The sequence below is a fragment of the Hemicordylus capensis genome, chromosome 4 (assembly GCF_027244095.1).
Source record: "Hemicordylus capensis ecotype Gifberg chromosome 4, rHemCap1.1.pri, whole genome shotgun sequence".
NCBI classification, from domain to species: domain Eukaryota; kingdom Metazoa; phylum Chordata; class Lepidosauria; order Squamata; family Cordylidae; genus Hemicordylus; species Hemicordylus capensis.
In genome coordinates this window covers 152,436,272-152,580,450 of record NC_069660.1, presented here as the reverse complement: position 1 = coordinate 152,580,450, position 144,179 = coordinate 152,436,272, and the positions used below count along the sequence as shown (strand labels likewise).

Below are 144,179 nucleotides of genomic sequence, written 5' to 3'. Positions count from 1 at the left end.
CCCTCTATACCAGAACCACTTCCAGCACCTCACATGACCAATGACATCCTGGGAGAAGCGCTCATTGAGGAACCCTTCATGCCAGAACCACTTCCAGCAACTCACATCACCAATGACATCCTGGGGGAAGTGCTCATTGAGGAACCCTCCATGCCAGAACGCCTTCCAGCACCTCGCATGACCAATGACATCCTTGGGGAAGACCTCGCTGAGGAACCCTCCATGCCAGGACCACTTCCAGCACCGCACATCACCAATGACATCCTGGGAGAACAGCTTACTGAGGAACCCGCCATGCCAGAACCTCTTCCGTCAACTCACATCACCAATGACATCCTGGGGGAAGAGCTCACTGAGGAACCCTCCATGCCAGAACCACTTCCAGCAACTCACGTCACCAATAACATCCTGGTGGAAGAGCTCACTGAGCAACCCACCATGCCAGAACCTCTTCCGGCAACTCACATCACCAATGACATCCTGGGGGAAGAGCTCACGGAGGAACCCGCCATGCCAGAACCTCTTCCGGCAACTCATATCACCAATGACATCCTGGGGGAAGAGCTCACTGAGGAACCCGCCATGCCAGAACCTCTTCCAGCAGCTGACATCACAAATGACATCCTGGGGGAAGAGCTCACTGAGCAACCCACCATGTCAGAACCACTTCCAGCAACTCACATCACCAATGACATCCTGGGGGAAGCGCTCATAGAGGAACCCCCCATGCCAGAACCACTTCCAGCATCACCAATGACATCCGGGGGAACAATTCACTGAGGAATCCTCCATGACAGAAACCCTTCAAGCACCTCGTATCACCAATGACATCCTGGGGGAAGTGCTCATTGAGGAACCCTCCATGCCAGAACCCCTTCGAGCACCTCGCATGACCAATGACATCCTGGGGGAAGAGCTCACTGAGGGACACTCCATGCCTGAACCTCTTCCAGGTATGCACATCACCAATGACATCCTGGGGGAAGATCTGATTGAGGAACCCTCCATGCCAGAACTACTTCCAACACGTCACATCACCAATGACACCCTGGGGGAAGAACTCACTGAGGAATCCTCAATTGCAGAACCACTTCCAGCACCGCGCATGAAGAATGACATCCTCGGGGAAGAGCTCACTTAGGAACCCTCCATGCCAGAAACCCTTCGAGCACCTCACATGACCAATGATATCCTGTGGGAAGAGCTCACTGAGGAACCCTCCATGATAGAACCACATCCAGCACATCGCATCACCAACAACATCCTGGGGGAAGAGCTCACAGAGGAACCCTCCATGCCAGAATCACTTACAGCACCTCGCATCACTAATGATATCCTGTGAGAAGCACTCATTGAGGAACCCTCCATGCCAGAAACCCTTCGAGCAACTCACATGACCAATGACATCCTGGGAGAAGCGCTCATTGAGGAACCCTTCATGCCAGAACCACTTCCAGCAACTCACATCACCAATGACATCCTGCGGGAAGTGCTCATTGAGGAACCCTCCATGCCAGAACGCCTTCCAGCACCTCGCATGACCAATGACATCCTTGGGGAAGACCTCGCTGAGGAACCCTCCATGCCAGAACCACTTCCAGCACCGCACATCACCAATGACATCCTGGGAGAACAGCTTACTGAGGAACCCGCCATGCCAGAACCTCTTCCGTCAACTCACATCACCAATGACATCCTGGGGGAAGAGCTCACTGAGGAACCCTCCATGCCAGAACCACTTCCAGCAACTCACGTCACCAATAACATCCTGGTGGAAGAGCTCACTGAGCAACCCACCATGCCAGAACCTCTTCCGGCAACTCACATCACCAATGACATCCTGGGGGAAGAGCTCACGGAGGAACCCGCCATGCCAGAACCTCTTCCGGCAACTCATATCACCAATGACATCCTGGGGGAAGAGCTCACTGAGGAACCCGCCATGCCAGAACCTCTTCCAGCAGCTGACATCACAAATGACATCCTGGGGGAAGAGCTCACTGAGCAACCCACCATGTCAGAACCACTTCCAGCAACTCACATCACCAATGACATCCTGGGGGAAGCGCTCATAGAGGAACCCCCCATGCCAGAACCACTTCCAGCATCTCGCATCACCAATGACATCCGGGGGAACAATTCACTGAGGAATCCTCCATGACAGAAACCCTTCAAGCACCTCGTATCACCAATGACATCCTGGGGGAAGTGCTCATTGAGGAACCCTCCATGCCAGAACCCCTTCGAGCACCTCGCATGACCAATGACATCCTGGGGGAAGAGCTCACTGAGGGACACTCCATGCCTGAACCTCTTCCAGGTATGCACATCACCAATGACATCCTGGGGGAAGATCTGATTGAGGAACCCTCCATGCCAGAACTACTTCCAACACGTCACATCACCAATGACACCCTGGGGGAAGAACTCACTGAGGAATCCTCAATTGCAGAACCACTTCCAGCACCGCGCATGAAGAATGACATCCTCGGGGAAGAGCTCACTTAGGAACCCTCCATGCCAGAAACCCTTCGAGCACCTCACATGACCAATGATATCCTGTGGGAAGAGCTCACTGAGGAACCCTCCATGATAGAACCACATCCAGCACATCGCATCACCAACAACATCCTGGGGGAAGAGCTCACAGAGGAACCCTCCATGCCAGAATCACTTACAGCACCTCGCATCACTAATGATATCCTGTGAGAAGCACTCATTGAGCAAACCTCCATGCCAGAACCACTTCCAGCAACTCACATCACCAATGACATCCTGGGGGAAGTGCTCACTGAGGAAACCTCCATGCAAGAACCCCTTCCAGCACCTCGCATGACCAATGACATCCTGGGGGAAGAGCTCACTGAGGAACCCTCCATGCCAGGACCCCTTCCAGCAACTCACGTCACCAATAACATCCTGGTGGAAGAGCTCACTGAGCAACCCACCATGCCAGAACCACTTCCAGCAACTCACATCACCAATGACATCCTGGGGGAAGGGCTCATAGAGGTACCCTCCATTCCAGAACCACTTCCAGCACCTCGCATCACCAATGACATCCTGGGGGAACAGCTCACTGAGGATTCCTCCATGACAGAAACCCTTCCAGCACCTTGTATCACCAATGACATCCTGGGGGAAGTGCTCATTGAGAAACCCTCCATGCCAGAACCCCTTCGAGCACCTCGCATGACCAATGACATCCTGGGGGAAGAACTCATTGAGGAACCCTCCATGCCAGAACTACTTCCAACACGTCACATCACCAATGACATCCTGGGGGAGGAACTCACTGAGGAATCCTCCATTGCAGAACCACTTCCAAAACCTCGCATGACCAATGACATCCTGGGTTAAGAGCTCACTGAGGAATCCTCCATGCCAGAACCAATTCTAGCACCTCACATCAACAATGATATCCTGGGGAAAGAGCTCACTGAGGAACCCTCCATGCCAGAAGCACTTCCAGCACCTCGCATGAAGAATGACATCCTGGGGGAAGAGCTCACTGAGGAACCCTCCATGCTAGAACCACGTCCAGCACCTCGCATCACCAACAACATCCTGGGGGAGGTGCTCATTGAAGAACCCTCCATGCCAAAACACCTTCCAGCACCTTGCATGGCCAATGACATCCTGGGGGAAGAGCTCACAAAGGAACCCTCCATGCCAGAACCACTTCCAGCAACTCACATCACCAATGACATCCTGGGGGAAGCGCTAATTGAGGAACCCTCCATACCAGAACCACGTCCAGCACCTCGCATGACCAATGACATCCTGGGAGAAGTGCTCATTGAGGAACCCTCCATACCAGACCCACTTCCAGCAACTCACATCACCAATGACATCCTGGGGGAAGTGCTCATTGAGGAACCCTCCATGCCAGAACCCCTTCCAGCACCTTACATCACCAATGACATCCCGGGGGAAGAGCTCACAAAGGAACCCTCCATGCCAGAACCACTTCCAGCACCTCGCATGACCAATGACATCCTGGGGGAATAGCTCACTGAGGAACCCTCCATGCTAGAACCACGTGCAGCACCTTGCATCACCAAAAACATCCTGGGGGAAGTGCTCATTGAGGAACCCTCCATGCCAGAACCCCTTCCAGCAACTCACATCACCAATGACATCCTGCGGGAAGAGCTCACAGAGGAACCCTCCATGCCAGAACCACTTCCAGCAACTAACATTACCAATGACATCCTGTGAGAAGTGCTAATTGAGGAACCCTCTATACCAGAACCACTTCCAGCACCTCACATGACCAATGACATCCTGGGGGAAGTGCTCATTGAGGAACCCTCCATGCCAGAACGCCTTCCAGCACCTCGCATGACCAATGACATCCTTGGGGAAGACCTCGCTGACGAACCCTCCATGCCAGAACCACTTCCAGCACCGCACATCACCAATGACATCCTGGGAGAACAGCTTACTGAGGAACCCGCCATGCCAGAACCTCTTCCGTCAACTCACATCACCAATGACATCCTGGGGGAAGAGCTCACTGAGGAACCCTCCATGCCAGAACCACTTCCAGCAACTCACGTCACCAATAACATCCTGGTGGAAGAGCTCACTGAGCAACCCACCATGCCAGAACCTCTTCCGGCAACTCACATCACCAATGACATCCTGGGGGAAGAGCTCACGGAGGAACCCGCCATGCCAGAACCTCTTCCGGCAACTCATCTCACCAATGACATCCTGGGGGAAGAGCTCACTGAGGAACCCGCCATGCCAGAACCTCTTCCAGCAGCTGACATCACAAATGACATCCTGGGGGAAGAGCTCACTGAGCAACCCACCATGTCAGAACCACTTCCAGCAACTCACATCACCAATGACATCCTGGGGGAAGCGCTCATAGAGGAACCCCCCATGCCAGAACCACTTCCAGCATCACCAATGACATCCGGGGGAACAATTCACTGAGGAATCCTCCATGACAGAAACCCTTCAAGCACCTCGTATCACCAATGACATCCTGGGGGAAGTGCTCATTGAGGAACCCTCCATGCCAGAACCCCTTCGAGCACCTCGCATGACCAATGACATCCTGGGGGAAGAGCTCACTGAGGGACACTCCATGCCTGAACCTCTTCCAGGTATGCACATCACCAATGACATCCTGGGGGAAGATCTGATTGAGGAACCCTCCATGCCAGAACTACTTCCAACACGTCACATCACCAATGACACCCTGGGGGAAGAACTCACTGAGGAATCCTCAATTGCAGAACCACTTCCAGCACCGCGCATGAAGAATGACATCCTCGGGGAAGAGCTCACTTAGGAACCCTCCATGCCAGAAACCCTTCGAGCACCTCACATGACCAATGATATCCTGTGGGAAGAGCTCACTGAGGAACCCTCCATGATAGAACCACATCCAGCACATCGCATCACCAACAACATCCTGGGGGAAGAGCTCACAGAGGAACCCTCCATGCCAGAATCACTTACAGCACCTCGCATCACTAATGATATCCTGTGAGAAGCACTCATTGAGGAACCCTCCATGCCAGAAACCCTTCGAGCACCTCACATGACCAATGATATCCTGTGGGAAGAGCTCACTGAGGAACCCTCCATGATAGAACCACATCCAGCACATCGCATCACCAATGACATCCTGGGGGAAGTGCTCATTGAGGAACCCTCCATGCCAGAACGCCTTCCAGCACCTCGCATGACCAATGACATCCTTGGGGAAGACCTCGCTGAGGAACCCTCCATGCCAGAACCACTTCCAGCAACTCACATCACCAATGACATCCTGGGGGAAGCGCTACTTGAGGAACCCTCCATACCAGAACCGCTTCCAGCACCTCGCATGACCAATGACATCCTGGGAGAAGCGCTCATTGAGGAACCCTCCATGCCAGAACTACTTTCAGCACTTCGCATGACCAATGACATCCTGGGGGAAGCGCTCATTGAGGAACCCTCCATGCCAGAACCACTTCCAGCACCTCGCATGACCCATGACATCCTAGGCGACGAGCTCACTGAGGAACCCTCCATGCCAGAACCTCTTCGAGCAGCTCACATCACCAATGACATCCTGGGGGAAGAGCTCACTGAGGAACCCTCCATGCCAGAACCACTTCCAGCAACTCACATTACCAATGACATCCTGGGAGAAGTGCTAATTGAGGAACCCTCCATACCAGAACCACTTCCAGCAACTCGCATCACCAAAAAGATCCTAGGGTAAGAGCTCATTGAGGAACCCTCCGTGCCAGAACCCCTTCCAGCACCTCGCATCACCAACATCATCCTGGGCGAAGTGCTCATTGAGGATACCTCGATGCCACGGCCCCTTCCAACACCTTGGATCACCAATGACCTACTGGGGAAAGTGCTCATTGAGGCTACCTCAGTGCCAGGCCCTTCCGTCCTCACAGACACTCCAAAGGAAGCAGCTTCTGTGTCAGAGCCCTTACTAGAGCTTTCCATTGCTGATAATTATCTTCAGCAAGAAGTAGAACTCCTCAAATGGTCACAGCATGACTATGTCCAGCAGCGTAAATATTGCGACACCTCAGAAACCTTTTGCATATACACCCAGCACAAAGATCAGCTGCAGTTTTGATACCCAGCCCAGATGATGGACTAAGCCCTAACACTGCCCTTTTTGCAAGTCACCAGTACTCAGCCTGGTCAGCACATACAACATTTGTTCCTTTTTGCTCTCTTTGTTGCAGAACTGAGGCTTCGCTGCATTTCCCAACAGTTCCCTCGTTCTCTCTGGGCCATCAACCTGCAAATTGGACACATGCGGACAAGGCTCATCCGCAGTGAAGTTCGGCTGGAGCGGTGGGAAAGGGAAGGTATGTTCACAGCATGCCGCTGAAATTGCTGCTGGGCTAAGAACGACTCTTTTGCTCTGTTCCTTTCATGTTGAAATGCTTGATTTGAGTCTGCATCTAAGGTTTCAGAGGGGAGGCCTGTGAGTGGGTTGTCAGTGCTTGCTGAAGTGTTCCTTCGTTTTCTGTCTTTCATGTGTCCAAGCTCCAGTGCCTGTAATCCAAGCAGCTTCTCAGAGTGAGCAGTGAGGGCAAGTGATGGTGGGTGTGGTAGGATGTCAGCCTTTGCAGCTGACCTCCTGCTTCTTCTTCTCTCTTGCAGATGTTCCTGCAGGCTCTGCTGCACTTCTCCAGCCCTCTGGGTCTGATTCATCATTGTCCTCTGCCTCCCTGGAAGTTGCCTCCATCCCACCCTCCACCTCCACCTCTTCCCTCCTCCTGCGTCCCTCTCCACCTCCACCTCCTTCCCCACCTCCTCTGGAGCCAGACCTCAGCAATGTGAAAGAAACTCTGCAGAGTTTGGTAGAGATGCAGGTCCATCAGCTGCGTGACCGTAATTCTCACAGAGGCAGTACTCCATAACCTCTACCTTTTATTTTATTTTATTTTTTATTTTATTTTTACATTTATATCCCACTCTTCCTCCAAGGAGCCCAGAGCGTTGTACTACATACTTGAGTTTCTCTTTCCATCCTCATTGTGATTTTACAATCTCAAAAACCTATAGTCTAAAAACAGAGGCAGGGATACAATAGAAGAAGTAGAGGGAAGCTGAGGTGGGGGCAAGTGGGGGAAAGATGTGTATGTATTTCAGCCGCAGCTCCTTAGGACTAGGAAGACCCAGGTTTGAATTCTCATCCAGCCATGAAACTCGCTGGGTGACTTTGGGCCTGTCACTTGTCCCACAGCCTAACTTACCTCTTAGGGTTATTGTGAGGAAAAAATAACCATGTATAAACCTCCCTGAGCTGCTTGAGGAAGAGCAGAATATGAATGCTAAAAGGAAAACAAATATCAGCCCTTTTGAGTTTAAGCTGAGATGAAACAGGAAACCAAGGAGGATGATATACAATTGTGCATATTGCAAATCCTCCTTATAGTGTCATCAATGTATATGGGCAAAAGTTCCCTGCCACCAGGAGCATACAGTCTAGAGTTTGGCTTTGGAGAGAGAAGTGAGGAAGAAGAGGAATGGGAGAGGAAAGCATAAGGGGCATTCAATTCAAGCCGAAGGAGCTGCCTCTATTGAGGCATTACGCCAAAGGCTGTGCAGTGGAGGTGGGTTTTCAGGTATCATTGGAGGGATAGGAGAGAGATGAGGGGCCACATCTGAGTGGCTGTTCCAGACCCAAGGGTCAGCGAGAGGGAAGAGAAAGTTGTTTTAGAGAGCAGGAGACCTTCAGGTGGCTCCTGAAGACAGAGAAGCTGGAAGAGCAAAAATCAATCTGATGAGGTGCAAGTTCACCGAGGGGTACATAGCCATGGAGGGTTTTCAAGACAGAGGGGAGGAGTCTGTGCAGGGCATGGAAGGGGACTAGAAGTCCGTGCAGGGACTGACATGGTGGAGGACAGGCCCCTTCACCCTGTTTGTTTTCTCTCCTTCAAGGCCAAAGAGACATCCGCAGCTGCCAGGAATGCTCACAAAGCTTCAAGGCACTGAGGGGACAGTTGAGGCGGCTAAGGAGCAGACTGGCCAGGGTGGAAGCCACTATGGGGATCGTGGTTCCTCCAAGGGAGCTGGACGTTGCTGAGGAAGAAGGGGAAGGCAAATTAAAAGAGACAACTGTGCTACTATTTACATAAGTAGCAATAAAATGCTGTGTATATATATTTAAAATATTAAATATTTGTTTTAATAGGATGTAGAGATAGAACAGCAATAAAACTTGCATATTTATTGTTTAAAAAATAAAAAATTTTATTTTAAAGAAAATACATTTGTCTTGCTTTGAATATTCTTTGGGTAGAGTTGGGTAAAAAGGTCTTTGGGTCAAACTCAGCTACAGAAAAGATTCTCTTGGCCAGTCCACTCAGGGCCAAGAGATGTTTGAGAGGTTCAAGATGTAGCTCAAGATAGACTGTTCCTTGCCAGGAGGCTCATACAGAGCTTGTCTGCCCCAACATGTATGGCTAGGAGGCTGGATTTTGGCCCTGAAGAGAGATCTGCCCCGTGTGGAAGAGGATGGAATGGTGATGTGGAAGAGGAAGCTTGATTTAGGGCAGGGCTGCACAACTCCAGCCCTCCAGCTGCTGTTTGGCTACAGTTCCCATCAACCCTGACTATTGGCTACTACGACTACTGGGGACTATGGGAGCTGTGATCAAACAACAGCTGGAAGGCCCAAGTTCGAGGCCAAATGTTATTCTCCAGCCCTCTTATTTTCCACCAAGAGCCAAAGCAGCAGCTGGAGGCTTAGATCCAGGCAGAGTCAAACTGAGTGACTGATTTGGCCCTGGGGGAACAGCTAGGAAGTGGCACCTCCATTTCCTTTGCAGGAAGAAAAGCCGTGGGGGTGGCTCTCTGTAGAGCATGACAGGAAAGAACAAAAAAGGCAGCCTCCATGTCAGGCCACCTCACAGGACCTTCCAGCCTTGCTTGTACTCTGGCAGAAGAACCCAAGGAGACCACCTTTATATCATGAGAGCTCTATATCAGACCTCCACCCAGGGCAATCCATCCCTGCTGATACTTCAGGGAAAGAGAATGAAAAGGCCCCCTTCATAGCAGGCCTCCTCCCAAATGCAGGATCAGCAATGAGATTAGACCTTTAGCCTCCAGGCTGTTTTTCTGCCTGAGAAGAGAGAAGAAGGAAAGCCTGAAAGGCAGCACTTGTCACTGCAGATGTTAGATTTGATATGACAATGAAATAAGACAGCAATGCAGTGACCACTGCATTAGCTACACAACTCAGTGGTCGAATGCCTGTCCTTGACCATCTCTAAGAGCCCTTAAAGATGGTCAAGTGTAAGGACAAGAATACGTTTGCTCTTGAGGCTCATTGTGCATGCACTGAGAAGAATCATTAGAATCAACAGAAGATGCCTTCTTAATGGGATACATTGGGCTGAGTGTTTGCACCTAGAACAACACATCACCATGGGAGTGCTGTGCCCATGAATGCAGTAATGCAAAGAGGTGATGTTTCAGACAAATGGTGCGCCTGATTCAGACAGCTCTAGGCAATAAGCTTGATACTCTGGCAATGATTCAGGAATATCATCCAATCTTCAAGGTCAGTTTCCTTTTAAAAGTGAAAAGAGAGTTTCTGTAATCCTGACACCATTATTACATTTTATTAACATTATGCTAACTGGATGGTCATACATTGATTTTCTTAAAAGGATTCAATTTCCTGGCCAGAGTGACCAACATTTAGTCTACTAATTGTTTTAACTTAAGAGAAATAAACAGCTCCAGGAGATATGACTGTTTTGGATGCCCCTTAATAAAAATGGAACTACTTTGATAGAATTTCCTTATTTTGCCAAGACCAGATGGCTGAATTTTGAAAGCACATTTAGCAAAGTTTCTCTCTCTCTCTCTTTTCTTCTGATAGGGAATAGTTCATTATCTGTATCGATATATGCTAGCCCAGGACCAACTCCAAAAGTAAATGGGATATTTGGCCCAGGGGTCGGGGAGCCAACAAATCAGCAGCTGAAAGTCCCTTGCTGTTGCCTAGCAACTAATACACATCCCTTTGCCTTGGCTCAGCAAAATTGCCAAATCAGATCTCAACATGGATATCACAAGCCACTGCACACCTAACCATGACAGCGCCTGCAACGAGGCAAGAAAGGATGCATCTTGCCAAGAGAAAGGCACACCACCTGCATTCAAGGGTGGAACTTGGGGGGGCAGCCAGGGCACGTGCCCTGGGTGCCACTGAGGAGGGGGCGCCACACCAGTTCCTGCCACCCCCACCCCATTGCCCACCGGCCCTGCCCCAGGGCCCCTCAGCCACTTGCCATCCTGCTTGCCTTGCCCTCCAGCTCTGGCCTAGGATCCGAGCGGCCTGCAAACTGCAGAGAGCGACTCTTCTCTCCCCGCCTCTCAGCTGATTGGCAGGTGGGCGGGGCTTCCAGAGAGGCCTCCGTGTCAGCCTCCCTGAAGCCTGAACTTGGCATTCCCCCGCAAGCCAGGAAGGAGGCAGGAAGAGTTCTCTGCAGCAGACTCTCTGCCCAGACCATCCAACACAGCTTTTGCAAGGTAGACTGTGAATTCCTTTTTGTGGTTACACCCCCCCCACCCCAGGTATATAGGGATCTGCTTGCCATAGGGCTTTGATGGGGGGGGGAGACTGAGAAGTCTCTGAATATTTAATTTAAAACAGATTGAAAAATTCCTGGCTTTAAATTTCTGGCTTTTTACTATCTAAAAAGGCCTGTTGCTTGTTTCATGGCAGAAAATTACAAAAACTTCTGGAACAAACAATATTATATTCATTCATTCATTCATGTATAAATGCACTTATGTTCAAGTTGTTTTGCACCCCAGAAGGTCTGAGTGAGAACTGTGAAGCATGTGTTGTGCTTTTATTTTATCTTATTTTATTTTTCTTGTGTGTGAACTGCTCTCCAATAACTCACAGGACTTCGGGGTAAATCTGGCCAACATGTGAATGCAGCACCTCCATTCCAGAGGAGATGTGTGTTAAAGGGCTTTAAAAGCCTCGTGTGAAAAACCTCCTGGAATCAAACTTTACTGAATTTGTTCAGAATTCTGAGAAAACAAACATAGGCTCACCCTGCATGGTTGAAAGTCTCCTTTGCTAATCTGCAGCGAGGGGGCCATTTTAATAATTAGTGTTTCTAGTGTATTCTAGGCATTAAAAGTAGCACAAATATATAGTACTCACTGTGTATCACTATATATTGTGAAGTGTGCGTGTGTGTATTCAGTGAAATGTATTTCCAGGCAGCATACTTATTTTGAAATATCAGACTTAAATCCTTGGGGGCCTGGGGTGCGTGGAGGCCCTGGACATTGAGGGGCTGGTGGCCCATTTTAAAATCTCATCTTGGCCCATTCCAACCTTGCTATGCCCCTGGCGGTCACTACACATGGGTTTCTGCACAACACCTGCACAGAAGAAACTTCCATGTAGAAAGTGTGTCTCTTGTAAACTGACCTTGAATTTTCCATCCATGACTGGGATATCTGAGATTTAGAGTCAATAATAAAAGAACAGCACACTGCTTGTGACAGGAAGGGGCAAATTACAATGATTTCTTAGTCTGGCAGGGACTGGTTTTGGCCCTGGCAGAACTTGGCTATCTGCTCCTGTAGCAAATTCCTCTGTCTAGTGTGGTAAACTAATGTATCCTCCTACCTCCTGGTGTCAAAGTAAGCACTAGAATGGTGAATGCACATATACCCCATCATGAGCCAACAGTCATCACAAGACAAAGGCTGGTAGGAATCATTCACTGGTTTATAGACCCCACCACCACCACCTTCTTCTTCCCCTATTTTGCTAGTGGCTATTTGGGCAGGTGATCCTCTAGTCTAGGACAAAGTCATGTTTTTTTTAAAAAAGAATGAGATGAGACAGAGAAAATGACACTTGGAATCCTTGCATAACTCCTGACTGTTGTTCTAGGTCTTTTACAGAGATGGCTCATGTTTTCAGGTTTTGATCAACAACCATGTCTAGATGGTACAGAGTTCCTTTTAGCAATAGCAATAGCAATAGCAATAGCACTTATATTTATATACCGCTCTATAGCCGGAGCTCTCTAAGCGGTTTACAATGATTTAGCATATTGCCCCCAACATTCTGGGTACTCATTTTACCGACCTCGGAAGGATGGAAGGCTGAGTCAACCTTGAGCCCCTGGTCAGGATTGAACTTGTAACCTTCTGGTTACAGGGCGGCAGTTTTACCACTGCGCCACCAGGGGCTCTTTTGCGCCACCAGGGGCTCTTTAAACAGGGATTTCCAGATATTGTTGACTACAAGTCCCATCATTCCTGTTTGGACAAGGGCGCAATTTCAGTGCTTGCCCTAGGCGCTATTTTCCCTAGATACACCTCTGGGAACGATTGTCCCCCAGCCACCAGGGTCAGGCAGAACCGCCAAGTCTCCCCCTCCCCCTCGGCCAGCGCACCCCCTTGCCCTCTTCCATGCCCAGCTGGCGAACGAAGCACTCACTATCTGGAAGTGTAAGTCATGCCTCTCTCCTCTCCAGCCAACATTTCACTGAAATGCTGGCTGTGGTGGTGGGGAAACCCCAGCCAGCCAATGTTTCAATGAAATGGGGTCTGGGGAAGGTCTGAATGGACTATCTACCAGGTATTTGCCCCACCCCTGCATCTGACATCAGATGCAGGACGGGGACGGGTCGCCCCATCAGCCCTGGCAGAGCTTCCCTTCCCTAGTTAGTGGATTGTGGAATCACTGCCTGGGAGCTCCCAGTCAGCAATTCCATGAGCTGCTGATTGGGGAAGGGAATGTTCTGAGGCTGACAGGCCCCATTCTTGGCACTGGCCCTGCCCCCTGGCATCTGATGTCAGATGCAGGGCGCTGGAGGACTTTGGCCACAGACAAGCTCCCTACACCCCAGCAAAGACCTAAATCTAAATACAAGCCTATTGCATTTAAAGTTAATGTAATAACAGTAATGAAAGTGCCAGGTGTCTATCAGTTATCCCAGTGCTTTTGCACTCACTGCTAAACCACTGGAAGGCAGGTTCAGGCTTATATCTTCTGAACAGCTGAGCAGAATGCTGCCTGTACCATTTTGCACCACACTGAGAGTCAAAAGGCTAGATAATTGCTTTTTCTAAAAAAAATAAGCAATTGAGCTGCCCCCTTTGCAGGAACTGTTGAAGTTAACAACACCCTGAGGGTTTTTCATGTGCTTCCCTTTACCTCCTCTCCAGATAGAAAACCCTCCTGTATTCTACCAAAGACAACCGCAGCTCTGTGGTTGCCAGGATGGTTTTACCTTTACACACTTTACCTTTACTTTACAAGTGTATCATCAGTCCTTCCTGACATTCCAAGGTCCCTTTTTCTCTGCAGCATTCCAGATGAGTCATCACCTAATCCTGCAAAGCCCTTGGAGCTAAATCCTCTCTATCAGTTCAGAACCAGAATTTCAAGCAGAAAATAAAATTACAGCTTGTCACTTCTCATTCCATCAGGGAGCACTGACAGATAAAAGGGGAGAGCATGCAGGAAAAGGAAAACAGTGATTAGACGGGTGCAGGGGGTGCTTTAAATTATACATTGTTACTTGGGGGGGAAATAATTGAAATGCGTTCAACATGCCATCTGTTTGGCTCAGGACAGGAATTTTCTAAAAATAGGGATTTGTCAAGACAATCATATCTACTATTCTATATCGTCTCCACTAATAACTGCGTTATATAAAATTTTGGTATAACATGTCTCCAAGCACAAAATCCTCTCTCTCTGTGGATGGCGAAGAGCAAAGTTTTAATCCTTTAATGCTGCAAGTATTCTCCTCTGCTATCCCCTTTAACTGAGAAGAAGCAGTCTATGGATACATCACTTCTACCTTCAGAAATTTGAAGGTGGTTTGAAAGAGGGATTGCCGCACATGGTGTAAACACTCAGCCCAACACGGTGTAAACATTTAGCCCACATTCAGCTCTGGGGAACAAGTTTGGAGTTTCATTCTTTTTACAAAACTTGCAAAACCTGTTTGAGCTGAGGCAACAGTCATGGTGGTGGTGATGAGAATAAGCAAACACACCATAAGTATACACCATAAGAATGGGGAGTGATGCTTCTCTCATACCATTTCAAGCTTACTTTAAAATGGTGGATGAATACACACATCACTTTTTTTTACAGCAGTGAGGCCAGTCTGGAAGTTCCATTTACAAGAGTCAGTCTAAACATCTCTTTCCATGTGAAGGTAGAGCTCTGGAGAGAGAAAAACGATTCTGCAAGTTGGTAGCAGAAGCTAGATGTCCACACAGCTGTATATCACCAAGAAACCTCCTTCCGAATCCTTGGAGCAGTTTTGCACTTTTTCTGGAAGCGCCTTATCGGACAGACTTCAACTGAGAAATCAGACATTTAAACTCAAACCGACACTAGAGGCCAGCGTTGGACATTCTCCGGTACTATATCCCATGTGGAATTGTGTGTGTCTTGTGCTCCACATAATGAATGAAAATAAGACACCCAACTCCCTGCTGTTATAGAACAAGCCATGCCATTCAAACCTGAGTCAGATCGGCTGGCAGTGATAACAGAACCTTTTTTCTTGACAGCCATGCATTCAGCTTGCCAGGGCTGTCATTAGGGCGGGCGACTGGGGCAATTGCCCCAAGCCCCATGCTGGCACAGGTCGGCTCTGGGCACACTGCAGTGCAGCCTGCTCTCCTCTCTCCCCCAGTCCCAGCCACTTATCTTTCCCTGCGCGCAGCCCAGCCAGAGCCGCTCATTTGTGTGTATGTGCAGCACAGGCTTGAAAGGCTCCCAGGCAAGCTGCTAGAGCTCCTTCCCTCTCTGCCTCTCAGCTGTTTGACGGGTGGGCGGGGCTTCCAGAGGGGCCTCCAATCAGGCCTGCCTGAAGCTCAGGAAGGAAGGAAGGAAGGAGGCAGCCAGCCAGCCAGTCAGCCAAGCAGAGTGTCCAGCACTGGCTGCCCTTGCCCAGCACTGGCTGCCCTTGCCCACCACAGCTCTCTGCAGCAGGGCCAGACTGGTGGCACTGAGAGGGTGGTGGAATATATGTGGGGAGGGCGCCGGGTTTTGAGCAGAATGGGTAATTAAGGGTGGGAGTATTCACTGTTGCCGAGTGCGGTGGGGCGCAGGGGCACCCAGTGGGTGGGGTGCACCAGGAATATGCCCTGTTGCCCTGTGGGCCAGTCTGAGCCTGCCTGCAGACACTCTGCCCAGCCAGCCCAGCCTTTGCCTGCTTAGTAATGGAGGTATGATGTGATTTCCTTTTTGTGGTTTTCTTTCCCCCCACTTGAATATTTAGGGATTGGTTTGCCATAAGGCTTTGGTATTGATCAGAGATGTAGGGCAGGGTGGGAGGAATATGTATCTTTAAATTGAAGTGGATTGGACAAATGGTTGGTTGTTTTTTAAAAAATTTTTTAAAACCTTCCAAAAAGTCCTATAAGTGGCTTGTTTCATGGCAGAACATTATAGAAAAATGTTTGGAACTGAAGCCCCAGCTTAGACCATCATTCCACCACCATAAGTTTACAACTCTTAAAAAGGTTAGTCAAAATACATTTGTTCACCCACGTTTTAATTAGATATTGTTTTAATTGTGTTTTTAATAGTTTTAACATTTTAAATTTTAATTGTTGTAATGTTTTAATCTTTTTATCTGTTGTTTTAATTGTGTTGTTGTAAACCACCCAGGGAATGGCGTTTGGGGCAGTATACAAATGTGTTAAATAATAAATAATAAATAAATATGGAAGAATCTGCCCTTTGCCTTCATAAAAGAGCCCCTGGTGGTGCAGTGGTAAAACTGCCGCCCTGTAACCAGAAGGTTACAAGTTCGATCCTGACCAGGGGCTCAAGGTTGACTCAGCCTTCCATCCTTCCGAGGTCGGTAAAATGAGTACCCAGAATGTTGGGGGCAATATGCTAAATCATTGTAAACCGCTTAGAGAGCTTCCAGCTATAGAGCGGTATATAAATGTAAGTGCTATTGCTATTGCTATAAAAAAGGGTAAAACACCTCCCTGTTTTCTGCCTCAGCCTTTAGATCACCTGGAATGACTTGCCATAGGGCTTTGGTATTGATCAGAGATGTAGGGCAGGGTGGAAGGAATATGTGTATTTAAACTGAAGTGGATTGGACAAATTGTTGGAGAGAGAGAGAGAGAGAGAGGAATTTTAAAAACCCATTTTTAAAAAATCCTATAAGAGGCATGTTTCATGGCAGAAAATTACAAAAACCCTGGAACAAACAATATATAATATATATTTATTTATAAATGCACTATGCTCAAGTTGATTTGCAACCCAGAATGTCTGAGTGAGAAATGTGAAGCATGGATTGTGCTATTTATTTTTATTTCTTTAGAAATGTACTATATTTACAAGCTGGTTGGACATGTCCAAAAACCTAACGCACACGATTTACACCATATGTCAGCAAATCAGTATGATTCTGTAATGATATGAAATGTTAAGGAGGCACTGCACATGCTGATTTGCCCCCAGCCCCACACACTCCAGGGACAGCACTGCAGCTTGCTGGTCTATACACCTGCCATTTCCAATGCATAGGCAAGGGAGAGTCAGGCCCACATTGCAGCTGAATAATTATCTGGGAGCTCTGTTTTTAGCCTACTTTCCAGTAGGCTTATGAGATCACCTGCCTTTCTGTGTGTGTGTCTGTGTGTCCGTGTGTCCCCTGCTATCAACTTCACAATGCCTGAACCAATTTAAACCAAATTAGGTACAGTTGCAATGAGTGACACACAGGGACACCTCAATGGTATAGCCTGTGATGATGTCATCCACCCTGATTCAAGATGGCAGATGTGTAAACTTTGGAGGCACAAGTGGGCTAATTTGTGGACCGCTTAACCATTTGAACCAAATTTGCTACAGCAGTAGGGACACATAGGGATGCCCAATTGATGTGGTGTGTGATGATGTCATCCACTCCCATTCAAGAAAGTGACTGCATGAACATCTGAGGCACAAGAGGGCTAATTTGTGGACTATCTAACCAACTTAAACCAAATTAGGTATAGTTGCAGTGAGTGACACATAGGGACACTTCAATGGCATAGCCTGTGATGACATCATCCATGCCAATTCAAGATGGTGTGTGCGCAAACATTTGAGGCACAAGTGGGCTAACTTATGAACTGCTTAACCGATTTGAACCAAATTTGCTGCAGCTTTAGGGACACATAGGGACACCTCAATGTCATATGTTGGTGCAAGAGATCTAACTTGTGGACCTCGATCTCATAAGCTTAAGATTAAGCTAATTCCTTAGCCCCTTCTGGTGCGATGATATCTTACCCGGGGCATGGATTCCCTTTTATACGTGTCATCGCCTGGTTGAAACAGTATGGGACCCATGGTATACAACAACAAGCAACTACCTGAATACAAATTATAGGCAAGAGAAACCACATCCAAAAGGCATCAGAGCACCAAAAGCTAAAAGTTAATGATTAACAGATTTCCCCATGGTTCAGTCTCCTCTTTCCCTTTAGAACAACATTTTAACCCGTCAAGGGGTTCAACTCCCCAGCATTCTGGGTTCTCCTTTGTTGCAGCTGTTGCTGATGGTGGACTGCTGGTCCTTCTTCTGGGTCAGGGTTGACATCCTCTGGAGACTCCCTTTAGATTCTTCCCTTACATTTGACCACTGTTTGGGTCACCAACAGAACCTGGAGAGGACCCTGCTTACTGAGAGAAAAGACAGGCATACAAGACATCAGTTCCTCCCCCCCTCCCAAGGGACAGCATCCTGGGATCAGGGTGGCCAACCAACATTTCCAAAGGAGGAAAGTCATAACCTTTCTTAGGTCTCGTTCTCAAAGCAAGCAACACAATAAGTAAAACCTGAGGCCACTTCAAATTGGTCTTTTGGCAATATTATTATTTTTTCCAATAATGTTTTTGTTTCCTTGCTTTCCCTCACTTCCCTGCTTCCTAAAGCCCAAAACAGGGGATAATGTCCTCCACTGGGGCCTGCAATGGCCACTATGGCTTGTGGGCTGTAGAAAGGGCTTCAACCCAATGGGTCAGCTTGCAAGCAGCAATCCTGGGCAGGAGGCAAAAGTAATAAAAGTAAAAAATAAATAGATGATGATGATGATAAAGTTCACGTTCACCCCACCCTCATGGGTTTGTGACTTTGAAGAAACATTTTAAAACCTGGCAGGTCAAACATAGTCTTGTCACTTGAGAGGCCACAACATCAACTTCAGCACTTGAATCTCGCAAAGGCCCTTTTGGGTAGAACTGCTGATAAAGTCCTGTTCTCCTGTAGCCTCCTGCAGCTCTTCTTCCAAGATGTCCAGAGTGATGTACTACATACTTAAGTTTCCTCTCACGACAACCCTTCAAAGCAGGCCAGGCCGTTTAAGTGGCTGGCTCAATGTCACCCAGCAAGTGTCATGGTTGAATGAGGAACTGGACTCGAGGTTTCCCGGTCCTAGTACAGCACTCTAACCACTACACCACACTGTGCCAGCATACTTACAGACTTCTGTTTGGGCAATCGGCCTCCATCCAATGCACTCCAGTGTACCTGACTTCATTCTCCATAACAGGATGATTCGTCAGTGACACCTGGCTTTCAAGATCTTCACTGTCCCCACCTAAGCCACGTTTAGGTAGTGTTCCAATTCTCTGTCAGCAATGTCCTTATAACAACCGATATAAAGAAAACAGTCCTTGCCTCCAGGCAAAATTAATATACCTTGTAGAAATAGGATTGAAATCTCTTTCACAGGGCCTAGTGTCTCATGAAACAAACAGGCTTCTATGGTGAAATGTTATCAAGAAAATTGTCCATAATCTTGCAGAGGGGTGAAGCCTGTGACAAACACAAGTTATTATCAAGTCTCTAATCAGGAGCTGTGAAAACAGTATGGGTTTAACAGTAGCACACAGAAAGCTAGATCCTTTTAAGCTAAGAAGACCTTCAGGTGAATGCAAATGGGTACTTGGGAACGCCCTGCCACTTGGTATAACTGGCTACAGGAGTGGCATCTAGATTTCAAAAGTTCTTTATGGAGGCAAAGCAAGGCTGGCTGTGAGGAAAAATTTAAATTTAAGCCTTAGACCATTTTATAGTGGCTCTCAGTGTACATGGTAACAAAAATATTACAAAGACATAAAAACCTCTAGTATTTACAACACATTATATCAGCTTGTGTTTGCAACTCCTTTTATCCATTCAGCTTAAAACCTTTCTTCCTTATTTATTTATTTATTTATTTCCTCCCACAATTTACTGACATCCCTTCATAACATAAAAAAAATCTTAAGCAAGGTTAACTGTAGGGGGGGAATCTAAGAGCCCCTCCTGTACAAAAGGTGGGTGTGGGACTGGGAAGGTGCTACAGTTCCCCTCTTTCTCATTACTTTATCGATAACTGAACAGACTAATGGCATCTCCCCAGTTCTAGTCCAGCACTCTAACCACTACACCACGCTTGTGTAGGCATGTGTGTTTGTGAGGCGCATGCCTGGATACAACAGATCACAACAGATCACAACAGAAAAAGGATCTCCCCGGTCCTAGTCCAGCACTCTAACCACTACACCATGCTGGCTCACACATACACAAACACGTATGTGTGAAACAAGAAGCCCTGTGTTGGCTTGGCATGGCGAGTTCTCTGTATGGTGGGTGCATCATGCAGAAGCCAAATATGCTCCAAATGTAAGCAAACAAAACCCATCTTTCCTTATCCTGCATTCTAGGGTGATAGATTCTCTTTCACACATACTTCACCTGGACTATCAGATCAAGTAACCTGACAAATCAGAAAGTATGAATAATATTATATTTGGGTTGCAAAAGTTCAACTGGTCACTGGAACATCTTCAAGAACTTCTTCATTGGTCAAACGGCCACATTTATTGAAAAGGTGTAGCTTTTTCTACCTCAGCCTTAGGGCTTCTGGACACATGACATTAAGGTCCTTTCTGCATTCCCTGCATTTGTAATGCAAATAAACTGCTGGTGTCTTTTCATTTGAACCTGCATTGGCTGTGATATTTATATTTATGCACTTGGTAGCATTGCCACAACAATGGTTGCTCACTGCATTCTGTTAGAGGCCCAAACTAATAATTAACACACACCTTATTAAAATGTAAGAATAGCAATTAATCCATCTGTTTGCCGCAGTGAGCTATGTGCAAGGTATCGATTTAGAATGTGATTCACTTTTCCAGTCCCCAGCTTCTGCAAACTTTAGAGTATGACTACAGTAAGGCACTCAATTACATGATTTCTGTACAAAACCAATTAAAGAAATGGATTGGAGCTGGCATGTCTTGGAACCTGACATTCAGTAGCAAGGAAGAATGTGGAAAGAAAATGTTCTGAGCAAAGGGGAGGAAAGGGAGAGCAGTCAGAGCCAGCATGATGTAGTGGTTAGAGTGATAGACTAGGATTGGGGAGACCCGAGTTCACATCCCTGTTCAGCCATGAAGCTCATTGGGTGACTTTGGGCAAAACACTAATCTCTCAGCCTAGCCTACTTCACAGGGTTGTTGTGAGGAAAACTTAAAACCATGTACACTGCTCTGAGCTTCTTGGAGGAAGAATGGGATATACATATTAAAATAAACCAATTCATGTGTGGGCCTTTTCCATATTGTTCTATGGCTCTGGTCTTCATACTGGGGAATCTTCCCAACTGAAAGCACAGACCAAATACAATGTAGCAGAACTATACATTAGAACATTTCTTGCAATGTCTTGTTAATCTCATATTAATCGGGGGGGGCGGGTGAAGGGAAGGCATCTTATCATGTACTAGAGAGTAGGTTTGTCATTTGTATACCAATTTATGGGAGTGTGGAGTGAGGGGAACCTGTGTGTAAAAGGGGGTTGCATTTGTATGTGAGGTGAGGGGGGCCTGTGCTGGGGGGGGCTGAATTTGAATGTGGGGTGAGAAGGGCCTTTGTAAATTTTTACTTGGATGAGAGAGGCAGAGGAAGAGGAGCTGCTGCTTGTCCAGTCATGGTGGTGGTGAAGCACCTTCTACCTCCATCATGGCGGACGGAATTGGAGCCAGGGCTGGGCACATAGGAGCACAGAAGCCGGGCAGAGCTGGGAGGCTGGACTTCTGAGAGGCTGGACCTTGGAGCATTTCCACATTGGTGGGGCCCCAGCTGCCACTGTCCTGGATTCCCCCCCCCTTTCCTTCTCCCAGTAACTGACCCCAACCCCTGCGCCAGGCTGCTAAATCCTGATAAGGGAAACTAAATCCTGATAAGGGGAGTTTTTATTCTTGGAGAGATTAAACAGAATCAGCTATAAAGACACTTCAAGCCCCAGTGTGGACTTCTGACAGGCAATTATATTGTGCCTGCCTCACTTAAAGGCACAGTCTTCAAATGGTGCACAGAAATATTGCCGTTTCATGACAGCCTGCATTACAGGGATGAGGAAGAGAGGAGATGCAACTCTCCTGTGTGATGGTTAGGTGTTTATTTTCTGGTCAGTGACCCTAATAAAGATGATAATGATGATGATGATATGATATGCAGCTTCTTTACCCAGAAATGGTGGCAGCTGAGCTTGCACACCAGCCCTGTTCTCTAAAATTGACATCACTCATTGCCAAATGATTGTATTCCAGTGTTTTCTGTTATGTCCGCCCATCTTTTTAAAGATCTGGTTTGTGGCCATTTTTCTGCCTCTAAATGCAATGTTTGTTCTTGCACTAAAGAGTGAGTGCACAAATAAAAAATGAGAAAAGCTTTTTCATTAAAGTGCAGTTGTGGTAATAAAAATGAAATAAAGACGAGGGAGCAATGATGGGATTACTTTGAGTGCAAAGAGAAAATTGCTAACTAAAAGACTGATTTCAGTAACACAGGAGCCACTTTAAGCCACTAAAAGGGGGTCAACATTTGCTGATAGAAAGCTACAATCCAAAATGCATTAACAAAATATCAGGATGCAAATAAATCATCACATTCTTATCAAAACATAAAAAAAGGATATACCAGAATTCAATCCAATCATCACTTAATACCCATGAGAAAGAAAAGAACTAATTAGGGATGGGACTGATAATAATTAAGATATCACAACATAATTGCAGTTCTAAAGCTTTTAGTTTTGTTGCTAAACTAATCCATCACTCTTGTTCTTCAACTCTTATGATCAGATTCAGCCATAACCCATTATAGCTGAACATAATGGGTTGCAGAAATAAAGTATCCATCAGAAATAATTACAGAAATAATGTATCCATCATTTCTATATTCTTCATACATCCACGGTACGTCTTAACAGGTGTGTCAACTTTAGAGACTTTCACACAGTCCAAAATTTCACTTCACTGCAAAATTTATGGTGCCTCTACTTTCGCTCACTCTTAAGAAATTTAAAAAGTAGATGCATTCAGATGCAATGCAGTACCTCGGATTCCAGTATTCCCTGCTTGTTTTTTCCTAATGCACTTCTCAAATTCAACCAAGGTTCAGTTTGGCCCAACAAGCCAAACCTTTGTAACCAATGTTTGGTAGAGTGTGCAAGTTGGCTCTGTTCAAGCTGGGCTCAATGTCAAGCCAGCTCAGCTCAAAGGGTTCGGGGCTGAAGGCCGATCTGAGTTCTAACCGAACCAGGTCTGGTTCAAACTGAGCTGGCTTGGAACTCTACTGGTAAAGGGGAATCCATTGAGTAAAGGGGGTGCAGGGGGCTTCCCTAAAAGTAGAGAAGGTGGGAGGGGAATAAGAAAATACCTTAAAAGTTCCAGGGGGCAGCAGGAGGAGATTGCCCAGACCGGTTCAAGACTGATTCAGGCCATTGCACAGGCATGGAGGTCATTAAAATGGCCTCCACACATGCACAGAGGCCATTTGCGTGACCACACAACTTGCGTGGAGGCTGTATATGGATGGCACTTCACACAAGCCGCACACCCACACCATACTGGTAGAACGCAATCAACAACCGCATAATGGAAGGGGCTAATGTTCCCGAGGACATAGCACTGCTGTAGAGAACAGCCTTTTTTGTTTGTTTGCTAGTTTGCTTGCTTGTTGTGTGCTAAACTCCTAGCTGACAGGACAGAGCAGATGCCAAGATCTCATTCGTCTGGGTTGTTCCACTTCAGGCTGGAAGGTGCAGTTTCCCCAGTGAAATGCTGCCCCCACAACAATTCATAGGAAATTCTCCAAATAGAAAAGAAGAGAAGTGAAGTTGGACCTTTTCTTTCTGTCCTCTATTTACATCTACATTGGAAAAATTTTTAGCCCCTGACTCTACTCTGAACCTCTGTGAGAGCTAGGCCAGAGTTGCAGCATTCCCTTGAATCTTCACATCATGTATGCAAGTATTCTTTAAGAGTGTGAGAGAGAGATCTGAGGGCCAAAATGGATGTAACAAGGGTATCATTCATGTGTCCATGGCATTCTTATATAATGTAGGAGGCAGGTCTTGCAGGGGTGTGCACAGAACTAGTTTGGCTGGTTGGGTTCGAATCTGAACTGGATTCTAACCGACTCGGCCTAGTCCAGTTCTGGGTCTGGTCCGACCATCGAACTGGGTCAAAGCAGTTCAGGGGATAAACTGCTAAAGGGGAATCCAGCGAGGATTCCCCTTTACAAATACAGGGACGGGGGATGGTAAGGGGTGGCGAGAGCGGGGGAAAGCAGCTTACCCGGCCTGGTGTGGCTGCCAACACTGCCACTTGCCAACCCTTGCCCTCCCGGTGTGGCCTCAAGCACGTCCCCTCCCTCCTTTACCAAGTCGCTGTCAAACTAGCAACTTGATAAGGGAGTGGGGAGCGCATTTGGGGCCGTGCTGGGAGGGTGAGTGGCAGTGAGCAGCCATGTTGGTAGCCGCATCAGGCCAAATAAGCAGCTTTCCCCCTCTTTCGTCACACCCACCTGGCCACCTCTTACTGTGCAGAACCAGTTTGCCCGAACCTGGTTTGGTTTTATCGCGGACTGAACCGCCCCAGTTCAGTCTGTGATTGAATCTTGGAACCGGCCCCGGTTCAAGGCGAACCGATTCTGCATAAACTGTTCATGCACACCTCTTGCTTTAGTAGTGAAATGCATATGCAAAGGAGTGGCACTTCACTTTCCCCCTCCTGTGCCTTTTCTCCCCTCAGATTATTGCTTCAGCCACTTTTCTCTATTGTACTAATTAACAGTTATCCTTAGGAACACAGGAACATAGGAAACTGCCATATACTGAGTCAGATCACTGGTCTATCTAGCTCAGTATTGTCTTCACAGAGTGGCATCGGCTTCTCCAAGGTTGCAGGCAGGAATCTCTCTCAGCCCTATCTTGGAGAAGCCAGGGAGGGAACTTGCAACCTTCTGCTCTTCCCAGAGCTGCTGCTTCCCCTGAGGGGAATAGCTAACAGTGCTCACACATCAAGTCTCCCATTCATATGCAACCAGGGCAGACCCTGCTTAGCTATGGGGATAAGTCATGATTGCTACCACAAGACCAGCTCTCCTTCAGGATTTTTGGCAGGGCTCTGTGTGTTTGAATGTTACAGAAGATATTTATTTTCAAAAGCATCAAAAAATAGAACATTTGATGAGAGAGAGATGGAGCATCTAGTTTCAATGTCTGGATTTTTTTTTTTGTCTATAGAACCAGTGCCCTCTAGTGTTGGGTCTGTGACTTGCAAGCAATAGCAATAAATTGTTGTGATTGTCACCAATTTGATGCACGAAATCCAGGCAACAATACACATCATGTTGGCCATGGCATGGAGTGTGGTTGTGTGGGTCAAGTCACTTATTGGACAATGCCTATGACATTGTTAATGGAAAGCAATATAACTCTGCTCCCTCTCATCATGCCTGTGCCATTTTGTGAATGTTTGTACATTTATATTTAATTTTTACACATTCAGAGGCTGAGCACTTCTGTGCTCATGTGTTTCAGCATGGGACACTGTGCTATAATTTTGAGTACAGAAATGCTTGTGAAGCCCTTATGAAAGAAAAGTGGTAATAATCAGACAGAAAAGCTGCCCTTTTCATTCCAGTAATGCCTTGTTCATAAACATTTTATTCTCTTTTAAATGATGTGTGTTACCTTCTCTACTGCTCCCAGCTGATTGGCTGGACAGCGGAGGCACCTGATTGGCTGAGGCGCACCCAGGAGGATTGGTCGCTGTGGCGGCAGCAGGCCTGGCCACAGAGGCCAGAGGCGGGCCCAGCCACGGGGGCAAGGCCCGGGGGGGGGGAGAAAGGGGGGGCAGGTGGTGGTGGGGAGGAGAGGCAGCTGGGCCTGGAAGTGGACTGGCGAGGTGGGGGGAGAGGTAACCGCTGGCCCCAAAGAGCGCACAGATGCTCTGTGCAGGGTCAGCTGGTATTACTGATTAGACCTCATCTGAGTTTTTTTAATCATCCAAATAGACTCTAGTTTCTTGTAAACTCAAGCTTTAAGGCAGGGGTTCTCAAACATGTGTCCCCAGATGTTGTTGGACTACTGATGGAGAAATTCCAGGAATTCTGGGTTTGTTTAATGAGCAAAGGTCATCACCATCCATCAGGTTCAAGCTTTTTTGATCACAACATACCAGGTGTCTCTCTTTCAAGAAGTGAGCACACCCTCAGGCTTTTGACAAGAGTCTTTTATACAGATGTAAAAAGAGTCTTTTTACATACAGGCTATAGGATTTTAGTACAGAGCCTATCAGAGGCCAATGTTTCATGGTATACACCAATCATACTACTACAAGCAGAATAAAGCTTAGCCATTCGTAGATAAGGTGAACCAATTACAAGGCAGAAACCAGCAATAATGCACCAATCAGCTTTAGCTGTGCTTATCTCTAGTCAGGCAGGGCAAGGTATGGTCAACAGGTGCTTATCTCTAGTCAGGTGGGACAGAGTATTGTTTCCAGGAAAAAGGGCCCTGTAGAGTACAGAAACTTGTGATCTTTAGGGCTTATGTAGGTAACAGAACTTGGTGAAAGGGGAATTTTCCTTCATCACTACAACCCTTGTCATCTCCAGCCACAATGGTCAGAGGATGAGGATGATGGGAGCTGTAGTTCAACATCATCTGGGGACTCAAGTTTTAGAACCCTGTCTTAAGCTGTTGTTAAGCTCTTGATGTCTAAGTTGCTTCTTAAAATCTGGCCTGTGGTGATGTGATTTTTGAGGTACTGTCCCTTTAAGGGGTTGGGAGTAAGAAAATGGCTGAAAGGGATTAGTATTTATCTAATGTATAAAAGAGGACAGAGAGCAGTGGGAGTTGGCTCTTGCTCAGCTTTGACTGACTGCTTGCTCTTATGACATTTGTGCTTTGTGAAGACTGCTTATAATAAAGAACTTTTGTGGACCTTATTACTTGTGTGTCCAGGATACAACAAACTGATAATGAAGCAGGATGGCTTGTTTTGCAATGAATCCACTGGTGCCTTTTCTCCAGAGCTCAGGTGAGCCACCATTTTCATTTTCTGTCTGGCTTTGGATGTTTGAGACTTATTTATTGGCAATAAAGAATGAAGAAATTCCTAAAGCAAGAAAATGTGCTTTACTCCACTATTTAGGAACAGACGGTCAATGTATATCTTAGATCCTGCCACTTGTAGATGATAAACATGAGACTACACTTCTAGCTTTAAAAAACCTTTTTGTGCCAAGGGTGGATATGGTAGCTAACTACTATAAATTTTGTCAAGTAGGAACAGAAAGGTGGGGGATCTATACTACAATGCACTGCTGCTTTAAGAGACTTGCTTGGCTCCTGTAACCTTAAAGTAATGTTGCATGAAATGATTAGAACAACTGATTAAGAAAACATCTGTGTTATGTATTCAAGAATGTTTGTTGCTAGAGAAGGACTTGACCTTGGAAAAAGCTGTAGTGATTGCAACACAAATGGAGACAGCTGTGGCAGAAGCTAAAACAATGAGCTTGGATAAAGTGAATGAAGTACAAACTGTGGGTCCTACAGATAGGAGCCATATGATGAAATCATGTGGGAAATAAGAAAAGAGTAACAGACTGGCTCAACAAAACCAAGAAGAATGGAAAGTTTGCTTTCACTATGGGTCATTGCAGCAAGTTATAGAGGATGCCCTGCTAGGATGATTCAATGTAAAAAGAATGGACATTTTGCTAAAGTATGCTGTACTAACCAGTATAGTCAACAGCTACAAGTGGTTTTAGTTCCAGATGTATCCATTTTGAATTTGGATAATCTTAGTTCTGTTCTTTTGGCAGAGAAAATTATGTGCAGTGTTAATGTTTTGGATACAACTGTGGGGATATCAAAAGATATGAACCTAATGTTGGATACTGGATCAGCAGTGTCTCTATTGACAGTCATTATGTTTTCAATATCTGGGGGATGTACTATAGACTGAACCTAAACTAAAGTTGGTATGCTATTTAAGAAAACAAATTCAAGTGAAGGGATGTTTACCTGTAAAGATAACATTTGGCCCATGTAGTACAGTAGCAGAACTTAATATTTCTTCTTGTGGTATTCCTATTCTTGGGAGAGATTTGCTGCATTAAATTTGTGGGTGATATATGGAAAGGTAGTGCACCCCCCCCCCCAGTTAAAAACTGTTGCAATAGAAATACTTGTTGCAACTATGGGAGAGAGTAGCATCAGAGTGGAGTGGGTTGCGCTAAAGGGAAGCAGAATGTGGAACCTATACAACAAAATTATGATTACCATTCATCCTTAGAGAAGCAGTATCAAAGGAAATGATGGCAAATGATATAGTCACAGTTATCACTAATGCACTTATGGCAGTGACACAAGAACAGTTTTGGACTGTATGCAGGATGTGTCCAGTTAAGCAGAAGTTGTGGGAATATATGATTGGCAAGTGGCTTAAGGATAAGAGGAAGATTGAGCCAGTAGTACAGCCCTATTATAGGATTTGGGAGGAACTTTCAGTGCAAGATGAATATGTGCTGCATGGGAGCATACCAGCTGCTTGTGCCAGAAGAATTACAGCAAATGTTTATACAGTTGGCATATGATACTCATTAAGGAGTGGTGAGAACTGAACAAAGATTGCAGGCTTTATCTTGGTGGCCAGGAATGGATTCCCAAGAGGAAGCAGCAATAAAATCATGCACTACTTGCCAGTCACATAATAAAATGGCAGTAACAAGGGTCATACAATTACAGCCAGTGCCACTTCCAGATGCTGCTTGGGGGGGAAAGGTAGCCATTGATATAGTAGGCCCTTTGGAAGGGGCTTCTGTGGATTGCCAACATGCCATTACCCTAACTGATTATTCTTGTGAATGACCTGAAGTAGCCTTTTCATCACAAGCTACTTCTGCTGTAGTTGTAAAATTTCTCTCCAGTGTTCAGTAGGGAAGGAAACTCTAAAGAGATAGCATTTGATAAAGGGATTCAATTTATCTCTTTGGAATTTGAACCATTTCTAGCAGAACGTAATATCATATATAGGGGAGCACCTGTATTACCCCCAAGCAAATGGGGAAATTGAAAGATTCAATAGAACCTTGAAAGACAGCTTACAAACCGCAAGACTAGAAGGGAAAGCATGGAAGATATTTACTACTGAATTCTTGCAGGTATATAAAGCTACACGTCATGCAATAACACAAAAATCACCTGCAGAATTGTTGCAAGGAGGAGAGATGCAGACTAAATTGAATGTGGTTAGGGTATTATAATCAAGACCAGACATTTATTCAGAGCAGGATATGAGGAAAAGGGTGGAAAAGAAACAAGAGTGCAGAGTATGTATAGGTCAGTCTCGGGGCTAAGGCGTGAGAATTTAAATGTGGTTCATATATACAGGTCAAGAAACCAGGAATTAGAGGGAAAGAGAAGAGCAGATTTACATCTTGTAAAGTCATTGAAAGGAAGGGAAAGTATACCTGTCAAATGGAAGAGTGTGGAATGCTTCTTATTTGGCTCCTGTGATTGAGGAGGGTGATATTTCGCAGGCAGTGCCCAATAACTCTGATTCAGTGGCTGAATTTCAATTGAGAGTTGAAGAGGTCCAAAGAGGAAATGAGCAGGATCAAGAGGAAGGGGGGAGCTGAAAGACGGTCAGTTCGTGCAAGACGTTTACTGGTATGGACCAAAGATTATGTAATGTAAACTTGTGTGTTAATCTTAATTTAAGAAAGGGAGAAATGTGGTGATGTGACTTGAGGTATTGTCCCTTTAAACTGTTGAGAGTAAAAAACCAGCTGAAAGAGATCACTGGAAAGGTCCCAGCAAGGACAGATCCTGGAATTTGTGTGAAAAACAAGATAACTTTGTTGAGTCCCTATAGCAGATGAAAAATTTTAAAATGAGGTAGGAGGCTGCAATGTTCTTGCATTAATTTCAGGATCCAAGATGCAGTAAACTTTATTAACTATTGGCATCATTACATAGTCATTATAATGACATAACACTACTTCTACACTTGCCAGTTCAATTCCTACAGAGGCTTCTTTGAGTCACTTAGTAATACATTCAAGCCCAGCATTCTTGGGTAGTGTTCTCACTAGGAGTTAGGGGTGTGTCCGAACCGGTCTGGAGGCCATTCTAAAGGCCTCCGAACTTCCAGACCGGTTCGGACTTGGCCGGTCCGGGTCCGGGTGGGGGGTCTTCCTTTAAGGGTGGGAGGGCTTGCTTACCCCTCCCGCCTCTTTGCCCCCTCCAGCGCCCGTATTCTATTGTATAATTGGGGCGCTGGAAACTCCACTGCCCCCCCCACGAGCGGATTAGGGGCAAAGGAAAGCTACTCCCGACCTCCGATCGCCGGAGGCCCGGTCTACCCGGCCTCTTCCCGGCGGGTAGACCAGGCCTCCGGCGAAAGTTCCATTAGCTGAGGAGTCCTATCGCGCGCGCGCGCCCAAGGCCCCAGTTGGGCCGGAGACTTTGGCAAGAGAGGAGCTCTGTTCGCGAGCTCCTCTCTTTTTTTTGGCAAATGTGGTGAGCACTCGGGGGGGCGGCGGGAGGGAGGGCGGGAGTAGCTTTCCTTTGCCCCAATCCGCTCGCGGGGGGCGGCTGGGGCGGCTGGTTTCCAGCGCCCCAATTATATAATAGAATACGGGCGCTGGAGGGGGCAAAGAGGCGGGAGGGGTAAGCAAGCCCTCCCCGCCCTAAAAGGAAGGCCCCCCTTCGGTGCCGGTCCGGACTGCTCTGGACCATGCACATCCCTACTAGGAGTGTGCAGAGAACCGCTTTCTGCAGTTCAGTTCAGTTCAAATTCAAACCAGACTGCAGGTTCAAGAATTGGTTCGATTGAACCAACCACTGGTTCAGTTCAATTTCAAAGCGAATTTGAACTGGTTTGCCCATAGAGAATAATGAGGGAGCCGAACTAGCCCATTCCCCATGGGTAGTGCCTAGAGACACCAAAGCAAGTTGGGTGGTAGGGCATGATGGGTGCTACCTACCACCCAACCTGCAAAACAATCAGGTGGTTTTTAATCATTTTTTTTAATTTTCTGGGATCAGTAGATCAATTCCTAACACATTGCATGCAAAACACAGTCCAAAAAAGAATCACTGACCCAGACGCTGCCAACCACAGTGCCATGGTGCCCATGCTGCATCATTGGCACAAGTTGCACATGTGTGTGCACACACACTCTCTCATGACTTCATTGCAACAGCAGCACCCTTTGTAAGCACAGCCATAAGCTGAGCTCAACTAGAACAACCCCTTCACCTTCGGCCACATTTTGACTGAGTGCACCTGACCTTGCAATGCAGAATGTAGACAGAGCAGACCACTAAAGAGCAACTGCCAGTTCAGCCGCATTTTAAGAGTCGTACACCTTGCAATGCCAATGCAGAACCAGATTTCAGAGCAGTGAGTTGAAGCACAAGGCCAGACATGGAGCTCGCAGAAGTCACCAAGAGATTTCACACAGAAAAAGCTGCCACTGTCCATCTCTAACAACCTCATCTCATCTCACAAACAAACCCAACCACCACAACTCAACTCAAGTAAGGCAGGCACCAAAAGCTCTATCTTTCTCCATCTGAGCTCCAGCAAAACCAGGTAGTCTGCAATAGAACTACAAGCATATTATAAACAGTGCTGAGAAAAGAAAACCACATATTTCCCTCTGACAAGAAGTATTTTCTTCTCTTCATGTCTGGAATAGGTTGGCCTCAGATTGGCTGAGTCCTGGTGTACTGACAGCCTGCCAGGCTGACACATGTCAGGACAGCAGTCCACACTCAGCATAGGCCATGGCTGGAGTGTGTGTCATGTCTGTGCTACTTGGGGAAACGGTTAAGAGTAACACACAAGTGAATAGTAAAAAACAAAGAATCAAACCTCCTTCCTGCTCCACGATGGCCTCTGATAGGTGCTGGTCCTCAGGGCACCAGTCTATCATGTCCCGGGCCTGGCAGTGGGTGTGCATGTCTGCGTGTGTCAGCAACATCAACAGGCAGACTGTGACATAACTGGCTTGGTGGTTGGAGTGAACTCTCAGTGGTGTTGCAGTGGGTGGGGGTGACCATGAGTCACTCACCCTCCACATCCAGCTCAGGATAGTTCAACAGGGGGAGGCTGGTCTTGAGGAAGACCAGCTGTTCCACCAAGCTAGTATCTAGACGCAAGTGATGGGGTGTCACTACATCCCCAGCCATGGAGAATACCCTCTCACTCTGGTTGGTGGGCATGAGAGGACCTGTCCTGCAACTGTTGCCAAGTCCGGCCAGATTTGGTGACACACTGGACCTGATCCATTTCTGGATCTGCCACCACCAGTTCCTGCAAGTACTGCAGAACGCTCTGTTCAACACTGCTGCAGAGCATGGTTGGCACCTCCCTTCTAGAGCTTGTCTAATCTAAATTCCTAAGAGCAGTACTACAAGTCCCCCATTGTTGCTGGGGAATACTGGAGTGGGGGTGGAAACCCCTGGAGGAACAGAGCCCATCCAGGGACAGAGCCCACCCCACACGGATTTTACCAGCTCTGCTCAACTGTGCAGGGGAAGGCAATAATGAAACATCCACCTGGGTTGTCCCCAGATGGTCCCTGCAGGGATCGGGCAAGGCACCAACAAGAGACGGCATAGTCTCACAAGACCGCTCACGAGATCTCGCTCCAAGATCCCAACTGATGCCGGGCTCTTGCAAGAGCTGCCCTGTGTGTTGGGGGATATATAAAGGACGACCGCCCAGTGATGAGGGGCCAGTCCAGGAGGAGGGCTTGCTATTGAAGGAGCCTGGTGACTTTGCCTGAACCTTGGGAAGCAACACGAGAAGGGGATTGTGTGCAGAACAAGCCCTAGAGATGGAGTTTTGCTCCCAGCTAACAATACTGTAAGGCTGTCTTATCTCCTGCCAAACGAGGAGCATGACAGGTGTCTCTAATGCTGCTCTGCGACTGGAAACAGGCCTGGTGAAAGTGGAGGCCAGAGTCTGGCTGTCAAAACTCAACTACTGGCTGAGATTACTCCTCCTCCCAATGGGCCTAGCCCTCTCAACATTGCTTGGACGGCTTCCAATCCACATGGATCTCTATCTGTGAAACTATCCTTACTTGGGACTCTGCCCTCCACACCTACTCTCCTTTTGGTTATGAATGGGCCAGAACACTTATTAAACGGTGCATATTGGATGCAGAATGCCAAACCGATTTACATAGGTCTCCATACTTCTCTCTGAAATTCTAAGGTGCACAACCACACCTTCTGGCTATCTTACACAGGTAGAAGTACCTAAACACAGGAGGGCCTTTACCTGGCTCGCTGTGAAGACCTTCCCTCAGCTCTCCTTGAAGGAAGATACAGGAAGATCCCTTTCCTGGAATGTCTGTGCCCCTGCGACTCAGGACAGGTTGAATGAGCATGTCCTCATTCACTGCCTGTTCTACAGAGACATTAAAAATGCCCTTATTCTCCCACTTCTTGACAGGTTTCAAGGACATTCAGGCCAATACTATGTCTCCCTGTTATTCTAGGACTGTAATCCATCTATAACACATAATGTTGCCAAGTTCTCTGAGGCAACATACAGAATTTGCTTGGCCCACCAGGTGTCTAATGACACCTGACAGACTCCTTGGAGATCTTGCCTGGAGATCAAGAAAATGTCGATAACATGTTTTGAACTGTGCCAACACAGAGAATGTGTACATGTCCAGGGGTGGGGGGCAGCCGGTACAAATTACCAGGACCCAGTGGTCTGGAAGGGGGCTCGGGGCCCAACTATGTTGCATATGTTTTGGTCTTGCCTCCTGCCACCATGAGGCCAAACCACTTATCCTTAAAATAATTCTAGTTGCCATGTGTGTGGCCGGGGGCTGGGTGAGTCGAGCACCCCCCTGTGGTGCCATTGGGTAGAGTGGGAGCAGCAGCTGGACTTGGAGGGTCAGGCTCAGAGACCACTCCCACTCAGCCAAGGGGTTGCTCCGCTCACCACCACCCCACCCCCAGGCTGTGCACATGGCGGCTAGAATTATTTTAAAGATCGGCAGTTAGGCCTTGCAGTGGCAGCGATTGAGGGGGGGGGCCTTGTGGCAGGGGGCCGGGGGGGGGATGGGGCCCGAACCCGCTCTCAGTGGCCCGAACCCGCTCTCAGTGGCCCTGCATATGTCACTGAATCACAGCCCCACTTAAGCTGCAGTGCTTGGATTATGCTGATTCAGATCTAGTTCATACAAAACCAGTGTAGTATTGATGTGTTTTAGAAAACCAAAGTAACTACATTTTACTTAGAATACCAAAGCATCTCCAAGTTTGCTTAGAAAACCTAAATCTAACTTAAAGTAACCCCAGCACAGCTCAGGCCAGCTCAAGGACACGGCCTCACATGATTATCTCTCTCCACTAAATTGTATCTAAAGAAACTTGGTTCTCACCGTTCTTTGCTGAGAAGTTAATAAAACAGGATGTAACCAAATAAGGAGTGATCACCAGATGAACAATGAATCATTCGCATGCGTACTAGATACTTAGTCCACCATTTTACTGCCACGTATACTATGTCAGCATCATTCAGATTGTCTGTATAAATGTAAGATGCACCTATAACCAATTTGTATTCAATGTGGAGCGTGAGCCCCATTGTCTACCTGCTTCTGCAGAGCATTAAACCAAGCCTCTAATTGATTCCCACTGTGTCTGTTTGATTGACTTAAGGCGGACCCACGAACTGAATTCACATCAATTTGGTGCCGTGACAGTCGGATGTGACTCTGGGTCGACAGTCTGACCCATCACGGGACAATGAGATCCAGCGCTCCCCACAGCTTTTGTCTGTGGAGGATTCTCATGGGCCCGGGATGCGCCAGTCGTCACAATGCGCCACATCTGGGAATCGAGGCAAGAGTGAATGAAAGAGAGAACAGAGAGAGTGAGTGAGTAAGAGAGTGAAATCCAAAGATGTCTTTTGGTTCTCCTCAGCTCAAGAGGGGCAAAGGGAGGGGGGAAAGCCCAGGGAGGGGCAATTTTCAGCCCGAGAAAAGGGGGGAAATCCTACAGCCGAAGAAGGTCTGCCCATGCAGGGGCAAATTTAAGCCAAAATCCCGAGAGGGGAGAAAGCCAAAATCCCGAGGGGGGGGGCAATTTAAGCCAAAAAGTCCAAGCAGGGGCGGTTTAATCTTTCAGCTCGAGAAGAGGGAAAGAGAGAGAGACAAAACAAAAACAAAAAAAAACCCACAGCCGAAGTAGGGCTGCCTGGGAAGGAGTGACTTAAGCCAAGAGCCCAAGGAGGGGCGGCTTTGAGTCAGAAATAAACAGTCTAAGCCCGACCAACTCAAAGGGGGGGCTATGGGTAGCAGAAATAGCAAGTACACAAAATCTGAACGGATTTCATGTACACCTTTGGAGTGTGTGTTGAAAAATTGGGTGACTATCATGGGAGCAAAGAGTGCTCTTAGAAAACATGTTTTGAAATGCCTTTGTATGAAAGTTTGGCCACTATGAAATCGAGTCAGAGGCCTCCTGACTCCGAAAATAACATCCTTTTGCACTTGCCTCTGTTTTATAAGTGTTAAGGAAGGAAGAATGATTGTCTTTTGCAAAAATCATTTCTCTCTCTGTGTTCTGTTTCCAAGTTGCTTCCAAGCTTTGCCCGTGTGTTGCAAACAGTCTGCAAACAGTCTCTGCCACTGTCCTGTTGTAACCAAGCCAAAAGATAACACTGTTCTAGCTGCAAAAGTTTATCTGAACAAAAGGCTGCTTTTGTTCTCTTTTTCCCTTTCTCTATCTCTCTTCAACTACTTGAGTTGGAAAAGAGGAAAGAAAATGGAGTTTTGAAGGAATGCATATGGGAATTGCAGACAAAAGAAAATAAAAAAAACCTAGAAGGAAATACGTAAAAGGATTTTGTTGGAGGTTGTTAACAACAACAAAAAGAAAAATGCTTGAAAAGCACCAGTAAGTTATAAGATTGTGATGTGGAAAGGTAATATAGAATTACAGGTTGTTTTCATGGATAACTGTGATAAGGTTGTTCTGTTTAAACTACTTTCTTAACTGAGTTTATGGCTGACATATTTAAAATGCTATAAAATTCTTTGGGATTCATATGAAGTTTTCTTTGTTTAGTCCCTTGTTCTGTGAAATACACAAGACAAGCCTCTGTGTGTGTGTGTGTGTGTGTGCATGTTTCTGAGAGGGAGCCCAAAGCTCTGGTTCTGTATAGGAATTCAACCCACATCAATTTTATAGCTCATCTCTGTGAAGATGAGGTTTCTGTTGTATTTATTCTGTTTATTCTGTTGTATTTGTGAATGTATTTATACTAGTGACATGTTTTGTTTTGTTTTTCCTTTCTGTAAACTGTTCCAGACCAAACTTGCTCTGACATTGAATTCCAAAATTCACAATTATTATATTAATTGAACATAAAATTGGTCATGGCCTGAGCAACACAGGGAACTTTCAGCGGTCAGCTGGCCAACTGAGGGCTGAATCTTCCCACCTCTGCAAAAGTGCTGCTTATGGATGGCTAAATGCATTAAGCATGAGAGCAAGCTCTACTTCATTCATTCTTATGTTAAGTTGATTGTGATATTTCTGCCACTACTGAGTATCATAAGCCTTTATGTTATGTTTACTGAATTCCTTAACAATGATCTATCTTATCTTACCTGTTTTCTGTGAGCTCAAAATCTAAACCGGAAGTTTCCCTTCCAAATTCTTCCTCTCAAATGAAAGCTGATCCCTGATGAACAAGGATAACTCCACCCATTTCTGGATGGGAGGGGGAAAGAGGTTCTCTGTAAAGCAGTTTGTGTTCCAGCCAGATTAATTGTGGGTGAGAAGGAAAAATGGATTTTAAGATAAATGAATCTAATTGTATTACTGTCATGTTTTTGCAAAATCTATGCAATATTTCTGCTAACTGAATTGATGTAAACTGAAAGCTACTAATCAAATGGTCTAAGGTTCAAAAAAAAAATTTTTTTTTAATTTGACTCATCCACCAGCCCTGCTTTGCCTTCACAGCAGCTGAATCTTAAAATCCCAGACATGAGATTTAATGAAAGGAATTTTGTTTTGCCAATCCTGCAAGTGGCAAGGAGTTCCAAAGCACCGGTTTGCAATTCACCTTGGAAATTTCCCAGCTAAAAGGGATTAGTCTGGGGCAGTAGATGGCTGACTCCCTCACACATGACTGAATATCATGTGACTTTGGTGAGGATCCTGGGGTTTCCATGGCTACTACTTTGTTCTTAATCCAGCTAACTTACTTCCTTTTGAGTCTACAGAAGACCAAGAACATGATTGCTTGCAAGCTGTGGACTGCATCTATGCCAAGCCGTCCTGATCTTAAAGATGAACTGTACACAGATGGAGGCAGCTTCATGTAAGATGGACAACGTAAGCTGGCCATGGAGAAGTGACTGACCATGCTCTTTCTCCAGCACAGCTTGCAGAGCTCATCACCTTCAAGGTAATTTTTACACAACTCATGGGGCCACTTGGAAAGAAAGAAGATTTTAACAGTGGGAAACAAGGAAGTAAAATATGGGAGACAGATATCAGAACTCTAGACTGCTGTTACACTACTAGAAGAGGTTGCAGTCATCCATAGCAGAGGTCACCAGAGGAAAATGACCCAGTGACAAAGGGTAATTGGATGGCAGATGCTGCAGCTAAAACCACTGCTCCTTCTATTCCTGTTTCCAAGCATCTTTGATTCCTGTGCTATCTTGGCACAAACCCATCCCCACATATATATATATATTTTTTTTTTAAAAAAGGACTTCGACTTTGCACCACAGCAGGGGGGCGCATTTAGAAGAGGATGGCTGGTAAAGAACAGCAGATGGATGTGGAATTCTTGCAGAACCAATCCTTTGGTTTTTCCTAGTCAATACAAAGACACTTTTGTGCCTCTTGGATGTACCCTTTTGCAGAACATGTGGCATCAGCCTGTGTAATTTGTGTAGTAAACAATCCTACTTTACCAAGGTATAGTATCTCACTGGACATACTGTGTGGGCTATCTTTTTCCTTGTCTCGAGAGGTTGTTTTCGCTTTACAGAAATGTCAAACCCAAACTTGAATCCATCAGTGACTGGTTAATTATGAGGCTAAAGATGGAGAACTGGGACACCACAACTATCTACACATTACTGACGATGAAGTCAGTTATACTGGATGGAGATTGATTGCCCTGACAAAGGACTGTAAGTATGATTGTCAGCCAACGTAGTGCAGTGGTTAGAGTGCTGGATTAAGACCGGGAAAACCCGAGTCCAAATCCTCATTCAGCCAAGACACTTGCTGGGCGACACAGAGCCTACAACTCAAATGATTTGGCCTGCCTCACAGGGTTGTTGTAAAGAGGAAAAACAGGATGCAGAAGAGAATGTGAGATGCCACATGGAAACTGGACTTTGTTAGCAGTGACTGTGATTGACCTGAAAGGCTTTAATGCCTCCTCAAAACCCCAAACTCACAAGGGGGGTGAAAAATGTGAATGCCTTTTTCTTTTTGACTTTATTGCTTTGCTATTGCCCAGGATTGCTGTTTTGTTCTCGTGATCAAAAACCAGCCTACAACACAAGCCAGCCAGCCTCCAAGAAGCACCGGCCCCCACACACAGCCTCACGCCTGGCCACCAAGCCTCAAATGAAGACATCATCCCCTGTTCTGGTCTTCAGGGAAAGGGGGGGCCCAGGGCAAGCAGGAAAACAAAAATATAAATTGGAGGGGGAAAAATGCCAAAAGACCAAATTGAAAATAGCCTCAGGTTTTATCCATCCTTTGTATTATTTGCCTTGAAAACTTGACTTTTCCTTTTGTGCTAACGGTTGGCACCCAGAGACTTAGTCTCAGGATGCTGTCCCTACATGGGGGGGGGAGGGAATTGGCAACTCACTTGCCTGTCTTTCTCTCAAGTAAACAGGTTTGCAACCAACAGTGCCTTGAATTGTCTTTCCAAGAAGGATTGTTCCTCCCCAGATCGAAGGAATACCTGGATCCATCGCCAGAATGTGATCCCAAGGGAGTCTCCATCAACAGTGACCCAGGAAAACTAACAATCAGCAGCAGCAGCTACCCGGGGGCAGTCCCTATCTGCATTTCCAGTCCAACCCAATGGTGACAGAACGTCTATCTACTACCCTGTCCTGTGTTCGAGGAAGAAGGCCTAATGCACAGTTCATCTTCCTGCTCCCAAGTGTTATAGGAGAAGGATAGACAACAAACGCCTGAAGACTGCCTGATAACAAGCAAGCAAGCCAATTTGTTCACTTTTCTGTGGAGTCATACACGTAACAGCATTTCCCCAAGCTGTAAAGCCCTGGAACCATCCTACCTGGGTAAGATACCTTGCCAAAGACACTATTTCTAATTCTGCCAAAGACACTATTTCAGATTGCCCACAAGGGGAGGGAGTCAAGGCTCCCAAACACATGAACATTTAAGCTTGTCTGTGGACACTAGCCAAACAAGCCAAAACAACACGGATCAGGATAGCCAAAATCCTGCAACATTTTACAAGAGCATTTGGTTCTCAACTGAAGGACTAAAATATATTTTTCCTTACCAAGGACTTTTAGATTTTGAATTCTAAAGCTCTCCATGGCTTCCTTTTTGGCCATGACAGACTTTAGAGGACACTAAGCGGGGTGGGAGTTGATGATTTGCACCACTTTCTTATATTACGTTCTTGTAATGACTATGTGCTATCATTATGTTGAAAACCTTGCTATCTCCTGTGCTGTAAGGACATGGACCTCACTTGTTTCACTTACATATTGTGCCAATCATCTCATTGTTTCAACCAAAGCATTTACCTGCAAGTCTGCACCTATCCCCAAGTTACTGGTCCCTTTTATGCTCTAAGACATTAAGCTGGCCCAAGCTTTACCTACAATTTTATAGACACTTGTATTAATCAGCGTGATTATACATGACTTGTCATTGCTATCGCTTTCCACAAGCTGATAACCCGTTAATCACCAGAAGCATCTGGTTCCACAATGCAAGACTGTTATTTATACTTTATTTGGGATAAAGATGGGTTAAAATAATGTTGCCTGCTATAAGTTGTATGATCTTTATATGCACCTATCTGTTATGTGTAAAACTTATATATATATATATATATCTCAAATCATGCCAGATATAGGTGGTTAAGGATATGTGGGTGTGATGTATAGAATTATATAATTATGTTTGTAGCTCTAGAATATTGTATGCAATGTGCCTGCCATAGCACATACCATTTCTGTAAAAACTATGCTTAATGCATCACAAATGTTTAAGGCATCCCAAAACCACATATGTTCCAAACCCTTTAGCCACACGAAACACAAAGTTCCATCAATGAGCAAGAACTATATTCCAAGATTAAGAGTTTGTGTGTTAGAAAGAGCTACTGTTAATATTTTCAAACAGTTAGAACTTTCATTAACTAATATGGAGAGCCTATTGATTTATGGGCAAAGAAGATAATTCTGGTTGTATTTTCTTTGTATTAATAATCACATGTTGCTGCTTACAATGCATTACAGCTTTAAACCAAATGTTTATGAGAACCTTTAAACCTTGCCATAGTATAAGACCCATACATACAGCTGTACCTTTACAAACTTTAATTAAGACATCCTGAAGATTCAGGATGATGCAGTGTTTAAGGGGGGAATTGATGTGTTTTAGAAAACCAAAGTAACTACATTTTACTTAGAATACCAAAGCATCTCCAAGTTTGCTTAGAAAACCTAAATCTAACTTAAAGTAACCCCAGCACAGCTCAGGCCAGCTCAAGGACACAGCCTCACATGATTATCTCTCTCCACTAAATTGTATCTAAAGAAACTTGGTTCTCACCGTTCTTTGCTGAGAAGTTAATAAAACAGGATGTAACCAAATAAGGAGTGATCACCAGATGAACAATGAATCATTCGCATGCGTACTAGATACTTAGTCCACCATTTTACTGCCACGTATACTATGTCAGCATCATTCAGATTGTCTGTATAAATGTAAGATGCACCTATAACCAATTTGTATTCAATGTGGAGCGTGAGCCCCATTGTCTACCTGCTTCTGCAGAGCATTAAACCAAGCCTCTAATTGATTCCCACTGTGTCTGTTTGATTGGCTTAAGGCAGACCTAGGGACGAACTGAATTCACATCAGTATGACTGCCATTTCCCTGTGCATGGGTTTGAAGCTGGATAATGTGAGAAGTTCCTTCATCCATGATCCATCCCATATCTCCTTGGTCTGGAGATGCTGACATGAGAACTTCTCATGTGATCTCAAATCTTAAAGGGATTCTTCAGCAATGTCACTGGTGTGTAGGCCAAAAGGTTGTTTTTTCAAGTCACAGCTGCGTCTTTGGTCCCAGATTTTGACAGAGACCACATCTCAAGGCACATGTGTTACACACAAAAAGGCTGGTCTGAGAAGACCAAAGTGGGTGAGCGTTGACTCTTGCTTTCAAGTTGAGTGCGGAGTGGCTGTGTTCTATAGAATAACATCTCCCTTACCAGGGTGCCTGTTGGGATATCTGGCCATATTGAATGTGTGTACCTTTTTTTGTTTTGAGGTAAACTACCCTGAGCCATTTTTGGAAGGGTGGTATATAAATCAAATAAATAAATAATTGGGACTTCTGTTGGTGTACCAATCGCCCCACTGCCCACTTACTGAGCTCACGGACTTGGCTGCGGAACTTGCATTGGAGTCTCCCAGACTTTTGGTGCTGGGGGACTTCAGTGTTCATTTCGGGACCAATTCATCCAGGGCAGCTCAGGAGTTCATAGCGTCCATGACAACTATGGGCCTATCCCAAGTGGTCTTTGGACCAACGCACGTTGCAGATCACTTGCTTGATTTGGTCTTTTACTCTGATCAAGGTGGTGTTCTGTGGGTGGGGACTTCTGTGATTTACCCATTGTCATGGATGAACCACCATTCAGTTAAGGTTGGGCTTACAACCAGTTCCCACCTCTGCAGGAGTGAGTGGCATATTAAAATGGTCCACCAAAAGAGGTTATTGGATCCAATAGGATTCCAAAAAGTCTTAAAGGGATTTAATGTTGGCTCTGATCAGTGATCCTGTTGATGCCCTGGTGGAGAACTGGAACAACATGCTCACCAGGGCAGTAGACACGATTGCTCCTAAGTGTCCCCTCCAACCCACTCCAAAATTGGCCCCTTGATATGCGGAAGATCTATGGGAGCAGAAGCAGCAAGGTAGGTGACGGTGACGTGAGCTCAAGTGGAGAAAGACTCAACTCGAATCCGGCAGATTATGACATAGAACACATTTAAAGATCTATGATCAGGCAATACATGCGGCAAAGAAGCAGTTCTTTTCTGCCCGTATTGCATCTGTAAGCTCATGTCCAGAGAAGTTGTTCAGGGTTGTGAGGGGGCTAGTACATGCCCCACCTTCCTTGAATCAAAATTTGGAGCCATCAGTTAACTGCTGTGATGTGTTTAAGTTCTTTGCAGACAAAATCTCTTGTATTCAGGCCGACTTGGATGGAGACTCCACAATTATTGCAGTGTCTGAATTGGAGGTGTCTCATGACTCCTATGTGGTTTGGCTGGATCAGTTTCAGTTTGTGACTCATGAGGAAGTGGACAAGCTGCTTGGAGCAATGATGCCTACCACTTGTTCTCTTGACCCTTGTCCAACATGGCTTGTTCTGTCTAGCAGGGAGGCCATTGTAGGAGGCCTAAATGCTTATCTGAGGAAGGGCAGGATGCCTCCTTGTCCTAAGGAGGCAATTATTAGACCTATTCTAAAGAAGCCTACATTAGATCCTTCAGAGTTGAGCCACTATAGGCCTGCCTCCAACCTCCCATGACTGAGTGCAAGGTAATTGAGAGAGTAGTGGCCTCTCAGCTCCAGGCCATTTCAAACTGGCTTTTGGGTGGCTATGGGGTGGAGCCTGCCTTGGTCGGCCTGATGGATGATCTCCAATCGGGAATTGACAGAGGAAGTGTGACTCTGTTGGTCCTTTTTGATCTCTTGGTGGCTTTCGATACTATCGGCCATAGTATCCTTCTGGAATGTCTGAGAATGTTAGAGGTGGGGTGCACTGTCTTACAGTGGTTCCGCTCCTACCTCTCAGACAGATTTCAGATGGTGTTGATTGGAGTCTGTTGCTCTTCGAAATCTGAGCTTATGTATGGCGTCCCTCAGGGCTCCATACTGTCTCCAATGCTCTTTAACATCTACATGAAACCGCTTGGAGAGATCATCAGGGGATTTGGAGCGGGGTGTTATCAGTATGCTGATGATACCCAAATCTGTTTCTCCATGTCAGCATCATCAGGAGATGGCATAACTTTCCTAAATGCTTGCCTGGAAACAGTAATGGGCTGGATAAGGGAGAATAAACTGGGACTGGATCCAGATAAGACAGAGGTACTTACTGTGTGGGGTCAGAACTCCAGATAAGATTTGGATCTAGAGAGGGTCACACTTCCCCAAAAGGAACAGGTATGTAGTTTGGCAGTACTTCTGGATACACACCTCTCCCTGGTATCTCAGGTTGAGACAGTGGCCAAAGGGGCTTTTTATTGGCTTTGGCTGATACGCCAGCTGGGCCCATTTCTTGAGATGAATGACCTCAAAACAGTGATACACATGCTAGTAACCTCCAGACTTGACTTCTGCAATGTGCTCTATGTGGGGCTACCTTTGTATGCAGTCCGGAAACTCCAGTTCGTACAGAATGTAGCAGCTGGGTTGGTCTCTGGGTTATATCAGAGAGACCACTCCTTTGCTGATAGAACTGTGCTGGCTGCCAATAGGTTTCTGGGCAAAATACAAAGTGCTGATTATCCTCTCTAATAAAACGCTTGGTGTCCGTCCGTGGACGGGCACCAAGCGTGTGTTCGTGCCTCCCTGCCCTGTTCTGCGCCTGCGCGAAGCGCAGGCGCAGAACAGGGCAAGGGAGACATGAGGGCCGGCACCCGGTGGCCATCTTGGGCGGCCAGAAGCGGCCGCCCCGAAGAAGCCGGGAATGCGGGGAAGGAGGAGACTGGCCGAGGCGGCGGCGAAGCCGCCGCCTCGGCCAGAGGACGCAGCGCGGCCAAGGCGGCGGTGGAGCCGCGCCGCCGAAGCCGGGCGGGGGGAGGAGGTGACGGGGTAAGCCGGCCGAGGTGGCGGCAGAGCCGCCGCCGAGGCCTGGCACCGCCGCCGCAGCCAGGCGGCTGCGAGTCCTTGGGGCCCTTGCCCGTCCGGGGAGACCGGCCGGGAATGTGAGGCGGGGGCGGACCGGACCGGCAGCGGCGCCCCCAGAGTCTGCCCGGCCACCACCACCGCCACCGCCCACTCTCCCGCCCTCCCAGCTGCCCACATACTCCTTCCCCGCTCCCCCCCCCCGCAAATGATTAAGGGCCAAAACGGCCCAGAAGAATGCCTCCGCGGCCGCCGCCATGGCCGCCAACCGCCCTCCCAGCTGGCCGAGACTTCCTTACCCAGAGCAGCCCGCGACAGTCGGGCGATCAAAAATCCATTTTTTGCAAAGAAGAGAGGAGCTCCGGAACAGAGCTCCTCTCTGTGCTAAGCCAATGCCCAAACTGCTGCTATGGACGCAAAGGACGCCTTTTGCGTCCTTTGCGTCCATAGCAGCAGTTTGGGCATTGGCTTAGCACAGAGAGGAGCTCTGTTCCGGAGCTCCTCTCTTCTTCGCAAAAAATGGATTTTTGAACGCCCGACTGTCGCGGGCTGCTTTGGGTAAGGAAGTCTCGGCCAGCTGGGAGGGCGTGGGGGGGGGAGGCCAGAGGAAGTGGGGCGGGGGGGGGAACTCTCCCCTACTAGCGCCCGTTATCACAACGGGCCTGAAACACTAGTCCTCTATAATAAAGAGGTTGAGTGTGTGCCCGTGTCCCTGCCCGTGTCTTTCTCGGCTGTTCTGGGCATGCGCGGAGCGCATGCCCAGAACGTCTGAGAAAGATACGGCCGCAGGCACCAGGCAGCCATGTTGGAGGAGGAGAAGCGGCAGGCTGAAAATGGCCTACGGGGAGGGCAGAGGCGGCAGCGGCGGGACCGGCCCTGCCGCCGAAAGGGACAGAGGCGGTGGCGGCGGGTTCAACCGACCGTGGGGCAGGGAAAGACGGCGGCGGTGGGTCCGACCCGACCGCGGGGAAGGAGAGATGGCGGCGGCGCCACTGCCGCCGAACAGGGTGAGGAGGCAGCGGGAAAAGGGGCCGGGGCCGCCACCGCCAACGGACGGAGGGAGGAGCCGGCAGGGGAAGCCGGCCAAGGCACCGCCGCACAGAGGAAGGAGGCAACCGAAGAACCCGGGCGAGGCGGCGGCAGAGCCGCCGACAACGAACAGGGGAAGGAGGAAAATACTAACTGCCTCCAAGCCAAGAACAGCCGGCAGCCCACATTCATCCCCGCAAGCCGCCATCTCCAAACCTGCCTGCCGCCGCCTCAGACCTATATTGTGCGGCCAGCTGCTCAAGCACCTCCTGCTCCTCCTCTACCTTCTCCTCAGCTTCGGAGGAGCCTGGATACTGGGGCGGAAGGAGCGGGGAGAAGGCTACTGGTGCCTGTTATTTCAACGGGCTGAAAGATACTAGTAATCTATAAAGCCCTAAACAGCTTAGGCCCTGGGTATTTAAGAGAACATCTTCTTCATTATGAGCCCCTCTGCCCATTGAGGTTGTCTGAAGAGGTCCGTCTCCAGTTGCCGCCAGCTTGGCTGGTGGCCACATGGGGATGGGCCTTTTCGGTTGCTGCCCCGAGTCTGTGAAATGCACTCCCTACTGAGATATGATCCTCCTCATCTCTGACAATTCTTAAAAAGCACTTGAAAACCCACCTCTTCACCCAGCTTTTTCAGCTTTTTAAATTTTTAACTTTTAATCTGTTTGACTTGTAGATTCTCTACATGGTGTTAAGTTTTGTGTGTGTGTTTTAACTTGTCTTATGTTATTTAACTGCCCAGAGACTAAAGTTTGGGGCGGTGTACAAATTTGACAAATAAATAAAATAAAAGGTCCCTGTTCATTCTCCAAATTAAAACAAGAAGTTCCGATAAGAACTAATTTGCCTACTTTCCATTCACTATAATCTTCATTGATAATTACCATCTTCACAAATTAGCCCACTTCCGTCTCAGATGTTCACGTGTCTGCCATCTTGATTTGGGGTGGGTGACATCATCACCAACTACACCATTGAGGTGTCCCTATGTGTCACTACCAGGGTCGTAGCTATAATTGAGCAAAAGGGTTCAAAGAACACGGACCCCCAGCTCCTGAGGGCCCTCCAGATCCATCCCTCCCTATTTTCTTCATTATCTCCCTCACTCTGGGGGGCCGCCAGAAAGAGGGATGAACACGGGCCTCCTCTCTCCTAGCTACGCCCCTGGTCACTACAATTGGACCAAATCTGATCCCAGTAAAGCTACTGGGTTAGACAGACACTACTCGACGGCACACTTTACCTTTAGTCTCGGACTCAACAGAAATCGGCTTCACATCTTTAAGAGTCAGTCTCAATGAACCAGCAGCCATGCCACACCAGTAACAGGCTGTATGACTTGGGACTGCAAATGGACAGTGGCAGCACTAGGGGAACAAACTAAAGTGCATAACCTCCCTGAGCCATTTTTGGAAGGGTGGTTATATAAATCAAATATAAATAAATAAATACATAAATTTATGAGTGGGCAAGCTGTGTCCCACATGATAGATTTCTGAAACAGAAATGGGGCAGTGGGGGTAGCAAGCCACTTTCCTGGGGGGGGGGGGTGCTTGCCCCCATGCCTCCCCTCTGGAGCTGCCCTTGCAAATGGGTTAACATTCTTGAATGCTCCTCCATATAATCCCTGCACATAGAAAACTAGCATATCAGGGAGAAAGCTAGGCTAGAACCTTTCTCCCTGACCTATTTCTTTAGAGAGCGCCTTCTTCGGTCTGATCCCCTCCACACACTAAGATCATCTGAGGAGGTCTGGTTCCAGTTGCCAACGGCGACTCAGAGGCGGGCCTTCTCTGTAGCCGCTCCTAGACTGTGGAATGCCCTCCCTGCAGAAATCCATAATTTGAATTCTTTGTTGGCATTTAGGAGAGCCCTAAAGACCTACGTGTTTGGCCTAGCCTTCCAGGGTTTTTAAGTTGTTTTCAAGGGTTCTTGATGTTTCAGGGTTTTATAAGGTTTTGAATTGTTTTGTTTTATTTGTAGCTGCTTTATTGTATTAAAAAAAAATGTTCCTGATCATTGATTGATTTTAACTGTTTTATGATATTTGTGAACTGCCCTGAGCTATTCTATAAGGGTGGTCTGGAAATCGAACTAATAAATAATATATAAATATCAGTTTTTTATGAGCAGGGATTTTATTTTGCTCTTAAGTCATTTATTTAAAGTGTCCTTTTCAGGGTGGGGCACTCTCCAGCGGAACTCAGCCTGCAGTGCCAGCATTTTTTGTAAAGAAAAGGTGATAATCATAAAGACCACGCAAAGATATGTAAACTGCTTTGAGCCCTTTGGAGGAAGAGAAGGATAACTGTAGCAATTAAATAAGTAACATTGCTTATTTAAATGGGCCAGATGAAGAGTGGAGGCTTTCATAAAATGGCTGACTACTTATTAAATGTACACACTGTTTCCCAGTCATGTTCTGAACTTCTAATATTTGTTAGGTTTTTTTGAGAGGTGGAGAAAAAAACTCAAGTGCAAACCAAGTATTTTATTGTGGCTGTTTAAAAATACTATTCTCCCCCCGAGCTTCAGAGATGGGGAAAGATAAAACTCTAACAAGAAGTAAGAAATGACCTTGCTTTTTGTGCAGCATCTCTGAGATCAAAAATTCCCTGTCAGCCCTTGAAACGGGCTCAGGGCTCATTGGAGGAAGGTAAAGGTAATGTGTGCCGTCGAGTTGGTGTTGACTCCTGGTGACCACAGAGCCCTGTGGTTGTCTTTAGTAGAATACAGGAGGGGTTTACCATTGCCTTCTCCCCCGCAGTATGAGATGATGCCTTTCAGCATCTTCCTATACCACTGCTGCCCGATACAGTAGCAGAGGGGATTTTAACCAGCCTATCAGAAAACCCTACAGTGTACCACTCGTTGATGATTATGACAAAGTGATACTACAGCAGCAACCTTCTGCTTGTTAGTCAAGCATTTCCCTGCTGTGCCATTTAAGGTGACCATAGGAGGAAGACTGGGGTATAAATGTAAAAATACACACACACCCCTTCCTATACTTGCTCAGCTGGTTTTGCGCTGCTAGCTCCCTCCCTTAAAGGTAAAGTGTGCCGTCAAGTCGATTTTGACAACTCCCTTTTTTCAATCTTAAGCAGCAAATTCCTGAAAATATATTTCACTACTAGATTCAGGACAAGAATGCATTCACATGTTGGTACTGAGCATGCTCGGATCTGTCGGGCATGCTCAGTGATAAAAACAGATCAACAAGGGAACTGATTGAATCCAGTTGGGGAACGACGGATTTGAGTCAGGTAAGTGGCAACTCTGTCCCGTTTCATTCTGTGTTCTCCCCTCGAGGGGCAAACAGTCGAGGGGTATGGTAGGACTGTTAAAACGCAGCAGATGTTTTGACAAGAGAGTCTTTATTTACAGCCTCTTCGGGCGGGGGGAGATTGCAAATAAATACTGAAGGGCTTTTAATGCCAGCGCTCTGGGAGATAGGCAGCAGGGTCGATTGACTGAGACGTTGGTCTCATGATCTGCACTGCTGTCCGTATGATCCAACTCTTACTTAAATCCTTCCAAGGAGCACCTGATGCTGACTGCATGTTCAAAACTGTACCGTTATTAGCCTAGGGAGAGCTGCCATGAAGCAAAGGGTTTAAAAGTATTTCCGCGCTGGGGTTCAAGTGTCCAAACAATAAGCTTGTACACACAATGCAAAGCTGTGGCTGCCAAGACCTGCAGAATCTTCAACAAGAGGCAATCCAAGCAGCGGCAGTAGTAGGCAATACCTCTTGTTGGGACCCGCTGATGGTCACAAAGTAGTGAGCTAGCGTTTGTGCTTCATGGGACTCCTGCTCCGGCCTGAAGTTAACCCCCTCAAAAAGTGAAGTAAGAAGGGAAAAGGGGGGGGGGAATGTTCTTTGGGGAAAGAGCATGGTCCCTCCCATCTGCAATATATTCTAACTTGGAAAGTTGATTTGGAAAGTTCTTAGCAGATGGATGCATGGTGCAATCTTATGCATGTTCACTTAAAAGTAAGTTCCTCTTTGTTCAGTTGGAAGGCATACTGTTTCTGAACAAGAAGGTTCAATTTGTTAGATGTGAGAACCAGGGTGGATTTGATTTAAAACAAACTGATTTAAATCACGATTTAAATCACTAGCAAGATGGATAAAAATCAAAAAAATCCAATTTAAAAAATCGGATTTTTTTATTTAAATCGGATTTTTTTTATTTAAATCAGATTTTTTTGATTTTTATCCACCCTGCTAGTGATTTAAATCAGTTTGATTTAAATCAAATCCACCCTGGTGAGAACTCTAAAACATTGCTCTTACTCTTACATTGTTCAGTAACCTCTTCTGGCCACTAGAGGCATGAGGAGTTATGTTAATCGGTCGCTCTGGGTCTTCTGTCAGAACTGTTCAGTTGTTGAAGGCTAGGGCCTGTTTGTGTATGTAGTTCAATATATTTCTTTTTATGTGATTTAGTTTATTAATAAATCTTTATTTGTTTTTGAACTCTACCTTCTGCCTCAAGACAATCAATCTCTTGGGTTAGACTTCTTTACCACCAGAGCATACTCTACTGTGTGAGGATTCAAATGTTTCTCTTCCCTGTCCCAGATCCTGGTTTTTTTTCTATATAAAAAGCCTCAAAGATGTTGTGTCTTTCTCTGTAGAGAAGGTGCTCCAGCCCCCTAATCATTCTGGCATTCAGCAATCTGATGCCATTTGAAAGGATCTAAATATAAACCAAACATATTTATGCCAGAACCTGACAGAGTGTTCTGCTTCCACCCAAGAGGAGCAGTGGTCCAAATCTGAATCGGAACTCTTGTATTCTTAGAACTTCAATTAATATCATTGCTAATAAACTCATACTTGCTATTTAAATCCTGTATGGGTGCTGATGACTAAAAACAGGTATCATTGAAAGATATTTACAGTCAGGGTGGATTTGATTTAAATCAAACTGATTTAAATCATGATTTAAATCACGATTTAAATCACTAGCAGGGTGGATAAAAATAAAAAAAATCTGATTTAAATCAAAAAAATCGGATTTTTTTGATTTAAATCGGATTTTTTTTTATCCACCCTGCTAATGATTTAAATCGTGATTTAAATTGTGATTTAAATCAGTTTGATTTAAATCAAATCCACCCTGTTTACAATCTACATATCCTGGACTTTGTCTGTAAGGCTTTGGTATTAACAGAAGTTACTGAAAGCATGCTTATTTCTCTGTTCCAGCCAGGCTTCTTATCCTTCTCTGACTTCACCTCAGTAGTTCCATGGCACCCCAAAAGAAGCTTCAAGGCCTTGTGGCAGCCACTATCACTCCAATGACTCAAGATGGGTAAATATTGTCTTGGCCCTTAATCTAACTTGTATTGCAGAATGAGATCTGTTTGCTTTACTCATATGCAAATTGCTGCTCATTTGCTTTGTTCCCCCTTTTTAAAGCAATGATTAATGCTCAGGGTCTTACCACATAGTTTGGGGGAGAGAGGGCTCTCTTTCTAAACCACATCATGTTAGGTTTGGGTTCTGACGCATGGAGCTTGGTTCACTTGCTTGTTACCTATTCGCACCACTCCAGAGATCATGATTCTCTATTCTCTCCTGCTCTGTTATTGGGATATACTATAACCTAAACTTCCTGAAGGTTAGTTGTATTTCGTCTCACAAGACAACAAAGGTGTCTTGTTGCACCTTGAAGATGAACACATTCATTGTAGTATCATCATTTTGCATCTGCTTAAGTGGATTGTAGTCTACAAAAACTTGTTATAACATATATGCAAGTCTTTAAGGTTCCATGGTGCTCTTTTGTATACATTAGAGTGTTACTTTTTCCTCCCCCTCCCCATATGCTCCTGTTTGCCCGTCTATTAGCTGCTATTGTGAGATCTTTGTGAGAGGGACCTATCATGTGTTGCTCTTCAAAATGTCATGTGCTAATGACTGTAGCCAGAATGCAAATAATAATTCATCTAGTTCTGCACATATAGCAGACTTTAGATTTGTATTTCTCCGCTACCAGAGTTGCATGGCAAACTATGGGGTATTTCAGAAACTGCTAGTGATATGCCACCAGGGTGAAAATCCTGCAAAATCCCACTAGGTGTGCACGAGCCCTTGGGCATGCCTAAGGTAAGATCCCAGCCAGTGTGGGTTCTTCTGTAAGCTGTGGAGGATTCTGCTTCAGGGGCAGGGGATTGGTTATGATCCCCTGTAGCCGTATGATTCTTGAATAGAATAAACCAGGGGTTGGCAGAAGATGGGCTACCATCCAGCATGAGTCCACTTCCAGTGCCTGCTGTTTTCTGGGATTCTTGCAAACAATGCTGGTTTAGATGGACTTTGGTCTGATCCTGCAAGATGCTACTTCTGCTTTTAAGCTGGAGCAATGGGCCGCTATACTAGGGTTACTGAACACAGATAAGATATAATGACTGCAAAGAGATCCTGAGTATGCATTCTTGCCTTGTAAATCTAAAACCCACTGATAAGCCAAGAAGATGTTTGTAAGCGGGGGTGGGGGTGGTACAGGCACAGGAGGGAATCATCAGTCTTATGACTTTAGTCTTAAATCAGACCACCGCTGGAATAAACCACCTCCTAGAATAAACAACAGAGGTGGGCCTCTCTGTTTATAATTAAAAACAAAAAGGCTTTTGCAGCTTAGGAATCTGCCTGCCTCTGACCTTTGGAACCCTGTGCAACTTGTAGAGCCAAGGTCAAGAGCTAAAAGGGCTGTGATGGGAAAATTCCATCCAGTGTCTGCAGGAGAAAGCAACTGCAATGTTATTGATCAACCATGTAATTCTCAAAGTCTCTCGGAATAAGCACCCTCCTAAACTGGAGAGAGCCTCATGTTACCTCCATAAACAAAGAGAGCCTGTGAAGATGGACTAACTTGTCTGCTTGTCAGGCACACTGCAAATGATCAGGCACACTGGCAACTGCAACCTCAGTATGAACTGTGAGGTAACCTTGCAGCAGCAAAGCATGTCGCTATGCTGACTTGGTCTGGGTCGTCTTCTGGCATCTGTGGCTATGTAAATGTCCTTAGGAAGCAGGATGGATTGTACCAAATGCTCATGGACCTGGGATGGGGGTGTCAGCTGACACTGGGTGGGGAATGGAAACAGGAGGGCTTCCCTCTGATTAACTTCTTGCCCAACATCAAGGGCAAGTGCCAGACTGGTGAGGCTGAGACTGGGTGGCAGGCAGCTAATTGGGATGGTGTTTCCATTTCCCAGCTGATGACATAAAACAGACAGTGTTTTCCTGTTGGTTCTGTTCAGAGAAAGGCTGAGTGCAAGAGAGACAGTGTGCAGGGAAATAACAGTAACAGAGACCCGGTGGACAATTGCTTTTTCACAGCATTGAAGGTGGTATGATTGCAGAATTAGGTTGTATCCTTTTCATCTCTCTCCTGTCTATGTTTTTGCAGGGTTTTGAGGTGCAAAAAAAAAACCTCAATAGAAACAATAGTAGGATAAGTGTGTATGTAGAGGGGATGATGCCTCTTACCTTACCACCTTCTCCTCTCTAGGAGAATCTCATGCCATGACTCCAGTTAGAGATGATGGAAGCCTCTTCTCCCTCTGCCTAGTCTCAGTGGCTGGCACGATGCGCAACACAATGCCAGTGTTACAGAATGGCCAGCACAGCTGTGCATGTAAAGATCAGCCCTGGTGGTGCAACACAACCACTTAAAATGGTGCACAATGGAACTTCCATTGTTTCATTGTTGCACAAGTGCATAAGCATCAGTTTAAGTAGATGCATGGCTGTGCTCTTGTGCAACTCCACCAGAGTTGACTTGCAGCAGCACTGGCCATTCGGTAAAATTGTGTATCACAACCATCATGTCTTGTAGAGACAAGGGAAGTGGGACAGCCAATATGGAAGTTCAGAAACCTTTGCACCAGGTTGAAGGAGGTGCAGCAAAAGCTCAAGAGCCAAGTCTAGTCTTCTTGCTATATCCCTACTTTATATCAGAAAATGGCACAGGCTAGCCTTGATCTGGTAAATGTGTTTGGGAGAGGGGTGGAAATACTAGAAGCCAGTTATGGTTTCAATTGAGTACTTTGTAGCAATAGCAAAATGAGAATGTTCTGGTCCTTTCTGTTCTCTTACTGTATCTTGTTAGAGCCAAGATCAAGAGCTGAAAGGGCAGTGTTGGGAAAGTACCATCCAGTGCATACCATATGTGGTGTTTCCTGAAGATCTGTGTTCAGAATGGTTCCTCGGACTGCTTTTATTCAGATTTTGGATGAACCTTGTGTTAATGTGCATGTCTAAACACTTTTGAGAATGAGTGCTGGCTACCTGAATTGCAGACCAACAATCTAGATTCATATAGCAAAAAAGGCAGCTTCCTACCCTGTGGAGCTTAGACCTTTCAAACTGGAGAAGAAACACAGGATGTTTTCTGTGAAGCCTGTAGCTTAACTCTTCATTCCCAACCCAAATGAAGTCAGAGAACATGCAAGTGTATTTGCTCAATAATAAACATGAGCAAATATACTTTGGTTTCATTTAGGTTGGGAACAAGTTAAGCTACAGGCCTGATAGAAAAATGTGGTTCTGAGGAAGGATTTGGCAGAGGGGGGAGAGAGAGAGAGCCCCATGAAGGAATTTAAGTAAAGCCTCCCCTACTCAAAACGCCGTGTGGCCTAGTTACTTCTGCACCACTGAATTCCCAATTCCTCTACCTACTTCACCAGCGCAAACTGTTCCTGTAAGTTGTAAGGAATTCTCTAAGTTTTAGTTTACAATACCCTGTGATTCTTTCTTTTTTAGAGAAATCAACCCCGCTGTGATTGGCCAGTATGTGGACTACTTGATAAATGAGCATGGTGTGAAGAGTGTGTTTGGTAAGTCGTGGTTTATAACTTGTGCTTCTCAAAGAGTTTGCTTTTGTATATATTACATAGCTTTTGCACTGTTTGTTTCTCAGAAATGTGTATAATTCCAAACACAGCCAGGACAATATAGACAACTAGCATGTGAGAGGTTCCATGCACAGGTCAGTAGCTAACCACTTGGTAAATGGCTGTTCATGTTTACTCTGCAGCTGAACTGGGGCCAGTGAGACCTTTGTGGCATCTTAAAAGGCCTGCTGGCTTGTTATGGCATGAGGCTTCTGTAGGACCTTGCCTGTGAAAGCTTATACTTCAGTAAATCAGTTGGACTTTAAGGTGACACAGAACTCTGTCTTGTCTCAACACACGGCTTTGCCTGCACCATAGCAGTTAATATGGTATGATTGGACCACCTGGTTATTCCATTCAAGAATCTGGGAAGATGACCAGTCTGTGACCAGAATCTCCAAGTGCATTTTCAACCAAAGCTTAAATGGTTTTCCTTTTTAAATAGTAATTTGTTCTTCCAAGGTAATTTCTATAATCATTCCTTCTTCCAAGAGACCTCTGACAAGTGTCATTCTATGAGGGGCAAGAGATCTCTAATTTTCATCACTGGGACTACTTCTCAATACCTCACTGGGACTATAGCTCCCAAGATTATTTAGAGGAAGCCATAACATTATACAGACAATATGCATTATACAAACAATATAGGTTTGAATTAGGCATAAAATAATATAGGTTTGTAGCATGGCTGCATCCGTTCTAAGCGAGCCCTTGCTTAGAGTGGTGATTTACAAAGTGTTTCAGAACCCAAAGGTTTCTTGGAAGCTTACCGGGGTTCTTCAAGAAGAAGATCAGTAACGATGGACAGACATTCCTGAAAGACAGGTTGTCCATCACTGCACATCGTCTCAGTGTTCAGCTGGTGTACATGAAGGACTGCCTCGTCCCACATGTTGACCCGAGTGCATGGGTGTATACATCCTGCTCTGTACTCCTGCCTGCTCTGTACTCCTTCAAAAGTGGGGTAGGTGGACAAAAGTTGTGGCCACCTTGGTCACTGGCATTGCACTGTGACTAGAATGTCCTCCTAAGGGAGGCCCTCCTGGCACAGTCACTATTCTGGTTTACATTGCTTGCCAAAAGGAGGAATTGAAGGGTGGGTTCTTATTATTGGCAATGGGTTATGATGTAGGGCATCTTTCTAATTTATTCAGTTAATCTGCCCAGAAAAATGTTTCACCCATTCTGTGTGTCCCAAATATTCTTGTAACAGTGAACGGCACAACAGGAGAAGGCCTGTCCCTGAGTGTTCAGGAGAGGAAATGGCTGGCGGAGGAGTGGGTAACCAAGGGAAAAAACAAGTGAGTAACTCTTGGGAAAGATTGCTCAGGCGCGTAACAACGATCGGGCTAGGGGAGACAGTTGTCTGGGGGCCCCACTGCCTGGAGGGGCCCCCCAGAGGCACCTCACGTGACTCCCCATTGCCCCCTGCCCAGCCCCAAGGCTCCTCAGCCACTTGCCCTGTTCGCCGTCTCTCCAGCTTGTTCTCCTGGCCGGCAATCGAGCAGCAGACACGCTGCAAAGAGCTCCTTTTCTCCCGCCTCTCAGCTGATCGGCGGGTGGGCGGGGCTTCCACGGAGGTCTGGTGTAGGCCTCTGTGAATCCTGAACTCGAGTAGGGCCCAAGCCAGCCAGGAAGGAGGAGGCAGCCAGAGAGGCCTCCACTGTTCTCTGCAGCAGAAGACCCCCTGCTGCCAGGTAGTGTGAACTCCTTTTTGTGGTTACCTTCCCCACCCCCCCACCCGGATATATAGGGATCTGCTTGCCATAGGGCTTTGATATGGGGGGAGGGACTGAGAAGTCTCTGAATATTTATTTTTAAACAGCTTGGAAAATTTGCTGGCTTAAAAAAAACTATCTAAAAAGTCCTATAAGTGGCTTGTTTCATGGCAGAAAATTACAAAAACTTCTGGAAGAAACAGTATTATATTTATTTTATTCATTCATTTATAAATGCACTTATGTTCAAGTTGTTTTGCAACCCAGAAGGTCTGAGTGAGAACTGTGAAGCATGTGTGGTGCTTTTATTTTATTTTATTTTTCTTGTGTGTGAACTGCTCCCCAATAACTTGCAGGGACTTCAGGGTAAATCTGGCCAACATGTGAATGCAGCACCTCCATTCCAGAGGAGATGTGTCTTAAAGGGCTTTAAAAGCCTCGTGTGAAAAACCTCCTGGAATCAAACTTGACTGAATTTGTTCAGAATTCTGAGAAAACAAACATAGGTTCACCCTGCATGGTTGAAAGTCTCCTTGGCTAATCTGCAGCGAGGGGCCCATTTTAATCATTCATCTTTCTAGTGTGTTCTAGGCATTAAAAGTAAAACAAATGTATAGTACTCAATGTATATCTCTATATATTGTGACATGTGCGTGTGTGTATTCAGTGAAATGTATTTCCAGGCAGCATACTTATTTTGGAATATCAGACTTAAATCCTTGGGGGCCTGGGGTGTGCGGAGGCCCTGGACTTTGATTGGGGGGGCCCCATTTTAAAATCTTGTCTCTGGGCCCACTCCAACCTTGCTACGCCCCTGAGATTGCTCTTTGTTAAAATTTTCTGCCTGTCTAAGCAAAGACACTTGATTGTGAACTCTGTATCCTCAGTTTCCTTCCTGTTTTGCTTTTAAAGACTAGCAAGAGAGGAAAGGTTTATCGGACTATTGCTGATGTAACAAGTTAATGTCTGGATTAGTCACCAACTGGATTCCACATTTCCTCCCTCTGCTTACAGAGAAGGGAAAATAGATAATGCTTGCTTATGGGAGCAAGATTGTTGGTCTAAACTGCTTTTCACAGGCTGAAAATGAGATAGGAAATATGGGAAAGGATGAATGTTGCCCTTCCAAGACAGGGTTCTTCGACTGGTCATAATCCTGGTGTCAGGATTCTGGGTTTGTGCCACTTATCTCCCTCCCTTGGTCTCTTCCATCCACCATCCCAAGGCTTCAGTAACAGAGGGGAGTGGGTTTCTCACAGCTTCACCCTCGTCGTACTGCTCCTTGTGGGCTCCCTTCACTGGGTTTCAATCCCAGCCATCCATTGCCCAGCTAGTTCTCCTTCTTTATCTCTTGCCCCTCTCTAGTCCCTTAAAATTTTAAGTATGAAAAAGACAGATCCCTTCTGTCTCTGGACCATGTAAGAAGAAAACGCTGTAGCATCATATCTGGTACAACTGTATGCATGTACAAGATAACTGATGTGGTGGTTGTTTTCTTTTCTGGTGGATTCTAACTTACTTAGCATATCAACCTACTGAACTTCTCAGGTTGAGGGTCCCCTTATGAACAGAGATGTGGGGTGGAAAATTCTGGCAAAGAAGGGGCTAGTTGGCTAGAGGCCTCACATTAAATTTTTAGGCCTGGTGTTATTGTCTCCTTCATCCAGTCTGATGCAGCTTATCAGAAGCAGGTCACACAATTGCTTCCTGGGAGAAATTGTCAGGGAAGCAGTTGGACTCTTAGTGACTAGAGCAGGTTTCTTAACCTTGGGTCCCCAGATGTTGTTGGACTACAACTCCCAGAACCCCCAGCCCCAGTGGCCTTCAGTTGGGAATTATGGGAGCTGAAGTACAGTAACATCTGGGGACCCCACGTTGAGAATCCCTGGTCTAAACTGTCTTGAAAAACTAAACATTAACAGATTGCCAGGGCTAAATGGCATCCACCCAAGATTTCTGCAGGAACTCAAATGTGAAATTGCTGATCTCCTTACAAAATATGTTACTTGACTCTACAATCAGGCTTTGTACAAGATGACTGGAAAGTAGCTAATGTAGCTGCCAGTTTTCAAAAAGGGTTCCAGCGGGGATCTGGGAAACTACAGACCAGTTAGCTTAACTTCTGTGCTAGGTAAATTGATGGAAAGCATCCTTAAGGACAAAATTATTAAACATATAGAAGAACAGGCCTTGCTGAAGGAGAACCAGGATGGCTTCTCCAAGGGCAAGTCTTGCCTCATTAACCTTTTGGAGTTCTTTGAGGGTGTCAGCAGGCATTTGGATCAAGGCGATCCAATTGACATAGTATACTTGGACTTTGAGGAAGCTTTTGACAAAGTTCCCTACCAAACGCTCTTGAGTAAACTTAGCAGTCATGGGATAAGGGGACAGGTTTATGTGTGGATTGGTAACTGGTTGAAGGAGATGAAATAGAGGGTAGGAATAAATGGACAGTCTTCACAATGGAGGGAAGTTAGAAGTGGGGTCCCCCAGGGATCTATACTGGGACCAGTGCTATTTAACTTTTTCATAAGTGATCTAGAAGTTGGAGTAAGCAGCAAAGTGGCCAGATTTTCAGATGACACTAAACTATTTAGAGTAGTGAAATCCACAACAGATTGTGAGGAGCTCCGAAAGGATCTCTCCCAAACTGGATGAGAGAGTAAATGGCACATGCAGTTCAATATAAGCAAGTGTAAAGTGATACATAGTGGGGCAGGGAAACCCAACTTCACATATATGCTGATGGGATCTGAGCTGTTGATGACTGACCAAGAAAGAGATCTTTGGGTCATGGTGGACAGCTTGTTGAAAGTGTCCATGCGTGGCAGCTGTAGAAAAGGCCAATTAGAAAGGATCATTAGGAAGGGGGTTGAAAATGAACATTCTAATAAAATGTCTTTATACCAATCTATGATGTGGCCACATTTGGAGTACTGTGTACAGTTACTGAATTTTAAGAAGTACATTGTAGAACTGAAGAAAGTGCAGAAGAAGGCAACCAAGGTGATCAAGAGCCTGGAGTACCTTCCTTGTGAGGCATGGCTATAGCATCTGGGGCTTTTTAGTTTGGAAAAGAGGCAACGTGATAGAGGTGTATAAAATTATGCATGGAGTATAGAGGGGACAGGGAAAATGTTCTCCCTTCCTCAAAACACTAGAAGCAGGGGGCATCCCATGAAACCGAAGAACAGGAAATTTAGAACTGACAAAGGGAAGTACCTTTTTCACACAGCACATAATTTAATCTATGGAATTATCTGCCAAGGGATGTGGTGATTACTACTAGCTTAGATGGCTTTAAAAGGGGCTTAGACAAATTCATGGAGGACAGGTCTATCGGCCACCTCTAGCCTCAGAGGCAAGATGCCTCTAAATACCAGTTGCAGGGGAGCAGCAGCAGGAGAGACAGCACAGCCCTACCCTCTTGCCTGTGGGCTTCCCAGAGGCATCTGGTGGGCCACTGTGTGAAACAGGATGCTGGACTGGTTGGGCCTTGGGCCTGATCCTGCAGGGCTGTTCTTGTGTTCCCTGGAAGTCAGACTACATACATTACCATGTATAACATGGAGATAATGGGAAATAGGAGAAAGTCATCTAGAGACTTCTTATGTTTGGGTCCAACAATCTCCAAAACGTTGATGCTTTTTATAACAAGTAATGCCTGGGCTGCACTTGAAAAACTTTCCTTTGAGAGTATATCCTTGAGTCCCATCACCTAGTGCAGGGATTCTCAACGTGTGGGTCCCCAGATGTTATTGGACTTCAACTCCCATAATTCCCAACCAAAGGCCACTGGGGCTAGGGATTATGGGAGTTGAAGTCCAATAACATCTGGGGACCCAAACAGTGAGAAACCCTGATCTAGTGGATGAACTATAGAATAATTTGCTTTGATAAACCTCATCTAGTAGCCACAGAAAATATTGGATGGTCTTAAGATGGTCTTGGTCATGATGTGAGAGCTGCCATCTTGACTGCATCAATGGCAACTCTGTTTTCAGACACGGGGCTTGTTCAGATGTCATGTAGAACAAGGTTTAAATTTTGGTTCCACATGATGTCTGAGAGCCTCTGGAACACATGCTCCTCCCACATCCCCTGTCCATGGCAGCCTTGGAAAAATTGTACTTCCGATTGCAGTTAAAAACAAACCAAGAGTGATCATGATATCTGAACCAACCATATCTACTTCATATATTCATATAATATATATCACCAGTGCTCCTATCTTTATTTGCCTATTTCGCTCTCTCCAATAAAAGTTTTCAGTGGGAAAGTGACTCACAGAACTCACCCAGGATTCAGGGGTAAGCTGAACCCGGTTGCTAAGGAATACTTGAGGTGGGCGAATAGAGAAAAGCAGTATTATGGATTTACTCTGTTCTTTTTACCAATAGCAGGATTTTAAAAGTGTCCTTAAGTACTTAAAGATCTCTTCAGCTCTGTCAGCTTTGGGAGGGAAGAGGAGTGTCAGGCAGCATCTTTTCTTCCTCCTCACTTCATGGCTGGCTCATGCTCAGTGACATTCCCCTCATTGTAGAGTCTGTCTGTCAGGCTGAGGGAGAGGTAGGCTGAACCTGAGCAGCAGCCACCTAGTCAGGAGGAGGGAGGGAGGGATGCTGCTCTGACACTGCTTCCTTCTCCCCTTGTCTCACGTGAAGCCAAGACGAGTCCTCTAACTGGGAGCTCATCGTGTGCCAGTGAGGAGGGAGAATGAAGAGTAAGCTGTTGCCCAGCCAGCAGGGCCCCCACCTTGGGGACAATTGTCCCACCTTGTTCAATTATAGCTATGCCCTTGAGGATTCTGTAGGCAGGAGAGTGAGGAGCACTTCCTCTTGAACCTTGGGGATGTTGTGTGGAATGAAAATTTATTGGTGGGTCTTTCTGAACCAGTCTGTGCCCCACATACTTAATAGCTATCTAGCAAAACTGGCACATACATAGAAACAAGTTTCAACATGCATGCTTCTAAGTGGTTAAGAACTTTTAGGCGTCTCTCTGCATGAACTTCCAAAGTTCTACAGAAAACTGGCAGGTCACCTACAAAAGGTTCGTATAATCCACTGCCTTTTTCATCAACCTCTGAAAAGTATCAGGTGCTACCATCGCTCCTTCAGACAATTTACTGAACTGATTTTAAAAAAACCCACCAGGGAACAAATAATGCAGTCTTATTTTTGCGTCACTCATGGGGATCTGATAGTATCAATTTTTTAAATCTAAAAGTGAAAACCATTTACTGATTGCAAAGCAGTGCAAAGCTTCACCAGTACAAAGGACTATGTATGGATCTGGGGCAATTCCTTTACTCAAAGTGCAGAAGTCCATATACATCTGGATCTGATCATTCTTTTTCCATACAACTGCAAGGAGGGAAACATTTTTGATGACTTGCAAATGGTGATGTAGATATTCCACATCTGTAAGTGTAATCCTTTGGAGATCTTTCCCTAAAGGGCAAGTGTCAGTAAGTCTTATGGTATGCTCCACACCTTGTACACTTCCTACATCCCAATAATAGCTTGAAAATACATTGGCCCCCCTCTGCCATTCTCCAGTGTAGAGAGACAGGGAAATGGTAGGAATTAGATATTTAGATTCAGTGCTGGAATCTAAGTCATTAGTTACTACATGTCTGGGTTTCACCAGAGTTACAGAGTACAGATTAGCCATGTATACCATAGGCCAGATTATAATGGATCTTCACTTTTCACATTGAAGATCATTTTATTTGCATTGATCACAATCAAGGAGTCAGCTATTTTTATTTTTTGAGAGGATCTACCAATGGTGGTTGGTGATTCCTGGGGGGTGGGGGAGAAATGCTATGCAGGGCAGATGATTGGTGGAGTCAAAGGTAGTGAGTGGTGGAGCTAATTGTGGGCAGCTGCAGAAGTGGAGCCAGGACTAGGCGGGTGCCTTAACTACAAATCTGCACTTTGTCAGTTATTGCTAACAAGTGGGATCAAAAAACACACACACACCCCTACCTACCTACACCTAAACTGTTCATCAGCAGAGATAAAGAGAAATATGGAAAACATCAGTTGTTTGATAGTGCTTAAAAGGACTACAGTAGTGTGTATATCTAACACGGCAGGATCAAAACACAAGCACACACACAGGGAAAGAACGGTACAAGCCACAAGTACAGACCAGTGGCTTCTGTGGAGAATAAATGCATTCTGAAGTCACCAGGGTAGCTGTCTGCCTGCCTGTTTATTTAAAAAATGAATATTACTAATAATGAACAACAAGAATGAGCTGAGCCAGAGTGGTTCAGTGTGCTGGACTAGACTGGGGAAATCTAGGTTCAAATCCCCATTCAGCCATGAAACTCACTGGGTGATTCTGAGATAGGCACGTATTAGTCAGCATAACCTTCCTCATAGGGCTTTTGGGAGGATTAATGTAACCATGTGCACCACTCGGGGCTTCTTGGAGGAAGCACAGGCTATACATATAAAAGCAAATAAATCTTTATAAGCCACAGGTAAAGTGGAGACCAGCTACAAAGTGGAGAACAAATGCATTCTGAAGTCACAAGGGCAGCAGTTCTGCCTGCCTATTTTAAAAATGCATACATAAATAATAGAAAAATCACATATTTTCAATGATGCTTGCTGCAGCTGTGAACCATCTGCTGTAAATTTGAGGACACCATGGGAAGCAAAGATGCATGGGGACACCCTCTCGCTACTCCATGCCTGCTGAACACCTGGGTGGCACTCTCTGCCCGCCTTGGTTGCCCACCCTAGCAAGCAACCAATGGGGTGGTTTTTTTGCTTTTAAATAGAGATCCTGTTTAAAAGAGATGCTATTTTGCTCAGTTGCCCCTGCTAACCGAGCAAAGAAGCACCTTTTTAAAGGGTGATTTCTTATATTTAGCAGGGGGAGAACAACTGGCCCTATCCAACCCCAGCACAGCATCCCTCCAGTGGCTGTTGCTGGTGTCTACCTTAAGTTTCTTTGTAGATTGTGAGCCCTTTGGGGTCAGGGGACCATCTTATTTATGTATTATTTATTTTTCTGTGTAAACTGCTTTGAGAACTTTGGTTGAAGAGCAGTATATAAAATATACTGTTGTAGTAGTAGTAGATCACTTCCTTAATCCATGCCCAATGAACTATAACCCCCAGTGGACATATTAATTTTACAGATACTGGCCACAATCCAGAGAAAAACCTGGTTAGCCTCTCTGCATAGCAAATGGACTTTAAAAATTATTTTTTCTTCCAACAGAATCCATTCCTTCTCTACATACACCATATGTACATGCAAAGCCACCGGCAATTATTTGAAAAGCAGCTTGGATTTAGAAATCCATGCATATGCCCTAAAAGAACTTTCTGGCTCCTTATGCCAATTTCTATTCTAATTAGTCCAGTCTTACAGTTTGCTGTTCCTTCCAGTGTTTTATGGCATGTCATTTTGGGAATGGGCCATAATTCTTTGCATACAGATCAGATCAGAGAACAATGGAGAGAAAGCAGAGGTTACATTCCTCCCTTCCAAACAAACACAAAGAAGCCAGCAAAAGATCAGACTTACCGACAGACAGACAGCCTGCCTGCCTGCTCTCTAACCAAAATGGTGATTGGATTCTTCTGAGTAGTGTTTTATAGCTGCTTCCCTCATACAAATAAAGAAATCTTAAGTAGATTTAACTAAAGGTTTATTCAACAACAACTCAATTTTCTTCTTCCCTTTCCCTCTTGACTCCTCCCCCACACTCTCTGCAGGATCCCCCTTGGGACAAATGTCCAGACAAACTGCAAAAGATTACTGAATAGAATACAAGAAATAGCTAAAAGAAAAAGGCTCCCCCACTCTCTGGACACTCTGATTGGCTGCCTGGGGAGTCAATCAACAAGATGCCTTCTGATTGGTGCTCAGTTTTTAAAGCTCCACCCACCTTCTGAAAATAAAGGGAAGCCTTGTAATTGGCTCCTGCCTTGTTAATATTTGAATTTGAACAACTCTGTATGTTGCTATTGGTGTTTCCAAAATTCTGGTACCATCGCCCACCCTATGTAAACACTGGGGCCAGGCTGCAAGCAGGGAAGAGGCATAGACAGGGAGGCAGTCAGAGAAATGGCTACAGAAGACAGACAGACAGGTAAAATTGCTGACAAATATTTTCAGGTGGATGCCACCCACTCTGCCCTCAGGTAAGAGCCATCACTGGATCTACTGCTGAGTCTGGGGCTGGTCTTGAGATAGAAGTTAAGCAAAACATTCAGTTCCACCCTCTGTTTGAGATGGTACATATTTAACTGCTTTTTGAAAAGTCTCCTTACTACTCCAGCAGATTTCATCCTCTATCCATTCTCTTGAAGCTTCTCTCTCTCTCTCTCTCTCTCTCTCTCTCTCTCTCTCTCTCTCTCTCTCTCTTTTAGGTTGCAAAAGCAGAAACTATAAATAAGCCCTTCTTGAAAACAGAGAACCCTTTCCTTTCCCCCACTGAAAAGTTGTCCTAATATGGCAAATATATGGGAAATTTTCTAGTTGGCAAGAGTGGGTGATTAGAAGTGGGGAGGTTCAGGACATACAAGTACCGGAACATTAATGGAGTGAACAAATCCTCTAGGAACTCAATGGTCACCTTAATGTAAACATTGTGTGGATATTCATTTCCAATCAATCCCCACACAGCGAGTCCATTTAGAGCAGAGATACACAACTTTGGCCTTCCTGCTGCTGTTGGATTACAACTCCCATCATCCCTTTACTATTGAACACTATGGCTGGGGACGATGGGAGCTGTAGTCCAACAACAGCTGGAGGACTGACACTGAATAGCCCTGATCTAGTGGAGGAAGAGATAAATAGCATAGGTGGTGTTGATTAAAGTACTGCTGGAGCATGGGTACTTGTGAGCCACTATCCAACGTCCATTTATCTGAATCAAAAGCATAAAGCAAACTTTCTTTTTCTGCAGGCTGGATCATGTGATCATTCATGTAGGAGCACTGAGCTTACCAGAATCAAAGGAATTGGTGGGTGTGTTTAATGTACCTTCCTCTTAGCATGGTTTTAATTAACCCTGTGAGTACATCACTATGCAAGAAGACTGTTCTTCCAATAGCGTTTGCATGGATTGTGCCAACCCTGCCCCAGCAATCTCTAGATTCATGCACTTTGGCTCAGGTGGTTCACTTCCATGTGTCAGAACTTTATCTGTTGTTATTAGCAGTTTTTTGTGAGGGTCCGTATCCTCTTAGATGTTAAGCATGTTAATCCTGTTAAAGCACTAAAGCTATATATACTTAAGGGTAAGCCCCACTGAATTCTGGGCCAAACTAGCTGAGATCGATATTTTATAGGATCTGTGATTGAATCCCCACTCCCATCCCCAGTTCATGAGCCGTGAGGGCCCCTGAATCAGGTTGGAGGAGGGGAAACCAAATTCTTCCCTCCACGTCACCATTTTCCTGATCTAAAATTGTGTGCGCATGCACCCGGTGGTGGTTATACACCTGCTAACTGGATAAAAAACACCTTAAGCGGAGACTCTTATATTTAGCAGGAGGATAACTGCTGTCCAATTCAGCCCAGCAAAACCTCCTTCCCAGTGTTGGTTGCTGGTGTCTTCTGTCTGTGGAAGCATAAGGGTGCGTGTACGGCCTTTTGAAACAGGTTTGGTACTGCTTTAAGAACTTCTTTGTTGAAAAGTGGTATGCACATATCTTTATTAACAACTTAACTGCATATTTTCTACAGCTGGGCAGATCAGCTCCTCTTGTGTAGCTAGAGGCACAAAGCAGGCAAAACGGGGGGGGGGGGGGGAATCCCACCGTGACTATGGCAAACATATATAAGGATAGTATAAAGCAGCCAAACAGTGAAGATGTGTATAAACAAACAATGGACCAGTGGTAAAATAATCTCTAATAGCTAACACTGATGAACAATAACTCATTAAACCAAACACAACACTTCAGCATGAAACAAGAATCATGATATGTACAATGATACTCAAGCCTTTACATGATACAAAAATATTAACATGTACAGTAACAGTCAGAGATTTCCAGAGGGGGTGTGGGTGAGCAAGGCAAAAATAGGGCTGATAAATGAAGTGGGCAAGGCTCAATGTAGTCCATGCAGTAGTGGAAGTTCCAAATTACAAAAAAAGCCACATCGAGCGTAGCCTCAATGGGGTGTAGAAGTCATCAGTCACAGACTAAGCCCCCTTATACCCTTACAGGAGAATGCAAACTGTACATTTAAAGATGTCGCTGAGCAGGGCAGAAAAGGGGCTGCTGGCTTGTTTGAGAAAGGCTAAATATCATCCACACAGGAGTGAAAGTTTCAAATGGCAAACATGCAAATTGCAGAGAACCAGTCGAGCGTAGCTTCAATAAATTAAGTGTCATCAATCAAAGATTAAGCCCACTGCATGCCCTTGTGGAGGAATACACACTTCAGGAGTCGAACGGCTCTTCCGGATATTAGCCGTTTCGCAGACATAGCTTCATCAGCCTGTTCAAAGTAAACATAAATACAGTCAGCCGGGGCTGGATCCCAACAATCCTCCTGCCAGCAGTCTCAGTATATGGAAACATGAAGCTGCCTTATACCGAGTCAAACCACTGAAATGTCTAGGTAAATGCTGTCTCCGGTGAGCAGCTCTCCAGGATCTCAGACAAGGATCTTTCCCAGCACAACCTGGAGAAGCCAAAGATGGAACCTGGGCTCATCTGCATGTGAAGAAGTTGGCCTACCACTGAGCAATAGTCCTACCCCTGCACATCGGTGGCCAAACTACACTTGGCAGACTTGCAGTACAGCTGTGTTTTTAAGAGGGGGGGGTTGAGATTGCCACAAATTGGGTCTGGGGGGAGGGGTGTGTGGAAAACACTGAGCTGCAGTTTGAAAATGCCATCATGTGGATTCACTGTGGAAACACTGGGAGGCTTCACACGATCAGGCCAGAGTAAATAGAAGAGGAACTGGAGGTTCCCAAGGAGCAAGGGTGTGTCCAAACCCGCTAACGTGCCTGGTTACCCAACTTAAAATCTAGGTGACAAATTGGGTGGAGATTCTTGGAACCTCTGGCTCCCATCCTGCTTGCCTGAGAATGTGAAGACACTCACTGAGTGAATGAGTGAGTGAATGTCTATTGGATGGAATCAACCAGGATTTCTTCTTCCCTGCCAGGTTCAAAAATTCTCTCACTCACTTATTGGCACATAGTTGCCACAAGAGCCTCAAGTAGCAGGGTAGAAAATCTAGAACAAATTGCAAAATAGATGGGACCTGCATTCCAGACATTTTGAATGTCTGATTGCTTTCTTGTGTCATCAGTGAACACTGGACATTGTGGATGACCAAATTACACCAAGCACATTAAGAGACCAACTTTGCCCACACAACATCTATTGCAAAATGGCTGTAGGAATGGCTGTATAAACTGTACATGAAGAAGAGTCAGTGATATACATGTAGTTTTTACATATAACTGTGGTTGGGGTTTCTTAAAGTGCTGGGTGTTCTTTGCATAACTGGGGAATTAACTGGTGAGCTATTCAGTGTGTGCTATATAAATACAGGAAACATTAGCTTATACTGGACAAACATCTGTTTCTATAGGATTATGCAAGCTTTTGAAATGAAGTAGTATTGATTGTCACTTAAAACCTTGGATTCTCCAAGATCAGAAGCATCTGGTTGGATATTAGGTACTGTCATGTTATCTGTTTTGCATTTCTTATTCCCTAGGGCAGAGGTTCTCAAACTTCAATCCCCAGATGTTTGTTTGTTTATTACATTTTATATCCTGCTCTTCCTCCAAGGAGCCCAGAGTGGTGTATTACATACTCAAGTTTCTCCTCACAGCAACCCTGTGAAGTAGGTTAGGCTGAGGGAGAAGTGACTGGCCCCAAATCACCAAGCAAGTATCCTGGCTGAATGGGGATTTGAACTCGGGTCTCCCCGGTCCTAGTCCAGCACTGTAACCACTACACCACACTGGCTCCCTTCTTGTTTATGGACTACTACATGTTGATAGACTACTACAGTTGTAGTCCAACATCTGGGGACTGAAATTTGAGAACCTCTGCCCTAGGACTATCATTATGACAATAGACCATTATTATGATAATGGTCTAATGTAAGCATGTGTGCTTTGATTTTTCCTGTTCCTTCCTTTCCAGGCTAAGCATGCAGCAGAAATAGGAGCAGATGGCATAGCTGTCATCACCCCTTCCTTCTTCAAACAGGTGAACAAAGGTGAATAGATCACTGAGCAGTTTTTCCTTGTACAATCCACTGTCCAGACAGGCCTTCAAAAGTATATATTGTGCTACGAGAACTCCAGCTTTGTGTAGATGTGTATCTGTAAAGCCTCAAGATGTGTGGGAAGTTTCTGCTAATAACTACAAAATCAACACTTTGGGTGGCCAGCTGCTGCTTCCCAACTTGTATTCCCTACTTGAACTTCTTGAACTTCAGGAATGCAGGGCTATTCTGAGAGTGGTGGGGTGGGGAAGCAAGTTTCTAGCTCTTATGGCTGTGAAGATTTTCAGTGTAGCAGCATCTGGTGAACTCTCAGAAGGCAGGCTGAATAAGAATTTCAGTATTCAGAGGACAGGGCTTCAGTGCCCTCCATTGCTCCTTGTCCCTTCCCTTGACTGATAGAGGCAGAACAAACTGTGTAAGATTAGCCTGATTTATGCAGATTTGTTTAACCTTTTAGAACTTAGAGGTTGCAGAATTCACCTTTTCTTGATACTGAATTGGATTGTGTTGGCTAGAATTATTTGTTTATGAATAGAGTGCAGACATGCCTGAATGCATAGTTTATTTGCATGTTTTGTAGTCAAGCACTATTTCACTATGAAAGGAAAAAAGTAATGCAAGGAAACCGGTAGTTACTGTCCTCCCCCATGCAGAACAGCAGCTGACTGAAGGGCAGCTCATCATTAATTCCCGAGCCATACTGAGAGGTTGAAAACAGGCAGTTTTTGTTTAAAGGCACTTTTAAAAATATAGATTTATATGACATGCTTCCTCCTTTTTAAAGCCTCAAAAGCACTTTTGCCTGTCCACAATGGTTGGTGCTGCAACTACATTTTAGTGGCGGGGGGGGGGGGAGCGCTACAAATTAGGTCTAAAAAAATAAAAGAGGGTGATATTGAAAACTGAAGCATGGAACTAGTTGGCAATGATGTTGTCTGGATTCTCCATCAAGTGTGTGAACTACAGATGGCATTCTTGGAGAAAAGAGCTAGTGTGGAAGCAAGCTATGCCTCAACTGCATCTGGCAGCAGTCTTGGAAACTTCTCTTTTCTCTGCACGCATGCTAGACTTGGACCTGACCACTCACGAGCAATGAGATGTGTATCTGGAGTCATTTTCTTTTTGCCTTTTCCTTCATACCCTTTCTGTACCATATTCTGTGCTGCTTTATTCTCGCGGATAAGCATCAGATTAGCCCTGGTTGTTTGGGAATCTGGGACTGTGCTCTTCTCTTTCCTGCCTCCCGACTGACCACGGTCTCCAGCTGCATACTTGCGGCTGACAAACCAGTTGAGAAGGTGGAAAGCTGGACTGAGAGCTATGGCTTTTGCTCACTCAAGAGTGGAGTAAGGGGCTGGTTTTGATTGAATTAAAAAAACAATAACTAGTGATGCAGGCTGACCTGGGCTGCTCCTTGCATATTGCATGAGGACTACACTGTAGACATCCACCATCCTTCAGAACTCTCCAGATTTCCGACTGCTTTCTTTGCCTTGCCTCCTTTAGATGGACTGGTTGCCTTCTTTCGGGATGTGGCATCCGAAGCTCCTGCCATCCCATTCTATTACTACCACATTCCTCCCCTGACTGGTATAAAGAGTAAGTGCTGCTCACCCAAACATCCTTAGTTACATCTACGAGGGATGCTTCACTCAAAGTGGGGTGTGTGTGTGTGTGAGAGAGAGAGAGAGAGAGATTTCTATTCTGTCTTTCTTCCATGGTGCTCAAGGCAGCATACACAGATTTCCTCTTCTGGAGCTCTGTGGTAGTACACATGTTTTGCATTCGAAAGAGCTTAGATTCAATCCCTGGCAACTCCTGCGAGTCAGTGTAGACAATATTGAGCTAGATGGACCAGTGATCTGACTCCGCACCAGGTGGGTTCCTCTGCTTCCTTTTAAGGGATGGGGCCATAGTTCAGTAGTAGAGCACTTGCTTAGCATGCCAAGGTCCCAGATTAGATCCCTGACATCACCAGGTAGGGCTTGGAAAACCTCCTCTCTGCAACCTGGAGAGCCACTGCCAGTTAGAGTAGACAAGACTGAGCTAAATGGACCAGTGGTCCGATGCCGTATCAGCAGCTTCCTGTGTTCCTGGGAGGCCTTCTCTGCAGACAATGTCCAGACCTACTTAGCTTCAGCGAGCTGCTGCATCATGTTCCTTCAGACCATACCCAGGCAACACTGATCCAAGGCTGCAATCCTATGCACACATAAGCCCCACTGAACTCAAAGGGACTTGTTTCCAAGTAAACATTCTTAAGATTGTACTGCTTTCGACTTGCTGTGAGGTGAGGTTGCACTTCACAGTCTGGTCCTGGACAAGACAGACCTAAATCTGTCAGTGGAAGAGGCCTTTTTAAAAAATGGGTTGAGTAAACACTTGTACAAATGCAACCATGTCTAGGGATGATAGTAGTAGCTAATTCTATCCCTGAAAATAACTGGTAAATTCAGTGGAATGTTACAATTGGTGGTTTGCCAATGCCTAGCAGTAAGTCCCACTGTTCATACATCTATTTCTGCTAACATTTCTGAGGCATTCTGCTACAATATAGTTTTCAACCCATTTTCAGCTTTCCCCAAAGAATCCTGGAAAGTGTGGTTTTGGTGAGAGTGCTGGGAATTCTGTTGGACAGTTCTGTAATCCATCCTGGACTACAGTTCTCAGAGTTCTCTTGTGGAGCAAGAAAAGGCTGTTCATTTTCTAGTGTAAGACCATAACCTTTGATAATGGAATGACATATAGAATTTCTATCATTGCTTTCCATGGATAAAGGAGTTGAGACTCCCTGGAGTATCCTTCCCAGGTCTTCATCTCTGTAATTAGATACTGTTTGTCACACATCAGGGGATAGATGATCCTAAGCTGTATTGTGCTGTTACATTGCCAGCACTGCTAAACTTGGGGTTACATTTTGGGACTTGAATCTTCTGTTGGTGTGATTTGTGACACTCTTTCTGCAGTCCGGGCTGAAGAGCTACTAGATGGGATGAAAGAACAGATCCCCACTTTTCAGGGAATAAAGTTCAGTGACACAGACCTCCTAGACTTTGGACGCTGTGTGAAGAAAAGTGAGACAGGCCAGTTTGTGGTTCTGTATGGTGTGGATGAGGTAAAGAATTTCTGTATTAATACTAATCTGAATAGTAATGCGCTATGGTGATGGTGTAACCAAGCAGTGTATTTTTGTGCACAGAGGAAATCCTGTGCCAGGCAGATGTTGCCATCTCTTTTCTTGGCTATACAAGTTGTAGGCAAGTTCCAGGTTTAGAGACAGCTGCTCTTGGGTTGGAAAAAAGAGGTGGAGTAGAACAATCCAGAGAACCCACAGAGGAAAATAGGCTGTTCTAGTCTGGGAAGCCTCAGGCCATTTGAAAGTAAAAATGCTGAACTGGGGGAAGGAGCCTTTGGATGAAAGCACAGGGAAACTGCATAATAGGGTAGGTAGCTGTGGAGAAAAACTGTCCAAGCCATCTTGTCAGCCATCTTTGCACCTGCATCTCCTAAGGTCTTCTGTATGCCAAAGATTCACTTTGATTGGCTTTTGAATGGTTACTGCTTAGTGAATGCGGAGATCATTCAACAAGATGTTCTGCCGAGATATCTTCATTTTATTCAGACTACGATAAAATGAAACTCACTCTTTCCCTCCTCTACTAACTAGCAACTCCTAAGTGCCTTGGTGATGGGAGCAACTGGAGCTGTTGGGAGGTCAGTCTCTCTTTTTGTCTGCCTTTGTATGTGTGGATGACAGTGTTTCTGTGAATTGCAATGCCACATTGATAGATAGAGGATTTTTATGCAATGGATTCCCCCTGCTGTCTTTGGCTCTGCTATAGGTTTATTTATACAGCTGAGTGTTGATATGAAATCTTTCATTCCAAAAATGCACGGTGTCTTATTGTCCTAATACAGTATCTATGGCCTGATCAGCTGTGAACTCTTAACTGTTACTCCTCCTTCTCCCTGCCACCATCAGCCAATCTTGTTGGAGTAAATACTGTTGTGGCTAAGTTCACACATGCATAGTCATAATGATTTCTCATCAGCTGATAATTCTTAGCCAAATATGTGAACTGTTTTCAGTGAAAAGTCTTGTTTTGATTGGGGATCAGATGATACTAAATGTTCCAGCAGTGGTGACTGGTGTGTGTGGCTATTTCTAGGGATGTGCAGAACCGGTTCAATCACAAGCTGGTCTGCCACGAACCACACTGTGGTTCAAGCAGTTCAGTCGTGAACCACTTCATAACAGTTTGAGCTGGTTAGTCAACCTGACCAGCCCAGCTGGTCAGTTCAAATGAACCAGTTCACGTACCCTTGGTTTGGCTCAAATTTGAATCGAACTGCAGCACACCAGATAGAGAAAAAGAATGAACTTGCCTTACTTTACAGACCTTAAATTGCAAGGAGATACCATCTTTTGAAGTGTCCAAAAGAAGGTCTGTTTGCAGCCATCCCTCATATCCTCTGTAACACTCATGTTCTGTGTCTTCAGTGTCTGCTTGCTGGCACTTGCAAATAAGCTTTCTGCACTTTTTAGCCAGTGAATGCCAATAATCTCATTGGTGAATGCTGACCGTTGCTTAAATTGATCTCCTGAGTGGGGTGCATAACTTGCGTGCGTGGAAAGGCCCTAAGCAGACAGTTCACTAGTGCAAAACCTTCAGAACCAGCTGCATGAAATGTGCACATTTGCCAGGGACTCTAATCAAAGTGGCAGGGTAGACTCTAATCAAAGCACCATCTTTGGAGCTGGATGCCAAGAAGGAATAATGGCTGTCCTTTGCAGAAGGGTTGGTTGGGGGAGGCTTAGAGAGGAAAACCTATTTAGGGCATACTCTATGTAGTAACATGTGCCATATATGTTTTGGGATGATTTGTTCCAAATTTCTACTCTGCTTGGTCTATTGTAAATGCAGTTTGTCTGTTTGGTTGTTTGGTTGTTTAATATATATACTGCCTGACTCCAAAGGCTCTATATGATGCTAATAAATCATTAATGCTGGATCTCCTTTTGTTTTCTTTGAAAAAATGTTTTTGGTCATCTTCTAGCACATATAACTACCTGGGAAAGGCAAATAACTTAATGCTGGAAGCTTTTGCTAGTCGTGACTACTACTTGGCACAAAAATATCAGGTATGATGTTTCCATCTGAAGCTGATTACTATAACAGAAAATAAAATGACGTGTGTGTGTGTGTGTGTGTGTGTGTGTGTAGATAGATAGAATATACCGTATTTTATGGACTATAAGACTCACTTTTTTCCTCGAAAAATATCCACCAAAATTCAGGTGCGTCTTATATGTTTTAACAGTTTAATATGTTAAAACTGAAAAACTGGATTAAAATTAAGGTGTGTCTTATAGTCCGTAAAATATGGTATATTTATAGTATATTTGAAGTAATTAGTTCACTAACTAACAGTGGCACATATCACTGTTATATGTGCCACTATATCCAGATCATCCTATGGGCCATAGGCATGCGGAAACTGGTTTCTGTGTGACTATCAATTGCTGGGTGAGACTCCAAACACAAACAATGTTGTGTATGATTTCCGCTCCCCAATCTAGCTGGCAGAGCTACATTTTCTTTAAAAAAGAAAAAGAAATTGGTTGTTGGGAAGGGAATTCAATTCTCCACCCCTCTCTGCATTCCTTCCTTCCTTGCCAAAGAGTTGATTGGCAGGATTTCAACTCTCCCCACCCCCACCTTTTTATTACGGGAATTCTGTGCACTCAACAACAGCTGTTCCATGTGCACTCCATTGACTCAAAGCCATAGAATATAGTACAAAAACAGTCAATGATCTTGTTTTGTCTCTTCTAGGTCTATATTCAGGAATTCCTCAGCTTTGTAATTGCACAAGGTAAGTCCTGCAGTAGATTCTATCCAATGCTGCTGAATTCCATGCACAGTATTTATTTATTTCTGTATTACATTTTATAAACTGCCTAACACTTAGATTTCAAGGCAGTGTACACAACTTAAAACAATATATAAAACTCAATTAAAACCATTTTAAAAGCATAACATTTAAAAATAGTTTTAACAAGAAATATTTTTAAATAGTATTAGCAAAAGGCCTGAGAAAACAGGGCACTTTCCAGATTACCCGCTCAACAGCGACAAAATGCTTTGGTTCAGGCAAATAGCATTCAAAATGTAAATAGCAAAGCACCCACAGGGGCAGCAGTCTTGTGAAAACCAACCACCGGAAAATACAACAACCTTTTTACATCGGACATACATTATAGCAACAAACTGCAGTGATTAAATCAAAAACAAGGCATTGGAAATGTGAATGGCACTCTGCTGTCAGCGTAGGGACTGCAGTGTCGCAACACAGGAAATGAGGAACCACACTTCGGAGATCCGCTGTGACCCCGTTGCAGGGTCTAATCTGGAAAGCACCCAGGTGTGTCTTAAGTGATTTTTTAAAAAGGCAGCCAGAGATGGAGAAGCTCTTATATTGAAAGGGAATGCATTCCAAAGCCCTGAGGCAGCCATAGAGAAGGCCCAGTCCTGCGTTGCCACTCAGTGAGTCAGTGGCAGCCATAATCGAACCCTACCATGTAATCTCAGTAAGCGGCAGGGTTTTTGACAAAGAAGGCGCTCTCTTGAACACCCTGGACCCAAGCCACTGAGGGCTTTATAGGTAATAACCAGCACTTTGTATGTTGTACAAAGTACAAAGGAGTAGTTCCCTGGTCAAATATGCTCTGACAGACACTCCCTTCCAGGCTGCACAACTTTGGCCCTCCAGCTGTTATCAGAGAGCCAAACTACAACTCCCATCATCCCTGAGTGTTGGCCACTGTGGCTGGGATGATGGGAGGTGTAGTCCAACAACAGCTGGAGGGCTACAGTTTTGTAGTCCCATTCTTTTTTTCCTTCCCTGCCATCCCCTTTTCCTTTACAAATTCCCCTTAACACCCTTCAGGAGCAATTTTCCTCCCATTGTTTTGTTTTTCAGATTTTTTTTAATTCCTGGCCTCTTTTTCTTCTTTCCAAAGGCATTTATTTTCTAGTATGGTTATTGTATTGTAACCAGTCACGATATCCATAAAAACTGAACAGTACAGTGTGTATAATAAATACCAATTATCTACCAATGTGTTTAATATGAAAATAGTTTGTACATCCACTGAACCATCAGGATACTGTCTATTTTGGTACATTAAGAATGACATTTATTTATATGTATAATATTTGAAACATCTGCTTTTAGATATATTTCATTCTCGTATGTTAAACTTCCATAGATGTTTTAACCATACTGCTACAGGAGGAGACTTAAAATTTCTCCCAGTTTTAGCACAAACATCTCTATTGCTAATCAGTAAATGTACTTTTCATATGGTTAGCTCTCAAAATTTAAAGGGATAGTAAAGTGTTGTGGCTACAAATCAGAAAGTCCCTAGTTTGAATCTTGCCTCTGCTGCAAACTTACCAGGTGGCCTTAGACAAGCCACTTTCCCAATCCCTGACAATATGAGAATAATACTGACCTCCCTTACAAAGCTATTACATGGATTACATCTGAAGTAGTTTGAATATTCCAAAGTACTGTTGGTCTGTCGGTCTGCCTATATTTCTCTTAGGTGTACCTGTCATTAATCCCATGTGTGGCAGCTCTCATGAGAGTTCGCAAGCAACTGCCAGATAGCGATGGGGACAGGCGGGAGGGAAGAAGGTGGTGGTGGTGGTGGTGGCGGCGGCAGCAGCCAACAGGCCAGGGGCCCGGCAGGGAAAAAATACTGCAGCAAACAGCAGTCGGCTGGCTGGCGGGCAGGCAGAAAAAAACAGTGGTGGAGGCCAGGCGGGAAGAAAACAGCGGGGGGCAGTGGTGAACTAGAGGTGCAGATGCTCTGCGCCTGGCCCAGCTAGTTTAAATTATTGTGTATATAATTTTCTCTCAAATGAAGTCATTAGTAATAATTAATAAGTCATAAAAGGCTCTGGGCTAGCAATATGGCTTCAGGCTTTTGAGCTAATCGCATATTTCTTGGGAACCAGTAAATCATAGACTTCTTTCTTTTGAAAGACATGGTTGTCTTTCTGGATTTTGCATAATAGACTATATATCAGGTTGATAATGTGGAGCTGTGGGGAGGGGAAGGGAGGAGCGGCTTGAAGTTATCTTCATGCTGAATGACTTGTATTTATGTGTGGTTCTTTCTTTTTGCTAGGCTTTGGTGTTGCACAAACCAAAGCAGTCATGACTTTGGTCTCAGGGATACCGATGGGTCCACCACGACTTCCACTCTCAAATGCCTCTGAGGATTTTATCGCAAAAGTAAAAGACAAACTGGAAAGCCTAAAGAACTGTGCCTACAGCTGACTTTAACCATCAGTGCGGCCATAAAAGCATGGTCCATTTGACTTAAAGAGCTGATTATTACTTGAAATACTGTATAGTGCTTGAGATGCACACTAACTGAACAACTTTCATGAGGGAATTGGTTAACAAGTCTGGATTGAGTCGCTTCCTATTGGGAATGATTTAACTAAAGCATTTAACATTGTCTAGTGGCTGTTTTGCTGCCCATCAAGATTAGGGTGACTCACCAGCAGAAAAAACCAAGCTTATTTTGAAAATAGAATCATGTTTGAGTTGAGCTGAGAAGCTCTCCTCAGCTGAAATTCTAGAATTCTTCACCAGTGTTGGCAGACAGGGCATTGATTGGACTGACCAACTCTGGTGTATTTTGTTGCCCGCCTCATACCTCAAGGCAATATGAAGAATATTATATTTGAATTCAATCAAATTCCTTTATTATGGTCCTTGACCAGTATTAACACGTTGCATCATAAATTTTAATTTTGTGTCTTTTAATCTTCTGTGTATTCACAAAACCTCCTAAAACTCTAAATGCTCCACTGTGGATATTGCCTAGACTAATTACTGAATTTTCAAGAGTTCATACTTGCCTCTTTCTCTGGAATTACTAGCCTTTGTTTACTCACTCTTTATGGAATATGCAGATGACATAGTCCAGTGTTTCCTTTGTTCTCTGTGTTTCTTTAGACCTGATTCTGACCATTTTTGTAATAAAGCATTATTAAGGCTTTGTGCCTGTCAATTTAACAGTACGCTTTCACAATCTTAAAAAATGGGGGGGCGGGATTTGGTGACAAGCCTCCCCTTACAGAACAGAAACTGCCATGGTGTAATCCAGAGAGGATGTTCAAGGGACAATTGTTCATGAATCCCTCAACAGGATCAACAAAAAGCAATAAAATCAGCTGAACCTGCAAACAATAAAGTTTTATTTGAAGATGCCAGACCTTTGCTGAATGGAACTTGTAAACATACCTCTTAGAAGGATCTTGGCCATGTGAAAAGACATTGCTAATTAATATAGCCTTATATTAAATGCTATGTGGAGCATCCTCCTTTTAAAGTTCCACTTCCAGCTAATAGAAAAAGCAGTGCATCCCATGTCTGTGTGTCATCTCCTCCACCCATGAACATTTGTGTTTACAGTCCAATACAAACCAAATTTACAGTACATGGAAGGGGGTCCTAAGAGACTGTGAGAGGGATATTTTAATTGAGCTCGGCCATCTTGAACAAGATGGTGGTGGCTCAAATTAGAAGCAGTTAAATTTGATCCAAACTAGTTATAGACAGCGATGTGTTCCACCACACCTCTGTGGAAGGTTGTCAGGTTCACCACACTGAAGGAAGTGGAAAGTAGGCGGCACTAGGTATTCCACTAAGAACTTCCCATTTACATTCAGTCAGATATATATTAAAACATCAATCTGGAGTAACATCAGTCATGATTAATGAATGCTTTTTCTCTGTAAACTGGCAGCTGGTTTTTGTTTTGTTTGGGTAACTACTGATTAAAGGTAGCAGAGTCTAGAAAGTCTAGAAAGAAATAATAGTTTGTGTACATTCCTGGACAAGTTGGCAGTGAAGGGAATGAGATAAGCCCTATTAGAGTGTTCACATGCTCACAAAAGGTTTTGTCCCCTGCACAGACCATAAATACAGGGTTGGAGTGCAGAGACAAAGAGTATACTTGTGGTCGGTATTGGGGCAGGGTTACATAGGAACATAGAAAGCTGCCATATACTGAGTCAGACCATTGGTCTATCTAGCTCAGTATTGGAACAACCCTGCTGGATCAGGCCCTAAGGCCCTTCTAGTCCAGCATCCTGTTTCACAAAGTGGCCCACCAGATGCCTCTGGGAAGCCCACAGGCAAGAGATGAAGGCATTCCCTCTCTCCTGCTGTTGCTCCCCCTGCAACTGGTATTCAGAGGCATCTTGCCTCTGAGGCTGGAGGTGGCCTACCGTATATGTAGCGCATCAGTGTGGGGCTTTCAAGCATCGTTAATCATGACCATGATTATTGAATCCCTGAATAGAGCATAGTTGCCCATCAAAAGCTAACTTAAGCAACATAGCTTAACTTAAGCAACAAAAGCAACATAGTTCCCATTAAAAGCTAAACCCCTGCTAACTTGGCAAAGAGGCACCTTTTAATGTGGTGATTCTCTTTATTTAGCAGGGGGAGAATAACTGGCCTTATCCACCCCCAGCACAGTACCTCCAGTGACTGTTGCTGGTGTCTGTCTTATATTTCTTTGTAGATTGTGAGCCCTTTGGGGACAGGGCTCCATCTTATTTATTTATTATTTCTCTGTGTAAACCACCCTGAGCCATTTTTGGAACCATTTTTGAAATCGAATGGATAAATAAATAAGTAATAAAACTGTTTACCCATTTAATTCTAGTTAATGTCATTCCTTTTATACAAATAACTGAATTCCTAAACATTGTTTCAAAGAGGATCCTGAACCTAAGCTTTCATGCCAACTTTTCGAAGATATGTTGGACTAAAATTAAGTGTTTCACTTTAATGCCAACTTTTAAAATACAGGTGGTCCTCATTATTCACAGGGGTTCTGTTCCAGCCTACAGCCGCAGATAACAAAACTGCAAATAAAGAAACTTTGAGTCAATGGGAGTTTGCAGTAAGGAAATGCGAATTGACTTGGACCCAAATCTGATTCGGGTGATTTGGAGACAGAAAAAATCACCCCTGTGGTCCATTGTCTAGATTCAGGTCCAAATTGAATCATGCCAGATTAGATTCGAATCACTTCAAAATCTGGACAGCTATGGAGCAAAATGTGTGATCACTATTTTTCAAGTGTTTGGATTCTTTGGTGTATTATAACTTTTCCTCAGTGAATCCCTATGAGGATTTATTACACACCTTCATTTCTTCTGTTCATTTTGATTGTCTTTGGACAGTGCCAACTGTCAACTACCATGTGCCAACTACACCCCCTCCCACCCACAAGACAGTGGGGTACTACTCGGTTTATGTTCGAGGAATTTTTTCAAGTGTTTAGACTCTTTGGTGTCTAATAACCTGTCCTCATAATGAATCCTTATGAGGATTCATTACACACCAAAGAATCTTAACATGTCAAAAATTCCTAAAATACAAACTGAGTACCCAGTGGCTTGCAGATTGCGGGGTAGTCGGCACATGGGATGCCACTAATTACACACACACACACACACACACACACACACACAGAGCAGTGGGGTCAAAATGAACAGAAGAAATGAAGGTGTATAATGAAGACACCAAAAATCTAGATACTTCAAAAATTCCTAAAAAATAAAATGAATACCACAGTGTGTGGGGGGTGTGTGTGTGTAGCTGACATATGGCAGTTGACAGTTGGCACTGTCCAATGACAGTCAAAATGAACAGAAGGGATTCATTATGAGGAAAAATTATAATACACCAAAGAATCCAAACACTTGAAAAATAGTGACCACACATTTTGCTCCATAACTCCACTTCTACAAGGGCTAGAGCTTAGCTTTCTTTTAAATTAAATAATTAAATTAAATTAAATTAAAGCTGGGGGTCCATGTTAGGATAGGGCAACTGTGAACCCCCATTATTTCCTTTGGTGGAAATATACAAAAACAAGTAAAAACTAAATAAAATCATTAAAAATCCAACAAGTGCCCCACTGTCCTGACATTTGGGTGGTACGTGGCACCTATGGGGACTTACCCACCACCCAATTTTGGTGCCCCTAGGACCTTTATAAGTACAGTGGTCCCTCAACTTACGTAGTTAATCCGTTCCGAACGGACGTTCGTAAGTAGAAATTTTCGTAGGTCGAAAAGCGCACCCACGGAGGTCTGGAAACACTCGTAAGTCGAGGAAACCGCATCTAAAAATTCGTAAGTCGAGGAAGCCAAATCTAAACCGCCAACTACTTCCGGTCTTTTTTGGCGTTCGTAAGTCGAAAACGTTGGTTGTCGAGTAGTTCGTAGGTCGAGGGACTACTGTAGTCTGAATTGATTTGAATTTGAATCAAATCGGGTGATTTGGGCAGACAGATTCGGATTCAAAAAAATCAGGGTGATTCAATTTATACACAAATCAAATAGAAAAAGTCAATTTGTGCACATCCCTAGTTTGCAGTAGAGTTTGCAGCACTCCATCTCCAGTCTTCTGCTTTGGAACACAGATCAGGTAGCAGAACCAGAGGCAGATCTGCTGCCTCTGCAAGGCCTCCAGTTGTTGTCATCATCATCATCCTCTTCCTTCCCAAAGCTATGGAAAGTGAAGGTGTTGCTTTCCAATGTTAACTGCACAGCGATGATGGTAGGTGTAGCTTTTCAAATTAGCTGGTGATGGTCCTTTGCTTCCCCTTGCTTTGCAACAGAGTCTGGTAAGTGTCATATGGTTGCACAGCAGTCTTCATCTGCCTTTTGAACTTGATGCTGCGCTCCACCAGGGAATCAGATTTGAAGACTTTGTAGGCCAAGGCAGTCCCCAGCTGCAGAATCTCAGACAGTCCCTTTGTGGTGAAGGGCTTGGGGAGCATCTCTTCCTCTTATTTTCTTCCTCTCGGGAGCTGGATGATGTCCTCCAATTCTTCCTATGTCAACTTTTCCTGATGGGATTGGAGATGTTCCTCCACCTCATGTGGCTCTATGTCTTGCAGCCCTTCTCCACCACTGTTTTTGTGATCTACTCCACTTCATCAGCTACTGAAGGAACAGTGCAGCAGGTGAAGAGGTGACTGCCCCAGGCCACAACTTCTTCCAGACTGTGTTGCATGTATCTCTGCAGGGGATGCCATGATTTTCTCAATGCAGTCCATGATGTAGTTCCTCCAGCAATTGCTGACAGAGAGGGATCAGCTTCCATGAGATCCAGCATCCTCCTGAAGGTGTGGCAAGTGTAGTATGATGAAAATTGTGATCAGATAGGGATGTGCACGAACTGAGGTTTGGCGACATGGGGATGGGAGCGGCAAGTAGGATCTTCTAAAAAGAGGAGAACAGGTCCTTACCTGCTCGCTTCCGCTGCATGCAGCTTCCTGCTGAGACAGTGCTACCCCCAAGAACCCACATGCGGTGCTGGCACACACATGGCAATGAGTGGACAGTAGAAGGGAGAAGCTAACAGAAGCCCAATCCTTAGGTTGGGTGGAGACTAATAGTAGACAATTGCTACTGAAGAAGACTTGATATAGTTGAAACGCCATCTTGGATCGGGGTGGATGACATCACAAACTACATCATTGAGATGTCCCTATGTGTCCCTACAACTGTACTCGATTTGGTTCATATTGGTCAAGGCATTGCGAAGTTAATAGGGACACACACTGGCACGCACATGGCAATGAGTGGACAGTGGACTCATTGATGCCGTAATGGCATGCAACGGATGTTGTGCTGTTGTCCCCATGAGCCAAGATGTCCAGCAGCTTCCCCTTCTTGCTCAAGGGCAAAACTGTGAGAGGCTTTTTGCCACTCCCCTCAGCAGAGCTCACTACTGGGCACTTGCTCATTTTGGCTGTGGAGGAAGGAAAAAAATGTATAATGCTGTACAGTACAGTAATTCTGCAAGACAACCCCCTCCCCCCTCCCAAAAAAAATCAATAGGGTACAGTACAGTAATTAATAATTAAAATCAATGTCCAATGGCTATTTAAATTTAATTTTTAATGAATATAGTACTTAAAATAAATGTTTAGTGGATACAGTAGTATACAGCACCATACTACTTGAAATCAATTTTAATGGATACAGTACTTGAAATCAATTTTTAATGGATACTTAAAGTCAATTGAATTTTAATTGAAATTTAAATAAATTACAATCATACAGTACTATAATTATCCAGATCAAAACAATTTTTAATTTGAATTTTGTAATCTGTATTATGGAAGGCTGAATGATGGTTTCTATCTATCATACTAAATATCCTTTCTCCATATAGTGGGGGTGCCATTACTTTTCAGTATTATCTTACTATTTGTGCTTTGGCTTCTCATTCTTCGCTTTTAGTACTAAGTTATTGTTAGGTTTTACAAGTATTACAATGAAGTACAGAAAGAGGCTGGAAGCTTCAACTAAAGCAACCCACCCATTATGTATTCCTGCCCCTTGAATGAAAGGACAATAGGCAACATCCCTGCCAAATGCTGCAGCACTTCAATTCCTGACAGTTACAGATGTATTTGTACTGGGCTGGCCAATATTATTTCTGGCAATTCCCCCTCTTGGTGCTAGTTCAGTTTGAAAAACAGGGTGGGGTGTGGATACAGATGGTATATTGTACCAGGTACACCTGCTCATTAACATTTGATGTGCTGTGACAAGATGCTTTACACACAGGCTTCTACCCCGAATCTACTTCAGAGGAGTGCGTGTGCTCACACACCAGACAAACCTACCCCAAAGTCCCTTTGAGATCTTTGGACCCACTCCACACACAAATTGGGCTTTGTGATGCAGATTTGGCCCTCTCCCAGGCAGCCCCTCAGAGTGGGGGAAATAATTAAGAAAACAGGGAGGGGTGGATCTGGGGGCCCTGGGTTCTTTGAACCCATCTGCTCAATTACACCTACACTGCTGGTAGGAAGCCTGCCCTACATTCAACAGATTCTCCCAATTAATCATGACCTTAATGAGCCCACTGCCTTCTACCTTGGTGGTTTTCAAACTTTCCACCATCAACTGAAACCTTTCTATGTGACCTTTTCTGCAGCCTTATGTGCTGCAGAGGATTCCGGAGAGTTTTCTTGGCTACTGATCTGTTCTGTTAGCCTTCACATCCCTGTATGAATGAAAGAAGAATGAACATAGAACATGGTGAACACTGACTGTGGTTGCACATTGCTTGGGAAGATCAATAGTGGTAGGCAAGCTGACTTTCATGGAACATTGCCTACCATTTTCTTTTAACTGAAGAATCGGTTCTTCAGCATTTCAATGCAGGATCTCAGACAGGCTTCCAAAATTCCCTGTATCATAGTTCAGAAACCACTGCTCTACCTTACTTACTATTTATGTACATAGGGGGGGAAGTGTTTTCCTTTACCATGATAGAATGCCAAATACTCACTTTAGTGGCATTTTCTGCACAGGGTGCTCATGTTGCTTAGTATTAAAAAATGCATGCCACCCTGATGGTCTATTAAAAACATCTGAATGGGAACAGCTATACAGTCTAGTTGTTTTAGCAGGAGCAACAAACAAACAAAACAAATCACTTTTGAGTGTCCTAGAACAGTATTTCAGGTCTCACGTGAAAAGGGGTGGACGGTGGAGAAAGAGGATGTTGCTGGTACAGGGTGTGGTTGAAGACCTGTCTGCAATATATTACATTCTTATGATAGGCATGCAGGGTCCTCTACAGTTTAGCCTAATGGGACAAAGAACAGATCTAGGCTGGAGAGAGGTCGAAGTAGTTGCTGGCTTTTATATTTTCCTGTTTCTTTGTCCTTGAATTGATGCAACCTGAAATCTGTTTTACACATAGCATGGCCTAAAGGCTGTAGTCTTATACATACTCACTTAGTCACAGAACACAGTTCTGACTAAACATGCATAGGATTGTGATGCGTTTAATCTGGCACTTCCTGCACTCCATTTTAAGTTTGGGTTGCAAACTTTAGGGCATTTTCCATTGTGTCCACTCTTTTTTCTTGGTTTTTATGGGGTTTTTTTTAGCCTACTTTCCTTAAGGAAGCTTATGAGCTCACCCAGCATTCTGTATGTGTGTAGTTCGTAATGCCTGGACCAGTATGAGCCAAATTGGGTACAGTTGTATGGATATATAGGGACATATCAATGGCATAGTTTGTGATGATGTCATCCACCCCAGTTCAAGATGGTGGATGCATAAACATTTGAGGCGAGTTGGCTAACCTGTGGACCATCTAACCCATCGGAATCAAAGTTGGTAAAGTTACAGTGAGTGACACATAGGGACACCTCAATGGTGTAGTTTGTGATGTCATCCACCCCAATTCAAGATGGCAGATGCGTAAATGTTTGAGGCACAAGTGGGCTAATTTGTGAACTGCTTAAGGGATTTGAACCCAGTTTGCTACAACTGTAAGGACACATAGGGATGCCTCAATGGCGTAGTTTGTAATGATGTCATCCACCCCATTTCAAGATGGTGGATGCATTAACATTTGAGGTGCAAGTGGGCTAACTTGTGGACCATCTAACTGATTTGAACCAAATTTAGTCCAGTTGTAGGGACAATGAAAAGAAAGTAGGCAGATTAATTTTACCAGACCTTCATGCGTGGTCTCCTATCATTGTTCCCACCCTGTCTTCCATTTTGTGTTATGTCTCAAAAAGAGTTCCTGGGAAGTCCAGAGCTTGCCTGCTACTGCATGACATTTTAGTTAGTCCTCAGAAAGGTATTAGTAAAAGCTGACCTGTTACTTCTGGATTTTCACCCACCCACCCAGACCAACAACATCATTAACAATGATTTTTTCATCTTAAGGCTGTAACAAACAATGCTCATGAAATGTTTATCATGCCTTCTGACTGCTGGAAGTTAAAGGACTTTGTGCAGTCTCTTGTCTCAGACTGTGGAGAACAGACTAGTGAGTCAGAGGGCTAGAGGGTCAAAACATTGGTCACCCCTTCTCCACTGCTCTGACACTATCCCTTTGGAATGTAGATTGCTACTCTTAGGGACTAACTTACTTCCTTCCTGCTTTGCACTTCCTCTCTCCCCCTTCTCTTCCTGTTCCTTCTACCTTGCAACATGCAAGCTCCTCTCCCCTGCACCATGTGTGCAGAGATGCAGAATTCATCTGCATCCAGCTAAGCTAGATAGATTAGAGATCCTAACTTCTCACTTTCCTATCTAGAATGGAGTTCCTTAATAAATGCCTTATATATTGATTTGAAAATATGAATTGGCTCCAAGTTACTTTACTCTCAGCATACACACATGCCTAACTAAATCCGCTATGTTGTGCCTCTGTGCACTCTGCTATAATGAGAAAGGGATTCTCTCACCACAGAGAATTTCCAACACTGACAATATTTTTTTATTTACAGCTGCTCCTCTTTTTGTTAGTCTGAGGAAGAATTTTGTGAAATTCGAAAACTAGCTTTGTGTGTGTGTTTTTGGTTGTTCCTCGGGAAGATATTCTAGCTGTTTGAACAGCTTACGTAGGGTGCTCTTTCCCCTGTCCACATGCTGCAGTTCCATCTCCAGACGTGAGAGGGGCGCTCTCGCAGCTTCAACTGAGGCAAAGTTTCCCTACGCTGTCTATGCTCCCTCGTTCTGCGCAAGCGCAATGCTTCCGCCATTTTGGCGGTGTGTGTCGAGAACCTCGGAGGAGTAGGCGGGAGGACGGCGGCCTGGAAAAGAGGATCGTGAGCTGGCCGCTGGTTGAAGCAAAGCTCTCCCCGGCAGGACAAGGTTGCATATACTAGGGTTTTGTTTCTGTTTGTGTTGACGTTCATACATCAAGATGTTTGAGAGAGAAATGGCTTAGTAACATACGTAAGGGAAGAAAAGAATAGGGAGTGCGCATGCGCGATAAGTGACTACAGTAATGCGCATGCTCGGCTGAAATCCGGGCAACTGCGTACGGGTTTTAGGAAAAGTGCATGTGCAGTAGAACCGCTTGATAGGGAGGAGAAAAAGGAAGATCGCTGAGTTCTTAGTCGTGGCCTCGGCAGCCTTGGTATTTGTCTCTTCTATAGAGGTAGGAAGACTAGAGTAACACATGTCTCCTGGCTTTTGTTTTGATTTGGGACCTCCGTTTTACACCGTTAGGAGAAAAAGACCGAGCGCGTCGGCATGGAAGTGAAAAGAGCACGAGGGCGTATCTGCATTCGATTGAGTCCTGAGTTAAGGTGGGGTGGAGGGTGGGTGTAGGTAGTAATTTAGCTTTGCTGCAATCTGAGGGTTTGGGGATGGGTTTTCTGGATCGGTCTCACTTTGCTGGAAATTCAGAAGCGAGGGTGGTTACTACTACTGAAGCATTTTAAAGCATGACTTCGTTACCCTGCTTGTTGTACTAAAATGTTCCTAAATACACACAAACAATTACATTGTATGTGCATCTGTTGAATGTAAATGACACTCTCTGCCACATTGTGCATATATGTACCCACACACATCTCTCTTGCAAAAAGGATAATAGCTGTGGATTGCATTTACATTTCACGGCAAATTTTAAATGTGTTAAGCTTTCTTTCTTCCTTTTTAAATACATTTTTCTTGAGTTTGAAAGATAATGAACTCTTGGTTTTTTTTGTTCCTATGAGGGGAGGGGTGATGACCTACTGCAGCTACATTAAAAGTGCTAGACTTCTCTATTTTCACTTGTGAGCAGCTAATGAGAGGGGAAAGGGCATCATCAATCATCAGACAATCCACTTAGGCCAGGGATCTGAAACTGACAGGTCTTCATTAACTTGGCTAAATAAAAAGTCATCTTGATTTAACCATAACAACATCAGATATTTGTATTCTAATTATGTTTATATAGTTTTAAAAATGCACTACTTAATATGCAGTGTATGACAGAGTTACAACTCTGCACCCCCAGGAACTGCAGAGGATATTGTGAAGAAAACACCAGAGGAGAAGGTGTGTGCAAGAGAAAAGAAGTAATGCTACTTTAAGAATGAGGCAGCTGGCAGGTTTGCTGCTTGCAAGGCCTGATTTGAGGAGCCTGGCAATGAAACCTTGGATCTGGTTCTGTAATATCAGAGGTTATAGAAATATCCTAGAGAAAACAAATGCATTCAAACATAAAGATGGCAAATAAAAATCAAACTTTGATTAATTTAGTCATGTATGTACATTATATGCTGTATGTGGGTAAAGTGATTCTTGAAATATTTGGGTAGAAGGCAAAAAATGACTGCTTTGTAAGGTTGCAGACTCCTGTATTAGGCAAAGGAATTTGCAGTCTACTAAGTCTGTGGTTTCTTCCCAGGGGATCTATCTTATCCTGTCCACTCCCACCATGGGGGATGTCAAGAATTTCCTGTATGCCTGGTGTGGCAAGCGGAAAGTCACCCCAGCATATGAGATTCGTGCTGTGGGCAATAAGAACCGACAAAAATTCACATGTGAGGTGAGAGCCTAATGTTGGAGTATATCTGTGAAAAATGCAAAGCAAATGCCTTTCATCTGACACATGGTAGCTTTCTTGGAACAAGTTGTCTAAAAGGAAACTAACTCCTGATTCAATCACTAATAGTGACTGTGTTGCTTTTGTATCACTAGTAGTGATACACTACTGTATCACTATCACTAGTAAGAGTTTGATTGAGTAGGTATTTTTATTTATTTGGGGCAGGATCCAGTCACAGGGACTTCTCAGGCCCATTGATTTCAGTTGGCAAGAGCTAAACATAGATTTAATTTTCTCATTTAATTAAGTGGTGTTGAAAAGTAGGTAACTTTGATTGGATTGCATTACTTAATATCTCCCATCCCCACCTTCATTCAGTAGCTGACCTGCAAGGTAGCTTATAGAACTAAAAAATAAGTAGTATCCAAGAGTTTAGATGCCTTAAATGTCATTTTATTCTATAAGCTTATTATTGGTGATAAAATTGTAATTTAAAGGCATAAGAAATCTTTTTTAATGTAGAGTCTTCCAGATTATTTTGATGCAGAAGATCTAAGTACTTGGAGCAACCGTTTTTAAAAGATCCTTCTAAACAATTTTTGGCCAACTTTTTTGGACAAGGACCGCAAGCCCAAGTACAAAGTATGAGAGTGGAGCTCTGGCACATGCCATATGCAGCCCCACTTTTTTTTCTCTCTAGCCAGAGCTGGGTAACAGGAGAAGCAGGCATGACGGCAGGCCCAGTTCAGTGCTATAGCCAAATCCTCATCCTCCTCTCCAGATGTGCCACAAATCACTGCCCTCTGTGTCATTGGCAGCTGTGTGTAGGCTCGGCCACAAATGGACTAAACATTAAAGCAAAATGGTCAAGTGAGAATCATCAGTAAGGTCAGAAACAAAGTCAGTCATAAAACCAAAGATCTAAGTAAGGAGAATGGGGCTGCTGCTGTATCTATAAGATACAGATTCTTAGAATACTGTAGAATAGGAAATTTTTAGCAAAAGCAGTTTCTCTCTTTGACAAGCTGTACCTGACAATATCTCTCTCATTTTCTCACTCTTCTTACAATTCTCTTTTCTGACAAGCTGCACCTGACAATATCTCACTACTGCACAACTAATAAAAGTACATAAGCTTTGTCCTTGTGTCCAATGGTATGTGCAGGTACATGTTCTCTTTTTCTCCTCCTTTTCCTTGGAGGAAAAGGGAGAGAACATTCTTCAGGAGAATCTTAAAGACCTGTCTTTTTAGCCTAGCTCTTAACAATACCTTGTTTTAATTGTAATTTTAATCTGCTTTTGATTGGTTTTTTAATTAATTATGTTGTATTTTTGATTTTAGTGTAAACCACCCTGAGCCATTTCAGGAAGGGCAGTATAAAAATCTAAATAAATAAAATAACTAAATGTGGTTTCCAGAGAGTGCCACTGTATGGAAGAGTTTGGGGTCCTGCAGTGCTCACACTGGTGAATAGGGATGTGTACATATTGGTTTGGAGGCCCTGCTATGGACCTCCAAACTGGTTCGAAGGACTGGCGGTTCGCGGGGGGTGGTGGTTTACCTTTAAGAAGCAGGGAAGGTGTCCCCCCCCCCCGCGCATTTCTCCCGCTGGCACTGTGTTTAAAAATGGTCCTGCACGGCAGCAGCATACCTCCTTGCTGCTCCAGTGCGTGTTGGACTGGAAGTGCCCGGTGCGCGTGCGCACGGCAGCGGGGAGGGCGCACTGTCAAACTGGTTGCTGCCTGTTCCGTGCACATCCCTACTGGTGAATGGCCAGCAGCACCCAGTTTGGGGTGGGCCAGTGGCACAGTCTAACATAAGCTTTGGGATAGTCCCCAAGGTCTGTTGGAACTTCTGCCTGCCCAAGGCCACCTCCTGCCTCTTCCCAGTAACTCTGTCCACTTACTACAGCCTTTCCCCCTCAGTTGTTTGACTCCTATTCACCTGAAGCACAGTACCTCCAGTGATTGTTGCTGGTGTCTATCTTATGTTTATTTTTAGATTGTGAGCCCTTTGGAGACAGGGATCCTTCTTATTTATTTATTATTAGCCAGCCCTACACAGAACATCTGTGCACTCTTTGGGGCCAGCGGTTACCTCTCCCCCCACCCCTTCTGCCCCAGTCTCTGCTTCTGGGCCCAGCCACCTCTCCTCCCCACTGCCACTTCTGCCCCCCCTCCTGGGCCTTGCCACCTGCAGCAACCAATCCTCCTGGGTGTGCCTCAGCCAATCAGGCGCGTCCGCCGCCCAGCCAATCAGCTGGGCTCTGGGGCACACATTCCAAGGCACATCCAGGATAATTAATATTATAGATTTCTCTTTGTAAACTGCCCTGAGCCATTTTTGGAAGGGTGGTATAGAAATAGAATTCATAATTAATAAATGAATGAATGAATTGAATGAATGTATGTATGTATGTATGTAGCTCCCCACCACCATCACCGCAGTCTGGATTATGCTGTCATGGGAGGAATTCGTTGCAAACATTGGCTGAAGTTTGACATGCCACTTGCTCCACTTGCCATGAGAAGATTCACACTGGCATATCAAATTGTACTGTGTCTTTTTGAGCATCATAACTTAAAGATGACTGGAAAACGGTGTTTATGCAGTGAACTGAAGTGCTTCTGAGATTTCTTTGTGTTTTTCCTTCCTAAGCCTGTATATAAAGTATACAGGCTTAGATACAGACATTCAATAAATAAATATCTACTTTCTACAGGTTCGTGTGACAGGCTTCAACTATATTGGTATGGGCAACTCCACCAACAAGAAAGATGCCCAGACCAATGCTGCTAGAGACTTTCTCAATTACCTTGTTCGGGTGAATGAAATCAAGAGTGAAGAAATTCCAGCTTTCGGAGTGAGTGGTTACACCAGGACGTGTGGTGTATTTTTGCAATGCTTGATGTGTGTAATAGTTATATAGTCATGACTAGATGTGCTTTAAAAATGTTTTAAAATAGTTGCAGCAAGAAATACAGTTGTCACAAAATATTTGTGCAAGTTTGCATATTTATAGAACTTGAATCATTTATTAATGGAGATGCTTTATCTTGCCGGGTGGGGTGTTTTGAGGGTTTTTTAGTGCTTTTTAGAAGAGGTAGGTCACCCTCTTTTTTTAAAAAAAGACTTTTTTTAGAGGTAGGAGAAAGGAAGGAAGGATAGACATTGTTGTGTATGGCAGTGCTACACATGTTTAGAATTACAACTTGAATCTTTACAAAATACCCTTTACCCCACGTAAAATTCTTTAGTCTTTATAACTACGAACACCCCATCCTTTCTTTCTTTAGAGAACCTGTGAGGAGAAGGTCCTTAAGAACATTAGAACAGCCCTGCTGGATCAGGTCTGAGACCTATCTAGTCCAGCATCCGGTTTCACACAGAGGCCCACCAGATGCCTCTGAGAAGCCCACAGGCAACCCCACAGCACCCCTTGGGCCATGCCCTGCTGGTGCTCCCCTGCAGCTGGTATTCAGAGGCATCAGCCTGGAGGCAGCCTATAGCCATCAGGACTAGTAGTCATTGATAGCTCTGTTCTCCATGAATTTGTCTACGCCTCTTTTAAGATTATCCAAGTTGGTGGTCATCACCACATATCATGACAGAGAATTCCATAGATTAACTATGTGCAGCACTTCGTTTTGTCAGTCCTAAATGTCCTGGCATAACCTCCTGGCTCAAGTGCTGTGAGGGATAAAATTTTCTTTCTATCCATTCTCTCCACACTATGCATAATTTTATAGACCTCTATCATGTCTCCCTTTAGTTGTGGCTTTTCTAAGCTAAACCGCCTCAAACATTGTAGCCTTGTGTGCTTCAGACACCTGATCATCTTGGCTGCCCTCTTCTGCACCTTTTCCCAGTTCTACCATGTTGCTTTTGAGATACGGTGACCAGAACTGTACACAGTACTCCAAATGTGGCTGCACCATATCTGAAAAGGGACATAGTAGAACTGGGAAAGGTGCGGAAGAGGGCAACCAAAATGGCCGATATCATCTTCCTTATGAGGCAAGACTACATCTGGAACATTTTAGCTTAGTACATTCGCTTTTTAGCTTCATTCGTTGACCCCTGCTCAATTGTGCTGCCCAGTAGCTTGACCAGATGGCAGCCAAACAGGAAGACTCCATATCCCCGTTCCCTTCTATGCAGTAGGAAAATGAGACCTGGAGTTTCTTTTGTTCCTGTCTGGTCTCAGTGCCTCAGACACCTCAGCTGAAGTCAAACGGGCAAACTCTGTGACTGCCTTTCCTGCTCTGCCGCAGAAAAGGGAAGGGAGCTTTGCTACTTGGCTGATGCAGCTGGAGTGCTTCAGTGGAAAAGCGGGCAAGCGGATACAAGGCCAGCCAAAAATTGTGAAGAGCTGCATAGAACTTACTTTCATAGTTGATTAAGCGCTGTACAGGGAAAACACTGAGCAAAGCTTGAGTCACCTTTTTTTTTAAGCAAGCATCTCTTTAAACTCAATGGGGAATTCTGAGATTGGGGGAAAGTATACTCTTATAAATAGCCCAGCATTGCAGTTGACAGAGTAAATGTTCTTGCTTAGGTAGGAGCTATGGCTGCTCCTGGAGGAGGCATTGCTGGAGCAGCAGAAGGTGGAGATGGATCTGATGTTCCTTTGGGAGGCCCTGCTCCTCCTCATCTGACTCTAAAAGCGGAAGTGGGTAAGGAACCCCTATAGCATAATACACCTGTGTTGAACTGTGTGTACTTTATAAATTAAAGTGTGTGGGCAGGGCAGGGATGGTGAATGAAATTCAGATTAGTCTTTCTGTCTGAGTATCCACAGCATGTGTGTTGCAGCTAATAGGAAACACCTGGGTTTCTTTCTTCCCTGCTAGATGGTGGTCCTCCTCCTGGGAGTGGAAGCTCTGGATATGGTGTAGCTCAGTGGGACCGTGGAGCCAATCTGAAAGATTACTATTCCAGGAAGGAGGAGCAAGAGGCCCATGCAGTAAGGGCTTTTGCATTGATTTTGATTAGCTATGTTCAATACTTGTTAGAGTTCCAGCTTTGGTTCATAATCAGGATTGCCACCTCTTGATCCAGACAAGATATTTCTGTGTGATCTTTTTTTTTTTAAGTGCTCCAGGGAAAAGAAATAATTCTGCATGAAATGCTCAGAAAAAATAGCATTTTATACTTTGTAATTTACATATTAGGTCAGATGTTGGTTGTTCTTACCCTCCCCCCACCCACCAAACAATAATAGCAATATTTGGAGAATAGTGGAAGAACTGAGCATTCTCCAAAATAGATTTCAAGGTTTGTCCCTCCTACATCTGGGCCTACAGAACAGCAGCAGAAGGGGTGTCCAAGTTCATCACACCTCGTACTCCTGCAGCTGACTTCTGCAAGGCTGGCAGTGACTGAATCCTTCCTGCTTAGTGTGTTCAGAGTCCCCAGTGTGTATATCTAGAGTTATTAAAACTATTTGCTTTTTTGGAGAAATGCTTAGCTCATTGAGCTTGATGTCAAGAGTATTGAGAATTCAAGATTGATTTGTCTTACACCAACATGTAGCATAGTTTATACAGTGGCAGTTGTAAACTTTTAATTACTGCTTGTTTCTGCCACTAGACTTTGGAATCAGAAGAAGTAGACTTAAATGCTGGCCTTCATGGGAACTGGACCTTGGAGAATGCCAAGGCACGTTTGAATCAGTTTTTCCAAAAGGAGAAGATCCAAGGAGAATACAAATACACTCAAGTGGGGCCTGATCACAACAGGTTTGCTAGTTTTTCTTCTTTGTGTCAGTGTTGAGAAGCTTCTTGACAAGAAGCTCCTTTTGGCTGCTTGTGTATTGTACTTCCCATGGGGAAATAGTGTTGCCCTTATGGATTGGTTGGGTAACTGAGACAACATTATGTTTGTCATAAGTGACAAAAATCATGTTAACCAGCGGAAACTATTTATTCACTTGAGTTTGAAAATTGTTTTCTTTGTGAGGTTTATTTCATCTGTTTTCCTAGTGGATAAAAAATAGCTCTGACCATTATTTTAGCAGTCAATCTGTGACATTCAAGAAGTGGAAGTCCCTGTGTAACACTCTAATATACATAAGAATAATTCTGCTGATTAGGCCATCTAGTCAAGTGTCTTGTTTCCCACAATGGCCAACTGGCCTCTGGGAAGCCCAGCAGCAGCAGCAGCAGCAGCAGTAGTAGTTTGTTTTTGGTCACTGACCAGAAAAATACAGATACATAAAATTCATAAATACACTGAAAAGGAGAGAAGAAACTCAACTAAGATTATAATAATTGCTATCTTCAGTAGATGGCAGTTAGGCAGAACTTGGGGACTAGAGCCCACCAGTAGGAGACTGGGGCATATCCCTTTCCCACTATTGCTGCCTTGCATCTGGTATTCAGAAGTATACTGCCTCTGAACCTGGAAGTTGCATACGTTTGGTGGAGATCATTTTGGAAAGAAATAACCCATGTCACAAGAGGATACACATTAAACAACCTTGGAAATAAGTGATCAGAGGCTGGTTGTCTGTCCTTCCTTGCTCCCAGCATCTGATCTCTCTGCAGCCACCCCTCCCTGCTGTAGCCCAACAGTACTCTTCTAGGGAAGCACTGCACTATGCTATGGCAACTGTCACCTCGACACAGTCTCTCTTTCTGTCTTAATGCCAAGAGAGCTAGAAAAGGAAGAGAACTTCCATAGTGCTGCGCTTTTCCTGCTGGGGAAATACAATGTCAAAATACACCTGCCAACCCCACCTCTCTCCTCTTTGCCTTCAAGCCAGGAAAGAATAGGCATGCTGCAGCCATAGCCAGTGGCTATGCCACAAATAGGCCAGGAGACTTAAGGAGCCAACAGTACAGCTGCCATTTGCTGTATTTTCCTGGTCAGGGCAGGAAGGTGGACCAATGTAGTTGGACCTCAGTTGTTTGCCAGGGAAGTTGCTATTCAGACAAATTGCAAGCTGCCTTACATATTATTTAATGCGACATGAGCTTATTAGGTAACAGGCTTGATTTCTGGCTTTAAATGTATCTCTTGCCATTTTCCCCCTTCAGCTTCTATTGGAGATATTTCTTTCTGTATTGTTTGAACATGGAAATATTGCCGGTGGAGTTACTGCCTTTTGACTGGCCCTGCTCCTGTAGGTTTATCAGCAGCCTGTGAAGCGTCTCCCATCACTTTTATCACTGTGCCAGGAAAAGTGACCACCTTCTGCACATTGGACTGCTCTTAAAGACACAGAAGCAGGGCTGGTGAAAGAGTTGGAATATCTGATTGATGGACTTCTGAAGATTCTTTTTTCCTACAGCTGTGGAAGTCGTACTTGTTTGGAATGAGGCTTCTCTTCGAGTGCAGACCTTAACATCCATTTGTTTGATGAGATGACAGTATGTTTCTCAGCCTGCTTGCTGTTTTTCCAGAGAGCATTCCAAGGTGTAGTACTCATTACTCCCAGGAAGGCTCCGATGGATCACTCTTGTGCTTTTAGGAAAGAAAAGGGATGGTATTGGAAACATGCTGTGATGTGTCTTTTGTTTAGACTTTCTCCAAAATTAGAATTTGTTTTAAGCAGAAAGAAGGAAAGCAATTGTACACTTGGCATAACCCGTTCACATTTGCAGAAGATGGCTGCCAGAATCTGAGAGGAGACTTTTCTGGGGAAGCATAGATTCTGCTATATCAATAAATTCTGATCTTTCAAATCTTTTTTTTTTTTTGTTGTTAGTCTTAACACCTCCTGCAAAGGAGAGATGTGTGTTTCACGCTGTACTTTTCTTCTCAGAGTGAGTAGCGTGGCTGGTAAGGGTGTTACATTTCTGAACACAATTTCCACATATTTCTAAACACAAGCATGTTTTCCTGGTGCACATAATGATGTGCTCTAACAAATGGTGGGATGAGAGGGTGACTCCACAGCAGCATCACAGTTTGAGTTCCATGCTGAAAGGGGTAGTTGACTGTGACACCAGAGATTTTTGCTCATTCACACATGTGCTGCTGCTTAGGCTGTACTAAGCAATCACATGGGAATCTATTGTCAATTGATTTCTGGTGTCGCTGTTCCCCCCCCAGGTGGAGGAGAATGCATTGAGTGCTGAATATAAGCCTGGCTGAGAAACATACTGGCATCGGTGTCATTAATGAAAGGGTGGCTGTTGTGTCCCTGAAAGCCAGTGGCCTTTTGACTCATGAAGCCGCTGTGCCTGAAGGTCAGTTTACTGGTGATTTAGGAAGGGGCCCAAGGAAAAGCTCCGGGCATCATCTAACCTCCTTTGTTTGCAGTGAGACATCAAGACCTTGGCCTTGTTGAAAGACGTAAAGTATTCTTTCTGCAGCATAGTAGAAATACTATTGGAAGGAAATTGTACCCCTTAAAATCTAAAAACAAACACTTTGGATTGCATTTGTATGTTAAGACCCAGTGATTCTATAAAAACATGGTTTGGATTAATAACCCATCTCAAACCATTCATACAGGCAGGAGATACCTATATCTACATCAGCTTATTCATTTCTGTTAGTTTCTGGTTAACAAGGTAATTTGAAAATGGTATTCTTGATCCTAAGCGTATTACCTTGGAAATAACCAACAGCCCAATCGTATGCATACTTACTCTGAATCGGGTCTAAGTCTCACTGATTGCAGTGGATGCACTGTCAAATGTACATGTTTAGGATTACAGCCTTCTCCACAGGGTGCTCTAATGTATATTTTCAAGATACTTGGGAAACGAAACCTGTGCAGACTTGAGAATAAGCCCCATTGAACTTAGTGGGATTTCCTTCCGCGTAAACATACATAGGATTGTTCTGTAAGTATCTTGTGTCAAAAGGGACTCCTAACTATAGTCAAACCCCTTAACACAGGTTTTCTTAACCTTGGACCCCCAGATGTTGTTGGACTACAACTCCCAGAATCCCCAGACATAGCCTTTGTGGCTGGGGATTCTGGGAGTTGTAGTCCAACAACATCTGGGGGCCCAAGGTTAAGAAACCCTGCCTTAACAGATGGAAACAAGTGCTCTGTGGAACTGCCTATGTATATTGCTGTCTTGGAGGTTAGTCTCGGCCTCAGGTTTATTCTTCCTAGACACTTTTTCACAGAACTGCCATCTGTATTGAGAGACGTGTTACCCATCTTGGCAGTCGAATCGTACTTGGATTTTTGTTGGGGCAGAAGTCTGGACTTAAACGGATATTTGTAAAACTAGAAAAGGCAAAATCCTTAATAGGTTTTTAAAATGTGGCTCCCTTCTGGGTTTGGGTTATTTTAAAGTATGGTTCTACTCTGCAAAATATCACAATTTTAGTTTAGATTAACTTAGTTGTCAATAGATCCTGCTGACCCTACATACTCATTTGTCAGCTTCTGGCTTAATCCATTCTTTTTTCGATTCCTCACAATACAAATTATGAAGCTAAAATTATCTTAATAGCTCAGCCTTTAAAGCATGATGAGATCATAATATGCTTGGCAAGAGCTGCTCATTTTACAGTAACTTCAGAGTAGAACCATTTTTTAATTATGCAAGTTCTAGTTGAGTTTGGAAAAAATGTTAATGTTTGAATTTTGATGCACTCTGACTAATGGCTTGGGAGACCTGGCTGTATTGGAGATATCCAGCTCCTCAGAAACTAATTCTGCCTCTTCTGTATGTGTTGCAGGAGCTTTATTGCAGAAATGACTATTTATGTCAAGCAGCTGTCCAGAAGTAAGTGTTTGTCCTATTGGGAGTGAATGTCATGGCATAATTTTATGCAGTAACAATGGGAAAGTCTTTTATTTGCTACCGAAACCAATGTTGTCAGGGCTGGCCTGAGGTGTGGGTTGGATTCTTCAAGTGGTAGGTTCTCGGCAGCCTCATGGCAGCCAGTCCACCCACCCACCCACCCACCTCCAGATGGCCTGCAGAGGAGGAAGGTGAAATGGTACTCCCACCCACCCACCCCTTAAGAAAAAGTCAGGGTGGGAGAGGAGAGATTTGAAAGAAGGAAGGAATTATGGGTGTGAAAAGATAAACAGAAAGGCGAGGGCAAGATACCTATTTGGTGCTCCACTTCAGGCCGCTGAATGTTGTTAAAGAGCCTCAGTTGTTGCACTGATGCTCACTGCCATAGATCCTGCTTGACAAGAAGCTTGCAACCAGAGTACTTGGCTGGCTGGTAAAAATCAATAAGTAAAATTCAGATTTGGGTAGTGGTTCCAACATCCATAAGGACTGGGTTCTGCGCCTGCACAGACCATTCTTCGGATAGAATTTTCTAGCTCCTCGTGACGCCCAACCGTCAACAGCGCGTGGCTGCAGTACCTTTTAGCGACGGTTAGGCGTCCCTTTTCTTCAGTTTCTTGTTGACTGCCAATGCGCTTACATCTTCAGGAAACTTTGCTCCTCAGAATGCTATTTGGATTTTTCAATCTGCTCCTCAGATTGCTATTTGGAGTGCAATCCCATCCAGAACCAGACAAATCCCCTCATTCTGATTGGCTCTTCTACTGACCCACAGCACCTCCTTGCCTTGATTCAATCTCAATTTGTTAGCCCACATCCAACCCATCACTGACCCCAACCCCCAATTTAGGACATCTGGCACGGACTTTGGCTACCCAAAATTCAGTTCAGTAAAATTCAGTTCCATCACTTCCACACATTAGTTCTTAGCCCTCATTGCTCTTTTAGGGTTGCCAGATCACCATGCTGTAATGAAAATGGGACCCACAGCTGCTAGACTCCCCCTTCTATTTAGCGTCTAAAATGCAACATCCCTTTCAGCGGCTGTAGTGTGTGTGTATATATATTGCATACATGTATCAGACTGAAGGGATAATCCTTGACTGAAGTTACTGACAGTTATGTGAATTTTCTGGGAAATTATGAATTGGAAAAATTTCTAGTTCCCTAAATAATGCTGATGTCACTTGGCATGTTTGTCTTGTAGAAAAAGTACTGTATTTTTAATTTTATGGGCTATGTAAATATCTCAGAGGTTTTCTTAATAGCCGCAAGTATTAGAACTGAAATATCTGATTAAGAACAAATTCAATAAAACACGTGTGGTTTAAATGCTATATTCAAGCAGATTTAAAGCTTTATGTGAAATCATTTTTATTGGAATATTTGAAATATTTGGAAATCTTTTTAATGATATTACACAGCAGTGTTGTATACCAACACTTCTTATCTTCAGCTCTCCAAAAGATGTGAGGCAGTGCTCTATTTTCTGGAAGTGAAACCAGAATTAATAAGTTTTGGTTTTACTTTCAGATGAGTGATGATAACTTCAGCTTTTGCTGTGTAAATCAAATCGAGATCAGTCAGCTGAATTCATATCTTCATGTTTATGTATATTCCGATTGGATTTGCCCCAATTACAAAATCAGTAGGGGCCGTGCCCCCCCCCCCACGCACATACCTTTCCTAGAGATGATGATCTTGAAAAAGTTAACTACAACTTTAAAACTGCCCAATTTGTCTGTTATTGTGTGCTACACCCATTCATTCTGATACATTGTTTCATAACATCAATTAGTATTCTCTGAAATCGAAACTTTTCTGCAGAAAAATATAGCAGTGTAAACTTGTCCAGAAAACGTCTCGCCCTGCATTGCTAGTTACAGAGTGTTGAAATAAGCATTTAGAAACATAGGACAAGTTTGGCTGATATATTCTTGATAAACACTTCCCAGTACTTGATTAGGTGTTCGCAGTTAAGTTCTGAAGTAGTTAGACTGCTGTGTGGATAAAGATTTAAAGTGCAGAGTGGTGATTCTCAGGCAATTGGATGTTGTGTCAGCATTTGTGTGTTTAACTCTTCCTTTCTATAGGAAAAGAACCAGAGTTGGTTCTTTACTGGCCAACATCATATTTAATACTTCTGTGTTGCAGGAATTTTTGCGCGTGAGCATGGCTCTAACAAAAAGTTGGCAGCACAGTCCTGTGCACTTTCTCTGGTCAGGCAGCTCTATCACTTGAGCATCATTGAGCCCTATTCTGGGCAGACAAAGAAGAAGGAAGGTGAATCGGTGAGTCCAGTCTAGTCCTTTTAGTCACTTGCTCATCGCTGGCAACAGGAGTTCACCACAGGCAGGAGAAAAGGGTTTGTGTGGGCAGATGGCAGTACCCCGCATTGCAACACACATTGGTCTGATGGTCTTCTGACTATAGCTTGCTTCTCATTTTCCTAATCTACAGTGCAGTTTCTCTGTCCCATGCTGCTGTGATGATGATACAGTGCAGAAAGTCAGGAAGAGTTCCAACCTGGCAGTCTTGTCTTTCATTTAGATTAAGGACCAAGAAAACCCTTGCATTTTCAGCATCCAGAAGGGAGAAGGAAGAATGCTACATTTATTATAGTGCATAGCATTTTGGAGAAGAATGGTGCCATGTAGTAATGCATCAGACAGAAATCCATCAGGTGTATCTGTCGGAAATGATTATGGCTTGACTGGGGATCTGTTGAATTTCTGACTGGACATTTAATGTGGTGTTTTGAGGAAGCACTGTGCAGTGTTCCCTCTAAGGCATGTGCTCACATGACTTTTTTATGTGCACTCAGTTAATTTTAGATCCCCCTCAGGTTGAATCAGGAAGGCCCCACTCTGAATGCACGTGCACACACATGACCTTGGTATTGACGCCCAAAACACAAGTCATTCCGCACACAGATGGGAGAGAATAATGGCACTGTGCCATGTTGAGATGCATCAGTAGGAACCTAATCAGGGGCATCTCTAGCAAGTGATTGGAGATGCTGTACCTATTTTATTATGTATTTATTATTTGATTTATGTACTGCCCTTCAAAAAAAGGCTCAGAGGGGTTTACATTAAAAAAAATTAAAATCAATTAACATTTAAAATCAATACTAAATCAGTTAAACAATTAAAATATTGAATTTCTGTATGGATACATCCCTCCCCAGCCCAGTTGCAAGGTAAGGCAAAGTGTGGGTGTATGGAGCTTCATTTCCAAGTCAGCATAATATATGAGTTTATTAATTATTTACAACTTATATGGCACAGAAATTAAAATGGGCACCTTAACATGTGATCTCCATGCTTTTTAAGTGAAAATGGAAAGTATCATAATTCACATCTTAAACAGAAGCTTTTGGGTTTACTGAACTTGGTGGTGTTTGGTTTTGTGTGTGGTGTGGTTTAAAGAAAGGAACATATTGCTCTACAGTCTGCCCTTTAGGCAGTATGACGTTTTGGGTCTTTTGGGCACATCAGTGTCAGTTTAAATCCTATGCGATAGGCTATTTTGGCTATAATAACCAATTTTGGAAGAAAAAAACTTGAGGATTATTGGTGACCATTTGAAGAGGCAAATTTACAGCATTTAGACTCTACAGCCTACTGAGGGACTTTCACAATGACATTTTGGTGCTATTTTGAAAAGTGCCCCCTTCAGGCCACCATGTGTGTGAAATGCAAACTTCCATGCTAGAGGTGTGCAAACCGGCTCAACGTCGAGCCAGTTCGACATCGAGCCGGTTCAGTTTGGGGTTGAACAGAACCACCCTCTGTTAGGTCCGAACCCGGACTGTTCGAGGGTTTGCCAATCTTTTATTTTTAGAAAAAAAGTTAAGGTACTTACCCCCTCCGGGGAGTTGTTGGGGGTGTCCGTGGAGGCCCCTCCTCCCCCCGCTGGCCTCAATGCAGCCCAAACAGACCCATTTGACCGGCTCTTCAGCCCGTTCGGGCCTTCCCCCTTGGCATGGTGGCCATTTTGGAGGCCGCCATGACTGCGCAGTTGGCCTATGGGAGGCCTGGCATGACCCACCAAAATGGCTGCTGCGCAGAGCGGGGAGGCCCAAAGCCGAAGAGCCGACCAAACAGGCCGTTTGGGCTGCATTGAGGCTGGCGGAGAGAGGGGGAACCTCCATGGACCCCCGCCGCCTCCAACGATTCCCCCAGAGTCAATAAGTGCATTAAAAAATTTTTTTCCTGTGGTTTTTTTTTTTTAAGAGGTCCGCGAACCCCCCAAACCATGGGGTGGGGTTCAAGGGGGTGCCGGACCGAACTGGCCCGGTCTGGTTCAAGTCCAGTCCGGACTCGAACCGGGCCAGCCTGTTCCTTGCATATCCCTATTCCATACGCATAAATATTTACTACCTGAAATATACCACTGGTAGCAGGAAGTGAAATATTTTGACATTATTTGATTTTTAGTCCCCACATTAGAGTGACTGAAGGTTGGCCGGGCGGGGATACATGTTCTCCATGTGCCATTAACAGGAACCTGTTGTGTGTCTCAAATTCATAAAACAAGGTTTTAGTCTTCTGGAGATTCACCATAGGTGGAGTATATTTTTAAGTGCTGCAAAACCTTTCTGTATAGATTAGGCTGCTGCTGGATGGTTTTTAATTAGGGTATTCCATACTTTAGAAATAGACTTTTGGTCCTAATTTAGTTCTTTTCCCTCCTACTCCTGCTTTTATTATTTAACCAGATTGGAATGAGGAAACTGACAATCTAATAGCATAATTCTCCCAAAATAGGTTCTTCTAACTCCTGTCCTTTCAGTGGGAGATTGCCAAAGATGGGCAATGTTATCAAAATATTAGCATGCTAAACCGTTTTTTCCACTTCTTAAAATATCCATAGTGGTTTTAAAAGATTGGGTGTTTTTCCTGCTTTAATTTTTAAAGTTTTGCATAATATGACATTTATACACTGTTTTGGTATTCAACAAGGTGCATGAGTGTAGTAAATAACTACTTTATTTATTAACCCCATAACAGTTGTTCTCTTGGCAGCTCACAAAGTAATATTTGAAACAGTACCAATTTTGATAGTTTTCTGTGGTAGTTTTTCCTATTTGTGCTTTTTAAAAAAAAAAACTGTTTAGCACTAAGAATAGTCCATAACTTCCTTTTCTATAAGTATATCAATGGTGTCAGATTTTTCTAGTTGCTTAGTTTGTTTTATTTGAGCCTGTCCTTATTTGGCTGTCCTTGTTCATGTTAATCTGATAGGTAGAACCTTATGAAGTCAACCTCACTTCTGACTTGGAAAATCAGCTGCAAAGTCTCATAGAAGAGATGTGTCTTGAAATTGTACCACCGGTAAGTGTAGGATGAAGAATAGTTCTTCCCCCCACTCCCAACTTAGTTTTGCAGTTGATTGGGGTCTCACACTAGAATGTTTCATTTTCTAACTTGCAGCCTTCTGATCCCAGCTGTCCTGCTGTACTTAACATAGGGAAGTTGGCCCACTTTGAGCCATCCCAAAAACAGAATCAAATGGGGGTTGTGCCCTGGTCACCCCCTCAATCCAACTGGAATCCATGGACCAGCTGCAATATTGATGAGGGTCCTCTGGCATATGTAAGTCCACAGTTCTCAAATTCTCCTAACTTTCCTTAGTCTCTTGTGTGATACGTATTTTACCTTTTTACAGAAGCTCTTGTGTCAACTATTCATTCACTTAGCTTAATTGTAGCAATTTTAAGGAATTATGCGTCTTCAAACCCTGTGTTATTTTTCTAGGCCACACCAGAGCAAATAAGCATGGACCTAAAAAACAACCTCACATATCAACTGGAAAATGATCAGGAGTTGCAGAAAGTAAGTCTTCTGATATTTTGACCTTATGAAGGCTCATGAAGGGTTTTTTCCATTGAGTTAGCGATAATTGCTAGGATAAAAATTGGGAGTATTACAGCTGATATTAGCCAAAATGCTTATGACCTGGTTTAGCCTGTGGGTTACTCTAGGGTAGAGTAACCCTAACCCACAGAAAGGTGGTCTGCCAGCAAACTCAACCCCATAACATTGCCTCACCTCCACTCCTTCTTCCTGCTTACCTCCTAGTAGTGCTTGATCTCTAAAAATTTGGCCGGGGGCTTCTCTTTGGAGGCACTTCCTACTTCTTCTGCAGACCCAGGTTTCTGCCTCTGGATAAGGATGTAGGTTCTAGTGTCTAGCTTGTTACCATGCTTGCTCACACCTACGTCTCTTACACATGTGAGTACAGTTTGTGTGCCCCAGGCAGAGACACCAGATAGAGTTCAGGGGAATTGCTCTTTGAAGCTGGGGGGACCTTTCTCTTCTGCAGCTAACCCTGACCATCTGGGAAAGCAGGCAGCTAACTAGCACCAAACAAGCATATGTGTAACTTTGAATTAGGTCCAGATAGCAAAGCATCACCATAAATTTCCCTGGGGCAAATGGGTCGAAGTCAGAGCTTTTCCAAGGTAACTTCTATTGAAAAGAATCACCACAGTGATCAGATATTGGCTGAAAGCACAGAAATGAAGGCTATTCAGAGAGAGAAGTGAGGGGGGGATGACCAAATCATGTTGCCTGCAGGGAAGTGAAAGTAAAAAGAGAGGCTGATTGAGAATGTAAAGGGGAGAGAGAAGGAGCTGACAGGGCTCTGGGTGTACCAGTTCAGTCAGTGGCAAGGAATTGTCTTGATTGCATTAGGGTGAGGTCAGGTAGTCTGTTGAGATTTTGTTGTGTCCTAGAAGCCTTGAATTTGATAACCTGAAGCAATTTTTCCTTCATTAAAAATGTAAGAGCACGGAAAGCAGTTCCTGCCTTCCCCAGGCTCGTAGCATAAGCCCTTCAAGGATGTTCAGCCTGTTCTAGATGGGGTTCACGCCCCCTGAAGAACCAGGTTTGCAGTCTGGGCATGCTTAGTGGTCCTGCACTGTCTCTAGCGGCTCAAGTGGCCTCTGTGACTTGGAGTGCCTTTTAACAGCTTGGACTGACACGCCAACTGTGACCTTATCTGGATGCTGATAGCTTGGCCACAGCTACCCATCCTCTGGGAACCTCCCACCTAGATTATTGCAATGCACAGTAGTGGGGCTTCCTTTGAAAACAGTCCGGAAACTGCACTTGGTCCAAAATAGGGCCTCAAGATTATTAACGTGGCTGGGTATTTTGATCATATCATGGCAGTGTTGGCTCCCAGTCTGTTTCCAGGCCCAATTCAAAGTGCTGGTTTTAACTTTTAAAGCCCTATACAGCTTGAGGCCAGATTGCCCGAGAGAATGCCTTGCCCCATATGTCCCTGCCCATACCTTGAGACCTTCTTTAAAGGTCCTGTTCCGAGTGCCCTCACCAAATGAGGTGAGGGAGGTAGCTGCTAGGGAGAGGGCCTTTTCAGCAGTGGCACTCTGTCTATGGAGTAGCCTCCCCAAGGGAAGTTTGCCTAGTGGTGTCACTTTGTTCTTTTAGACATCAGGTGAAGACTTTTCTGCTCGCTCAGGCCTTTTAAAATCAGTTTTTTAAATGTTAGTGTATTTTATTTTGTATATTATTGAAATTGTTGTTTTTGTGTTAATTGTATCTTTTATTTTATTGTTGTGTAATGTAAAGGTAAGGTGTGCCATCAAGTCAATTTCAGCTCTTGGTGCCCACAAAGCCCTGTGGTTTTCTTTTGGTAGAATACAGGAGGGGTTTACCATTGCCTCCTCCTACACAGTATGAGATGATGTCTTTCAGCATCTTCTTATATCGCTGCTGCCCAATATAGGTGTTTCCTATCGTCTGGGAAACATACCAGGGGGCATTTGAACCGGCAACCTTCTGCTTCTTAGTCAAGCATTTCCCCGCTGTGCTACTTAAGGTGACTGAGTCACCCAGAAAACAATTTGCTTTGGGACAGCTAACACATAAAATTGTTGTTACTGTCTGACCATCTTGCTTACTTGCTATAATTACTGAATATTAATTATGAACTACATTCTGCCCTAGATTCTTCAAGAGAGGGATACCCTACCAGTGAAGAAGTTTGAGCGAGAGATTCTGGATACCATCCACCAAAATTCTGTTGTAATCATCCGTGGGGCCACAGGTTGTGGCAAAACTACACAGGTTCCCCAGTACATTTTGGATGAATATGTCCATAATGGAAGAGCTGCTGAATGCAGCATTGTTGTGACTCAGGTAAAGAGTGTATTCAAAGCAGTATCTATGATTTTACCAGATATTAGCAATACAGTAATACCCATCAAAACTAATTGCCATATATTCACGAGTTAACCAAGCCACAGTATACTTACTAACTGATCCGGTGCAGAGCATCTGCATGCCTCTTCTTCTCCCCGCAGCCGCTGCATGCACCCGCCTGCCGTGGCTGCCCACCTGCCATTTGTAGCTGCCCGTCTGCTGGGCCCACTCGCTGGTCACGGCCGCTCCGGCCGGCCACCTGCTGGGGGCCACTCACCTGTCCACCAGCCGCCCATCTTCTCCCTGCTCCCCTCGCGGCCGGCCATTTGACAAGCCTCTGCTTCTCTCCCCCTGCAGTCCCCCATCGCTGATCGGCAGCTCTCTTGCGAGAGTTGCCACACATGGGATTAGTGATGGCTGCGCCTAAGAGAATTAAATATATAGATATATAGATGCTTCCACTCCATCATCTTGTGAGTGCTTTGCATATTGTTGCAGTATGCCTGTCGCATTAATTTGCCAATTGCCTGTGAAAGTGCAAACATTACTTTGCAGTGGATGATTGATATTGATATAGCTACATGGAGGAAATGCAGGTGACTAAAATCAACAATGTGTTGAGACGTGTTCCAGCATTATAATGTAATGATAGAAATAGCCTTGGTTTTAATTTTTCTGCTTGAGAGAGACTGGAGTCTGGAATATGGATATTTTTGAGGTGAAAGATCAGAGTTATTTATAGTGTGTGGCCTGATTATAAAGGATTTGGGACCATTTGTTTATTTCTTTAAATTCATGCTGGCTATTTTCATTGGCTGCTTTGCAGTAATAAAGGCAATACCAGGAACAATATTTCAGGATGTGAAGCACCAGCACGGCATTTTTAGCTACTGTCCCTACACAGAGATGAAATAATATTGCTGATGATTACTAGATTCATGGCTTCCAGTGTTTGGGCACTTGGGTGTTGGGCACCTGGCTGTTGGCATGTGTGTCATTTCCCGTTTGTTGAAAGGGAAGTGCTGTTGGTGAATTAGTATAGCTTTCATATTTAAACAGACAGAAATTTCCTTTCCATACAGCCCAGGAGGATCAGTGCTGTTTCTGTGGCAGAACGGGTCTCTGCCGAGAGAGGAGAAGAACCTGGAAATAGCTGTGGCTATAGTGTCAGATTTGAATCCATGCTTCCCCGACCTCATGCCAGTGTGATGTTCTGCACAGTAGGTGGGTAGTGATTTCTACTTCTAGGCTTGGGTCTGTAGAGAACTTGGAGCTCAGTAAAAATAGAAGAAAACTTTCCGAATTGATGATACTCAGAGTCCTGAAAAATATTGGAATGTTGGAAACTCTTATTCTGGATGGCCCCTCTCTGGATGCTTTATACTGGAGTTAAAAGTGGAAGTATATTATTCTGTTCTTAATCACTGGGCTTATTAGAGAGATGAGGTGGATAGAATACAGTAGTGATCAGAAGGAGCTGTGAAGAAGAGACATTTTTTGCTCGTATCACTTCTTTCCCCATAACAGAGTGAGGATTTTTGTGAACTTTAAAGTGTGCACAGTGCATCATATTGCCCTCCCAAAGAGCTTGAGTAAAACAACCACTTTCCTGATACTCATCATCTTGTTTCTTTAAGGTGTTCTCTTGAGGAAGTTGGAAGCAGGGATCCGTGGAATTAGTCACGTTATTGTGGATGAGATCCATGAGAGAGACATTAATGTGAGTAAGCTCTGAACTGTATCCCAACAGGTGGCCTGTTCACCGCCTGACTTTCTGTACACTTTTTCTAAGCATTCCTGTTGTTCCGTGTGAAAAAGAATGTTTCTGATCTGGAAGTGATCTGTTGTCATGAGAAATGGGTTACTGCACCTTCGCAGGGACCTCTCAGAAAGATTAACTAGCTCCTCTTTGGTTCCCCTCCCTGCCGTGCACATGCTCCGTGCCTAGCTTTTGTTGGCAGCCGGGCACCATTCTGTCTCAGTTTCTTTTCGACTGCTGATGTGTTCAGACCTCTGGTTTGCTGCTCCTCAGTTTTAGAAAAGCAAGTGTTACTTTGAACAGATTTTCTAGCAATAACTTGGACTGTGACCTGAACTATTCTTCGTATTTTCCCTTGGACATTGTTCTCAATATTTAAACTTACGGTACTTGACCTTGGACTGTAAGTTGACTATCCTTGGGCTTTGATTCGTACTTGGAGACTGCCTTCCACGGCTTTGCCATCGGAAAAGTCATGGCTGAGAGAAAGAAAACTACGTTTAGCGTTGCTTTCAATGTCAAGCAAAACTTTCCTCAACTGATGAACATGAACTCTGTTTGGGAGAGAAACATGTCCCAGCTTCTTGTAGGATTTGCAGGTCCTATTTGAAGCAGATGCTGAAGAATCGCTCTTTACACCTCAGAACCACTCTCTACGGAGGTGTACTGCATCCGCCAACACCAAGGCTGGAATCGACGTTGATGGTCCCACTTTTGATGTTGGCCCTGAGGTCTGTGCGTGCACAGTCTCAAACCCCGTGGGATATTCTCGAGGAGATTGTCTTCAAGAAGCCCAAGTCTTCTGACTGTGGGCATAAGAAGTGCAAACGACATCATGTGGCCTTCAATAGCGACTCACCGCCTCCAAAAAAGCATAAGTTGAAGTTGGCTCATTCTTCGAGGTCGAGGACCCCCTCCCCATAGACAGTCCAGTATCGACTGCTGATGCCGTCATTGAGTCTGTTGAAGCCGCTGTCTACCGATGTGGGGGCTGGTCTTTTCGTGCCCTTTTGGACACCATCATGATCTGTACCTCCGACCATTCCATCAAACTCGACCACAACCGCCATCTCGGCATCGATGTCGACACCAATTTTTCCAATACTGACTACTTCAGTCTTCAGTTCAACTTCCTCGATGTTGACGGTCGATGCCGATGTGGGTATCCTGCACAGTGTTCCTCCATCTTCAATGGCTATGGCTATCTTCAATGGCAACTGCATAAGCCGCTTTCTCTCTCGCCTGTGAGGACACCCTTGAAATCGCCTCTTACGCTCTTCGATACCGCAGACGATGCCCTATTGGATGATGGTACTGCTAAGTCCCTGTTGAGTGTTCTGGACTCGACCACGAGTACCCCTTCGGGTTCTACATTCCAGGGATTCCTCACTCTGGGTTTGGATACTGAGCTCGATGTTGAAGACAATGTACCCCCTAAGACTCCTTCGATGTCTCCTGTTCGGATTGGAGCCAGGTCTTCCACCTATATGGTGCTGACGGCTGTACCTACTACTGCTCTGCCCTTGAAGCCACCACCTTCCTTTGTGCCACTTCCTTTAGTGTCTCCGAAGGACCCCATTCATGCCTGCGGGTTTAAACATACTATTTCTCTGTCCACACAGCTGGATTGGGCAGAGTTCCAATTATGGAAAACTCAGCGTATGCTGCAGGGCCTGCTGCCTCATCAACTTATGCTCCCTGTACAGCAGTGGGTGCCACCTGCCCAGCCTCTGGCACCACTGCCGCCTAGACCTTCTGTACCACTTCTGCTCATGAGCCACTGTGTTCAGATGACACAAATGCCACTTGACACCCCGGCATTACCGGCAGAGTCGCCTTCTCAGGTGCTGGTCGCTCCTGTTGGGCTGGTTCCAGATCTATCCGCGCCTGTCCGTCCCCAGGTGCCACCTACACCAGTTGAGCCTTTGGAGTCTTCAGAGGAAGATTCATATGATTCTTCTGACTCGTCTGACACAGACACAGTCTGTGACGGTGATGCACCAAGACATCCTTCTGATCCACCTTCGGATGTGCCTCTGAGGCCTTCCACGTCTCCCAACGAGGAGGTGAAATCATATACCAAAATGATTCAGCAAATGGCGGAGATGCTCGAGCTTGAGATCAAACGTCCTGCCACTGACCTTCAAGACCCTGTTTATAAGATGCTGGCAACCGAACAATCCACATAGCTGATTGCGCTGCCCGTGTTACCTGCCATAACCAAGGCTGCTAAAATTTCCTGGTATGTCTTGCAAACATCAACCCCTATGTTGAAACGTTTAGAGACACTCTGTCGTGTGCAAAAAGAGGACAACCTCTACTTGCTCAAGCATCCCGTCCCCAGTTCCCTAGTAATTGACTGTGCTGCTTCTAAATCTGGCCACTGCCACGCTACCCTCTCTGACAAAGAGGGTAGGAACCTTGATGTTTTTGGGCGGCATATTTATTCTACTGCGATTCTTTCTATCCGCATAGCGAACTATGCAGCCTGCGTGGCTCATTATAATTATGTACTTTGGGACACATTCAGAAGCCAACTGACCACATCAAATGTGGAAGACCTCACCAAAAAATTTGATGACATGCTTGCGAAATGCGGTGATCTGACCCGCCAACAGCTAAGCACATATAAGCACTTGGCTGAAACTGAATAGAGAACCATGATGACCACAGTTTCTCTTCGACACCATGCTTGGTTTAGGTCGACTACTCTTAATCAAGATATGAAGGACCGAATTGAACAGCTTCCATTTTACCGAAAAGGTCTTTTCAGCAAGTCTACCGACTCAACTATGGAGACTTTTAAAAAATCCAAGTTTACAGCCAAAGCTTCTCAGCTACCGCTACATCTTCTCAAGGTTCGTCTTGCTACAGATTGTACAACCATCAATGTGCAGGATTTAAATATCAAGATCGAAAGGACTGTCAAAAGCCGTTGTAAGCCCTACTACCAACAAGGACAACTCTAAGCAGGTTTTTTGATCTGGGGGACTGTCCACCGTTTGCACCATCATTGCCAGTCGACGCCTTGAATATCACTTTACTGGCCACTTGTGGCATACCTTTGATTCCAACTCGTTTGCCACTTAACATCATCACTCTAGCCAGTCATGCCTCAGCATGGCACCAGATAACATCAGACCAGTGGGTCTTACTAATTATCAACTCTAGCTATGCGATTGAGTTCATAACTTTGCCAAGTTTCAAGGGTATCAAATCCACCTCTCCCAATTCCGGCCCTTTAGCAAGAAGTACATGCTCTTTTGGGGAAAGGTGCAGTAGTCCCAGTGCGGTGGACAGATCGTCTGCGGGGGTTTTATTCCCATTATTTCCTCGTCCCCAAGAAGGACGGGGGAATCAGAGCCATTATGGATCTCTGCGACCTGAACCAATATGTGGATATGCAAAAATTCTGTATGACAATGTTGCAGGGAATTTTTTAGCTCCTGGCCAAGGAGCAGTGGAATGCCATGTTAGATCTCAAGGACGCATATATTCATATCGAGATCCAGGACAATCATTGCAGATTCCTGCGGTTTGCTATAGGAAGTTTAGCATTCCAATACAGAGTGCTGCCCTTCGGGTTATCCACGACACCCAGAGTACTTACAAAATTTATGTCCATGATCGTTGCTTATTTAAGGACTCAAAGGATCACAATCTTTCCATACTCGATGATTGGCTCTTAGTGCACAGCAACAAAGCCAAATTGGAATCTCACATCCAATTTATGCTCTGTCTCCTGCCAGACTTGGGGATACAAGTCAACTGGGCCAAGTCCAGGCTGCAACCCGTTCAGACTATAGACCTTATAGGTGCCCTGTTGGACACTCAAGCGAAACGGGTGTATCTGCCTTTAGACAGATACCAACAGATTTGCACGCTCATCACCCACTTCGAACAGGACCCTCGCCAACATGCCGATCATGTGCAGAAATTGCTCGGCCTTGTGCAAGTCCACAGTCCTCTACACCCACTTACAGATGCGGCCTCTTCAACTGTGGTACCTTCAAGCCTTCCGGACAAACGTCAACATCCAGGCAATGCTCCTGAACATTCTTCCGTGAATATTGAAATCTTTAACTTGGTGGAAGAAGAGAGAGAACCTTCTGAGTGGGGTTCCCTTCATCACTCCAGCTCTGTCACTCTGTGTCACTACCGACGCATCCCTCATAGGTTGGGGTGGGGCAACCTATTGCACTGAACACCACGTTCAAGGTCTTTGGACACTATGCCAACGTTGCTTGCACATCAGCCTTTTGGAATTCATGGCCACTTAATTGGCTCTCAGGTCTTTTGCCCCTTTGCTTCAGAATTCCATTGTGCAGTTACTGATGGACAATTCTACGGTGATTGCCCATGTGAACCGTCAGGGGCATGGTGTTTCACTCTCTCTGCGCCCTGAGTTCCCAGCTATGGACTTGGTGCATATCCAAGAAAATCTTCGTAATGGCTCTGCACATCAAGGAGCTTCAGAACGTCTTGGCCGACGATCTCAGCAGGACCTTTGACGGCCCGCACCATCATGAATGGGAATTTAAGCAATTCTGCCTAGACCGTCTAATACAACAGTGGGGTCTTCCTCACGTCGACCTCTTTGCTTTGGCAACCAACAAGAAATTTCCGCGATACTGTCCCAGAGCAAGCATTGGACCTGGTTCCCTAGGGGATGCTTTTCAACATCACTGGGGAGGGAACCTGCTTTACCTGTTTCTCCCTCAACCCATGCTCAACAGGATAATTGACAAGCTGATACGCGACAATGTCCGAGCGATCTTAATAGCGCCATGGTGGCTGCACCAAATGGTTTGCGTCGCTACTCAGACTGACTGACGGCAACTTCTATCGCCTTCCTCTAGAACCAGACTTGCTGTCGAGGGTCGCAGGAAAGATCTTGCACCCGTCTCTGCAAACCTTGCAACTCATGGCCTGGAAGGTCGGTTACTAAAGAATATCCTCCTCAATTCTAGGAGACCTTCCACTCGAAGGAGTTACGCGAGTAGGTGGAAGCACTTTACCATATATGCCAACGACCATGGCTTTCGCCCACTGAGGGCTTTCCCTACTTAGGTCCTTTTGTACCTCACCGGCCTGAAGGAAGCTGGCTTAGCTAATGTTTCCCTCAGTGACCACTTTGCCGCTCTTTCCTCTAAGCATGCCGGCTGGAATGGCCATTCAGTGTTCTCACACCCACTGTGCAAGAAGTTCTTGAGGGGTGTGAATAACCTCTACCCTCTCCCCCCCCGGTCCACACTCCAAAAGAGCAGTGGAGTCTTTCCCTGGTTCTAGCCTCCCTGATGGAAGCCCCTTTTGAGCTTCTTCATGAAGCCAGTCTGTTACTTAACGCTTAAAACTGCCTTTCTAATAGTGATTACTACTGCTAGGCACGTAAGTGAATTGGCTGCCTTCTGTGCGGATGCACCCTACACACAGTTCTATTCTAATAGGGTCATAATGTGTACTGACCTGGCTTTCCTGCCTAAAGTCATCACGGACTTCCACATAAATCAAAACATTGTTCTCTCTTACTTTTTTTCAAAATCCCGAGTCTCGATTAGACAAGGCATTGCATTCCCTCAATGTGCGGAGATGACTGCTCTACTACCTGAAACATACAGCAACGCTTGGATGGACCAAGATGCTTTTCGTCTTGTTTAAAGGCAAAAATAAAGGTCTCTCCATCTCCAGGCAGCAGCTTTCCCACTGGTTGGTGGATCTCATTTTCCTAACGTACAAGTTACAGAATCAACAACCTCCCAGACTCATCAGAGCACACTCCACAAGAGCGTATGCTGCTTCCCGCTGCACATTTATCTAGCCTACGCTTCAAAGATATCTGTGCTGTGGCCACCTACCTTTCATCATACATTATGCTGTGGACTTACATTTGGCTGCAGAAGTCAACTTTAGGAGAGAAGTACTCAAATGGGTCCTGCAGTCGTGGGTGAAATGGCTACACCCTCCTCCGAAGGGAAAAACTAGCTAGTCACCCATTTGTCATGATGACAGCGGATCACTTCCAGATAGACAGGTTGCATACCTGTAACTTATGATCTGGAGGTGGTCCGTTGTCAGTCATGAGACCCACCCGTACCTCCCCACTCCAGCATTTCTAACTCAAGATTGACTGACTACTTACCTGTTTGATCAATGAATCCCACACTGTGTGGGTCATCTATCACCAGACAGATCTTCAAGAAACTGAGATAAAATGGCGCCTGGCTGCCAACAAAAGCTAGGCACGGAGCACGTGCATGACAGGGAGGGGTGCCAAAGAGGAGCTAGTTAATCCATCTGAGAAGTCCCTGCGCACGCACAGTAACCCATTTCTCATGAACGACAACGGATCACCTCCAAATAATGTTATGGGTAAGCAACCTGTCTTTTTGGCTTCAGTATGCTTTGCCCACACAGTGCTTGCACATAGGTTATACATTTGTGCAGCACTGAAGCCAGGATATCTTAAGAGTAGCTGTTATACTGTTTGATGTTACACTAGGGCAGGGCTGCACAACTTTGGCCTTCCAGCAGTTTTTAGACTACAACTTCCATCATTCCCAGCCACAGTTGCCAATTGTCAAGTATGATGGGAGTTGTAGTTCAACATCTGCAGGAGGGCCTAAGTTGTCCATCCCTGCCCTTGAGTTTGAGTGCAGTTACAAAACCTGCAAGCAAATTGAGTCGCCTTCACCACTACCAACTGTTTGAGGCAGCTGGCAACTACCTAGAGTAAAACATACAATCTTCCGAAGGAATCATGTATGGGAAACAGCTCTTTGGAGTTGAACATATGAAGCTGCCTTTGTTATTATTATTATTTTATTTATTCGATTATAGTGAAGCATCTAGCTCAGTATTGTCTACATCAGGCCTAGCCTGCACAGGGATTGAAACTGGGATCTTTTGCATGCAAAGCATGTGCTCTGCCACTGAGCTCTGGCCCTTCCATAGCTAACCAACAAACCAAGTTATTTATTGATCTTGAGCGACTCTGGAAGACACATTCTCAAGCCTCCCACTAGTCATCGAGCCGGGAGAATGCTAGGAGAAGGGCTTTGATGTTGATTCTAGTGATGTTGGGAGCTTGGTTCACAGTACACCTTAATGATAGCATAGTGACTAAGAGACTGAATTACAAATCAGAAAGTCACCAGATTAATTGTCTCCTCTTCCATGGCCTTGCTAGGTAGCCTAAAGCAAGTTACTCTCTCAACCCTCAATCACTATCTGCAGGCTGAGCATAATAATATTGACCTACCCTACGGGGTTGATGGAAGGATTATAAGACAGATATGTGAAGTTCTTTGAATAATTGCTATATAAATAAGTACCTCAACATAGCAAGGGGGAAGCAACTGTCCCTATTCAGCCCAGCATAGTGTTTCTCCCATACTTGTTGCTGGTGTTGGGATGTGTGTGTATGAATGTGAATATTGTGTACACCTTTGGGACAAGGAATCATTTTCTCTCATCTTTTGCTATCTAGACTGCTTTGAGAACTTGTTTTTGAGAAGTGTAGCATATAAATATTTTTAATGAGTCATATATGTTCAAGTCCATAGCTTGTTAAATAAGATAGCCACTCTGAGCTGCACCAGTGTTCTGGTTCTTGGTTTAGTGGATTGTCTTCTTTTTCTACAGACTGACTTCCTGTTGGTGGTTCTGCGTGATGTTGTTCAGGCCTACCCTGAGATCAGAGTCATCCTCATGTCCGCCACCATCGATACCAGCATGTTCTGTGAATACTTCTTTAATTGCCCCATCATTGAGGTCTTTGGCAGAACCTTCCCAGTTCAAGGTGAATGCCTGAGGGAATTGTTTGAAAAACTTCCTTGTTCTATGCACAATAGAGCAGACAACGCCTTTTAGTATTTTGGTTTATCACGGTGAACAGTAATAATATATTTGACTGGCTTCAGACATACATAACACTGAACCATGACTAAACCATGGTTTAGTGGTGTTAGCTAGCATGAGCCTCAGGTTGCATGCTCTCCCCTCCTCTTCATGCAAGTGAGATGAAGAAATTTGCAACTTGCTTTTGTAGTTTATTATAATTTTAACTCGGTAAATTCTAGTTTTTCCTAACTGCAGTGAATAAACCAGAAGCTGGTCCCAGCTTGTTCAGAAAGGCCTGGTTCAGATGTAACACTAAATCCATGGTTTAGCACTGTGTGACTGAGCCTAGGGAAACATCAAGCTCATGTGCTCCCCTCCCCAATGGTATGCATGTGCAAAGAGATTGAAAAGTTTTGCTTTTACTTTAAAACAAACCACAGTTCTGCATTATATATGAACTAAGGGGAACTCTGTTTTGTTAATCAGGAATAGTTAGAACAAACCAGGATATCAAATTACTGTAGTTAAGGGGAGAAAAGGACACCACAGATCTGCAAGGTGTGTACATAATGGGGAGCTGCAGTTTATTCTTAAGCAGAAGTGAAAACTTTACTCTGATGTGCGAGGAAGGTGCAGTTCCCCTATGTTTGTTCATGTAGTACTAAACCATGATTGTTCATGGGGTTTGAACCTGGCCAAACTGTGGTTAGAACAAACCAGAATTTTCCAGGTTTTGATTCAACAAATAATAATCGTGTTTGTTTTAAACCACACACAGAAGCTGCAGATTTTCCTAGTTTGTGTGCCCAAGACTCATACTGCTAATGCTAAACCATGATTTAATTGTGTCCTAAGGTTGTGTCTGAATTTGGTTATTGTCATGTCATGCTCTGGTTTTCTTAAAGTTATTTTCTTGCAGTATTAAGTACTGATGTGAGTTAGAGAGATGACATAATTGTGTTGCTAATGCCAAAAATAGAGCCAGAAAGATTCAGTTTCCAATATAGATAAAGTGATGAAACAGAACCCATATTTTCATCACACTTTTTATATGGAGAAGAAAGCACTAACAGTATAGGCTTCTGGGGTATCTCTTTGATTTTTGCCCAGATTTGTTTTGGACTTGAGGGAAGTAAGCCTTCATTTTCAGTCCTGTGGATTATCTTGAACTGGAGATCCTAACCGACTCCTTTAAGTGACTAGCTGATGAGGCAGTCCCTTCAGTAATCTAAATGTCCTATCTGTTTTAGAGTATTTTCTAGAAGATTGCATTCAGATGACTCATTTCATTCCTCCACCAAAAGACAAGAAGAAGAAAGATAAAGATGAAGAAGGTGGTGAAGATGATGATGTATGTTAAGTCTTTTTCATGTATAATTTCAGCAGTTTGAAAGAACCAGAACAGTAATGGCAATGCATGTGTGGATAGATAGTTTGTATTGTTAATGCATAGTTTTCTTGAATGGGTTTTTAAAGTTTTGAATGGCCTTTTATGTATGCTGTTTTGAGCTTTGGAAAAACTCTTTACAATAAGCAAATTGAAAGATAGGCTTCTTGTGTGAAAAGCAGAGCTTCATCTTAGGTGTTACTTGGGAGTCAGGGCACTGTATGCCAGGAATTAGGGACAAGCTCCAGTAGCTTACAAGAAGATACACATCAAGGAGGTTTTAAAGGAGCCTGACCACATTCTACCTACATACACTATCTCTGCTTTAATCTAGACTGTAAGTAAAAACTTATTTCAGAAATCTTCCTAATGGTTGCTGTGTCAATTAGTTGTCCCTGCTTCTCTGGTTTAGTTCTTGGTGCATCTAACTGTATTGTTAGCTTTTATATATTTTCAGTTAAGTGGAGTTTATGGTTATGTGTAAATCTTGGACATCAAATGATGGAAAGGTAGGGGTACAATTATTTAAAGTAGAAGGCAAATGAAAAGCATTCACTTGACTGTAAGTTGAATGGTCAGGCATAACCTCTTATTGGAGGAAAGTCCATCATTTTGGGAGCAGATTGCAATTTAAGACATAACCATGAAAGTAAGGCCAGAGTAAAGTTTCAAGTCCTCTGAGCCTATCATTGCAATTCTTCTTATTCAGGATATTCATGTATCTTTCTGCTTATCCAGCTGCTTGATAGTGGACTGCATACAAATATTAGGAGGGCATGGTGTTTCCATCTTCAGTGTGCCTTATTTTTTTCTCTTGTTGTAGGCCAATTGCAACCTTATCTGTGGTGATGAATATGGCCCAGAAACAAAACGCTGCATGGCCCAGCTGAATGAGAAGGAAACCCCCTTTGAGCTAATTGAGGCCCTGTTGAAGTATATTGAGACCCTGAATGCTCCAGGAGCAGTCCTCATCTTCTTGCCTGGCTGGAATCTGATATATACCATGCAGAAATATCTGGAAATGAATCCACACTTTGGTACAAACAACTTCCAGCCTTTTCCCATTCTCCACCCCCCCTCCCCTTTTCCTGAAGTGTTCATAAGTGTGAAAGTGACCTAAAGATTTCTACATGCAAGGAGTGGGCAACTGAAAGAAAAATGATAGCAGTAAATGAGCGGGAATGTATTCATGGTATACCCCCATGTGCTCTTATCATAGGAAGCCAGCGGTATAGAGTCCTTCCTCTGCATTCCCAGATTCCTCGAGAGGAACAGCGCAAAGTGTTTGATCCTGTGCCCAATGGAATGACCAAGGTGGGTGTCCTTTATGAACTCTAGGCAAGGAGGATACTAGGTAGTCTGGCTTGTCTTGGGGTTCATGCCTAGGTATGCCTTAAGTATAGTTTGATGTTCTGAATAAATTTTAAGAAACTTATTTTTGCCTTCCCAGGTAATTTTATCCACCAACATTGCAGAAACTAGCATTACCATCAATGATGTTGTCTATGTTATTGACTCTTGCAAGTAAGTTTTTGGATACTCTTGTTCATTTTTGTTGGGCTTTGGGTTTTATGTTATTGCATGGTGGGCCAGCTCAGAAATCACACTGAGCCAAGACACAACTTTGGCTTTGCACACAATCGCATAGCCTTGGGAGTGCATGTTCCCTCCTTCCCTTCAGACACAAACCTTGTTCTACTTTCTAACCAGGTTGTGGTTAGAAAGAAGCCAGGACTGGTTGCCATGTCCAAACTGACAGATCCTAGCTTATTCTATCAAACTCTTGAAAAGAACCATAATCTATTGAAATTAAAATACAGATAAGATGCAAAAAGCACAGACTATATCAAAGAAATAAGCAGTCCAGGGGGGGAATTAAGAAATAGATAGCTATTCATAAATAATCTCCAGTGTTTAGCAAGTTTAAAAATAAGTATATAATAAAATAAGTAAAAATCCAGAGTGCTTCACTTAATCTAACATGATCCTTTAACAAGTCTTTACAGCAGAGAAAAGGAATTTAGCAACAATTTCTGTAAAGCTTTCAATGGTATTTGCCAATAAAATGATCAGGTACCAAACAATGGTTATTCCTGGGTATTTAGCTAAAATGGCAGTAATAAGTCTTATTCACGTATCTCTGTAAATATTACATGAAAAGGACACATGAATTAGATTTGAGAACTTCATCCCCACAAAGGCAGTTAGTTGTTGTGAGGGATAACCTTAGAATGCCATCTAATGAACCTGGAAGAGATGAGGCCAGGCAGCATCCATTGAATATGCTTGTGTTTGGTCCAGTTCCATCTCACGAATGCTTGATGGTGTGATATCACTACTCCTGGGACATTGTCTGCCACTGAATCACCTAAGAGGCCCAATTTCTTCAAGATATATGGATCACAAGGTTATGAGCTGCTTTACCTCAAGAAAAAGGACAGTCTACCATTGCAATCTACCATTCAGTTATAGACAGTTCATATGATTGACATAATGTGAACCTATGTTGCAGCAAGTTGTCTGGATACCTGTGAGCAGTTTTTAACCCCTCTGGTCTTACGACCCCTACTGTTTTAGGGCAGTAGGACTAAAGTGGATGTTAAGCTGGAGGAGGGGAGAGAACTTCCATCCAACTAGATTCTATAATGTTACAATTCTGACCCCCACTGTCAGTTTATAGTTTTTTTTTATTAAAATCTAATGAGCCAGTGTGGTGTAGTGGTTAGAGTGCTGCACTAGGACCGGGGAGACTCGAGTTCAAATCCCCATTCAGCCAGGATACTTGCTGGGTGACTCCGGGCCAGTCACTTCTCTCTCAGCCTAACCTACTTCACAGGGTTGTTGTGACGAGAAACTTAAGTATGTAGCACAACACTCTGGGCTCCTTGGAGGAAGAGCGGGATATAAAATGTAAAATATAAATAAATAAATAATCCCCCCTCAACTTTAGTTATACTGTGACCTCTGCTCCCCCTAGTGGCCAATTTACAACTAAACACATCACAAGCCATGCTAACCTTCTAAATATGTTCATGCATCAAACATTAGAGGGCTCATGGGACCATCTCAAACATGCATGATTGTACCTTGCACTACAATATTTTGGTAAATGGCACCCTTCGGTGCTAATTGCCTAAAGATTTTGGGCACATCCTCTTAAATAATCTTTGATTTTTCAATATTTCAGAACTTGAAAGTATTTGACATATTTTTCCAACTTATTTTTCAGACAAAAGGTGAAACTGTTCACTGCTCACAACAACATGACCAACTATGCTACCGTGTGGGCTTCAAAAACTAACCTGGAGCAGCGTAAAGGACGTGCTGGTCGTGTCCGTCCTGGCTTCTGTTTCCATCTCTGCAGCAGAGCTCGATTTGAAAGGTACGGTTGTTCTCTGCTGCTTGACAGTGCTGGAAATATCTGAGTAGACAGTTAAACGGTCTGGGGAAAAGCAGGTGAACCCAAACCCACAGGGGCTTCACTCACAATACAATTAGATGCACCAAATACTCACAGAGAGAATGAATTGCTTCTTTAAGGTATGTGTAGAGAGTAAAGGTAGCTTGATGTTATATACCGTGTTTCCCCGAAAATAAGACAGTGTCTTATATTAATTTTAGCCCCCCAAAATGCACTAGGGCAATTAGCAGTACATCAGAAATTACTGCTAGGTCTTACTTTCGGGGTAGGTCTTACTTTCGGGGAAACAGGGTATCTGCACCTATTTCCATTAAGCTGATCAATAATATGTTGAAATGCCATGTAAATTTACGTAGCAGGGGAGTAGCAAAATTCATTAAGTGGACCATTGTTCTCTTAATGTTGTCTTAAACAACAGAATATCCAGAAGGCATCTTCACAGATAAGAACCCCAAAGAGTTCTTGTTGGAGCAAACAGGGACCCCTGCTACCTGGCCAAAGAAGTGGTGGCTACCTTTTAAAGTGGTGGCTCTCCTACATGAACTGCCCTTGCTCATCCCAGCATCATGTCTTCTCTAGTGACTGTTTGCTGCTGTGTCGCTTGTGCCTGTCTTGTGTTTAAATTCTGAACTCCTTCGGGATAGGGAATCACCCCCACCCACCCACCCCAATAACTTTTTTTTGGTTGGAAAATGGTATATAAATGTTCTTAATAAGAAATAGGGTGACCTAGCAAACAGTGTTGGCAAGAGCATAAGTAGAGCATCTAGCATAAACAGTGGAGGTGAAGAAACGCAAATACTTTTTGTTTGCTGTCCTCTCCTTTTATCTCCAGGCTTGAGACTCATATGACTCCTGAGATGTTCCGAACACCACTGCATGAAATCGCTTTGAGCATCAAATTGCTGAGGCTGGGAGGGATTGGACAGTTCCTGGCCAAAGCTATAGAGCCACCCCCTTTGGATGCAGTGATTGAAGCAGAGCACACGCTCAGAGGTACTTGGTCGACTCTTCCTGTCTGTTCACAGAGACAGTGTGCTCTGTTCTTAACCATTTTCTCACACAAACACTAATCTGCCTGGCCACTCTGTCTGTAACTTGATCACATTCAGGCTTGATTACTCCAATGCATTATATGGGGCTGTCTCTGCAATGGGTTCAGAAACTTTATTTCACTCAGGATATGATAGGTTGTTAGCCAGAACTCACCAGAATTAATGTATTTCCTTAGTAGTAAAAGATCTTCCTTGGCTTCCAGTTTGTTTCAAGGCTTAGTTCAAAGTGCTGGCTTTTTAAGTTAGTCTTGAATGACCTGCAAGTTGGGTATTCGACAAGTTCCTTGTTCTATACAAACTTGCCCCTCAGTTGAGATCTTCTTCTAAGGCTCTTCTCCAAGTGCCTTTGCCGTCAGAGATTAGATGCATGACCATTAGAAAAAAGGTCTTTTGTGGATCCCAGAGCATAGTCTCTGCTGAAACTAAGCAGGTCTGGTCAGTGCTTGGATGGGAGACCCATGTATACCACCTTTGGGAATGGGACCAGAGCTCCGTGGTGGAGCATCTGCTTTGCGTTCTGGCTGGCTGTTCTTGTGTGTCTTTTTGTTTTTTAGTATTTATTGTTGGTGTCCTATATTGCATTAACTGAATTTGTAAGCTGGCTTGAATGGGGTAATTCTCCCGCCACCCCCCAAAATCATTCAGAAATGGTGGACTTCAACCTTGCAGAAATGTTCATCAATATTACTAGCCTACCAAAGGTTTTCCTAATCTGCCTAGCCACTATGTTAGTAATTTGTGGCATAAAATTACTAGCCACTTGTGGCATAAAGCTTTCCTGCCTGATCTCTGGAGACAGTTTTCACTTGCTCTCCATCAGACTCTACTTATGTACTAAATATCTGATAGGAGGCCTTTCAGAGGCACAAATGAACACCTGATTTTATTTTCATTTACAACTTTGAAAACTAATAAAACAATACTTCATTTTTTCTTTCTGTGTACTTATCATTTTAAGTCAGATATGAAAATTATCCCCTTGAAATTTTGAGAAAAAATTTCAGAATTTGAACTTGGGCCTGGGCGACATCTGTGCCTTGGCCACAGAGTAGGGCCAGGCATCTTTGAGCAAGTCACTTTGGTGTCCTTGATTGCCCTGCTGGATCCAGCCAAAAGCTCATGTAATCTAGCATTTGGTTTCAAACAGCAGCCAATCCTGATTCCTTTGGAAGTGCACTAGCAAGGTCGGGAGGCATCAGACCTTCCTAATTATGGCCATCTTTATGTTTTAAAGTGAGTTGTGAGAATTAAACAAAAATTTAACTGAAGCCTAACAGATTCTGCCAACACCCTGCTTTTGTTTCAGAGCTTGATGCGCTGGACTCCAATGATGAACTGACACCTCTTGGGCGAATTTTAGCTAGACTCCCCATTGAACCTCGCCTTGGGAAAATGATGATTATGGGGTGTACTTTCTAGTAAGTGCTATTTGTTTATGATTAGAAATCTTGGGTCCAGTTCAGATGTAACACTAAAACCATTAGTGCTGCATGAATGAGCCTAAGCCCCTAGGCTCATGCATTTCCTGCTTTCTCAAGTAAGAAAGAAGCATTTACTTTTACTTTTAGCATGAACAGGAGTTCACTGTAGCCCGATTCAGACAGATGTTTGTGTGAATGACTGTGCCTGCATTCATTTAAAAAGAGAACCTGGATACAGGCCCTTAAAATGCATGGTACAGGTAGGAAGTGTATTTCTGTACCTGTGTTCAGTATGTGCTGAATGGACCTTGTGTGTTCATACATAACAGGGAACTGCAGTTTTATTTTCTAGTTTGTTTTAACTCTAGTTAACAAACTGACTTCCTGCAGGTTTATACATTACAGGGAAATGTAGTTCTCAAAACAAAAACTTTCATTCTTCTCTCACGAGAAATATGGGGAAGGAGGATCCTGAGCTTTGTTTAGTAGTACTAAACCATGATTTAGTATTGCATCTGAACTGTACCTATGTGAACAGATAGATACAGGACATGATTATGATTCAGTTCCAGATGGAGAAATACAGGTATTCTCTTTTGGAGATAAAAAGCCATGGGACTAGTTGTTGATCGGTGGATAAAAGAAATGTGTAGATGTGTTTCAGAGGCAGGAAATATGTTCATTATTTTGCTCAGGACTTTGAGAATGAATTGTGAGAGAAATTGTGGCCAGTAGTCCTGCGATTCCTCTTGCCCAGCATCCACACCAATGAATTCTGCTGTATAGTTTTCATTGTTCATAACACAGTTGGATCAAGTTTTAATGAAGTGGAGCTCCAGTTGCTGCTGGCAAGACGATGCAAACAATTATTCTGTGGTTCCTGTTTCAGTGTGGGAGATGCTGTATGTACCATCTCTGCAGCCACCTGCTTTCCTGAACCTTTCATCAGTGAGGGGAAGAGGCTGGGCTATGTCCACAGGAATTTTGCTGGAAACCGGTTTTCTGACCACGTGGCCCTGCTCTCAGTCTTCCAAGCCTGGGATGACGCACGGTCAGTGGGTTTAAAGCAATACAAACTGTAACTTAACCGCATTGAAAATTAACACTTTCTCTGTGGAGTGGGTGGCTCTATAGGTTGGTTGGAAATCAAGTCTGTATCTCATTCTTTTGCAGAATGGGCGGAGAAGATGCAGAAATACGGTTCTGTGAGCACAAGAGACTCAACATGGCAACACTCAGAATGACTTGGGAAGCCAAAGTGCAGTTGAAAGATATTCTTGTCAACTCTGGCTTCCCTGAAGGTAAAATGCCATGTGAATGCAATCTATCATGGCGACGCTATTTTTTTTTTTTAAATATTTTGAGGGCTGTGAAATGTGTATTGGGAGAACACATAGCAATGCAGACTTGCTGAACTTATTTAAAGATGTGTGGGAAATGTTGGAGAATGATAGTTTGACAGCTGTATCATTTAAGACACATGGAGCTTCCTCCAGTTTTCACCTTGCATCATAGTGGCTGATGGCAAAAGGGTGCAAAGTGTATAGAAAATGCCTGGAAGATTCACCTTAAAATTTGGCCCAAAGTTCCATTAGGCTACATTCTGTGCAGTCTCTGGTCAACACTAAGGACCCACTGGAGCTGCTGTGGAATGACTTGGTTTCCCTATGGAAAGGAGCCCTGTGCTGCTGCCTAGATGTGGTTTAAAGGCATCTTTGCACAGCAGCCTCATTACTTCCCCATCAGGGCTGCCTTGAAGCCCCGGCAGGACTTGGCATCAACAGCAGACTGCACAGAATGTGTAGCCCATTATCTTCAGAAATTGTATACTACCGTCTTGATTGCTTCTGCCATTTGCTGTCATAGAGTAAGTCTACAATAATTTTAATCCCATTATTGGACTCAACTACATAAATATGTAATGGATTTAAAGTTATGAAAAGAGCGCTCTGTACAGTTACCACAATCTGCATGCTGTACCAAGGAGGTCCGGTCTCCCCAGCTGTATGAACTTCCATCTCCTTGTAGCAAGAGGGGAAAATGACTTTCCAAGTAATTCTTCATTTAAAAAGTGAATAAAGCGTTTATGCTTTGTTATAAAGCAAAAAAGTGAATAAAGCGTTTATGCAGACAAATGTATATGGGGCAAGGGCAGCATCCAGACTAAGTTGGTTGTGACTGTTCTGTTGAAATTAGTGGGCCTAATTTAGTTAATCAGCTTGATTTACTTGGTTTTCATTGTACACAAGATGTAGAGAAAAGCCAGTTATATATATATATTTTCTCTTCCCAGAGTGTTTGATGACCCAAATATTTAACAATACTGGACCAGATAACAATCTGGATGTTGTTATTTCTTTGCTGGCCTTTGGCTTGTACCCTAATGTTTGCTACCACAAGGAGAAGAGGAAGATTTTAACCACTGAGGGGCGCAATGCCCTCATTCACAAATCTTCTGTCAATTGCCCTTTCAGCAGCCAGGACATGAAGTACCCTTCTCCATTCTTTGTTTTTGGAGAAAAGGTAGGATGCCACAACAGAAATCCTGGATTACCCAATTACCTTGTGCTTTCGAGTTTTTAGACACGAGGAGTAGTGTAAAGTAAAGTGTCGCGTCAAGTTGACTTCGACTTCTGGCACCCACAGAGCCCTGTGGTTTCTTTTGGTAGAATACAGGAGGGGTTTACCATTGCCTCCTCCCGCGCAGTATAAAATGATGCCTTTCAGCATCTTCCTATATCGCTGCTGCCTGATATAGGTGTTTCCCCTAGTCTGGGAAACATACCAGCGGGCATTTGAACCGGCAACCTTCTGCTTGTTAGTTGAGCATTTCCCCGATGCACCACTTGGTAGTGTGGTTGTTTGTTTTCAACTGATATTGAATTGTGATAGTTTGCTGTTTTGTATCTGGCGAATTCAAGAGACTTCTTGCACTGTATAGTATGGAGTTTCAGTTTGTGTGTCCTGATCAAATATAATCAGTACAAGATTCCTTATTAACCACTGGTGGCTGGTGCAGAGCTGGCAGATAGAAATGGGCTGCAGCTGCATCTCTGTTCTCTCTTCTTGGCTGCATGTTTATCTCCTCACCCTGCTGCAATCTTTGGGCGAATGATCAGCCTGCGCAGCCGTCACAGCTGTAGTGAGGCGAAAAAGAGAGAGACAGACATGCAGCTGGGGCAGGGGAGGAAGAGAGTAGGAGAGAGACCCTGCTGCAGCCCATTTGTACCTGCAAGCCCTACCCACAGTTCCATCCCCACTCCTGGCATCAGCCACCACTTTTAGCTTGTACTGACTTTTCTTGGCCGAGATCCAACTGAAAGCCAATATTGGATCTGGTACCTTGAGCCATGTAACTTTTCAGTCATTCTAAGTTGTCAAACATCTGTATTTTAAAAAATCTCTTTTGTTTTGTAATTTAGAAAAGAGAGGATGATATGTATTCTGTGCTTTGAATATATGTTATACATTTCCATAAATCTTGAATAATGTTAATTCAGTAATGTTTCTCTATCTGCAGATCAGGACACGAGCCATTTCTGCTAAAGCAATGACCTTAGTGAGCCCTTTGCAGCTGCTTCTGTTTGGCTCAAAGAAAGTCGTGTCTGATGGAGAGATTATTACGTTGGATGACTGGTATGAATTTTTGGCCGACTCTGGATGTTAAATGCATGTGGGGGTGCAAACTGTGAGGCTCAACAGCTGGTTTCCTAGCTTAAAAGTACTGTACAAGGAAGGATATATAAGAAGAGATGGGTTTGTCAGAGCATTATCTTTGGTGTGTGGGAGAGAAGAGTTTGCTTAGCAGCTGTCAATTGTTAATTCAAAAACTTGGGGTATTTGATAGATTTCCTAGAAGCCAGGTTCCATGCTCTTCAAACAGAGAGCTATGGTGGTCTGATTGCAGAGGTAACCTTGTAGTTTTGCATCTTCCCCCACCCCCTGTTCAATTTGTGTAGTAGCGCTTGTAATGCTTGCAGAGGAAGCCCTTTGGTATCAAAATTTAAGAACTTTGTATCCTTAACAAATGGTTAAAAGTCCTGTTCTAGGTTGACTTCAGGTCTTTCACATCTGTTAAATGCTAATGGCTATATGATCAATACTGACTGTTGATTGCAGTGTTGATGCATCAAATGTGGGAGTGAAAGAGGAATCCAGCAGCTCTTTAAACCGTTTTGTGGGTATTCTGTCATGGAAAAACTGTAAAGCAAATGTTACAGTTCTGGAAGGCTGCTTTGCTTGGGATCTCTTTCAGAATCCTTGGCATTCTTGGAAAAAAAACAGGTTGCTTACCTGTAAAAGATGATCTGGTAGTGGTTCCATCATTCATAAATAGTGGGTTCTGCGCCTGCGCAGATCAGCTTCGGGTAGAATTCGTTAGCTCCTCGCGACGCCAGCAACCGCCTGTTGCACATGACTGTAGTAGCCTCTAGTGGCGGTTGGGCGTCTCTGCAATCAGTTTCTTGATGGCCGACATGGCCATACGATGTTCCTGTTACAGTGGCTTTTCATTCCAGATGTGGGGACGGCAAGGAGGGCGTTATGAATGATGGAACCACTACCAGATCATCTGTTACAGGTAAGCAACCTGTTTATCTGGATAGTGGTTCCATCATCCATAAATAGTGGGTCCAAACGGGTGACTCTTCCACGGAAAGTTTTAGAATCGTTGAATTGGTGAACAAAAGAGTCGAATATGCTCAAGGGCATTCAGTTTCGCACACGGGAGCCCGCATTGACAGTGACATCCGATGCCTCCATGCATGGTTGGGGGGTGCACTTGCTGCATCACTGAGCTCAAGGGGTATGGACTCCAAAAGAGAGACTCCTGCACATAAACTTCCTCGAGCTGCTGGCTGCATTCAGAGCCCTGGTTGCCTTTCAGGGAGAGCTGGTCGGGAAGACGGTCCAGTTACAGATGAACAATACAACAGCCATAGCTTACGTCAACAAGCAAGGCGGAACAGTGTCCAGGTCTCTATGCAATCTCAGTCTGTAGTTATGGAACTAGTGCATCCCGCTCTGGATTTACCCCGTAGCCATTCATATCAAGGGCAGCATGAACTGTCTAGCGGACTCACTGAGCAGGGACCTAGTGTTGGAGCAGCACGAATGGGAATTGCATCCGGAAGTGCTGGAACAACTGTTCAAAGCTTGGGGCAGGCCAAGGGTGGACCTGTTTGCGACCACCGAGAACAGCAGGTGCGAGCATTACTGTTCACGGATGGGGGTCGGCCCACTGAGCAAGGGCGATGCCTTTCAGTATCTCTGGAGCCAGGAGCTATTTTATGCTTATCCACCCACGCCCCTACTGCCCCGGGTGGTGGCCAAGTTGCTCCACGACCAAACGAGAGCAACAATTTCTAGGCTTCTTGGTAGAAAGTAGTATCCCACACACATTTGAGGTACCTCAAGGCAGCATAACAGATGGAACAAGAAAAGCACAGGTCACATTGAGCTAGCATCAGATATTCTAGTGATTTGCTGGAATTTACTCTCAAAAGCCTCTGCTCTTATCAGAGTAAATCAATGAATATCTAGGAAAGATATGTTCATTTTCTTACTGTCTTCTCTTCTTTAGGATCAAATTGCAGATGCCTCACAATGCAGCTGCCTGTATCACTGCCTTGCGTGCAGGCATGGAAGCTCTTGTTGTGGAAGTGACTCAGAATCCTGAAATCATCAGTCAGCTAGACCAGATGAATGAACGCATGCTGAATATAATTCGGCAGATCTCTATACCATTAGCTGCTGGCATCAACCTTTCAGCAGGCCATACAAGGTTAGCTTCTTGCTGTTGTCATAGAAGTGTGATGCAGTGCTTCATCCTTGTTGTTGGGTCCTTTTAAGATTTGAGTGTTTTCCTTAACCAGGTTCAGAGAGGTGTGTTTTGCACTACAGATCAGTAGGCAGGGCCTAGGACTGGTGTTCAAGTAGAAACTTCTCACCCACAGAATGTTGATCTCCAGCAACAACATTTGACCTCATTTGGACTCTGAGGCTGCAAATGTTTACAAGCTTCTTATATTACTTCCTCACAATTCGTCCTAAGCAGCGTAAACTAAAGTTTTCCTTTTTGTTAAGATAGAATCCCAGTTGAAAGAGGGCAGATTTGTATTTAGATAGAGTCCTAATGAGCTTGGGGGAGGACAGATGGCTGTGAAAACCTGATTAATAATTTTACTTCATTACTTGAGGCCAAACCTAGGTGGGCCTTCCCCTTAGGCTGAGCTAAAAGCTTTTTTCCTCTAGTCACTAAAACTTAAGGATTCGTCTCAAATATAGAAAATAATTACATATTGCTTATTTAAGTAAGCAGATTAAAAAATATTTTCTCTGCTGTTGCAATCCAAGGACATCTCATTGTGGGTTATGCTTCTCCATGTGGCTCGAAGACAGGACTATGTAAATTAAGTTGAAGCCTTTAAGAGCCAGGGGAACATGGTTCTTCCTTGCTTACTTCCTTGTTTCTTCACCTATTTCAATTTATTCTTATTGACTGTTCGCTTTGTTTCTTTGTTCAAAGACTTCTAAAACTTTTATCAAAAAAGGAAAAAGAAAGAAGGGGAGAGGTTAGCTTTAACTTTACTTTCAGTTTTGCTCCCCTTTCCCCCTCTCTCCCCACTGCATTTCTTATCTTTTTCCTTTCCCTTTGCTGCATGGACCAAGCTAAACGTAAAGTTCGGATTAGGGCCCCGGGAAAGCACCATCAAGGCTTTCCAAAGGCCATTACACGGCAAAGGCAGCCGGTAACCCATCTAGGTGGCCGCATTATTGCAACTACCTACAGAGCCCAGCAGGGAAATGCTTGACTAACAAGCAGAAGGTTGCTGGTTCGAATCCCCGCTGGTATGTTTCCCAGACTATGGGAAACACCTATATCGGGCAGCAGATATAGGAAGATGTGGAAAGGCTTCATCTCACACTGCATGGGTGATGGCAGTGGTAAACCCTTCCTGTATTCTACCAAAGAAAACCACAGGGCCCTGTGGTTTTCTGGAGTCGAAACTGACTTGACTGCACACTTTACCTTTACAGAGCCCCCAGAACGCTCGAAAACCCCGACCTCCCTGCCATCTGGCCGTGAGTTAGGGCAAATGCCTAGAGAAACAGGATTCTGAGCTGTGGAGAGGAGACCAAGCAACTGCCTCACTTCCGATTCCCGCCATTGGGGCAGCCTGAGCCAAAGCAGCAGAAGCGGTGCATCCCCCTCTGTCTGCTCTCCTGAGCTGCATGGAGTAGACAGCTGCTGGAAATGACTCGGCTCCCTTGCAGGCCGCCATTGCCTCCACCAGCGGCATGTCAGGCACGGCAAAGCACAAGCGCCAGGCTGCACCTGCACTAGACGGTGCAGGATCCGGCCAGGTCCCAGCTGCAAAAGGACGCCTCGGGAGGAAGGACGGTAGTCACCATGAGTGCCGCGGCAGGAGCAGGCAGCCAACTGGTGAACTCTGCACATGCTGGGCCTTCTGCTCTTCCCTCCCTGCCCTAGCAAGCCTCAGGGGGTCTGAAACTTCCCAGTCTATGCCAGTTCAGCAAACTAAACCAGATGCCCACAGACATGCCACCTACTTGGCGTTCTTGGGTTGTAGATATGCTGGCACACTCATTTGAACGTTATCACCAATTAAAGTCAAAAAGAAAAAGTGGGCTAAAAGGGGACTGCCTTCCTCAAACGCTTCATCCTCTGCCCCTGGAAGCCCTGCCCCCCCCCAAAAAAAGCACAGAAAAAAGCACAAAATACAAAAATCTAAAAAGGGGGAGTCTAGATCTAAGCAAAAGAGAAAAGAGTGTACCCTCTCTGAATTCTCGGGCCCTGACTTGCTTGACCCTAGGAGGCCCCCCCGGACCCCTCAGAATCCTCTAGATAAGCCTTCATCTACCCTGGGACCTATTATTCCCTTGAATGAGGAGACTATCCCAATGGAGGATTCTCCATGGGACCCCCCTGGTGTGCCAGACCATGAACATCCAGACAGAAGGGGAGTGGTCTGACGGGCAAGAACCAGAAAATTCAGAGGCTTTGCATAGACTTTTCTGCTTTGGACATTGCCCCACTAATTAATAAGTCTATACATACTTTGGGGCTCAATCCACCCACCCACCCCAGAATCCTAGCCACCAAGTAAAAGTGTGCTAGAATTTCCTAGCCTAAGGTTGAATAAATATGGCCCTTAGAATTCCAAAGCTTTTTCTTGGAGGCAGCAAAGGCGGAATGAAAACTTCCCGCCTCCAATGGAAAGAACTTGGCAATAGCTAACAAACTCTATTCCACACACACACACACACAGATGCTCCAGTGGTGGCGATGATTCAAGATAGTTTCTCCCCTGGGACAAGGAGCCTGCCCTAAAAGTCCCGACCAATAAACGCCTAGAAGGGGCCATGAGGAGCATTCATGATTCAACTGCCTTAGTGATGAGAGTTTCTGCAGTTGCCTCTATGGTAGCCAGGGCATCCTTCCTCTGGCTAGATGACTTAATACAAGAACCAAACTCTGGTACCGCTCGTATGATGAAAACACTCATAAGATTACATAAGGCACAGGCCTTTATCTTGGCTTCCACTCTGGATTCTATTCACCTTGTATCAGTAGTGGGCCACTGTAGTTAAAATATTGGCAGGTTGGTGCTATTTCCAAAAGCAGCCTCACAGTAGTGTTCCCTTCAATGGGGGAAAATTGTTTGAGGATGAAGCCTTAAAATAAATCCTCAGTCAAAAGATAAAAAGAAAGCTTATGCCATCTGTGACACGTAAACCGGAGCGCACACAGGGAAGGAGACTGTTTTCAGCCCTTTTTTCACTCCGTCCCTCTTTGGTGGTAGGGATTAAGGTTTTAGGCCACAGCGCTCCTCCTGGAAAAGATAAAGCAAGTTGCTCAACTGTAACTATTGATCTGGAGATGATCCGTTGTATTCATAATACTGGGGTACTGCGCCTGTGCAGGAACCTCACGGGCAGACTAACGTGCTCTGTGCGTCCGTGGAAACCGGCGGTTGGGGGCATCCTCTTTAGTTTTTTACAGACCACCCAGTGTAGATGATCTGATGTACTTTAGGTAAGTGCCCCACTTCTAAGCTTTACTGTTGCAGGGATGGTTATGGGCGGGGGCAGGGGGTGTCTTATGAATACTACGGATCACCTCCAGATCAATAGTTTCAGATGAGCAACCTGTTTATCTGGATCGTGATCTGTTGCATTCATAATACTGAGTGATTAGACAGCTTAGCCTCTGGAGGTGGATCCAGTGAAGTCGCAGCTAAGGCAACACCCTCTTCAGCACACTTCTCCCAAATTCTGCTTGCCTTGCTATTTGCAGGTCAATAGCATGGTGCCTGATAAATGGCTGCTCCGATGATCATGTTGCTGCTGTGCAGATATCAGCCATATTTATTCCGGACAGATGTACTGCAGATGCCGCATATGCCCTTGTTGAATGTGCTCTAATGGTGTGTGGAGGATCAGTTCCCTGCTGCACATACAATCAGCTCCACCAGTCAATGGGCTAGTCTCTGACGCGATATAAAGAGGCCCTTGCTTCTCCCCTTATTGGCCACAAACAGCCTCCTTGTTTTCCGTATTGCTCTTGTCCTCTTCACATCTAGGGAATGCAGTGCCTTCTCTAAAGCAGTTTCCTGTTTCTAGAAGAAGGTTGGTAATACAACCTCCTGGTTCAAATGAAAATCCGATACAACCTTTGGACGGAATTTTGGATCTAAGTTCATAACTACCTTATAGGGGTAGAACTGAGTGTACGGCTGGTCCATCCTTAAAGCTATTAATTCGCTCACACTCTTGGCCGTAGTGGTTGCTATTAAGAAGGCAACTTTCTTCTGTGAGAGCTGACAGCACCAGTGACAAACTCCAAGGTTCTATTGGCTGTCTAATCGGGGGATATAGATCGTTCAGGCCTTTCATGAAGTGCTTGCATTCTGGATGTGAGAACACAGTTGTTTCATCCCAGCCTTTGTGTCTAGAAGAAATGGCTGCCAGATGGACCTTTAGTGATACGTTAGCCAGGCCTCTCATCTTCAAAGAGCTCATATACAGGAGCACCTGTTTCACCTTGGTCCCTAATGGCCGGCAATTGCTCCTCCTAGCATGGTTAGCAAACCGCCTCCACTTGCTGCCATAATTGCACCGTGTAGACAGACGCCTGTTGTTCAATAGAATTTTCTTTAGAAGCTGATCTTCCAAGCAGTCATCCGTAGAGTTCTTACATCTGGATGCAGCACCTTTCCTCCCTCCCGAACCAGTAGATCCAGGACAAGTGGAAACCTGTAAAAACTTCCATGTGCAAGTTGAAACAATGGGGCAAACCACGGCTGTCTCCGCCACCAAGGTGTCACCAGGATTCATGTCGCATTGTCTCTTAGAATTTGCACCAAGACACAGCTGATTATCGACTGTGGCGGGTGAAAGTATAGGAAGCCCTTGGCCACCTGTGCTGAAATGCATTGCTGAGGGATCCTCTGCTTATTCCAGCATGAGAGCAGAACGTCAAACACTTTCTGTTGGCAGCTGTTGCAAATAAGTCCACTGTTAGAAGACCCCACATGTTGAAAACTTTCTGGGGTTAGGTGCTGTTGATCTCCCACTCGTGACGTTGGTTGTATTGTGCTGTCTGACTGAGGCCGTCGGCCAGTACTTTGTCCACTCCTCTGTGTATGGCCAGTGGATAGATCGCATGAGCAATGCACCATTCCCAAATTCTCATGTTCAGGGAGCACAGAGATGCAGACATCATGCCACCCTGCCTATTGAGATAGGCAATGGCTTTCATATTGTCAACTTGAACCTGAGTCACTGTGTCTCTCAACATGGGTTCAAATGCTTTTAGAGCCAGAAACAGCGCTTGCAGTTCCAGGTAGTTTATATACTGCAGAACCTGCAGCTTGAACCACTTCCCCAGAACCCCAGGTGGTCTCCATAATGCGCCCCGCCCCTCCTACTAGGGAGGCATCTGATGTCACCCACTGCATTGGCGTTAAGGGTTGAAAGGGACTCCTCCCAACAGATTCTCTTCTGTCTTTCACCAATGAAGGGAGTCTAGCACTGAGCGTTGAATTGTTAGGTACATCTTCTGGCTGTCCAGATTTGGCCAGAAGTTCCTCAGGAACCACCTTTGCAGTGGCCTCATGCGTAGGCGTGTATACAGTACTGTCAAGTTGCAAGATGCCATTAGGCCCAGCAACCTCTGGATTTTCTCTGCCGGCTGTCTCAGAATGAGCGTGAACTGCTGAGCAAGGCTTGTGATCTTCTGATAGCGCTCCACAGGTAAGTATGCTATTTTTGTGTCCATGTCCAGCACTGCCCCTATAAAGTTCAGGCGTCTTTGCGGCTCTAATCTCAACTTCTTCCAATTGATATTGATTCCTAGATTCTGCAGCAGCAGAATCATGGATTGGATCTGCGAAACTAACTCTTCTCTGTTGCTGCTGACCAGAAGCCAATTGTCGAGATATGGGTAGACCACAAGCCCCTGTGTGCGCAAATAGGCTACTACTACTGCCATGACCTTCATAAAAACGCGAGGGGCGGTAACCAGTCCAAAGGGCTAGACTGCATATTGGTACACCACATCTCCTACTGTGAATCTGAGATACTTGTGATGACTCACCTGTATCCCCACATGAAAGTAAGTGTCCTTCAAATCTAACGTTGCCGCCCACTCCTCCCTGGCTAGGAAGGGTAGAATTGTCTGCAATGTTGTCATTCTGAACTTTCTGGCCCAAATGAACCAATTGAGCCCCCGAAGATTCATTATTGCCCTGATTCCCCCGTCCTGCTTTGGAACTAGAAAGTAGCAGGAGTAGAACCCTGACAGTTTGTCCATCCACTGCACTGGCATAATCGCCTGTTTCTCTAGAAGCATCTGCACCTCCTGTAGAAGTACTTGCGTGGCCTTGGTGTATTTCATGCCCAAGAATGGAGGCAGAGTCTTGAACTCTATTGCATAACCCGTCTGTATGATTCTGAGTCCCCACTGATCTGATGTTATGTTTTGCCATGCTTGGGCATGGCTTGCCAACTTGATGGAGTTGTTGGCAACTACGAAGCAGATGTTGGGTGCTTCGGAAATTGATTGTTGGCGATTGTGGTGTTGGTAATTGTGCAGTGGACTGACCACTAAATCAAAGGCCCTGCTTTGTGTTGTCCTTGTTAGTACGGGCACCCTGGTTCTTATTTCTTTGGCCGAACCCCTTAAATCTTTGGAAGGGTCTATACTGCCTTTTAAAATCTCGACACTCTTGGTATTTAAAAGGCCTCTGCCGGCCGTGCAATTACATGAAGCTGAAGCCACGGCCGATGATGAGGCCATGAAAGTCTTGGCCGTGTATTTAGATTTTTTAAAGAAACTCCATTGTGGAGTCTGTGGCGTGATTGAAAAGACCCTTCCCATTAAACGTTAGATTTTCGACATGTTCCCGCATGTCCTGTTGGAGACTCGTGGACCTGAGCTAAGCAAAGCGGCACATGGTCACTTTAGTAATCATGGCTCTTGACTCAGTCTCTGCAAGATGCTTGAAAGCATTGAGCTGTTGCCTCGTAACCGAGGTTGTCTTTTCAAACAGCTCAGCAAACCTGTCTTAGAACTCCTCCACAGGCATAGATGTAGAGTCCTGGAACAGGGTATCCCACAAAATGTGGTTGTAATGTGTCATACAGGCTGCATAATTTGCAATATGAGTAGCCAAAATGGACATGGTATATATCTTTCTGCCCAGTAAGTCTATCTTTCTTCCCTCCTTATCAGCAGGGGTGGTATGGCAGTGACTTCCCCTTGATGATGATGCAGTCAATGACCATGGAGTTAGGGACTGGATGCCACAGTAAGCAAGCATTCTCCTCCTCCTGCACTCAATATAAATTTTCAAGTTTCTTTGAAGTGGGTGTTGAAGTAAGGAGAACGTCCCACGCCATTTTGTCCACTTTTGTAATCACTGGAATCATGGGCAGAGCTAAGGGATGAGATGACTTGGCCTTCGCCATCATGTTGTTGACCGGGTCCTTAAGTTCCATTTCTGGCAACTTTAAATCCATGCCCAAGACCTCAGCAATTTCTCTGAGAGCATGATAAGCCTTAAGCTCTTCAGTGGGAGATGTCGATAGTTTTGGAGGTACATCAGACGGAGGATCTGAGCGGCGGCTATCCTTATCTGAATCCGATGCAGAGTCTGAAGAATATCCTGCAGGCTCAGGAGATGAAGGCGAACCCAGGGTTGGAGGAGGGATTGCCTTCCTCCTACGCTTCCCTGGCATCTTTTCTGGCACCACTGGAGCTTGCAAAGCCTCACGTGATGGCACACATGGCTGTGGAGGTTCTAACACCTGAGTCTAGCAAGCTGCCAAAGCTATTGACATAGGAACCAGCTGCGCCACTTGAGGTAGCAGTGCTAACAAGCAGGGGGGCATTCTCTACGGCCTGAGTAGCCGTAGTAACCAGAACAGGACTGAATGGTGAACTGGCACCTGGAGAGGCAAAGTAGGCTAGCTGGGCCTTCCAGCGTAGATAATCCGCGTAGTCATCAGGCAAGGCATGCCTGAAACCACAAGAGTGAGTGATCTCCCTGCGAAGCCCCTGAGAATATGTATACTGGCTAGGGGACTTCCAAGTCAGCAGAGCAAATGTTGCCAATGTGCTAAGCACAAATGCTGAGGCTGTGCCCAAAGCAGCAGGTAAATTCAGCAGTGGCTGTTCAGTCTCTTGCAGCCTTTGGGCTTGAAGAGGTGATAAAGATGATGTTTTTGGAGGTGGTCCTGGATCATCGTCCACATCTTGTTCAATATCCAGACCAGTGCTGAGAAAACCCTGGAATGCTGAACCCGATGACATGCTCAATGTCGAGTCTAGCAGTTCCAGTAAAGAAGTTGTTCTGTCCTGTCCAAGGAGAAACCTTCATCCTGGTCAAAGTCAGCCGACAAATTACCAGTACAAACACTGGCCGCAACTGCCATGCCTCTTTGCAGAGTTGCAAGAGACTGCACTGGAGTTTGTGCCGGCAACAGTAGAAGTTGCCACCTCGACGTCGAGGGTTAGCTCAACGTTGACATCTTTGACGTCAAGTCGAACAATTCTGCAGATGATCTTGCGATATCAAGCCCAACAATGTCGAAGCCCTCGATGCCAAGGCCATTGCTGTTGCAGCCTTCGATGTTGTGGCCCTTGATGTCGAGCCCTCCTTCGCCACTGAACATTCCAACGTCAGGATTCTTGGCGCGGACACAGATGTCTTCGGTGTCAAGGGCTGTTGAACCGGGCTCGTTACCGACATTGAAACGTCCGACTCCCACGCCAGGTTGCATTCCTGCAACGACGTGGGTGATGGCGTACCACTCAATGCCACCCTAAGGTGTTTCTTTGAATGCACTGTTGTTTTCTCTGACTCAGATTCCTGTTTTTGCTTCTTTTCCTTACGTCCATGTGATTTTGAAGATACCTCCTTTGGTCTTTTGAAAACAGTCTCTGACAACCTGGTTTTAGACTGCTCCTTGGCAGTTCTGTGGACACCAGTGTAGGTATCAAGATTGACGTTGACAATGAACTCGGTCTTGGAGTTGGTGGCTGAAGTGCCTCATCATAGAGTGCTGCTCTTAGTCACAGTGCTCTGTTCTTCATTGTTTGCAATCTTACAGGATGCAGTGTTGTGCTGCTCCCCGAGACATAGCAAACATGAGTCATGGTAGTCGAGGGCAATTTTGCCTGACACTCTAGACACCGTTCGAATGTCGTCTTCTCCATGCTGAGCCCTGATGGGGCGAAACACCTCCGCAGCTGGTAACTTCAAAAAGTTTTTTTCCCCTTTCCTTTTTTAAGTCCGTTTATTTTCTTGGTTGTGGAATGGTCCAGCAAAGAATAGTCAAGTGATTTCCGAGGTCAAAGTCAGATTAAAACAAGTTTTGTAGTCGATATTATCTAGCTGAACCAAGGAGCTTTCCACCAAGGTGTGAATGCTAAGGCGGTCAAAAAGAAACTAAAGAGAGGATGCTCCCAACTGCTGGTTTCAGGAGGACGCACGGAGCATGTGCTGGGTGGAGTGGGCGTCTCGAGGAGCTAGTTAGTCTGCCTGTGAGGTTTCTGCACGGGCGCAGTACCCCAGTATTATGAATGCAGTTGATCACGATCCAGATCCAAGTGTTCCAGACAGGGCATCGGTAACAGAGCAGCCTTCAACACCCAAAATAAGCAGTCTAAGCAGCTGTTCTGACTCAGGAAGAGGGGTGCTCCTGGGCGGTTGCCTCTCCACACTCTACCACATCTGGGAGAGCACCACCTCTGTCCACTGGGTACACACCTCCATCGAGCAGGACACTGCTTAAGAGTGTCCATAAGAGCAGGACACTGCTTTCTATCCACTGCAAACCTCCCACCCACCCTTAAAAAACAAGGGTCTCATGGGGACATTTCAGCATCTCTTGTCAGTAGGGGCCATAGAGCATGTCCCAACAGTTCAATGGGGTACAGGCATTTACTTGCATTATTTTCATGGACCCTGGAAAAGAACAGCTCCCTATGGGCGGTGTTGGATTTAAAATTCTCAACCACTACGTACAAAGTGGAAATTCTGCTTGGGGTCTCTAAGGTCAGTCATGGGGACCCTCCAACATCTCAAGTGTCTAACCACAATATACCTAATGAGGCTTACTTGCCATCCCAATACATCAGGACAGTTGCCATCTATTGCGCTTCCTTTATGCAGGTGTGTATTGCCAATACAAGGCACTCCTTTTCGGCCTCTGCTCAGCACCTTGCATATTTACAATCTGATCACTAGTGTAAGCGCATCTCCGCCTCCTGGGTGTAGGGATATTTGTGTATCTGCGTGGTCTGTTGATAAAATTTCCTTCACTTCAGACAGCCCACAGGGGACTTACAGCTCACAGGGACCCTTCGGTTGCTCCAGGACCACGGCTTCTTGTTCAATAGAGAGAAAAGCCAGCTCACCCCAACTGCTACATCTGGGCGTTCTGATAGACACACAACAGGACAAACTATTTCTACTCACCAGAGCACAGGCTCACTCTGGAGAACAAAATGAGACAGACCCTAGTATGGAAATTCCTTCACTGTTCTCCTTTCCAGAATCCTGGGGCTGATGGTGGCAGCCATGGAGTTGGTGCCAGGGGCATGCTTTCACCTGAGGCCCTTGCAGTGGTTTCTTCTACCATCCCATCCAGAGATTGCAGGAAAATTCAGCAGACAAGGTTACCCTGACACATCTGGTACTTCAGTCCTTGCGAAAACCTTCCACCTTATCACAATACACTTTGGCCAGTCATCTGTGGACCTCTTTGTGACTCTAGCCAGTGCAAAGGTACAGCATTTTTTCTTCAGGTTCCCCTGTCCTCAGGCAGAGGTAGTGAATGCACTCTCAGCTTACTGGCCAGAGAGTTTCCTGTACACCTTCCCACCAACCCCGCTTCTCGCCTGGGTCTTTTGGAGAGTAAAACTCAAGGCGCAAGTCATCCTTGTGGCTCCGTTCTGGCCATAGCAGAACCTGATGCTACCAGTCACAGAGGACCTTCTTCAGCAGGGCTCAGTGTGTCATCTAGATCCAGGCTAGTTAAAGCTAACCACCTAGGAGACTGAATGCTGCCTCCTAAAACAGCACGACTATTCATCCAAGGTGCTCAGCACAATGTTAGCTGCCAGACGTACTTCAGCAAATAGGATTTACCAACATACCTAAGATAGTCTACCAAGCATGCAAAATCCCGAAGGGATCAGCTACCATAAAGCACCTCCTCCAATTCCTCCAGGATGGTCTGGACCAAGATCCCTCTGCAAACACGTTAAAATGCCAGGCTGCCTCCCTGGTGCGACTCAACTCGGGGGTTTCCAAACACTCTCTGCAGCAGCATCTGCACCTAAAGGTGTTTCCTCAGAGGGGCAGCTCTGCTCTATTCCAATGGGCATCATCTCCCTACATGGAAGTAGCATAGTGTCCTTCAGGCTCTCCAAAGCTCCCCTTCCAAACTAGTGAAGCCATTTTAGCTATCTGTTTATTATATCTTTGTAAACCGCTTTGGGAACTTTTGTTGAAAAACGGTATGTATTCATTGTATTCATATTCCACTACAGCTTCCATCTTTAGAGCTTGCCTTCCTCATAGCGGTCACTTCGGCCCAGAGGGTGTCAGAACTCTGCACCCTGTCGGTGCATAAGAACTTGTGCATTTTTTCTCCCCCTTTCACATCTCACAAGATGCGGTTTTGCCCTTTCTTTGCCAAAAGCTGGTACACCCGACAGTGTAGGCCTGGCACGGGTTGACTGTCCGTAGATGTCTAAAGATGCACATAAAACTTTCATACCATGGAATCACTTTGTTTCTTCTTTACCTCAAATAATGGGTCAGGCTGTTTCCCCTGCCATCATAGCTCAGTGGTTAAAGGCTTGCATCGCCCTGGTTTATGAATCCTAATACTTTAGGATTCCCACTAAAGTGTTTGCTCATTCTACCAGGGCCATATCTACCTCAGCTGTGTTTTCTACTAGCACTCCTATCTGGGATATTTGTAGAGCAACTACCTGGACAGCTCAATCTACATTCACTGCACAATATAAATTGGATTCCTTCACCTCCACCCAGGTGGCTTTCGGGAGGCAGGTTCTTCAGATGGTGCTTCCTATGGAATAGGCTAGTTAGACTGAGGGCTGCCTAGTTGGGACTGAGGGCTGTGGTATGTCCCCACACTGAAACGTCCTTGGATTGCAGCAGCAGAGAATGGAACATTGGTTCACTCACTGTGAAGGCTGCTTCTTGCGGCTGCATCCAAAGACATCTCAACCCTCCCTTCAGCACCCATGCCTCCTTTTCTCCAGGGCACCTTCGGGAGTTATGTTTTTGGACTGTCTACCAATTGTTCCCAACACTCTGGGGTTTGTTTTTTGTCATGGTTTTCTGTTCCGCTTGTTCTGTCTTCTGCTTAATGCTTATCTTTAAAGTACTCCTCGCCTCTTGACCTAAAAAAAACTAGGTGGGGCTATGCTCCCCTGGCTCTTAAAGGCTTCACCTTATTTTGCATTGTCCTGTCTTTGAGCCACATGGAGAAACATAACCCATACTGAGACATGGGATGCAGCAGCAAGAAGCAGCCTTCACGGTGAATGAACCAATGCTCCATTCTCTCACGTTAATACTTATTGATTTTGTAGATTTATATTGCAAGCAAGAGTTTAATATTCTATATGAAATGTGGTTTTTTAAAGAAATCTAGCAGAAGGGGTGAGAGAGAGGCAAGAAATTACAATTAATGTGAAAGAATTTCACACTCCAATGCTTTGTTGTGCTTAAAAGTATACATGGTCAAAAATGAAGTCACAGCATTCTTTTCACATTTTAATCAAAAGGGGATTTCTTGATGCAGGAACCATAGTTGTGTATTTTAGACATTGCATATGTTGATGTTTATAAACATGGCTTTCATTTTACTCCTAGGTATGGTGATGGACCCCGTCCACCCAAAATGGCTCGATATGACAATGGAGGTGGCTACAGAGGAAGAGGTGGTGGTAGCGGCTATCGGGGTGGATATGGTGGTGGATACAATTCTTATGGTGGTGGCTCTGGGGGAAGGGGATATGGAGGAGGTGGCTACCGAGGTGGTGGAGGCTTTAGGCGATCTGGTGGAGGCTATCGAGGTTCAGGTGGTGGATTCCAGGGTGGTGGAAATCGTGGGGGTGGGTTTAGAGGAGGATGGGGCGGAAGGGGTGGTTACTGAAGAAACAAGTAGTAATCCTAGCACAAAGCGATGCATGATTTTGACTACTTCCATACATTTGTTTGTAATAGAAGTGTTCATAGTCTTGCTGTCCACAACAGTCTGAAGCATTTTTTTGAATCCCATAGTTTATGTAAAATATTCTGATTGCCACAGTAGTTATCCATGATGTGTTCATTTTGCTCCTAATAAAGCAACTTTTTGTTAATATTTTGTTAATCATGCTTCATCTTGACTTGGGTCTAAATGGCAGATTTTTTACACATGGAAGTAGGCTTGTGCCCAAAATGTTTCGGAGGCCATTATGAAGGCCTCCGAAACGTTTCGGTGCTGGGGGCGGTTTCAGCGCTGAAACGCCGACAGGGGTAGGACTTTAAGGGCGGGGGAGGGTGTACTCACCCCTCCCGCCACATTTCCCCCACCGGTGCGCTGTTGATTTTAAGGCCCTCGGGGTGGCAGCGTTCCTCCCTGCCGCCCCGTTTCCCCCGTCGGCCGGAAGTCGCGAGCGCCCATCGTGCGTGCGCCCGCACATGGCAGAAGGGCACACGACGGGCGCACATGCGCTCTCGACTTCCGGCCGACGGGGGAAATGAGGCGGCAGGGAGGAACGCTGCTGCCCCGAGGGGCTTAAAATCAACAGCATGCCGGCAGGGGGAATGCAGCAGGAAGGGTGAGTACACCCTCCCCCGCCCTTATAGTGCTACCCCTGTAGGCGCTGAAGATTTTCGTGCACAACCCTACATGGAAGACACTAGAAATAGTCAGTTTAGGCTTCTTAGTGACGATCTTCTCAAAGTTGCATAGTCTCAACTTGAAGCCTTCCATAGTAGCTTGAAAAGGCAAGTTATTTAACATTTTCATTTTTTCCCTATAGTTCAACAACTTACAAAATAACATAGTAATTACAGCCGCCGCCACCACAAGAATAAAACATCTTGAATATCTGCAAAATCAGCTACTATACAAACCTGCTCATCTAAAGTGGGCTTTGCAGCCCTTTTCAAAAACAAGCAGGGTGGCAGAGCTTTGAACTTCAGAGGGAGATCATTCCAAAGCCTTGGGGAAATTATTATAAAGGTCCTGCTTCTATCATCCAGTCGCTGAGACTTTAACTCTCTTCCAGAAGGGCCCCATATAAAAAAGCGTGTTCAACTTTGTTGAATGAAAAACTACCTGTCCTAGTCAGTAACTAGCACTGTGTGAGGAGTAGGGATCAGTCCAGTGTATACAGAGGTCTTGGTGCCCAGAGAATACACAAGTCACACTACAGAATACAGTAATGTCATCCAACATAGTTGATTATCTCAACTGGATGAAATGAGGTGGTTTATATCTGAAGCAAATATGGAAGTGATTTCTTTAATCTTACTTTCCATAGCAATTGAACCATTGAAGATTTCCTGAGGTATAAGAGTATAGACTAGCTGAAGCAACTATTTTAAACACATCTACTTTTGAAACTGTAATAATCAGATACTGTGATTTCATATTGGGTACAAAGGCTACACAGTCAGTATGATATTGCCAGATACCAAGAAAGATTGCAGTCATCCACATGGTGTTTTGGCTTTTTCAACTCCTGATTATCCTGCAGTGGAAGACTGTATCCATGTACTGATTGCTCCCCCCACTCACCCCAGTGATAAGGAACAGGGAAGATTGCGGCCCATCCACCCAAACAGGGAGGTCTTTTCTAGCTACTTCAGTGTTCAACCGGGTCAGGATTGCAAGCCCAAGAAGACTTGCAGCAGTGCATGGCTGTTCATAGCCCAAAAACTGGGGAGGGGTCCCCTAGCTAAGTGGGCTAGTCCTTCCCCTCCCTTATCTCTATGGAGAGACCTTGTCCTCCAAACCTCAGTATGGATTAGGATGATCCCTGAAAAGATCCTGCAGGGGCCACTGAAATTTGATATTAATCTCCTGGTGGGAACTGTACACTCATACTGCTGAATGGGTGCAAAGTTTAAAAAAAAAAAAAGGGTGTGGATGGGAGACTTAACACCTTCTCCAAAGCAGCAGGGATGGGCAGATAGACACAGTTCCTCCAGTGGGTTTAAGGTATCACCTGACACAAGATTCAGTAGTTTTATTAGTTTTATAAAACAGTAGTTTTATCTTCAAACTGCTGAAGGATCCTTGCAATTTGCTGCGAGGTTTCTAGTCTTGGGAAGTATACAACAAGGGAGTGATTTTGGCAAGTCTCTGGAGCATATGTTATCTGAAACATAGCATATGAAATAGGTTATGCCATCCACCAGCTGCCAGGACAAAGGGACTAAAACATCCCCTTTTGTCCCTACAAGGCTCCTTGTAAACAAAGGCAGTTTTTCCAGGGCAGACCCTCCTAGGCCAAGAACAAAAGCTCATTTAGGAAACATTAAACCCCTAGACAGGGAATGAACAGTCTTCAAACACCAGCAGGGCTGATGATGCCCGCTGCCATGCACCAGTAGGCAGCAGACTTCAGCTGTTAAACCTTTAGTGTAAAGATCACTGGGGTGGTGGATGCCACCAACACTTCCGCAGCAGAGCAAGATGAAAGTGACAACAAATGCCAGTCGGGCGGGGGCACTGAAGGCGTCTCCTGATGCAAGATAAATAGTCCAGTCTGGAGTTGTCCTGCAGCATAAACTGGCTGGAACTTTGAGCAATCCAGTAAGCCTTGGAGTTCCAGCCAGGCTTAGCTTATACGAACCAATATCGTCACTGCAAAAGCTTGTGCCAACTGTCAGAGACTCACAAGATCCAAGTTCCCTGGTGGAAGAATCCTATGACAATTCTACTGAGTCATTCAAAGAACCCCAGACACAGATTGTTCTTACTGCTGCTTGGTGGCTGCAATAGACTTGATCTTTTTGTATCAGAACCTCCACTGGTTTTAGGGTGAGCCCAAACTATTGTCTCAGGGTGCCATTTTCCAGCCAGACCCAGCCTGGCTGCCTCTCATGGCCCAGCAATTGAGTTGAGGTACAAACACTGGCATTGTTCAAAACATGGGCAGGGGGACAGGAGCTGTGGGTAGGCTGTGAAGCAGCAGCTCCTCCCCAATTTAAAATTAGATAAGTACTGATTTAGGAGAAGGCTTGTCCTTCCAAAGTACTGTCTCTAGCAGTAGATTTGTTGAGGTCCCAGGAAGGGGCTACTGCCAACCCAACCAGCTTTCACACAGCAGCACCCACTGCAGTCTTCCTTTTTTAGGTAGTGGCAGTATAGGATCCCTAGAGAGGTTTTGGGGAAAAAATTTTCCCCTCGGTGCAGCAGTTATGCCTTTAGGAGTTGCTCCTTCTCCCTCTCCATAGAGGAAGCAGAA

At 44.8% G+C, this 144,179-nt stretch overlaps 2 protein-coding genes across 14 annotated transcripts; both read left to right on the top strand.

Moving 5' to 3' along the window:
• The first annotated feature begins 26,721 nt into the window (after window positions 1–26,721).
• NPL (N-acetylneuraminate pyruvate lyase) lies at window positions 26,722–77,046 on the top strand. Of its 11 annotated transcripts, none has more exons than XM_053245530.1 (12): window positions 26,722–26,904; window positions 50,293–50,394; window positions 53,853–53,926; window positions 55,197–55,284; window positions 64,646–64,703; window positions 67,863–67,938; window positions 69,454–69,546; window positions 70,914–71,062; window positions 71,615–71,661; window positions 73,006–73,090; window positions 73,785–73,824; window positions 76,148–77,046. In XM_053245530.1, exons 2-12 carry the CDS (start codon window positions 50,330–50,332, stop codon window positions 76,297–76,299), a joined length of 927 nt encoding a protein of 308 aa, XP_053101505.1. In that variant the 5' UTR covers window positions 26,722–26,904; window positions 50,293–50,329; the 3' UTR covers window positions 76,300–77,046. The 11 variants fall into 11 exon arrangements, with proteins under 11 accessions (XP_053101505.1, XP_053101503.1, XP_053101502.1 ...); XM_053245528.1 differs by having other exon boundaries at window positions 50,289–50,394; XM_053245527.1 differs by lacking the exon at window positions 26,722–26,904 and adding an exon at window positions 48,212–48,338.
• An 8,522-nt stretch (window positions 77,047–85,568) lies between these two features.
• DHX9 (DExH-box helicase 9) lies at window positions 85,569–141,077 on the top strand. 3 transcript variants are annotated; one of them, XM_053247844.1, is made up of 28 exons: window positions 85,569–85,701; window positions 87,233–87,373; window positions 90,097–90,237; window positions 91,933–92,050; window positions 92,228–92,340; window positions 92,967–93,115; window positions 97,026–97,072; window positions 99,245–99,381; window positions 102,340–102,429; window positions 102,529–102,690; window positions 102,853–102,930; window positions 105,070–105,261; window positions 106,347–106,488; window positions 106,902–106,984; window positions 114,665–114,821; window positions 116,113–116,213; window positions 117,073–117,286; window positions 117,469–117,563; window positions 117,700–117,773; window positions 119,479–119,631; window positions 120,506–120,666; window positions 122,032–122,143; window positions 123,036–123,197; window positions 123,320–123,447; window positions 124,440–124,669; window positions 125,667–125,782; window positions 127,728–127,928; window positions 140,587–141,077. In XM_053247844.1, the coding sequence occupies exons 2-28, from the start codon at window positions 87,263–87,265 to the stop codon at window positions 140,867–140,869; spliced, it is 3,750 nt and encodes a 1,249-aa protein (XP_053103819.1). In that variant the 5' UTR covers window positions 85,569–85,701; window positions 87,233–87,262; the 3' UTR covers window positions 140,870–141,077. The 3 variants fall into 3 exon arrangements, with proteins under 3 accessions (XP_053103819.1, XP_053103818.1, XP_053103820.1); XM_053247843.1 differs by lacking the exon at window positions 85,569–85,701 and adding an exon at window positions 85,835–85,990; XM_053247845.1 differs by lacking the exons at window positions 85,569–85,701; window positions 87,233–87,373; window positions 90,097–90,237; ... (1 more) ...; window positions 92,228–92,340; window positions 92,967–93,115 and adding exons at window positions 94,778–94,793; window positions 95,433–95,569.
• Window positions 141,078–144,179: the final 3,102 nt, after the last annotated feature.

Coding starts and splice junctions, on each gene's coding strand:
- DHX9 (XM_053247844.1), top strand. CDS start 87,263: ATGGGGGATGTCAAGAATTTCCTGTATGCCTGGTGTGGCAAGCGGAAA. Junction 92,341..92,966: donor AGGAGCAAGAGGCCCATGCA/GTAAGGGCTTTT, acceptor TTCTGCCACTAG/ACTTTGGAATCAGAAGAAGT. Junction 123,198..123,319: donor CAAGCCTGGGATGACGCACG/GTCAGTGGGTTT, acceptor ATTCTTTTGCAG/AATGGGCGGAGAAGATGCAG.
- NPL (XM_053245530.1), top strand. CDS start 50,330: ATGGCACCCCAAAAGAAGCTTCAAGGCCTTGTGGCAGCCACTATCACT. Junction 64,704..67,862: donor TACCAGAATCAAAGGAATTG/GTGGGTGTGTTT, acceptor CTTCCTTTCCAG/GCTAAGCATGCAGCAGAAAT. Junction 71,662..73,005: donor GCAACTGGAGCTGTTGGGAG/GTCAGTCTCTCT, acceptor GTCATCTTCTAG/CACATATAACTACCTGGGAA.